General features: G+C 41.0%; 2 protein-coding genes across 5 annotated transcripts; both read left to right on the plus strand.

The window, feature by feature from the left end:
• Nucleotides 1-23,668: 23,668 nt before the first annotated feature.
• RHOD (ras homolog family member D) lies at nt 23,669-31,810 on the plus strand (the record flags this gene model as incomplete). The annotated part of the gene is made up of 5 exons (XM_083349711.1): nt 23,669-23,815; nt 27,087-27,174; nt 30,079-30,188; nt 30,806-30,940; nt 31,643-31,810. The coding sequence occupies 5 exons, from the start codon at nt 23,669-23,671 to the stop codon at nt 31,808-31,810; spliced, it is 648 nt and encodes a 215-aa protein (XP_083205837.1).
• A 12,841-nt stretch (nt 31,811-44,651) lies between these two features.
• On the plus strand, nt 44,652-121,270 carry KDM2A (lysine demethylase 2A). 4 transcript variants are annotated; one of them, XM_083356752.1, is made up of 22 exons: nt 44,652-44,715; nt 45,536-45,563; nt 47,869-47,973; nt 67,479-67,617; nt 78,292-78,370; nt 83,023-83,069; nt 83,401-83,579; nt 91,639-91,745; nt 92,238-92,331; nt 96,539-96,692; nt 97,824-97,939; nt 99,434-99,560; nt 99,803-100,200; nt 108,464-108,547; nt 109,030-109,296; nt 109,480-109,611; nt 109,718-109,807; nt 114,113-114,822; nt 116,477-116,640; nt 117,359-117,517; nt 117,677-117,892; nt 118,746-121,270. In XM_083356752.1, the coding sequence occupies exons 1-22, from the start codon at nt 44,693-44,695 to the stop codon at nt 118,925-118,927; spliced, it is 3,600 nt and encodes a 1,199-aa protein (XP_083212878.1). In that variant the 5' UTR covers nt 44,652-44,692; the 3' UTR covers nt 118,928-121,270. The 4 variants fall into 4 exon arrangements, with proteins under 4 accessions (XP_083212878.1, XP_083212879.1, XP_083212880.1 ...); XM_083356753.1 differs by lacking the exons at nt 44,652-44,715; nt 45,536-45,563 and adding an exon at nt 48,422-48,495 and having other exon boundaries at nt 47,893-47,973; XM_083356754.1 differs by lacking the exons at nt 44,652-44,715; nt 45,536-45,563; nt 47,869-47,973; ... (2 more) ...; nt 83,023-83,069; nt 83,401-83,579 and adding an exon at nt 88,450-88,733 and having other exon boundaries at nt 90,288-91,745.
• Nucleotides 121,271-129,508: the final 8,238 nt, after the last annotated feature.

Raw genomic sequence — 129,508 nt, forward strand, 5'->3', positions numbered from 1 at the left:
GACAATTTCTAAGAAGTGGAGAGAGCATAGTTACAGGGACATATATCCCACCCACCAACATTCAATTATAGTTGTATTCTTCATGTGCAAATTACCTGGTAATATTGGAACACAGGATTAAAACACCAGTTTAAGGAGCAAAAATACTGAGTATTAATTATGTAACTACAATGAACAGGAAGAGACCTAATACTGTTAGCTGATGAGGTTTACAGCAGCTGTAGTCATTTACCTTGTAATACATATTATACAGAAGTGAATATTACATATTTCTGGTGTATCGTGAATGAAGATGAAATTTCATTTTGGATGCAGAAAGGTCTCTTGGAGGCTCAACAATGGAAGGGCTCATTTGGAAAATCAAAGTAGGCATTCAGTAACCAAATTAGATACTATTCAGAAACAATTTCATTCAACAAAACTAAGGAAAAATACAGTTAGAAGTGTTAATGACTTCAGTAAGGGCAGAGAGGTGTCCTGTGATAATGCTGCTAAAATGGCAAGAAGATATAAAGGAATGCAACAAGAACTTCCAGGAAAAAATATCTATCCATACATGCATGCATACACATACAAATACACATACAATTACACATACACACATCATGTCCTGAATATTCATTAAATCATTTAGCCACATTGTAATAGATTGCTGCCTAGATACAGAAAATAGTATTTTGCTATTGTGCAATACACACACACACACACACACACACACACAAACAGAAAAATTCTTTTCTGCCTCTACAACAGGGGTGTCAAACTGCCAGCCCATGGGCCAGATGCATCATGCCGCACCCATCCCATTGCCGGCAATGGGGAAAAAGTCGCGATACGTCACGTCACTTTGGGACATTGCGAGTTTGACACCCCTGCTCTACAAGCTCAAGTATTTCTGGATCTAAATTCTACAGTATATACTAAAAAGGGAGTGCATGCAAAGTTAACTTCTATCACATCAGAACTATGATTTAAGTATTGATGTTCTTACACATATTAGTATTAGTACGTACAAAAAGATAATCTGGAATTTTTCAGGATAAAATCATGAAATTAGTGTTTATTTCTAGAACAGTTTCAGTTTGATCAAATCAATTAAACCAGCAAGACCCTGCACAATCTACAGCTAGGCCTTAGTATATGTAGTATATGCTTATATTTTTATATTTTATTCACTTCTTGGGGGGGAAAAATCCAAGAAAGCCTTGACATAATTGAACTGGTAGCACAACAAGACTTCCTAAATATAAATTACGACATGTGACTAAAAAAAGAATGATTTAAAAAAAACCTCATGCATTTAATGATGATGAAATGCTTTCATCAAGAGACAGCTTTCAAGTGAAATGCTTTATTTCTGCTAGGGATGCACTTGAAACCAACATTTAAAAAGATCAGTTATAAATGAACACCTTGTACAGTCCTTTTTAGTTGATTTAGATGCCACAGAAAACCAGTTTGCTTTTTGTTTGCAGCATTTATTTACCACCCAGTTCCTCAAAAGACTGTCAGTCATTTACAATATAACTGATAAAAATCATAAACACCACTATATATTGCAAAATCCATAAATTGTCTACTTGACGTGTCCTCTGATTAGCAGCAACTATAAAGCTATAAAGCTGTAGATTAATCGCTCTGTGAAACAGCTGTGCCTTTGAGATTTCTGGGAGGGAAATATTGTAGAAAAGCACCCTTGTTTTGAACTTCACAGAAAGAGGGGAACCTTCAACATCCGTATTTGAGGCAAATACACCAGATGGATCTTTTCTATTTGAAGAAGATGGAAACATACAAGCAACATGCCACAAAACATTTTACAGGTTACTTTGAATTGTACTCGAAAGCCTACTAATAGCCAGTATACTTACCTAGAGAATTAGTGTTATTTGCCTGCAAGGCTTCGAGTCATCAGCAAACACATTGCTTTTTTTTAACATCAGTTGTAATTTTCAGAGAGCCTTTAAAGAAAATACCAAGTGGGGTGCATTGCAATGGAATATCCTTTAAGTGAATAGGGTGTGAGATATTGTTATCAGAGCCTCCCATTCCGGGATGGGCCACAAATGGAATAGAAGCTGAAACCGGATAGGCTTATTTGTGAAATTATTCTGTTATGTCAGTAGCTTTGTTGCAAATATGTCAGTAGCTTGTTGCAAAGAAGGTTCCTTTGAAGCGGGAGATTCTGGTGCAATTATTGGTTAATGTTGTAAAGGCGGGAAAACCCGGGCTTGTGATTGGATACAGTTTAAACAGCTCGAGTATAAAAGCCAGAGTTATTTGACAGTTGTCAGTTGACATATGTGTATTGAATAAACCTTTTTGCTGTTAAACCTCACTGAGTCATTCGTCTGCCTGAACCAAACAACTGGCGACGAAGGTGGGATAGATGGCGGACTAGTGAAGGATCGGCGACAAGCAGCTGCGCGTAAAGCGGCAAATTTAAAAATTCACAGTCAACCGCAAGCGGCCGCGGTGGAATCCTCAAACCTCCGAATGGCGCAAATTGGTTCTTTAAAAGAATTCGATCCAAACTTCCCAGAGGACTGGGAAGAATATGTGGGACAGGTCGAAGGATTTTTGCTAGTGAACGGCATAACCGACGACCGGAAAAAGGCGGCTGCCTTACTGACTATCTGTGGCACACCTGTGTACCGGGTTGCCGTGGGACTTTGTCAACCATTGCCAGTATCAAGCGTTTCGTACGACGACTTACTGGCCAAATTAAAGGTACATTTTACACCAAGAAGATCAGAACTCTTTTGGCGGCGCATCTTTGAAAAACGAAATCAGAGACCGGGCGAGTCAATAATAAAATTCGTTGCGGCAGTCAGAGAAGCAGCAGTACATTGTAAATATGATAACTTAGAAATAAGAATCCGGGACAGAGTGGTGCTCGGGTTACGAGACGAGCAGTTACAAAATAGAATTATCGCTAAGCCCACCGGCAACTTGCAAGAAGTCCTTGATGAACTTTTGACTTATGAATCCACTGGGTATCGCGACCCCCCCGCGCAATAGCATGGCTGCTTCTGCCGAAATAAACCAAGAAAGCCCTGTGGACTGCGGGGAGGTGGACCCACAATGGGAAGCCGACATAGCCGAAGTCACCAGGCGGTTTGGAAAAATGGCGGCAAAACCATTCCGCAGTGATGGACCAGAACCGAGTCGCCGATTCCAAACAACAACACCACAACGACAACCAACAACACCGCAACGACAACCGAGAGAAGTTCCAGCTAGACAGCGCGACAGCGACAATCGATGTGGAAGCTGCGGGGAAAATCATGCCCGAGCAACATGCAGATTCCGTTCTGCCAGATGCAGATTGTGCGGAAAGACCGGCCACATTCAAGCCATTTGCAGGGGTCGTGCACGCGACAATCGTCTACACGAAATCGACGTTTGGCCCAAAGGTAAGGTAACCCCTCACTATAGTGGCAAGGAGACCCCTAGACCTTGGGCACAATACCCCAACCACGGGGAGGTGGCGCGAGTTAATCACATAGGGAAGAGAAAAATAAATCACATTTTGGGATCAAAATTAAAAATCGTAGTCCAGTTGCAAGGAATTCCTTGCAAAATGGAAATTGATTCTGGGGCCTCAGTGTCCATAATTTCAAGTGAGACCCTTAAAAAGATTGAACTTAAAAGTGGTCGCAAAATTCCACTTAGTTCAACCAAAATTCAATTGGCTGACTTCCAAAAAACCCCAATAAAAATTAAGGGAAAAGTTACCCTTAGAGTTAAATATAAGAGGTTTAATGGAATACTAGACTTAATAGTTACAGAAGGCCATAGAACTAGTTTAATAGGCCTTAACTGGTTCCCTGCCCTGGGAATTTGGGTCGGGGGAATAAACACCGTTATTAATAATAAGACCCTCAAATCTGTCTGCGATGAATTCGCAGACGTATTTGATGGGTCTTTGGGTAAATATAAAGGACCTCCAATTAATTTTAATTTAGACCCATCGGTTAAACCCATCAGGCTTAAGGCCCATTGGTTGCCTTTCGCCCTTATGCAAAAAATCGAGGCCGAGCTCGATAAGCTTGTAGGCCAAGGCGTTCTAGAACCTGTCGAGGGTGGTTTGTGGGAGACGCCGATCATCACACCCCTTAAACCTAATGGGGATGTGAGGATCTGCACTGATTACAAAGCCACCCTGAACCTAGGAATGAAAAAGCATGCTTACCCGGTCCCGACGGTGAAGCAGGTCCTCGCCACGATACAGGACGGCGCCATATTTGCCAAGTTAGACTTGGCGCAGGCGTATTTGCAACTTACTGTTTCCAGGGAGGCTGCTGAAGCTCAAACTATTGTTACCCACAAGGGGGCGTTCCGAGTCCACAGACTGCAATTTGGTATTGCAGCAGCTCCAGGCATCTTCCAGGAGGTGATGGAGAGGACCTTAAAGGGCATACCTGGTGTATGCCCTTATTTTGATGATGTTCTAATAGCTGGAAGAAATGAAGAAATATTAGCTGAGCGTCTGGAACAGGTACTGGGAAGATTTAGGGGGGCTGGTCTTAAATTAAAAAAGGAAAAGTGCTGTATTGGAGTTAAATCCACAGAATTTTTAGGATTTAGGATAGATAAAAATGGAATTCACCCTACACCTGATAAAATTAAGGCAATCAAATTGGCACCAGAACCAAAAAACAAGGCGGAATTACAAGCCTTTTTAGGATTAGTCAATTTTTATCATACATTCTTGCCACATAAAGCTGCCATCGCGGAACCACTACATAGACTATTAGATAGAAAAACCCCATGGCAGTGGCAAGAAAAACATAGAGTCAGTTTTCAAACATTAAAAGATATTCTTTCAAGCCAATCCACAGTTACTCATTTTATTGAGAATAAACCAATTTATTTAGCTTGTGATGCTTCACCTTATGGTGTGGGGGCTGTTATCAGTCACATGGATAGTCAGGGCATTCAAAAGCCAATTGCATACTATTCCAGGACGCTTACCAAAGCTGAACGGAATTATGCACAGATTGATAGAGAAGCATTAGCAATCGTGGCAGGAGTAAAAAAGTTCCATGATTACCTTTATGGTAGGAACTTTACCATATTCACTGATCACAAACCATTATTGGGACTGTTTACCACTGATAAACAGACACCCCAAATAATGTCTCCCAGAATGCTGAGGTGGTCAATTTTCCTCTCAGCATATTCATTCTCACTGCAACATAGACCTGGTAAGGAAATGGGCCATGCAGATGCCTTAGTAGACTGCCTTTAACCAACACAGAGGAGGACCCTGCCCCAGTAGGACAAATTATGTCATTACAGGAAATTCCTGAATGCCCCTTAACTGCTAAAGAAATAGCTGAGGCTACTAAAAAAGACCATATTCTCAAAAGGATTATGACCTGGGTTCTTGGTGGTTGGCCTAGTACTAACCCTGATGCCAAGTACATCCCATATTTTAGGAGGAAGAATGAACTATCATCCCATTTGGGATGTATATTGTGGGGCAACCGTGTTGTTATTCCTGAACTTCACAGAACTACAGTTTTAACGGAATTACATGAGGGTCACCCTGGAATTGTGCGAATGAAGGCATTAGCTAGAAGTCATTTGTGGTGGCCAGGGCTTGATAAAGAGATTGAAGAATGCGTTTCAGGATGTTATTTGTGTCAGCGATCTAGACCAGAGCTGCCACACACACACACACATAAGTGGGAATTGGCCAGGAATCCTTGGTCTAGGATTCACATTGATTTTGCAGGGCCATTTCAAGGCTTAACCTTCCTAGTTGTGGTGGACAGCTTCTCTCGGTGGCTGGAGGTAGTGCCTGTTAATTCAATGACATCTAGTAGAACAATACAGGTTCTAAGGGGCCTCTTTGCCACTCACGGGTTACCTGATGTGATTGTATCGGATAATGGGCCCCAATTCACCTCTGTTGAATTTCAGGATTTCCTCAGGGCCAACTCGATTAGACATGCAACATCAGCACCCTTCCACCCGTCCACCAATGGCTTGGCTGAACGCAATGTGAGAACCACCAAAGACGCCTTGAAGCGAATCATCCGCGGCGATTGGCACCAAAGACTGGCAGACTTTTTGCTGACTCAACATACAACCCCTTGCACGGCTACCGGGAAAAGCCCGGCTGAAATGAGGTGGGGCAAACGGCTAACCACCAAACTGGACAGGTTACATCCTGACAAACTACCCTCAAGTGCTGAACCGGACATTCCAAACAGATCATTCAAAATTGGAGACTTAGTCTGGGCCAGAAACTATGGACAGGGGGACAAATGGGTTCCTGGGGTAGTCACTGACATAATGGGGCCATTGTCTTACACCATTGAGGGGGAAGGGAATAGAATAAGTAAAAGACATATTGATCAATTAAGGAAGAGAGTTGCCGGAAGTATGCCAGTCGATGGGGGTCAAAACGTACACGGGGGTGATACTGCATCTTGGCTTAATCAAAACAACTTGCCAGTTAGCGGTGAAGAGGAAATTCAAACCAGTGTGACTACAGCTAACCCACAACATTGTCAAATTGACTGGGAGCTGTCCCCTATGAACAGGCCAGCAGTACCTGAGCAACAACAACAAACACAACTGCAATCACAATCTGTTAGTAGGGAATCTTCAGAGCCTGTAATTCAAAATTCCAGATCCATAAATATAAGCCAGCCAATCAGACAGTCAGTTAACAATGACTTAAGTAACCAAACCAATAGATACCCATCTAGGGTCCATAGGCCACCCAAATACTTGAGAGATTACGTCAACAAATAACATCAACTGGGGGGGAAGGGGTGTTATGTCAGTAGCTTTGTTGCAAATATGTCAGTAGCTTGTTGCAAAGAAGGTTCCTTTGAAGCGGGAGATTCTGGTGCAATTATTGGTTAATGTTGTAAAGGCGGGAAAACCCGGGCTTGTGATTGGATACAGTTTAAACAGCTCGAGTATAAAAGCCAGAGTTATTTGACAGTTGTCAGTTGACATATGTGTATTGAATAAACCTTTTTGCTGTTAAACCTCACTGAGTCATTCGTCTGTCTGAACCAAACATATTCCTTCTGGAGGACTGTCCCCACATTCAGAGTCATAAACAAAGCCCTACAGAGCAAGACAGTTTCTGGAGAAACGGCAACTGCACTTTGCAAAAATATAGCTTTTTGTACACAATTTGTTCTTTTTCATCAAGTTCTTTATAGCCTTCAGGGATCAAACAATACCTTACCTTGAATCAGAGGTGTCATGTGGGTGCTGAACAGCAGAAGAACAATGAAGCCTGACATCTTACTAATAAACAACCACTTCCAACCATTTCTGTTTCCAAGTGCTTCCACCCAATTGCTTCTAACTGTTCCAACTGCTTCCACCCAACTGCCAATCAACAGCTTTCTACCACCTGCTTCCAACCAATCTTTTTCCAAATTACTAACTGGAATTGCCTACTACTCGGAAAGGGATGGAGCCCTGAAATACAAAGTTCACAATTCCTAAAATCCTAAGGCTGGTACCTGGCTCGATAGCAGTAACTGCAAGAGGGATCTAGGAGTCCTTGTGGACAATCACTTAAATATCAGCCATTAGTGTGCTGCAGCCACCAAAAAAGCCAGCATAGTCCTAGGAATATGTGTAGGAATAGAATCAAGATCATACGAAGTGTTAGTACTGTTTTATAATGCCTGGGTAATACCACACTTGCAATACTGAATCCAGTTTTGGTTGCTACAATACAAAAAAGATGTTAAGACTCTAGAAAGAGTCCAGAGAAATGCAACAAAAGTGATTTGGGGACTGGAAAGTAAAATTTATAAAGAATGGTTGCAGGAACTGGGTAAGTTTACCCAGATAGGACAAGAAGCAATGGATGAAAACTTATCAAAGAGAGATTTAACCTAGAACTAAGGAGAAAGTCTCTGGCAGTTAGAACACTTAATCAGTGGAACAGCTTGCCTTGAGAAGTTGTGGGTGCTCCATCACTGGAGGCTTTTAAAGAAGAGATTTGACAGCCATTTATCTGAATAGTATAGGGCAGGGGTCTTCAAACTTGGCCCTTTTACGACTTGTGGACCTCAACTCCCAGAATTCCTCAGCCAGCATGCCGGGCTGAGGAATTCTGGGAGTTGAAGTCCACAAGTCGTAAAAGGGCCAAGTTTGAAGACCCCTGGTATAGGGTATCCTGCTTGAGCACGGGGTTGGACTAGACGACCTCCAAGATTCCTTCCAACTCTGTTATTCTATTCTGTTCTGTTCTGTTCTGTTCCATTCCGTTCCCTTCGGTTCCACCTCAACAGGTGGCAGCATGTGAGCTATGAATGTTAGTTTTTATTTGGCATGTTAGCAGCATAAAGTTGATTCGTTTGTGGGCTCAAAAGCTAAGCAAGGTAAAGTCTGATTAGTACTTGAATGGGATTCAGTTAAGTGATAGTAAAGCTGCAGCCTAGGCTGGGCGGTCAAGAAGACATCTCCCAAGAGGACAATGGCAACCAATGCCATTAAAAATAAAAGGAGTCAACTTTAGCTATTTTTTGCTAACAGACCATAAATCTTTGGTGGCTTAATGACCCTGAACCTTTTTCATGATCTCCCCCTACAGCCCAAATTTCAATCTCACCAATTCAGAAATGTGGTTGACCAGGAATTTGTTCCAGAAAAATTTCTTCTATAGTAAAGAGCAACCTTGAATACTTTGCAAAGTGCATAGGGAAAAAAATCCTTTGACTATATAAAGTTCCTTTAAGGCTACAATATTAAATCTGGATCACCAAAACCAAAATGATTACTACATGGCAGCAAAGTAACTCTATCCTGCCATTCATTGACAACCGTGCAGGTTTTTGCAACCCAGATAGCACTGGGTGAACGATGCAGTCACTTTGATCTATTATTATACTTTTCTAAAATCATTATACCTATTATAGAAATCCCCTGAGGTTTACATTGTAAGAATCTTAGCAGGATTTCTTTAAAGTAGCCAAGTTCAACTCTCTGCTTATTGGAAAGGCTGTCTGAGGACTTGCCTTTGGTTCCTCCACTTCTAGAAGACCAGTTAAGATGCATCTCTTTCTCCTAGCCTTTACACATTTGTATTTTGGGATTGCCAAATAGTTTTTCTACTTATATTTATGCAGACCCCTTCATGGATTACTGCCTTGTCATAGCGAAGGGGCTTGCGTAATTCAATGAAGCTATGAGCTATGCCGTGCAGGGCCACCCAAGATGGAAAGGTCATAGCAGAGAGTTCAGACAAAATGTGATCCACTGAAGAAGGAAATGGTAACCCACTCCAGTATCTTTGCCATGAAAAGCCCTGCGCAATACCAAAAGGCAAAAAGATATGACGCTGGAAGATGAGCCCCTCAGGTCGGAAGGTGTCCAATATGCTACTGGGGAAGATTTAATTTAATTTAATTTAATATTTGCATTTGTATACCGCCCTTTCCCTGAGGACTCAGGGCGGTTTACAGGGAATTAAAATCGAAACATACAAAAGTTAAAACCAATTAAAAAAGCATTAAATTCACCCTGTAGATTAAAACCCCAGTTAAAATTTTCTCCTCAGCCTGGGCCCGAGAGCTCAAAGAGCCAGGTCTTCAGGCCCCGGCGGAATGATCGGAGGTCAGGAGCAGTCCTCAGCTCTACCGGCAGCTGGTTCCAGAGGGCAGGCGCTCCCACCGAGAAGGCCCTATCCCTGGGTGTCACCCGCCGGCAATCTCTCACCGGCGGAACCCTGAGCAGACCCTCCCTGTGGGAGCGCACTGGGCGAAGGGCATTTGATGCCGGCAGCAGGTGTTCCCTCAAATAACCCGGACCCAGGCCATGTAGGGCTTTATAGGTGATAACCAGCACCTTGAATTTCACCCGGAGGGCAACCGGAAGCCAATGCAGCTCGCGGAGTAGAGGTGTTACATGGGAGTATCGGGAAACCCCCATTACAACTCGCGCGGCCGCATTCTGCACCAGTTGAAGCCTCCGAGTGGTCTTCAAGGGCAGCCCCATGTAGAGAGCGTTGCAGTAGTCCAGACGGGAGGTCACAAGCGCATGAGTGACTGTGCGTAGGGCGTCTCGGTCCAGATAGGGGCGCAACTGGCGCACCAGGCGAACCTGTGCAAAAGCCCCCCTGGTCACGGCTCCTATGTGATCTTCAAAATTGAGCCGTGAATCCAGGAGGACGCCCAAGTTGCGAGCCCTATCAACGGGGGGTAACACCTCACCCCCCATCGTTAGAGGTGGAATAACTTGGTTAACCCGAGACGCCGATATGCACAGCCACTCAGTCTTGGCGGGATTGAGACGAAGCCTGTTTCTCCCCATCCAGACCTGAACCGCCTCCAGGCACCGGGACATCACGGAGAGGGCATCACTGGGTTGGTTCGGGGTGGAAAGAAAAAGTTGGGTATCATCAGCGTACTGGTGATACCCCACCCCAAAACCACGAATGATCTCGCCCAGCGGCTTCATGTAGATGTTGAACAGGAGGGGCGAGAGAACCGACCCCTGAGGGACTCCACAAATGAGAGACCTCGGGGCGGATCTCTGCCCTCCTGTCAACACCGACTGCGAGCGGCCCCGGAGGTAGGAGGAGAACCACCGTAAAACGGTGCCTCCCACTCCCAGCCCCCTGAGACGCCGCAGCAGGATACCATGGTCGATGGTATCGAAAGCCGCTGAGAGGTCTAATAGGACCAGGACAGAGGAGCAACCCCTGTCCCTAGCCCTCCAGAGATCATTCACCAGCGCGACCAATGCCGTCTCCGTGCTGTGTCCAGGCCTGAAGCCCGATTGGTACGGGTCCAGATAATCAGTTTCCTCCAGGAACAGAGGGAGCTGATGCGCCACCACACTCTCAACAACCTTCGCCAGGAAGCGAAGGTTGGAGACTGGACGATAGTTGTTTAAAACAGCCGGGTCCAAAGCAGGCTTCTTGAGGAGGGGTCTCACCACCGCCTCCTTCAAGGCGGCAGGGAAGACACCCTCCTTCAAAGAAGCAGTTATTACTGCATGGAACCAGCCTCGTGTTCCCTCCCGAGCCGCATAAGCTAGCCAGGAGGGGCACGGATCCAACAAACAGGTGGTGGAGCTCAGTCTCCCCATGATCCTGTCCACATCATCAGGGGAAACAGGGTCGAACTCAGTCCAGATAACGTGCTCAAGACCGCCTGATTCCTCCACATCAGACTCTGCCCAGTCAGAGTCCAAGCCGGTCCGGATCCGAGCGATTTTGTCCGTCAGATGATGACTAAACTCCTCGGCTCGTCCCTGCAAGGGATCCTCCCTCACCTCCTGGTTAAGGAGGGAGCGAGTCACCCTAAACAGGGCGGCCGGGCGATTATCTGCGGACGCGATAAGGGCGGCAAAGTAGTTAGACTTCGCCGTCCTTATCGCCGCAAGATAAGACCTTATGAAGGTTCTTAACTGCAATCGGTCGGGTTCGGATCGGCTGGATCTCCAACCGCTCTCTAGACCTCGTCTCCGACGCTTCATCTCCCGGAGCTCCACAGAGAACCATGGAGCCCAACGGGATCTGCGCCGAGTCAGAGGTCGCATGGGTACAACACAGTCGAGTGCCCTGGTGGCAGCCGTTTCCCAGGCCTCCACCAGAGCATCGACTGGGCTGTGGGTAAGGGTGATAGGTATCGGCCCAAGCGCCCTCTGGAACCGGTCCGGGTCCATTAGGCGCCTGGGGCGGAACCACCTGGTCGGTTCCGCCGCCCAGCGGCGGGGGATGGCATGACGGAAAACCAGCCTCAGGAGGTAATGATCTGACCATGACAGAGGGGTGATGGACGGAGAACCCCCTCCCAGATCATCCAACCATTGTCCAGACAGGAACACCAGGTCGAGAGTATGATCCCCCTCGTGAGTAGGGCCCTCAATAACCTGGGTCAGGCCCATGGCTGTCATGGAAGCCATGAACTCCCGAGCTAACTCCGACGACCCCCCCAGTGATGGCAGGTTGAAGTCACCCAGGACTATAAGCCTGGGGAACTCCACCGCCAACCCTGAGAGGGTGTCGAGCAGCTCAGGCAGGGCTGTTGCCACACAGCTGGGCGCCAGGTATGTGAGCAACAAGCCCAGCTGAACCCGAGGACCACATCTCAAGAGGAGGGATTCACTCCCGGCCATCTGGACAATGGTGGCCTCCCGAGGACACAAAGTCTCCCGAATAACCACTGCCACCCCACCACCCCTGCCCTGAGCCCGTGGCTGGTGCAGCACCCGGAAACCTGGCGGGCATAACTCGGTGAGAGGCACCCCTCCCTCCGAACCCAACCAAGTTTCCGTGATGCACGCTAGATCCGCACATTCCTCCTCGATCAGGTCACGGATGAGGGGAGCTTTGTTAACTACGGATCTAGCGTTAAAATAGACCAACCTGAGCTCAGGGGCCTGATCACCCTCATCCCCGGGTAGGAGGGTGCTAACCGGAGGGTCGGAGCGCGCCACCGCTCGGAGATAGCGGGGGCGCGATCCCAGATGTTGATATGGCCCTCCGCGCAAACACCTGCTGCCATACCCTATCGCCGTGGGGATTCGATGCCCCACCCCCACATTCCCAGCGCCAGCAGCCACCTCCCCCGACCCCGTCCCGTCGGGACCTCTAACAGGTCCAGACTGAGTGCCGGTTATAGATTCCTTCCCCACCCTCCCCCTCCCTAACCTCTTAAAATAACCGGCTAAGAATCTTATCAGGGGCCTCTTAGCGCGTCTTAACTCGAGGCCCCTGTCCAAGCCCAACCACCTCTCGGAGTCCCAAAGCTTGGACCCGTCATTAAGGGGAGTATGGAAACAGGCGACAGGTCGCGCCCATGAGGCAGGAACCGCCCTAAGGGCATACAAGTCCGCTTCGGAATAACGATAAATCATATTGCGCTCGAATAGTCTCTCAGGGCCGATGTTGCAAATATATCAAGAGGATTGCTCGTTGATGGTACATAGATGGAAAAAGAAAAAGTCCAGTGGACGTATCTCTCAATCTGCAGAGCCATCTCAGCTCTCACCTGAGATGGAAATCCAGAAGACAACCTCAGCCGTCCTCTCACTCCGGCTGAGGCATCTGACTGGAGCAGAGAGAGAAAAAGGGGATCCTGAGCCAGGCCCACCCCAACTGGTCTCTCACACCAGTGAGGTGGACGCTGACAAGTCCAAAACCGTCCTCCCACCACGGTTCGGTCCCGTCCACATTAGACTATCAATAGGGAGATCTTAATTCCCATCAGGTACGGAGCCAGTCATAACACCTGCCTGGCAACAAAAAAGTAAAGGACAAGGAGGCCAAGCCTCTTATTGATCCTCACACCGCCAATCAGCGCCGTCAGTCAATGCCCGTCCGCCAGTCCAAACCATCTCCAACGGAGGAAAGAGGTAGTCCCAGCAGCTATATTGAATCAAAAAGTTCGCTAGCATGTCCGCCGAGGCCGATGACCAGGCCCACAGTCTGCAACCACCATCCGGGAGGAGAAGGAGGCTCCGCACCGCTGAAAACGGTGCCAGCCAGCCGATGGTAGTAGAAGAATCTCCGTCCGGTGGGATCATCGCCGCTGCCCCTCCCACAACAGAGGGTATCCACGGCGAGTAAGCAGAGAAAGGAAGACAGGCAAAGCGTCCCGGGCTTCCCGGCGCTGTAATAGTGCTCGGCGCCATAACGGAGCTCGGCAGGTTGGCAGGAAATTCTCAGCGCTGCTCGTTCGAATCAGCAGGCTGCTGGTTGGGGGGGGGCTCGGCGTCACGAAAAGCAGCGCCCAGCAGCTGTTCCAACAATCCCCAGTCCCCAAAGCTGCCTCAGCCCGCGAGCAGATGAAAACAAAGCAGACGTCCCGAGCTTCACGACGTGGCAGCGCTCAGCGCCATGATGAGGCTCAGCAAGTCGACAGACAGTTCTCGGCACCGCTCGCTAGAATCCACAAGCCGCTATTTCGGAGGGGGGGGGCTCAGCGCCACAGAGAGCAGCGCTTAGCAGCTGTTTTAAAAACCCCCGAGTCCCGGAGTAGCCACAGCCAACAGCAGCACGAAGTCGCCTCAGCCAGCAGCAGATGAAGAAGCAGGGCTGACATCTCGGGTTTCACAGCGTAGCAGCGTTCGGCGCCATCATGAGCCGGCAGGTTGACAGGCGGCCGATATCAAAAGCCGCTAACTCGAAGGGGGGGGGATCAGCGCCGCAGAAAAACAGCGCCCAGCAGCTGTTTTTAGACCCCCCCACCCCCAGAATTGCCTCGACATACCGTGGGCTTCCCCGAGCTAAATCCTTTGAAGCCCTCAAAGAGCGCCCGAAGCCTAAGTTGCGGCCGTCGCCATCTTGGGCAGAAAAAAAAAAAAAAAAAAGAGAGCAGAGGACTAGTACTAGTAGAGCCAGAAAAAATGAAGCAACCGGGCCAAAGCTGAAAGGACACTCAGCTGTGGATGTATCTGGTGGTGAAAGGAAAGTCCGATGCTGTAAAGATTTTTTCTCCATAGGAACCTGGAATGTAAGATCCATGAATCAAGGCAAGCTGGACGTGGTCAAACAAGAGATGACAAGACTGAACATCGACATCTTAGGAATCAGTGAACTAAAATGGATAGGAATGGGTGAATTTAATTCATATAACCATCAGGTATACTACTGCAGGCAAGAATCCCTCAGAAGAAATGGAGTAGCCTTCATAGTCAATAAACGAGTAGGAAAAGCAATACTGGGATACAATCCCCAAAATGACAAAATGATCTCTGTTCAAACCCAAGGCAAATCATTAAATATCACAGTAGTTCAAGTTTGTTTGTTTGTTTGTTTGTTTGTTTGTTTGTTTGTTTGTTTATTTATTATTTAAACTTATGTACCGCCCTTCTCCCGTAGGACCCAGGGCGGTTCACAAGGCAATTAAAACAATATAACAATACAAAAGTTAATAACAAATTAAAATAAATTAAATTATCCTTAATTAAAATCTAAAACCCTTAACTCTAATTAAAAACCCAATTGCAATAGGTTAAAAATTAAAAGTTCTCAGTCCTGGCCGGAAAGCTCAAAGAGCCAGGTCTTCAGGTCCCGGCGGAACGAACGAAAATCTGGGGCAGTCCTGAGCTCTATGGGTAGCTGGTTCCAAAGGGCAGGTGCGCCCACAGAGAAGGCCCTCCCCCTGGGTGTCGCCCTCCGGCAATCCTTTGCCGGCGGCACCCTGAGAAGGCCCTCCCTGTGGGAGCGCACAGGATGAAGGGAACTTGATGCCGGCAACAGGTGTTCCCTCAGATATCCCAGACCCAAGCCAAGTTTATGCCCCAACCACCAGTGCTGAAGAGAATGAAATTGACCGGTTCTATGAAGCCCTGGGGGATTGAAATGCTAAAGTAGGAAGCCAAAAGATAACTGGAATAACAGGCAAGTTTGGCCTTGGAGTACAAAATGAAGCAGGGCACAGACTGATAGAATTTTGTCAAGAGGAAACAATGGTCATAGCAAACACTTTTTTTCAACAACCCAAGAGAGGGCTCTACACATGGACATCACCAGACAATTAACACAAAAATCAGATTGACTATGTGCTCTGCAGCCAAAGATGGAGAAGCTCTATGCAATCAGTAAAAACAAGACCAGGAGCTGACTGTGGCTCAGACCATGAGCTTCTCATTACAAAATTTAGGCTTAAACTGAAGAAAGTAGGGAAAAGCACTAGGCCACTCAGGTATGAACTAAATCATATCCCTGACGAATATACAGTAGAGGTGACAAATAGATTTAAGGAAATAGATCTGGTAGACAGAATGCCTGAAGAATTATGGACAGAGGTAGTGACAGATTTTACTTTCCTGGGCTCCAAGAGCAGATGGGGACTGCAGCCATGAAATTAAAAGACGCTTGCTCCTGGGGAGGAAAGCCATGGCAAATCTAGACAGCATACTAAAAAGCAGAGACATCACCCTGCCAACAAAAGTGTGTATAGTCAAGGCCATGGTTTTCTCAGTTGCAATGTATGGCTGTGAAAGTTGGACCATAAGAAAGGCTGAGCACCAAAGAATTGAGGCCTTTGAAGTACGGTGCTGGAGAAGACTCCTGCGAGTCCCTTGGACTGCAAGGCGATCAAACCGGTCAGTCCTAGAGGAGATCAATCCTGACTGCTCTTTAGAAGGCCAGATCCTGAAGTTAAAACTCAAATACTTTGGCCATGTAATGAGAAGGAAGGACTCACTGGAGAAGAGCCTAATGCTGGGAAAGGTTGAGGGCAATAGAAGAAGGGGACGACAGAGAATGAGGTGGCTGGATGGAATCACTGAAGCAGTAGGCGTAAGCCTAAATGGACTCCAGATGATAGTAGAGGACAGGAAGGCCTGGAGGAACGCTGTCCATGGGGTCATGATGGGTCGGACACAACTTCACAACTAACAACAACATTTATGCAGATTTGTGTAGTTAGCCCTCTTCATTATTCAACTGCAGTAAAGACAGGAAACAAACTGAATTAAATAAATAAGAAACCAAACTGTAGCTGAAGACCTTTTCTCGTACAAAGAGAAAATCACAGAAAGTATTTCTGTACATACTCATATGCCAAAATTTAATGTTCCGATGTATTTGCTACTCATTTAAGCACCCTCCCCAATTTAATTCCCTCCAGATATATTGTAGTGAATGTCCCATGGTTCCCAAAATGCATACAGTAGTTGAAGTCAGTACTGTATGTAAATCAAGTGTATCTGTGGGTATGGGGAGAGAAGACATAAATAATATGACTAAATTTTCTACGATTTGAAGACCACTGTTAAATTTCTTACAAGATAAAGAGAGAAATCATCTTTTGACTTTGGGATTTGAGAATTACATCTGATCTGACTTGAGAAATATTGTGGTTAGGATTAGAAAAATATAATCTGAATATTGGGTTCTTGGAGTGTTGCTATTAGTATTTTAAGATAGATTAATTACTGAATATTCATTTAAACTAGAGAAAGGTTGTTATATTTTTATCTTTGTATTGAAAAAAGTTGGAAGTCACTTTTGTTTTACATTTCTTTGATTTCTGTTGTCACATTTTCATCTGTCCTGTTATTCCCTCCCCCTTTTCCCCTTTATGTTAATTTGTATTTTACTGATTGTTAATTAAATATAATAAAGATATCTGTAAAAACAAAAGATGGAAAGTGAAGATGGCAGCCACGATAAGCCCCAGCCCTTTTATGTGTAAGAAAGAAGGAAGAGTTCAATTACACAGCCACTCCATGATTCTTTTGCCCTCCCTTCTAAAGTCCTGAGTGTCAATATTTGAACATTTTTATTTGTGGAAACAAATTCTTTTTGAACAATATAATTGCTAACCATATTTTCTTGGGAAAAATAAATGACAAACCTGAAAAAGGGGCAAATCTGAAAGAGGTTCAAAGGGGTTATAAAAAAGTAATTGTTTATAACTTCTTTACAAAAGCAAAACCAGAAAAATGAATAATTACATGAAATAAATCTAAATGACAGCTTTCTGAAATAAAGGACTATCCTTTATATTAAAGTAAATATGGTCACTGTACTATTCAGTTGTGTACGTAGTGATATGAAAAGAAATGGAAACTATTTCAGCTTTTTAAATTTCTTCAGCTAGAAAGAGAATTCAGCTTTTTTGTGTGCAGATTTTGAAGTATGAGGACATAACATTCTTACTGCTACAGTAGAGTACATACATCATTTTGAAATATTGCATTTTCACTGCTGGAAAAATAGATTAATTCTCCTTCATGGAACTGCTACTCTCATGTATAAGATCCCATCAGCAAATATCTGAAACTGATGTATTTAACAGCAACATGTGGGAAGCTCTCTGCAGAAGAAAGAAAACTAACCCGTAAGTACCGGTAGGCTTTTCATAGGGATGCGATGAACCATATTCAAGGCTTTGCTGCCATCATGTGGACATCAGTTTAATTCCAAAGCAGAATTTTTCTTTTCAGAATTGCAGTAACAGTAGTTATACAGTGCCTTAAAAATAAATACATTTGAATTTTACAGTATATTTTTCTGTCCTTCATATGCATGAAAGACAGAAAACTGATTCATTCATTTTAAACTCAGAAAAAGAGTCATACAAAGAATTGATCTTTGACAGTTCTGCCTGCAAGACTATATTATCAATTCACAGATGTTAATGTATAAAAATATAACATTCAAGACATTAAGCATTGCTGATTAAGTATAGATAGAGATAACTAGGGTAGTATCTCATGCCCTTGTCACCTTCTAATTGGATTACTGTAAAACAGTCTACATGGGGTTGCCTATGAAGATCTACAATTGGCCCCCAATGCAGCAATCCATATGTTGGTATGTGAACACTACTCCAGTCGTACTACATTGGTGTTTCTGGCTCTACCCCACTAACCCAAAAAGTTTCCATGTACAATTCTAAGGGTTGATTTAACCTATAAGGCTCTGTATGCCTTGGGGCCTGGGCACCCACTAGTTTGGCTTCTCCCTATTGCAGGATTTCCAAACCTTGGCAACTTAAGGTGGTGGCTAGGAAATTCTGGGAATTGAACTCCCACACACTTTGAAGTTGCCAAGGTTAAGAAATACTACCCTACAGAATCAATCTCTAAAACCTAAGAGGTGTCCCTCATTACCAATTCCCAAAATTTATTGAAGTTATGCCTTCAAAGTTTCAAAACATTTTAGATCAAAGGCACGTTCAGACTTTTGAGAGTATATTGTGAGTTCTCTCATAAAACGGTGATCAAGTTAGCCATGCTCAATCACAAAATAGGCTTTTACTAGGAAACATGCTGTTGAACTTGCTGTTTGCCACTCCTTCTAGCCTCCAGGATGAATGTTCTTTTGTATCTTTGTTTATATTTCCCTTGTGGGATACAAGGGAAAGGAGGGTACACTTCCAAATAAATCACTGGGCATTATTTTTATTTTTTGAGAATACCAAAGAGCGTGTATGGGACCCAAGGTCATTCTTTAAGGAGAAAAGAGAGAGAGAGATGACTTAAATTCTGTGTAATTTTTTTAATGAAAATATTTTAAGATAAGGCCAGAGATCATACTGAGGAGCCATTTCCCAGTCAGGGCCTAATAAGCTTTTGGGGTCAGAAGTGAGAGGGAATGTCTTTTTTCTTTTTCTTAATTGATTATTTGATGTAGGTATTTTTTTAATCAAGTCACAGTATGAATATAAAAGATAGTTGTTGAAAGAAAAATCATCAGGTCCAGTCCAAGCCAGGAGTAAACAAAATGGAGGCTAAGATGCGAGAAATAAAAATGGTGGCTGCTTGGAAATAAGGTTTGTTTATTGAAGAGCAGAACAGCAACAGCACACAATTTGGGGATAGCTGACCAAAATGGAGTTGGGAGTGGGTGGATTTTTATACCTTCTTGACCTTTGTATTTGAGGTTCTTCCTATTCCTGTGCAATGTACTTTGACCTGAGCTTGAGTGTACCCTTTTGTTATTTTAATGATGGTGGGTTAACCCTATTGTGTCCTAAAAATCATGTTCCTGTCCTTGGAGTCTTTCTTTTTCTAATCCCCTTAGCTCCAGCCTTCCTGCCTTCAGTCTTTCTGAATGGATTATCAAATCTGCATTTCTAAAAGCTAGTTTCTGCTTGGGGCAGGGAAACTGGGGGCTGGTTTCTGCCTTTTTAATATTCCCCAAAATATTTCCTTCTCTAGGAGGGAGGGTGGGCGCTGACTTCCAACAATCTTCCCTTTGTGCCATATAAATGTGGGTGATACACTTTTACTGGCAAAAGATTAAGAATTAATCTGCTCAGGGAGACTTAATGGGTGCTTCTATGTACACAGTGAGCCCTAGGACTCCCACTATGAGTCCACCAATGCAACATAGTCAGGGCTTGGTTTTTGAGATCTCTTTCCTGATACCTCCGCAGTGAGGGCATATGAATTGAAAATCACCTGTAAATTGCATAACTTCCTCCCCCATGGAATTTGCAGGAAGGTATGCATGTAAAGGCTCTAGTGCCACAGACCAAGAACCAGCCTGGAGAGCTTTACATGGAGGTAGGTGAAGGGGATAGCCTCAGTGTGATTCTGAATGGTGTGTTTGTGTGTATGCAGCTACTTCTGCAAGACAGGCAATACAAACATCCTGGACAAATTTCCCTCCCACGAGAGTCGCATTAGAAAGTAGGTTTTTTTTTAACAACATAACATTGTAAAATTTAACAACATACAGCCATGTTGATCACTCTTTTGCTACATCTCTACAGGGTCAGTTCAAATGCTGATAATATATTTCTTTAATCCAAGATTTTCCTTTTCACCTGCACATTATTATCTTCTTTGATATATCCTAAAACTGATATACCCAAAGCTCCATCACAGATCAATTGGCTCCAAATTACTGATACATAATTTAACATTACCTTCACATCTTAAATTCACTTCTCAATATCTTATTAATAAAAATAGAAATATTAAACCAAAATGAAACAGTGAAAAGCTAATCCAAACCACACATCTTAGTTCCTTCAAATTTATTACAACTGCAACATAAAAACCAATTAACCTTGGAGCTTTGGAACATGACATAAGGTAGGAAAAAGGGAAGCAGGAAAAAATTGTAAATAATTTCATCTGGGATTGGCCATGCTGATGAATGATGAATCAGCACTGCAATTTATACACTGGGAGTGACCAAGGTATGATCCAGAATCTTCCATCTGATAAGCTATGTTGTGCTATGAGTCATAACACTGCAAGTTTCACCTCTGACTTTGATTCTACAGCTGGTTGTAACTCAGAAAATTTGTACTGCCTTTTATACATACTCCCTCCTGATGGAGAGTATGCATATATATTTTTCTTTCCCACCATCTTGACCTAATTTGCTGTATGCTCCAGTTCTGCTTTACAGTAAGATAAGTGACTACTTAATTGGAGTACCCAAGCAGCAAAAGCTATTCTAAGTCCTCATAATTTTCAAAGGGAAATTAAATGAAAAGCTGCAAACTGGCAATTCTAGTTCAGTCACCATTGCCTATCCCCAAAGGAACTGCATCTGCACAGTAAATTACTGTATGTCTAGATCATGACTATATATTAATAGTTTTCTTGAAAAATAATTGTTGATTGTAACCAGCCCTATGTTGATTTTGATTCTTGGAATTCAAGAAATCAAAATGCCTTGGGGTTTTTTTTGTTTTTTTATTTGACTATTCCCCTCCAATAGCCTTCACCATATCTTCTGGTGACAAGTTCCAGAGTCTTGCTGTGAGTTGAAAGAGAAAGAGAAAAGAAATACTTATCTTTTGCCTGTCTTCTACTATGTAGTTTCAGTTGGATGAAAGACTCAAGTTTAGGAGAATGAGAGATACATCTTCACTTCTATTTGGCCCACGCCATGTATTATTTTAATCATCACCATGCTATGAATATACCATGCAAGGGGGTTGTATACTCCATCTCTTTCTTTGATTATCACTTTTCTACAGACTTGATTGTAAAAAGTGCATATTACTGTAAATTCTACTAGCTGTATTATAAATAAAACTTTCTCTGACCTGCAAATAAGTCTAGTAGAATTTGGACTAGTGAGGTTCCTCTCTGCTATATTAAACATACAAGACAAAAGGCACTTTACAAAACAAATCAGTTCTATCCTGTGGAATACTTTAGAAATAATTGGCATTGATTAAATCACCATTAGTTAATTGTAAAAGGTAGTTTTACTTGGAATAGTTTACATCCTGAGATGTCTATACCACCAAACAACATCTGTTTATCCCAGTTCTTTGAGAAGGACTTCATAGGTGGATAAAAATGCCAAATCCAGTCTAAACCTCTGGCTGTCCAATTATAATCAAAGTATAGCATTTCTCTAGATACTGCTTTCTGAACAATATTATTTGCTACTTTATATACTGTACTTACTTAATCTTTGTTTTAGATGCATTTCAATTATTGAGTTTCTTATAACAGAAAAGGTGGCCTTATAGTTTTTAAAATGTGTAAATTACAAATAAAAACTTTAATTTTACATTTCCTTGTGCCTCTTCCATTCATTCAAGCCTTTTTTTAAAGACTGGTTTTGAGGATCAGAGAACCTTGTGGTGATAACAGCAAACTACTTGCCTTGGGGGCGAGATTAATGGCCCATTAAGATTAACAGAGCAGTGCATTTTTGCTGAACTTAAAAGAAGAATGCAAGAGAAAGAACAGAAATGGACTAAATTCTCCTGGATCAACCTCTTCTGGTCTACAGGTCCTCATCAAACAAAGCAGTGAGTTCAAGGAAGGCTAAGCCACCTTTGACCTGGTACCTCTTTGTATCTGGAATAACTGCCCAGAACACTGGTCTGCAAAGTCAACAAGCTTCTGTCCATCCTGTCAGGGAATCTTGAAGCAATCAGTTTTTCTCAAAAATAAATTTTGGATCAAAAGATTGAAGAACTATGCGCAAGCATAAATGTGGATATAGGATTAATATCATGTACACGCACAGATCTCTGAATACTGTATAATATTTTGCACATGCACTATTTCCCTTTGACACCTCTTTTCTTTTTTTTCTTTTTTATTAAAGAGTTTTACAAAAACAAAATTTTACAATATATCCCCAAATCCCTCCCACCCCAAACCCACCCGCTTCCCCCCCCACTTCCCAGAGCTAAATACAGGATTATAGTTGCAATAATCATATTCTAAATAAAAATTATGCATAATATACAATTAACCAAATTCATAATGTGCTTTAACTCCCCTTTAACATAACTACAAACAACGTACCAATAACAATATCCCACTAAAATCTACTCATAAGCTAAATGGAACTTTTTAGTCCCATATTTGTTCTGAATATAATCAATCCATCTCCTCCAAACTGAAATATATCTTTTCTGTGAATGATCTTTCAAATAAGCAGAAATCTTAGACATTTCTGCAAGATTCGAAACTTTAAACACCCATTCTTCTATAGTGGGCAAACTATCCTTCTTCCAATATTGTCCCACCAGTAACCGTGCTGCTGTCCTTTGACACCTCTTTTCAATGTACACTACTCCCGCTTAAATGAGGTCTTTGTACATACACTATTTCTTATTCATGCTTCATTTCTTATTCCACTGTGTATTGAAGTGGAGCTTATAAGTAATCACAAATATGTGACACATATATAAATCAGAAATGTTTCTTATTGTGTAAATAATTACAAATGACCAGATTGTGTAATTACAAATAATTACACATGTTCTCCCAAGACACAGTATAGCTGTTCACCTGTTATTTGCATTCACATGTTAGCATCTATTCACATGCTAAAAGATGAATGTTAGCATATCTTATTTGCATTTGAACTACCTATTTAACATTTTAAAATAACTTAAAAATAACTTAAAAGGTGGGGGCAAATTTAAGGCAGCATTATGAGTTCTTATTTTATAACATATTTTTATCCTCTATCTATCCTTTATCGTTATGTTTTCCATGCTTTGTCATACAAGGGGTGGTTGCTTCTGTAACAGCCTTCCTGTTTGCTTTTTCTTCCTTGTGCCAGCCACTCTATTCACATTCCAGCCACACCTAATCTTAGACTCTATGACCTATAGTTGCTATGCTGAAGACTTTGATTTTAAGCTACAGAAGGACAGGAAATAAGCAGCAATGTGAGAGTAGAAAACTACTCAGAAAGGAGAGGCATCTTCATGGCTCATTTTCTTAGATCATTCAAAAAGACCTTGTTGAAGTGTCCTGGGAATTGTTAGACATGCAAAGAAGTCAAGAGGCTCCGGGGCAGTCAGGGTCCAAACAAGAGACCAGAGGAATTACTGAGATCAAGCTGGTGGTAATAGGAGATGGAGGTTGTGGGAAAACGTCCATGCTCATGGTCTTTGTCAAAAGAGAATTCCCTAAGGTAAGTTTCTTTTATCCATAATATCAACCTCACATTTCCTACTGCCAGATCTTTCCTTTTGTCAAGATCTTTCTTATTCAAGATAATTTATTCAAATATAGTTTCTGTAGAATAGATCCTATCAAGCCTACTATTTTTCTTAAATTTGAAATGTTTTAAATTCTCATAGCAGTTATACCTGGAACTTTCTTCTTCCTTTCTCATGGAAAAATAGCTGAAGCATTGTGGTAGCAAATCTTTCTGGAGTTTTTCTGTGGATATAGACTCTAACCAAAGGTACTAATAATACTACTGAATTGCGGGCTTTTTTTGTCATAGAATGCACTGGAACAGAGTTTCGGCACCTTTTTTTGACAGATTTTCCAGAGTTGTGTTCTTTTCCTGTTCCCCTTCCTATCCTGGTTTGCTCTCCGGCACTGTCTGCCTCCTCTAGGAGGAGCCATGAGGTGCCAGACCAACACAGTCAGAGTGTGGCTTGGTTGGATGGGTTGGACCATGTGGTGTGGGTAGGCAAGGCGGGTTGTATGATGTGTGTGAGTTCCAGCACTTTTTTTTTAACAAAAAAAGCACTAACTAAATTCACTTTACTTAACTACAGCATTTTTCTAATTGCCACTGATATGCTAAGTACAGCAGAACAGGATTAATAATAATAGTAGTAGTTGGAAGAGACCTTAAAGGTCTTCTAGTCCAACCCCCCTGCTCAGGCAGGAAACCTTATGCCAAGGGTGTCAAAGATCCAGAAGCCGCACACCCACCCCATTGCTGGCAATGGCAAAACTGTCCCGATACGTTGTGCGTGACTTCGTGGGTTTGACATGTCTGCCCTATACCATTCAGAAAAATTTTTGTCCAGTCTTTTCTTTAAAACTTCCAGTGTTAGTGCATTCACAACTTCTGGAGACAGGTTGTTCCATGATTAATCTATTTCATTAGGCCCATTGAAGTATACGCTACATGTATATATGATAAGAAAACAGTAAGCACTTAGTCCATGTCTAACTACCCATACATCCATGTTCGTGGACGCATTCTGCCAGTCTTCTGCCTGTTTGTCCTACATAGTGGTTATTGTAGTCCTTACATTGTATGTTGTAGATGACTCCTGTTTTTCCTTCTGGGGTTGTTGGGTCTTTTGATTTGCTTAGGATGTTTTGAAGGGCTTAAGTTGGCTTGTGTGCTATGCTGATTCCATGTGATTGTCATACTCTGTTGGTGGTTTTTAAGATATTCTTGATGTATGGCAATGAAATTCTTTTTAGGGTTTGTATTGGCTGTGCTGTGTTGGGTTGAGTTGAGTGGTCAGGTACATTTTGATAAAGTTGTGTGGATATCCATTTTGTTGGTATATGTTGTATAGATGCTTTATTTCCTTTTTCTGCTGTTGCGGGTTGCTGCAGTGTGTTTGGGCTCTTCTAAATAAAGTCCTTATGCAGCTTCTCTTGTGGGAGGTTGGATTGTTGCTTTGATAGTGGAACACCTGGTTTGTATGAGTGGTTTTTCTGTAGACTTGCATTTCTAGTTTGCCATTGTGGTCCCTGCTGATCAAAATGTCCAGGATGGGTAGCAAGTTGTTGGTTTTTTTTCTTCTCTAATAAACTGGATTACTTTAAAAATGTTAATGATGGTTCAGTGGGTGTTCTCTAATTGGTCCTTTTTTATTATGGTGAAGGTGTCGTCAGGGGAAGTGATGCACTCATGGGGGAGGGGTTGCAGTGCCTTACTTCAGAACCTGCCAGGAAGATGGGATAACCTTGGAAATCAGATTTGACCACGGGACTGAATTCTATATCCTTGGCAATAACATATATTCATTGTTATTCAATTAGCTATTAGCAATACAATTTTTACATCCCACCCAATGTAATGTAATGTAAATAATACAATACAATACAATACAATACAATACAATACAATACAATACAATATTCCACTGATGCAGGCTATAGAATTTAATATCAGTTTATAATTTAACAGTTTCATATTAGAGTCTTCCTTGAAAATTATTTGTTTAAAAATAACCACAAAAAAAATTAGGTCTCCAATAGAAGAGAATGTATGTAGCTCAGGGCTGAATTGTGGAGTCCTTGGTGCCCCCTAGCTTGGTTGCTTGCTTGCAGACATCTCACCAGTGTACTGATGATGTTATCTAGTTGGGTAATGAAACATCTGCATGCAAACAATCAAGCTCAGAGAACACCAAGGACTCCACAAATCATTATCTGCATGTCTAAGCTGAAGTGATCTTATCTTGGTTACTTTTATCTATATGTTGCCTTGACAACTGAATCAGTTTTATTGCAAAAATAAGTCAGTGTGGATTGGTGACATGTGGCAGAGATAGAAAAGAAGGAAAAGCAAAGGAATTACTTTCCTATAGCTTTGTGAAATAAAAAAAAATGGAAATATCTGTCTATATAACTCTGAGGATTTTGCTTTACCAAATGTAATCTAGAGTCAGATGAAAATTGGCTCCAGATTTATACTATTAATTCAGCACAAGTGGGTAATATGCTTTCTCCCTCAAGGATTGTGGCAGGGAGGCCATGGGTGAAACAATAACTGGGATATGGATCACTTAGAAGTGCTCCTCAAGGCACCCTCTCAGAGTGAGATATTACTCAGGTTGGGCCAACTGAGAATGGGCTTTTTCACTGTTGCCAGAACTCAAATTTCCTTGCTATGTATTTATTACATTTTTTATTATAGGAAAACACGCTTTTATTTCTCCAGATTGTCTAATGCTAATTTTCTCATCTCACTCCAATGGAGCTTTTTAATTGATCTGTTTTTGTTGGCTACTGGCTGTTTTAATTATTCAACATATTGTTTCAGATGTGTTGTCCATTTGTTAGTTGTTGGCAGTGCTTTTTTTGTAAAAGAAAAAGGTGCCGGAACTCACACATGTCATACAACCCGCCTTGCCTACCCTACAAGGTTCCATCCAAAAAAGGTGCCGGAACTCCGTTCTGAGCGTTCTATGAGAAAAAAAGCCCTGGTTGTTGGGGGGATTTGTTTTCTGATGCTATTAATTAATGCTAGAATTTTTTTGAGAGAGACGTTAAATATCATTCTTCAAAATGTTTTGAAGAATTTGTAGGAAAAGATTTGTTTGGAAAAGCAGCCTACATATTCTTAAACAAATAATGTGAAAGGAAATAGATGCTATGGAAGAAAAATTTAGCCTTGCAAGGATAGTATCAGACCAACCAATCCTTCAAGAGATATTCAGTTAAGCAAAACTGTAACTTTCTTCATCTTCTTCTTCTAGGTTTGTATCCCAACAGTTTTTGAGAAATATTCTGCTCCCTTTCACGTTAATGACAAGCAAGTCCATATCAGTCTTTGGGACACAGCAGGTAAGGCTTATGTCAAAACGGCAGCATTGTTTTTTTAAACAGATACATTAGTTGAAGCATGTCAAACTCGCTGTTATGTACTCGGCTCATTAGTAATACCACATGGGTTACTGGAGCAGCTAACGGCTCTCCAGCAACCCAGACTACAAGTCTCCAGTGCTGCTATTGGCTACCCCTAGGCGGCAATGGTTGCTTCAAACCTATTGGCTGCCGCCTAGGGGCTAGACTATATATATATTGTGGCTAGTTGCAGCCATTTCCCAGTTCTGATTCTGCACGAAATAAACCATGAGTTTTCCTGTACTCATTTACCTTGTCTTCATTCCTGTGCCAAAGAACCCACTACAGAACACTCACGACATCACATGATGTCGCATGACGTATCGTGACTTTTTCCCCATTGCCGGCAATGGGATGGGTGCGGTTTCAGTATGATGCATCCAGCCCACAGGCCGGCTGTTTAACATGCCTGCATTAGTGAAATAAAAATCTTTCCAGTGAGATTGCATTAGTAGAGGAATGAGCAAGCTTTTGCCTGTATAGAGACATCATCTTCCAGAAGGAAGTTAAATGCAGCTGGGGTTTGCCAACAATTTTTGGCTACTGATTGAAAGCCAGCTAATCTGGCAGAATTATTTGCTTGGGAAAAAAAAGCAACCTAAAACATAGCAATGTGGGGGTGATGAGATGAATTTAATTTAAAGAATTATCTTTCACTACAGTATTAGCTTATTTTGACAAAGAACTATGTTCAAATATAGTTGCTCTCTTTAGGAAGTGTGTAAAACACATCACAATCATTTATCCACATATGGACAGAAATACGCAGCCCACAAGCAAAAAGCTTTCTGCTCTTTTGGGATGGTAGTATCACCTGATCTCTTTATGCATCACAATGTTTTACCAAGAAGGAAATCTTGTGGTGATCTACCATGCAATGAACATTTTGCCTTATCAGAGCTGGTGTCCCTCAAGTGTGCTGGGCTTCACAGCCTACATGCTGACTAGGGATGATAATGAGAGTGAGTCTAATCCATCTGTTGAGACAGATTCCCCTGAAGTTCCTCTGCATGGCTGAAAGAAACAATTTGCCTCTTACAAAGAAGGTAGATCACTCAGGATACCCTGTAACCTTCCCTTCACTGCATAATAAACAAGATACTTTTTATATATACATTTTCAACGTTGCCCCCACTTTTATACATTTTATAGCCTTGGTTGCTCCCACTTCCCCTGCTGCCCTATCTATTGACAGTACTGAGATCTTCCTGAAGAAACTGTATTTCAGAGGCAGATAAGTGTAACAAAAAGCCCCTTTCAATGCTTCCTTTCATTAAAATATATAAAAATAAGCCAAGGTGGAGAAGAAGCAAATGACAAAACCTCCCTTACAGAGAATCTCAGACAATCTCTCGGAGTTCAAAGTGGCCATTTCTAGAACCTTGAAATTTTCCTATAACATCAGTCCAAAGATACTGGATGTTATTTTCTGGAGATGAAAGAAATATTTTCAACAAAGCTGAAAGAACAGTGTTTCTTTCATCTCTAGAAAAAAGATCTACCACTTCCATACCTTGAATCCTGGGGATTATGTTGCAGAGAAAACAAAAGATTGCACAGTACATGTCAACAGTTGTAGTTGTGTTTCTCTAGATCAGACATGTCAAACACAAGGCCCGGGGGCCGGATCCGGCCCGCGAAGTGGTTTCATGTGGCCCGCGAAGCCATCCTGGAAACAGTGAGGGAACGGCTCCCACTGCATTGGTCCTGGCCCAGAGACCCTCCTTCTGCCAGAGACCCTCAGATCTGTCCCACTCCTGCCCAGGCCCCCATAGGCACCCTTGATGCGAACGATGTAGAGCTGGCCATGCCCAGCTCTAGCCACGCCCACCCAGCTCTAGCCACGCCCACCCAGTAGGCCATGCCCACCCAGGCCACACCCACCCGGCCCCTTGAGGGCAACCGCAATGCTGATGCGCCCTCAATGAAATTGAGTTTGACACCCCTGCTCTAGATTGTGGGAGAAGGAATAAGACAAAGAATGGCTTTCTGCCACTTCTGAATTTCTAAAAAAGAAATCTAAGTAGGGAAAGATCTGGTAAAGGTAGAATGTCACCATTTATCCTAGCCAGTCAACTCAAGCAAGTTGTTTATCTGGTTATAATGTTTTGAAGATAACTATTGTTTCTTTGTCTCTGAATGCTCCTATGCACAAAGGAAGCACATTAAGAATGTTAAGTGTGTGTGTGTGTGTGTGTGTGTGTGTGTGTGTGTGTGTGTTCTTTAAGGTCCCTGAAAATTACACAGTGATCAACAAATACATAAAATCACAATCTTTTACACATTTAATTAGAAGCAAACTCCACTGAATGGATTGAGAAAACAATGTTTATTAGTATACTATTCATTTTATTTATTAGATTTTTACCATGCCTTTATTATTTTTAAAAATAATTCAAGGTGGCAAAGATACCTAGTACTCCTTCCTCCTCATGCTTTCCCCACAATGATAACCTTGTGAGGTGGGTTAGGCTGAGAGAGAGTGACTGGACCAAAGTAATCCAGCTTGGCTTTCATGTACTTTAAATTACTTAGGGATTATATAGGATGGACATATACTACCTTATATATTAATATGGCTACTTGTGGCTATTATGGGAAGCAAAATGTGCTAAGGGACATATAATGTGCATACAGTATATTGTAAATCAGGGGTGTCAAACTGCCAGCCCGCAGGTCAGACGTGTCACGAAACCGCGCCCACCCCATTGCCAGCAATGGGGAAAAAGCTCCGATACATCACGTAACATCACGTGATGTTGCGAGTTTGACATGTCTGTTGTAAATGATACTTATATATAAAATATTAATCAATGCACATATATGTTACATTATTCCGTGCAGGACAGGAAGATTATGACAGACTCCGTCCTCTGTCTTATAATGGGACCCATGCAGTGATCATATGTTATGATGTCACCAATCCCATCAGCTTCAACAACATCCTCACAAAGGTAACAAGACCAACATAATGTGTGAGCTCAATGAAAATCGCTCGCTCCAGTATCTATTGAAAAGGTGTGTGTCTTACGGTAAATAAAATAGTTAAATTGTTATACCAGAAAAACTTGCCGCTCTCCCAAGGACACCCATGCAGCTTTTGGGTTTGCTTCCTTTTCTTCTATTTCACTCCATTTTGTCCTGCATAATCATTTTATTCTAGTCCATCATCTGGTTTTATCACATGCCCTAAATGTGCCTGTCGTTGTTAAATGGTAGAACAGATCGGCTTTATTTGGTCCAGAATTCAGACTGATTAGTTATAACTGATTAGTTATTCTTGCAGTCCATGGTACTCTTGGCAACCATCTCCAAATCCAGAATCTGAAAGTGTCTATTTTCTTTCTCTTCTTCTTTCTCTGAGTCCATCTTTCACAGCTGTACATTCCCACTGAAAGACCATTGATGAAAACAAATTCCTTGAGTAAAAACTCATTCATTCTAGATTTACATCCTTTATAGAAGGCTCTTTGCTAGTTTTCAGACATGTAGTAAAAAATAAACCAGATTCTATATACCTGAAATCTGTCTACTTTTGATGTTTTTTAATCCCATCTGTCTCTCATTTTAGTGGTACCCTGAAGCAAACCATTTCTGCAAAGGGATTCCAATTTTGCTAGTTGGTTGCAAAACTGACCTAAGGAACGACAAAGTTCTACTAAGGAAGTTACATCAAAACCAACTAGAACCCATCACATACCAGAAGGTAGTACAATCAGACACTCACTGTTCTGTATAATCATGTTGCACTATACAGCCATGATCTTTACCTCCAAAAAACATAATACATTAGGTGATGTTCTGCCTACATTCTGTCTCATCAAAGCTAACAAAATGTGCTAATAATAGCAGGGCTGAACGATACTTCAGAAATAATACAGAAAGTATGCTTTGAAATGTATGAAAGTACAAAAGAACATGTCTGCAGCTCCTTAGAGCTGCTTCTTCTTTTCCCTTGACTGCATGCATATGGTCTCAGGAAATGTTGCAGCTATTTCAAAGAATTGTAGGCATATGCTACATTTATGCCCTTCCATGTTCTGAAATGCATTTTTGGAATCAAATCCAATGCACTTCCCTACCCTAATATTCAGCCAGATCCCATCAAGTTGGGCTTGATAGCTGGAAATTACACAGACAAATGGTTACCATTGCATCCTCATCTTGAAATACCATCTGTGCTTTGTTGTAGCTCAGTATTGTAAGTAAGTTGCCCTTTACCCATTCTACCCATTCCTTAAATCAGGAACCAGCAGCAGTTGTTGGAATTCCAACTCTCATCACCTGTGAGAGGAATGACCCATGGTACAAAATGATGGGAGTTGCAGTTCAAGGCCTAGAAAGCCACACATCGCCTACCCTGCCCTAATTTTAAGAAGATATGTCAATGTTGTTCTTTTTATTGTAGGGAGAGGCCTTGGCTCGGAATCTCCACGCAGTTGCATATTTTGAGTGTTCAGCCCTCTACCATGAAAATATCACTGACATATTCACAGAGGCTTCAAGAGCAGCTTTGAGTAGGATGAAGAAAGAACAGCAAAGGCAAAGGCTCAAAAAGACTTGTCTCCTTACCTGACCATCATTTGAGTGACTCCAGAAAATTTGCAAATGTTCATATCCACTCAGTGAGATGAAATCTTTTAGAATAACATCTCCTCATAAAGATGTTGGGAGACTTTCCCGAGATGGACCAATATGCAAATAGATAGAATAAGATTACATAGAATATCAAGCTTCCTGAATCTAATGGTTCAATATTCCATTTACTGCACAGCAGTTCACCTTCAATAGTAAAGAAGATCAGAAGATGGCTCCAATATTTAAATCAAAATGGAATACTGTCAATGATCATGTAAAGTCATCAGATATTCAAACACTGATTACACTACATCATGTAAAATTCACAATGCTTAATGCTACATACCAGAGCGCAATACCACTCTATTATTTTGCTGACTAAAACTGGAAAAATAATATTTATTAAGTACCTGGCAATTCACTGTAGTAGTCAGGAAACAAACATTGTTTTAGTGTTAGTCATGTTCAAGTTGCGCACAATGTCCTACTTGTCCTCATTACTGGTCATCTACACTATGTAGACTCAACAAATGTTTCTTAAGAAGCTACAATAATAGATATGAATTGCTCAAAGTAGTTCTAATGTATTTCTGAATTATTATTTTGTTCCAATATTTAGGGTGTCTCCTAAAAACATTATTACAGTTACTCCAGTGTTTTCTTCAATAACACACAAAAGAAAAATTCCGAAACCATGTATTTTGGATCAGATGAATAGAAAAATTAGAAGAAACCCTCAAAGGAGTATATCAAAGAGAAGAATAATAATGGTATTATCCTACAACTAGAAATTATGCAGGAGACATTCATATTGCATCTTTATTTCTATGTATTGAATGTATATAGTTAACATGTTCTAATGGGATTTACAGAAGTGGTATATTGATCATACTGTGCAATATACATAATTGTTATTTCAAATTCACAACAGTTGCAACATAGACTGGCTTATTAATCTTATTTGGCCATTAGGTGTTGTATATATGATGGTTTAGTCTTTTATGGATAGAGCAATTTGCAAGAAATAGGTAATTTTACCCACATTTGTAAATTGGATGGCTGCCCAAAATGCTGTTTTGTATGTGTTGTTGTTGTCAGAGTGGCATTGTAGTCTAGTGGTGAAGACGCTCACCTCTCAGAAAGTTAAGAGTTAAATCCTAGGTGGTGGCAGATGTTTCTCTCCTAGGGTGCAAAGAAAAAACATCTGCTGTGAACTCCATGTGGTGTCAGGAAGGGCATCTGGCCAGTAAATGCTCAGCTCCATCCAGTTACCCCGACTCTACCCCGAATTAAGGGATTACAGGGTCATAAAAAGGAAGTTGTTATTGTTTAGTTAAATTTACCTATCACTAAAGAAGATATGATGGCAACCAGAGTTACTTTTTCTAAGGAAAAGAACAGCAAATGCATTCACAAGACTACATCTGATAATCTAGGAACAAAGCCAGAAGGAGGGACCCACCCACCCTGCAAACGTGGTTCTTCAAGTTGAGTGCTTTTCCATCCCAGCTGCACACCTAATCCTTAGAAAACTGGGTACACAGTATATCATGTTAGAAGCCTGCCTTAATCCAGTGACTTTTAGATATGCTGCTTATTTTTTAAAAAGACTCTGAAAAATAGCCTTGAAACCCATATTTAAAATTATCGAACTGCACCTTTGTCCAACATTTTCAGATTAATTAGTCTTAAATAAGTCTTTAAGATATAACAAACTCGCAGAAAAAATCAGTTTTGGATGTGCCTGAATATGTTATTTATTCACAGATTGTATTAAGAGAGAGAAAGGAAGTATTGTGTTGCATATATCATTAATAATCTACAGGCTATTAGATTAGGGAAGAGTGCCATAGGACAATGTCACCCCTCATCACCACATATCAAGATTTATTTTCTATGCAGAACTAGAAATAACATAAATTGTATTTTTCAGCGCCATGACCACTACTATCACCTAGTGCAAAAAATGCCAAAATATGGAATTTTTATCTATTTAGTTACTGAAGAGGAAAATTGAAGTGTTGTGGGGAAAGAGAAAAAATTCACAAAGAAAGAAGGAATCCCACCATCAGAACTTTCTTTAACAAATAATTTCACTGCTGGAAGAAAAACTGTGATACAGCGGAGGGCTCATTTTGAGCTTTGACTGAATCGTAAAGTTTTCTTTTTTCAATATGGTGTATCGTAAAACATGTAAACAATAACAACAATTGGATATGAGGTGTTAAGGAGTCCAGCTAAAAGACCCTATTTCCAGAATAGCCTGTTCCAGTGCTTTTTTTGTTAGAAAAAAAAGGTGCTGGAACTCACACACGTCATACAATCCACCTAGCCTACTCTACAAGGTTTACCATTGTAGTTGGGGAAAAAAACCCTTCAATTTTTAGAGTATCTAAAAGAGTAGGATTTTGTTCAACGCAACTCTGGAAAATCCGTTGAAAAAAGGCGCCGGAACTCTGTTCCGGTGCGTTCTACGACAAAAAAAGCCCTGGCCTGTTTCCTATCTTCTCCTTAACCTTTCTCAGGACTTACACAAGCTTTTCTTCCAACAAACTCTGCAAATCTTAAAAAGTCCCAGAGAAATGTTAGCTTTTTTCATTTTCTATCACTTTGTTTATTTTATGGTCCCAACACTTTTTGCTTGCAGGCAAACACTATTTCTTGCAGGTATTCCAATACATTGTTGTTACTACAGTAATTATTTACATTTATGATGACAGTTCAACAAATTATGGGTAGCTTACAACATCCAGATATATAATTAAAACAATTAAAAATATAAACAATGTAGTAGTCCAGACTAAAAACAACCATGACAATAAAACATGACTGGGGCATAAACACCTTAATCCCAGACCTGGGATCACAAGTAGATCTCCAGAGCCTTCTGGAACCGCAGGAGAGTAGACAGTGTGTGCATCTCTGGGAGACTACTGTTCCAGAGGTCAGGAGCAGCAGTAAAAAAGGCATGCTTCCTCAAACCCACACAATGACATTGTTTCATTGAGAGAGAACATAGAGCATACCCCTCAGACCAAATGTTCCAGATAGACAGAAATTATTTGAAAAAGGAGTGGTTTACCATTACATTTTCCCATGCAATATGAAATGATGCCTTTGACATTGCCATTAAAGCTATCATCCACTTTCAGCAACTTCAGTCTAGTTGCTTTAGCTGGGCAGATGGACTAACTTTTACATCTTGAATGACCCTGTTGGGATTATGTACTCATGGCATATACTCCTGGCATTCTTCACTCATCCCTCCTGGAAACATCCCTATCCTCCACCGTAATGTGGCACCATAGCAGGACTTGGAGGGGGGGAGAGGATAGCTGTTTAGTGTATCTGAGTAAGGGTACTGTTGTGTATTAGGTTTTGGGAAAACAACTATTCACATATTTGAACTCTAACAGTTCTGGCGGGAGTCTTAGTGGCGGGATTGTTAGGTTCAATCTGATTGGATGTATGAAAGTATATAAGCTTGCATGTACGCCCTAACTCCCCAGTACAGACATGATTGCCAATAAAGCAATAGTTCACTTGTACTCATCTGCCTGGCGTCTTCTGTATACTTCAGAAGGCGATACACAATAGTGGTGACAAAGGTGGGATCCTGCTTCACCATAGAGCTGAAGTCACGAGGGGACAGCTGCACCTGCTGGAGGAAAGAGGCATCTTTCCCCCCCCCCCCCTCTATCAGCCGGCTAGATCAGCACGCTAGCAGCCTTGTGCTCAGAAGCACCCATCTGAGTTTGCAGAGTAGGATCCAAGACCAGAAGAAAGAAGATGCCAAAAGTCGGCCAGCCTCATGAATTTGACATCCGCCACCCCGAACAGTGGCCATCACACCTCGGACAAATAGAAAATTACTTACGGGCAAACCAGATCGCGGAGGACGGCCTGAAAGTGGCGACACTACTCTGCATAAGCGGGCCTGCAACATTCGACCTGGCCGAAAGCCTATTCGCCCCAACGCCAATTGAGACCATCTCGTTCACCGACCTCAAACAAAAGCTGAACACACACTTCAAGCCCAGGATGTCGGAGATGGCCTGGCGGTTCAGATTTGATCAACAAGTGCAATGCCCTGGGGAAGCTGCATCAGAATTCATCGCGGCCTTACACTAGGCCGCTCGCCTATATAGGTTTTCCAACCTAGATGAGCGTCTTCGAGACCGGCTCGTTTGTGGCCTTAGAGACAAGGCATTGCAACAAACACTATTCGCCAGGCCCAATCTAACCCTTCAGGACGCACAAGATGAAATTATGGCTGACGAAGCAGCCGGAGGCATGGTCCAGGTGGTCCAGACATCTAAAACCAGTAAGCCGGAAGAAACGATACACCACAAGGCTGTTTCTTACAACAAGAATGCAGTCAAAGAGGAAACAGAAGTGGACAAGATTCAGAAGAGAACAGAGCCACGAGAACGAGGACTCGAGCACAGAGAAGGCAACCAGAAGACCGTTTTCTTCTCTAGATGCGGGGGTTGCGGCGGCAACCATGCAAGAATGAACTGCAAGTTCTGGTCCGCCACGTGTCAGGCCTGCGGTCGAACGGGGCACATCGCGACAGTATGCCAAAGCCATTTCAGAGACAGCCAACACAAACAACAACCGGGAAATTTGCCAAGGAGAGGTACCAGGGCTCAGAGCCCGAACAATGTGGGGTTTTGTGAAAGCCGAAGGGCTATTTGCCAAACCAGGGCCCGCCGCCCTTTAAAACCTAAGTTAAAACTTGAAATTCATCTTCAAGGTATTCCTTGTAAGATGGAGTTAGATTCTGATTCTGCGGTTTCAATTATATCATACAAGACTTTTAAATTTGTTTGCGGCCGCAGTAAGCAGTGGGCTAAACTGAGACCCTCTAGCATTTTGCTGACTGATTTTCAGAATGCCCAGGTTAAAACCAAGTGGGAGGCCACCCTATCTGTTAAATTCAAAAAGTTTCATGGGCACCTGGATGTTGTTGTGGTCGAAGGCCAAAGAACTAGCTTAATAGGATTGGACTGGTTTGAAGTGTTAGGAATTGCAATTACTGGCATAAACCAAACTCAGGGGATTAACATCGAATCTGTCTGTGAAGAATTCACAGACGTATTCGATTCCAAGCTTGGAATGTACACTGGGCCCCCCATCTCATTTAAGTTGGACCCGAACGTCTTGCCAATTAGAGTCAAACCCAGAAGAGTCCCATTCGTGCTAAAACATAAGATTGAGGCCAAGTTGGACAAATTAGTAGAACGGGGGTGCGGCAGCCCATCGAAGGGGGAGAATGGGAAACCCCTATAGTCACCCCACTCAAATCAAACGGGGAAATCCACATCTGTGCAGATTATAAGTGTACCCTGAATAAAGCCCTTAATCAGCATGCTTACCTGGTCCCCATGGTCAGCCATATGCTTGCTTCCCTGCAAGGCGGCACCATTTTCGTGAAACTCGATCTAGCGCAGGCGTACCAGCAGCTGCCTGTTAGCAAGGCTACAGCAGCATCCCAGACCATAGTAACACACAAGGGAGCATTCAGAGTCAACCGTCTACAATTCAACGTAAGTGTGGCACCGGGGATTTTTCAAGAGGTAATGGAACGTACTTTAAAGGGCATTCCGGGCATCTGCCCATATTTTGATGATGTTTTAATCGCGGGGGAAACTGAGGAAGTCTTAGAAAATAGAGCTGTGTTAAATAGGTTTCACTCTGCAGGTCTCAAGCTGAAAAGAGACAAATGTAACATTGGGGTCACTTCTACAAAGTTTCTAGGATTCTGAATTGATGCCAGTGGAATCCACCCTGCAGAGTCCAAGGTCAAGGCAATTAAAATGGCCCCCAGCCCTAAAAATAAGGCAGAGCTTCAGGCATTTTTAGGGTTATTAAATTTCTACCACTCATTTTTGCCTAACAAGGCTGCCATAGCTGAGCCACTTCACAGGCTGCTAGATAAAAAAGTTGTATGGAAGTGGACTAGTTTGCATGAGGAAAGTTTCAAAAAACGTAAGAGCCTATTATCTGACAAATCCACTGTCACCCACTATATCGAATCCAAGCCTGTCTGCATCGCTTGTGATGCTTCCCCCTATGGAGTGGGAGCTGTTTTAAGCCATTTGGGAAGGAATGGGGAGCAAGTCCCCATCTCTTATTACTCAAGAACTCTATCGAAGGCTGAGAGGAATTATGCACAGATAGACAAGGAAGCTTTGGCTATTGTTGCTGGGGTTAAAAAATTCCACGATTATCTTTATGGTAGGAATTTCACTGTGTTTACTGACCATAAGCCTCTCTTAGGCTTATTCACAACTGACAAGCAAACCCCTCATATACTTTCACCAAGGATGCTTAGGTGGTCCATGTTCTTATCTGCCTATAGTTTCAAAATGATTCACAAACCTGGAAAAGAAATGGGCCATGCTGATGGCTTAAGTAGGCTTCCCTTACCATCTATCGATCCAGATCCAGCCCCTGCTACACAAATACTGTCCATTCAAGAGTTACCTGAATTCCCCCTCCATGCAGGGACACTGCTTCAGATAAGATTCTGAGCAGAGTACTATCTTGGGTATTCACAGGATGGCAAGACAAAAGTCCAAGTCCTGAGCTTATTTTTTAAGAAGGCATGAGTTATCAGCTAACAAAGGGTGTTTATTATGGTGTAATAGGGTGATCATACCCTTCATCTTGAGAGATAGGGTACTACAGTCTCTACATGAGGGACACCCTGGCATAGTGCGCATGAAAGCGCTAGCCAGAAGCTACCAGTGGTGGCCTGGGTTAGACAAGGCTGTGGAAGAGCAGGTATATGGTTGTTATATTTGTCAAAGGTCTTAGACCCAAAATGCCTCAGGTACCTGTTCACAGATGGGAGCCAACTGAAACGCCCTGGTCCAGGGTCCATGTCGATCATGCTGGTCCATTCCAAAGACAGCTCTTTCTAATTATAGTAGATAGTAATTCAAAATGGCTGGAAGTTGTTCCAGTCTCTAATATGACTTCAGCCAAGACAATCCAGGTGCTGAGGAAACTTTTTGCCAATCATGGGCTTCCTGATGTCAGTTTCTGATAATGGGGCTCAATTTACCGCTGCTGAGTTTCAGGCCTTCCTGAGAGCAAACATGATCAGACACGCCACATCTGCGCCCTTCCACCCATCGTCGAATGGACAAGCAGAACGGATGGTAAGAACAATCAAAGACGCACTCAAGCGCATCACAGGTGACTGGCATCACAGACTTGCAGACTTCTTACTTTGTCAGCACTCCACACCTTGTACTTCCACAGGGAAAAGCCCTGCGGAGCTGCGCTGGGGCAAATGCCTCATCACCAAACTGGACAGACTTCACCCTGACAGAGTGGCATCTGATGCTGCTCAACCCAACCCCCCTAGGGGGCTACAACCTGGTGACATGGTCTGGGCCAGGAACTATGGACCAGGACACTTGTGGGTGCCTGGGAAGGTGGTTGACAAATCAGGGCCCCTATCTTACACAGTAGGGGTGGAGGGAGGGCGTCTAGTGAGACGGCACATAGATCAATTAAGGAAAAGGTTTCCAGAATGGTCACTAAGTGCAAGTGAGGGTGATAATTCCTCCCATAGCTCTCAAGCTGACACACAGGTTAGCTCTTATTCACCCTACCAGCATTTTCAGCATTCAGTTGAGTTCCAGTCTGAGGAGGATCCAGAGGGCACAGAGTTGCAACAGGAAACCCTTGAACATTTGAATCTGGCAATCATCAGTGACCACAGTGCGAATCCTGTTTCAAGATCTGACTCTGGGATGGGCCTACCGGACAGGGCCAGCCAGAGCAATTCTTCAGAGTCTCCAACTGAGATGGACACAGGTTCACAGGGCATGCCTAATAAGTTGGTAGGCTACAAAGTGAGGGAACCGCAGAGACGTTCCTCATGGCCTCATAGGCCACCTGCACATCTCGCTGATTATGTGGTAAATTAAGAGAAAGAAGTATGTAGTGAATCACAAAGTGGGGAGACATGCCTCTTGTTTTTTGGATTTTGTTAATTTATCTGCGTATATCATTTCTGTAAGGGAACTTACAGGAGAAGTCTATTCATAGACTCATACTGGGTCATTGTGTACTACTTGTTAGTACAGGGATACTGGCAGAACAGCAGAAGGGTCTGTCTGTGATCTTAATGGCAGCAACCCATAAGTGCACGTCCGAGAAGGTCGCGTTGGACAACTACTACCTTGAGTTAGGTCAATCACTTAACTAAATATTGGAGGAAGCACATAATCCCTGAAAATGGGTCATAAAGATATTACCTTGAGTGGGGTCAATCACTCAGAATTAATGTTGGTGGTTGGGAGTGAGTTTATAGTCCTTGAATAAGGATTATAAGAATATATATAGCCTTGAATGGGGTCAATCATTCAATTATTGTATTAGACGTTGAAGTGGAAGATGTAAAGCTGGAATGTTATAAAGGTACACTGTGTGTTCCTTGAAAGGGGGAAGGGGTGTTGTGTATTAGGTTTTGGGAAAGCAACTATTCACATGTTTGAACTGTAACAGTTCTGACGGGAGTCTTAGTGGCGGGATTGTTAGGTTCAATCTGATTGGATATATGAAAGTATATAAGCTTGCATGTACGCCCTAACTCCCCAGTACAGACATGATTGCCAATAAAGCAATAGTTCACTTGTACTCATCTGCCTGGCGTCTTCTCTACACTTCAGAACCCGATACACAATAGGTAGAATGCCCAATTTTTCATAGGCAGTCCCAATTCATAGAATAAAAAGGGAAATCTTCAGCCAGAAAGTGCTAATAGTGACCTTTAAGTTCTATTATGTTTTTTTTTCCTTTCTATCCTTTAAAAACTTAAAACACAATGTACATGATGTCAATATTTTTCTTCAGGCACTAGTTATTACAATTTGTGGTCAGAGAAAAAAGAACCATAAAAATGAATATGATTCTTCTGTTCTTCTAACCCAGGGGTGTCAAACTGCCGGCCTGTAGGCCGGATCTGTCATGCTGAAACTGCGCCCATCCCACTGCCGGCAATGGAAAAAAAGTTGCGATACATCACAACACGTCATGTGACCTTGTGAGTTTGACACCTGTCCACCTACTTGTGTGTGCTCTAAGTTGAAACTGAAAACATCTAGAAGGCCCCAGGTTGAAGAAACTGAACTGACCCAGTTGTTGAATATACCATAGGAAAAAAAATAGCTCTATCATATCACGTATCGTGGATTTGGCTGTCTACACCAATGGCTTGGGATTTCAAATACAACAAAGAAAAGCAAAATCTGAAAACAAAAATAAATGAAGCAAAAACTGTTAATAGAGCACTTTGAAATCCTAGTTATTGTGGTATGTGATCAGGTTCAAATTATCTGACTTTGGACACATTATGCATTCTCTGGCAGCAAGCTGGTACTTACTGTAACAAGTGCACCTTTGGGATTGCTGAAAGACTAGGTTAGGGACAGATCATCTTGAAAATTGATTTACACTATGTAGTCACAGAGTCAGCAACCGCTTGAGGACACATAACTTTAGTTGGGGTTCTTTACATTTAAGGAAATAAATACTAAAGTACAGACCATATTTCCTGCAGACATTTTGCTTTGCAGTTCAGCAACCCTTCATGCAACAGTTCAAGAAGTGGGGATCACCTTGCAGTATTATATCCTGTGTCAAATTTGAATTCTCTGGAGTTCATTGGTGATTGTAGGCTTCTTGGTGGTTGGAATGGTGCCAGCTCTGTTTTCACTGGCCCATCCTGTTAGTCAGTTGTGCATAATTTGAATCAAGTGTTTTACTGAGTGAAAAATAATATCTTTCTTTCAAATTAACAAACTCTAGTTCTGACTCTTGTTAGTTTGGGGCAAGTTCACTGAGTAGAAAACTCAAAAGAAATAAGGCAAATGTAAAATAGTCCTCAATTAATATTGTTATTTTGCAAATCAAGCAATTAAGCAGGAAGCACCCTAATGCTGAGAAATTTCAGCATGCTGCTAAGCCCCAACAGACTTGTAAATAAGAAACTATGATTTTATTTTATTATTTTAAAAATGATTTAAAGAATCATTAGTTGATAACGATAAGAATTATATTAATTCAATATGAGATAGTAGATATTAAGGGGTAAAGATAGGAAATATCTGATGTTGTAACTTGAGATTTGTGTTAAAATTTAAATAATAATAATAATAATAATAACAATAATAATAATAATAATAAAAGAAGAAGAAGAAGAAGAAGAAGAAGAAGAAGAAGAAGAAGAAGAAGAAGAAGAAGAAGAAGAAGAAGAAGAAGAAGAAGAAGAAGAAGAAGAAGAAGTAGTAGTTGGAATATGTTATGGAATCATTGACTACCCAGTCACCACGTTGCTTTTTAAGTGTTTAATTGTAAAATTAGAAAATCAATAATTATAAAAAAGAAATACAAATGATTGTTCTTTTAAAGATGAGTATAAATTTCTGGTTAAAGTTAGTCACTACAATACTATTCTACGATGAACGCGGATCCTGATTTTCTAGGCACCAATGATGTTGTTATTTAAATCCTGATCCTACATTCTTATCACTTTCTTTCAACATAACTGCTCATTGGGATTGATTTTTTTCTTCCTATTATTTTCCCACAAGAGCAAGGTCTTTTTTTTTAGTTTAACTGATGTTGATCCGTTTGATTGAGGCAGGAATTGACAAACTTGTCACCAAAACCTGATGCCTTGGGCTGAGAGTGACTGGTTCAGTCACCCACTTGGCTTTCAATGCCTAGAACCAGAATTCACTCTCCTGGTTTCTAACCTGATCTAACCACTAGAGTAGACTAAACTAGTTCTCCTAACTGGAATTGAAAATGGAAGTAATAATTTTGTATGACTCCATGTTGCATGAATCATTTCAACCTCAGTAGAAATATACCTCCTACAATGATTAAGTTTCATTCATTACAGTGGAATTGTTCATGATAAGCATATTGCATTTCAAACCCATGCACCTTACTCAGATTTTTAAAATAAATAATACACTGACAACCCAATTTCATGCATGTTTATCTGCACCTAGGTCCTAGGCCTATTGAAAAATATTTCTGAATGGAGAAACAATTAGACTACTCATAACAAATTAGTTAAGTGACCTTTGCTTTTACTACAAATCTCTATTAATGCACAATTCATTTCAAATTTATAAAGTATTAAAAAATACTTTCTGAAACAAACTTTGCCATCTTCCAAAAGCCTGATTTCTACACAAGTAGTCCTCAACTTACAAACATTTGTTTAGTGTCCGTTCACAATTACAACAGCCCTGAAAAAGTGACTTACGATTGTTTTTCACACTTATGACTGTTGCAGCATCCTCCGGTCACATGAACAAAATTCAAATACTTGGCAACTAGAATTTATTTGACAGTTGCAGCGCCCGGGGTCACATGATCACCTTTGGTGATCTTCTGACAAGTAGTCAATAGGGAAGTCAGATTCACTTAACAACTGTGTTACTAATTTAATAACTGTAGTGATTCACTGTGGAAAGAAAGGTATAAAATGGGCCAAAACTCACAACTGTCTTGCTTAGCAGCAGAAATTTTGGGCTCAGTTGTGTCCTAAGTAGTGGACTATCTATAACTGAAATATTCCTCAGGAAGATTTTTTCAACTCTGCCTCAAAAATATTATTTTTTTTGTGAAACTTAAAACATTGATTGACTCTAAAGCATTTATGCAATGACAACAGCTATCAGCAAAATCTAATTAGCTTTGTTAAATAGGTGTCAGTCTATACCAGCGTTTCCCAACCTTAGGAACTCGAAGATGCGTGGACTTCAACTCCCAGAATTCCCCAGCCAGCTATGCTGGCTGGGGAATTCTGGGAGTTGAAGTCCACGCATCTTCAAGTTCCTAAGGTTGGGAAACACTGGTCTATACATCCCCCCCTTAAAATTCTTTATGTGCAGATTTTGAAACATGAGGCATTTTTTGTATCACACTTTGTGAAAGCAGACTCCAAACCAAAAGGTCCTCTCGTTACGCTCTCATTGCGATCCAGAATTGTGACAGAAAACCGATCAGGATTGTTGGGAAAGAGAACGGGTAGCGAATGCACACCAGCCAGAATGGGTTTTTTTTCCCTTTATTTAGTAGCAAATTTCTAATTGATTTTTAGAACTTAAAACGATGCGGTTAGAATCAGTTATTTTTCAGTTCCTGAAAGAAAAGGTTGCAAAGAGGTTGGAGAGAAACACGCAGCGCTGTACTTAATAGGATACGACCCTAAGCACACTTTTTGCTAAATAGGTCTAGTAATGCGTTTAATGCCCTCCCCCCCTCATCCTACTTCACTTGGTAACTCCATCAGATAAAGCTTCTCTGCGATAGAATTAGCCTGCGGGCGTAACATGTAAAACAGAATCCTTAATTTCCCTATTCCGGATCAGTTCCATGGAGATCAATAACTCTTATCCGGAATAAACAGCAGATCGAACGTTCCCTCGCAGCCCTTCTTCCCTCCGTGAAGCGGAGACAATCGACGTGCCTGCCTCGGAAATTGTAATATTCCACTAGGTGGCGCAACAGAAAGCCACACTTTTACGTAAAGCTCAGGCCAAATCAGCGGACGAGAGAAGAGAGCGAGGAAGGGAGATGGATAAAGTAGAGATAGATAGATAGATGAATAAATAAATAAATAAATACTACGCATGCGTATCCGCTGGTCAAGTCTAGGCCAAAAGTAGAGTCCGCTTGTACGCATGCGCAGTGATACAGGGTTCAACTCCAGGTGGAGAAAAGCGCGCGTGCGCGTGGGGAGGCCTCGCTTGTTGGGAGGGGTCAGAGAGGGAAGGGTACGCCGCGCAGGCGCAGTATGGCGGCCGAATATGTGTGTATGTGAGAGCCTGACGGGTTCAAAATGGCGGCGGCTGCTGCTTCTATGTGAGGGGAAAGAATCTGGGGGCGGCGGGAAGGGAAGGAGGGCGAATGATGGTGGGGTTGAGTGATTGAGCTACGCGCTACTAGGAGGCCCGAGAACCGACGCGAGGGTGCTTAGTGTCCCTCTGCAGCGGGAGGCTGTAACTCTGCCCCCGGAGGGGGGGTGGGTGATAGAAGTGGAAGCGACAAGGTTGTGAGGTTTGGGTGCGAGTTCGGGGCCACCCTAAAAAGCCCAGGATGGGGTCGGTAGTCTCGTGGGAAGGGGGCTGGGCTAATCTCCCGGGAGGCATTTGAGATGAGCCAAGGCTACTGAGGTGAGAATCGGAGGGATGGGCAGAGAGGCTCGAGAGGCAAGTTGAGAGACTGGGTAGGCTGAAGGTGTGTGTGTGGGCGAAACTGGTCTTGAATGGGGGATTTCCAGGGATTGTGGGGCCAAATCGATAGGGGAAAGCTCAGTTATCTTCTTATCAGTCGGACCTGGGAGAGAGTTTATGTCGCGGCAGGGACTTTGTGGGAGTTTTTCTTTTTCTTTTTTCCCCCTGTGTCGAATTACTGCTTCCGAGAGTTGATCGTCTGGGAGGGAAGCTAAGGTGAAGAGAGGTTATAGTTCTCAGGACACCCTCCCCCTCCAAGTCCGGCCTTGTGGAGAGGAGCCGGGGTATATAGTACCGGTATTCCCCTGGCAACCCCCGCTCCTCAGAAGGAAATTGGTTACTCTTTGTATTTGAAGGCTTCCTGCTCCTTTCTGGATGCGAAAGTTGTCCAGCGTTTGAAGACGATTGGGAATTTATCGATTTTTTTTTCCTTTTTTTTCTTGCCCTAGAAAGGGGCAAAGGAAAATCAGAGCCCTGGTAAGAGCTAACTTTCTTTATATTCTGGAGTTTTTCCAAACAATGCTATATGTAATACTTCCTCTTCTCCGTGGTGAAAACTAAGGTCTCTCACTGCATTTGGGTCAGTGCAAATTATGTAATATGCTAGTGCTCAAAATCCAGATGATTATTCTCCCCGATTTCTGACTCCTTTTAACAGTATTGTTCTGAAGTATTTTATTGGCTCTGGGACCTTAGGACAACAAGTGAGATTAGTGTTGGGGGCAAGTAGATTTCTCTGAATTTCCCTTACTCCACCCAATTCCTTCTTGCTATTTATATTTCAAAACACCAAGGCAAGAACTTAACTCTCTTAGTTTTCAAACTGAGACTAAAACGAGTTAGGCAGTTTGTCTTAACATGTATTTTTATTTAAGAAATTTTTATAAAAGTTGATATAGAGTTCCAAAGATGGATTGCTGTGTTACTTATACAATAATGAATCCTCTCTTCATTCATCAGTTTTGTGGTTTGTACATTATCTTAAATAGGCTTTTAGTGTCAGGTAGTTGTAATATCAGATTTATCTTTCTGTATAAACTTTTAATTACAGGAATCCTGTAATTAAAATTATGACTACAGTACATTCACTTCACTATAGTTGCTGTAAAGAAACATCAAATTGGCAACACACATAATGGTTAGAATCATAAATTGTGACCAGTATAATATCTTAAAATACTAAAAAGAATGTTGCTGCTCCTGTTGTTTTGGCTGTAATTGTCTTCTAAATATATTACATCAATATGGATTTAAATCATGGTTAGATAACAAGTGGCTCTCCGAAATATAACTCCTAAGATTTCTCACCTTAGCTATGCTCTAAAGGGTAGAAGGGCAACAGAGGACTCACTTTCAGTTTATAGTACAATATAAGTTAATGGATCGCAAGCTTTGCATGATAGCAACCCCTATCAGAATATTGGTAGGTGAATTTGTACAACTTTGTCGTCATAGGTAAAAATAATTACAGTGATGTTAGGATTGGGCATGAAATAAATGTATCTCTTTTACTCATTACTTTAATCTGTTATTGTAGGGGTTCTCATACTTTGCAGTTACTGCAGCTTTCCACTATGAACTTGTATATACAGAATTAGGAGCAAAGCCCAGAACAAGTTTTTACAGTGTCCTCCTTTGCCTGAGCAAGCCTGATGAAGTCTTTTAAAGACCAAGACACCCCTCTAAGTTGCTTGGGATTGTCTCGATGATCCTGACTTCAGTTTGAGGATACTTGATATAATATTAGAAACTGCTTCATTAAATATTCCTCAAGCTGAAAAGGGTTACTCTTCTATGTATTAAATCATTATAATACATAATAAGTCAAATTGGAATTGTTTTACAGGTAGCATGATAATTATGAATACTATCTTTATAACCTTAGTATTACTATTTTGAAATGTTTTCTATAAATGAAAACTTTTTTGAATTGGGCATATTTTTTAAAATTGATTTTTCAACCCATTTAAAAAACAGAACATATTGTGTGCCATAGATCAATATACACCTGTGCATTAGGACTGGACAAATTTTGGAAGACCCCCCCACACACACACACACAGAAGCAACTGGTTTAGAATGCAGTAGGACAGGCAGAATGTAACATGTCTGATTCATAAGTTGCACTGGTTTTCGGTAAGCTTCTGGATGCAACTCAAAGTGTTGATGACACTTATAAAGTCTTCATGGTATAGGACTTGGTAATCTGAGAACCATCTGTCTTCTGTCATTTCTCCCCTTCCTGTACAATTGGACATAGTTGACATGCTCTGAGTTCCCATTGATCAGTGTCACCTGATGAAAAGGAGGCCTTCTCTATCACAGCACTTGCTATATGAATTCATATGACCCTTAGCCTACCTTTTTTCAAATGATTGTTATTTATTAAATTTATATGCCACCAGTCCCTCCCCTAGACCTCTGGTGGTTTAAACATGACTATTCTCTCAAGCCTTAGACCGTGGTTGGTGGTAGATCTGTATGGTAGATTGTTATGTTGTTATGTTTATATCATTTTAGTGTCTTATGCTATCCAGAGTTATGATGGAGTTGCATAGCCTTATAAATTTAATAAATACATTGGTATACTTCTCTTATGCGACTGCCAGATTATATTTAGATTGCAAACACTCTAGTTACCTGAGTGATAACTATTTTCTGATCAGTATGGGTGGCAGAAACTGAAATTCAAAACATCTGAAGGTGTGACATGTTTTGGAAGGCCTAAAGAAAGTATTAAAGGAGAATTTCTTATATAGTGTTTCCTTTCTCTGATGTCAAGGAGGAACAGGAAGAAGATAGTAGTTCTGATATATCCTTCTCACTCTCATCAGAAGAGTCTGAGATGGAACCTGAAGAAGAACGGATCCGTTACAGCAAACGACTGGTTAGTGTGTGCTCTTTTTATGTTTCACTTCAACCATGTATACTTTACACATGTATACTCTAATGTTCAATACGTTCACTTTCAAATGTGGCTTTATAGTTGTTAGAGATTGGTCAGATCACTTTAACATAACTTGCACTCTACTACCAAAATAAATGGTTTAGATATACCTTTTGAAGAAATACTAGGAAAGTTGATGTCATTGTGTTTGGTAGAGTATGAGGAAAAAATAAAAATATAGATACAATGCTTTTCTCAATTTTAAAATATTCTCTTACTTTTTTCAGAACTCTGAAAAAGTTGTAATAAAAGGAATGTTTAGCTAATACTGAAAAAAAGCATGATTGTGTTGGTTCATATTTCAAAGAGAAACTACCAGGAAAGCTCAAGTTTTTAAACTGGGAAGTCAAAAAAGCCTTCCTGAGAAGTTGATTGTATTTGTGTTCAGAATGATTTGACTTCATCTGATGAGTCCTGATGCTATCTTTGAGTGTGCAGTGATCTGGAATCAAAGGAGAAAAGGTGATTGAAATCATGCATTGTATTCACATAACACTTGTTTGTAACTTCTTTAAGAAATTGTGTCTTTCCTTTACAGTCCCAAAGAAAGACACAGTTGATTTAAGGACCTGTCAAAAGGTGCTATATCTCTGTCCCTACTCTTCGCTTTTGAATTTGACCACTGTCCAGCTATGCTAGACTACTTTCCAACTGATTTGATATGCAGCATTTTATTGAGTGGAATGTGTTGCAAAAAGCATGCTATGCTTAAATCTGTTGGCTCCATTATCTTCTAGGAATAATGTAATGTGATGCTTTAAATTCTAAAATCTGAAAAACATGCATTTTTCCTCTCATTCTATTTTTATAGTAATTCAAAAGACTTCTTTGGATTATACTTTTATAGACCTCAGGCATGCTTGGTGGATACTCCAGTATCAGTGAAATGTCTTTTCATTGAAGATTAATCAAAGATCATGTCCAGCTTACATTCTTTAAAAACAGACTGTGAGTGCTAGAGTTAAAAAGGATAGAATAACCCACATTCCAATAAAGCATTTCCAATATATAATTAACTAAGGATAATTAGATGTTAATTCATCTGAATTTTTGGGATAAGGGTGCTAGTGTAACACCTTAATAAGAGAACTTATGTATTGAACTATCAAAAGAGCATGAGTTCAGGAAATGAAATACCATATGGAATTGTGATTATTGCTTGTCATATTAAGATTGTGATATGTTAGGAGCAAAGTGAAGGTATGCACTTGTGTACTCAAAACTGAATATGACTGTATTTTCAGATACTTTAATGGATAAAATGGTCGTAATAGCAATTATTTATCAAGCATAATTACAATGGAGTGCATACTATTTCTTATCTGTGAGGCAATCTTTATATGCCTTGAACCTTTGTGTTGATTCCAGAAGAGTGGAAATTCAGATCTAAAAGTTTAGTCATAAATAATTTATTTTAGAATGGTCATGTATAGAACCGTAGGCTGTAAGGTTCCATGCAGATTATCTAGACCAGGCATGTCAAAATGATGGCCCATGGGCCGGATGCGTCATACTGAAACTGCGTGCACCCCATTGCCGGCAATAGGGGAAAAGTCGCAATACATCATGCAACATCACATGACGTCGCAAGTTTGACATGTCAGGTCTAGACCAATCCTCTCCCTGGAAATGTTACAACAGCATTGTAAGGCAAAGTTGGAGTGCATATTTTAAGATATGGTATGTTCAACTTGAGGTTTCAACAAAGTAGATATATGTACTTAAAATTAAGCTGAGGGCTGCCAAACTTCAGAAAAGTGTAGTTTTGTTACATGCTAGTAATTTTGAATAACTTACATACTGAACAATAAATATTTGCCATTCTCTTCCTTAAGAAATGTGAATCAGTTAGTGTTAAGTATGCTGACCCTGCTTAGCTGCTATTAGTTGTCACCATCATCACATTCTAAAATTGGTAGGAACCTTTTCTTCTAGCTACTAAAGATAGAAGTTTAATATTTAAAACAGCACTGTTGTGACTGTATTTTCAAGTAACCTTTTACTATGAGTGTCCTCACTAATTTTAATATATGCGCATTCATTGCATGTATACAGATACAAGTTAAGATTTTTAGAATTGTTTTTAAACTAATAACATTGGACTGGTTCACACATATATTATTATAATGAGTAGGCTGAGCCCAAAACAAATATATCTTTAAAGAGAGCCTTTGGACTTTGTGTGCTGGGAGCTATCTAACAGTAATTAGTTTGAATTGAAAACTTGATTTAAACATAATTAGAATTCACATCTGCATATTACACATCTTTAATAAGTTCCTTGTCATTTTTAAAAACACGGTTTGATGACAACTTTTGGACTGGCATTTAAAGGATCTACTCAAGACTTTGAAATATCACCACCTGTGTATCACGACCTGGTTCTATGTTATGTCATTTATACATAGTGGAATATTAAATATATCTGGAATATTAAATAATAATGTATAATTGAACACATCTGGATTATTGAAGTGCCAAGATCATAACAGTTTAGGAAATCAGCCCGCCAGTTCTGTGTGAATTTTTTAATACTGAAGAACTAATTCTATTCCCACAGAAAAAGAATTGTTTATATTTTAATTATTTTATCAAGCTTCACGCATTCTATTATATGCTATCAAAATTCATCCTCAAGCTTTGTAGAATGAATATAAAAAAATATAAAGGGGAAGGAAGAATATTTGCTACTAAAAATAATTTGTAGAGGAAGCAATATCAGTTACTACTGAAGTATAAAGAACTAGAATTCCAAGAAAAAAGTTGAAAAGCACTCCTTGGCTGCAGTTCCCTGAGACCATATCTCAGAAATGTCCTGTTTTAGATCCCCCCATGTGAGGGCAGCAAGAGAGTGATGTCTGTTCTTGGAGATTATCCAACTTAGTTTCCCTTTCCAATTCCCATGCATGCCCATAGCCCTGTAGCTAGTATAAAAAAGGTAAAGTTTCCCCTGCACATGCGTGCTAGTCGTTTCCGACTCTAGGGGCCGGTGCTCATCTCCGTTTCAAAGCCGAAGAGCCAGCGCTTGTCCGAGGACGTCTCCGTGGTCATGTGGCCGGCATGACTAGACGCCAAAGGCGCACGGAACGCTGTTACCTTCCCACCGTCGTCCCTATTTTTCTACTTGCATTTTTACGTGCTTTCGAACTGCTAGGTTGGCAGAAGCTGGGACGAGTAACAGGCGCTCTGCTACGCGGCACTCGGGATTCGACCCGCCAAACTGCCGACCTTCTGATCGACAAGCTCAGCGTCCTAACCCACTGAGCCACCGCGTCCCTTGTAGCTAGTATACCTACCGGTAATTGTCTTCTCACTGATTACAGTTGGAGAAGAATATTGGAGAAGGAATCCTAAAATCTCAGTTCTGCCTTTCTCTGTCATATATAAGGGTTGTTTGAGCAGGGTTCACAGGATTGTCTGGGACACTTCATATCCTCTTCACAACCTGTTTTCCTTGCTACCTTCTGGGTGGAGGCTCCGTGATATCCGAAGCAGAACAACCAGATTCAGTGACAGTTTTGTTCCATACAGTATTAACCTTGTGAACTCTCAAGCTTCCTCTTTCCGCTATGTATTCAAGATGGTCAGTGATTTATACATAAGGGTGTAGGTCTATGCATATGTTGTATATAGCATGTTTGTATGTGTGTGATGTATGTGTACACTTTTGAGAGTAGGCAACAGAACTTCATTTTTAATGTGCGCCAGTCTGCCCACAGTAAAAAATGACAATAAAGGTTATCTTAGAAGTTTGCCAAAGCTTAGGATAAAGTACCAATTTCATCTTTGGCAGTTTTTCCTCCTGTTGATAAACTTGTTCTACCCTAAGGCCTTATGACATACTTTTTGTTTTAGATTTTTTTTATCCTGCTTGTATTATTTTTTTTTTCATAGATAACTTAAAGCGGTAAACATACCATGCTGTCAGAAGTAATGGGTGCTCCATCGATGGAGGTTTTTAAGAAGAGATTGGGCAGCCACTTGTTTGAAATGGTATTGAGCAGGGTTTTGGATTAGAAGACCTGTAAGGTCTTCCAACTTATTGTATTAAGTCGCCTATATCTAATGGGAACAACAATAGTGCTCAGCCTTAATTTAATATTCACTAGGTTTCAGAAGGTTGGAGTAAGTTAGTTTAAGATAGGAGGCGTATATTGTATGGAGTGAGTTTGGGGAGCAGATTTTATTTTATTGTGGAAGGAGAGTTGAGAACAATAAATGTCTGCAGATAGAGCTCTTTGTTGAAAAGGGTAAATGTGGACCATTGGTACTGAAACTAATTACAGAAAACCCTTTCTTCATAATGATTTGTTTGCTGTACAGTTTGCTGTAGTTTTTCTGTTTGGTGTGTTTAAAAATGAATTTCATTGCATCATTAGTGTTAACTCTAAAACAAAATATTACTACAGATGTAATATCTAATATGGCAGTGGACTGGGATGGGGAGAATCTTATAGAAAATACATAATCACAAGACAAGCAACTCAACAAATAAAATGTATATATTTATGTATATATCTAATATAGAGCCCATTCAAACAGGATTAGAGAATGCAGTAAAATTTCTATTTAATGTTAGATCTGAGTGTACTTAAAATGAATTAAATCACATATAAATTTATGTAAATTACTTAGCCAAATAATGGAATTCTCCCTGGGGAGAAAGCTGAAGTGAAATTTTGTCTGTTGCATCTGATTTCTACTGAATGAAATTCTGTAAAATTATGGTTTTATTATGCATATACATTTTTACTACTGCAAATGAGCAGACTCATTTTTCAATATAATAATTTCATTACCTGCACACTTACACTCAAAACACATAATTGTGAATGGGTACAAACTCTGCTCTAAGCCATAAAGTAGTTTTTCTGTTTCTGGCTTATTGCTTATTCAGCAAACGTATGAACAAATCATAGGTTAGTTCCTTATATGAACACAACCATTATTTAAGTGGTAAGTATGAAGAACATGGAGAGGAAGAGATCACATATATATATATATATATTTTTAAAGGGGCTCCAATGTTTGAAATACTTGTATAATTCACATGGCATGGTTTCATCAGCTGTAGCCACTCACAGAAACTGTACACTATTATGAATTTGACATCACTTTTTTGGCTTACAGTATAGTTTATGCCATGAAACATAATGTTTGCAAGTAGTGAGAGTTGTATCCCAAAGATCTGCATTTATTGACAACTATAGACAGAAGATTGGAAGCATGCAAACCTTTTTATGGGCAGGGAAAGCTTGCTTTTAGTAATTTTATTGAATAATCCTTTACAACAATATTTTGGGAAAATATTTTGTACTAAAAGACTGCATTATATCTCTTTGGGAGGAATAAATTGATAATTATGTCATAGACAGTGGAACTGTAAATCTGAGATCTGTTTTCCAGGGGGCAGGGGCGGATTTGAGTGCTACATTCATTTGTTAAGACTTTTCTTAATTTGCATGTTTTAATAGAAAACAAAAATGAAAAAGCACATTGTTGAACATTGATGGTACAATTGGGGATTAAAGAATGGTTACCAAGATGTTATGAAGCCTGCAGGCCTCACAATACCCACTCGTTGGAATCACTATAAAATTTTAGAGAATGCTGTCTGAAAGACAGCCTATTTGGCTGATTCAACAGAAATACACAAGTTTACAAAAACAGTGGTGGCATAAAACTTCTTTTAAGGCAAAAAGTTTGAGTAGCTAGATTATAAGAAGTATTCAATAGAAAATACTTATCTCTTGTCTCTTATTCAGTTACAATTAAAGTATTGATTTAGTATATGGGCGCCTGTGTGTAAAAATATGTTTTCATATGCTTCACCTGGAAAAAGGAAAAAGAAGTAGTTAACTTTAAACCTGCCTAGTTTAACTGGGATTTTTTCATTAACTGTTTTGCTAAATCTTTGCTAAACTTGTCATGCTAAGCTATTAATCAGTGTATATGACTAGAGCAGATTGGTGCCCTAGAGCTGCAGATGCTCACCTCCTACTTGAAGGTTGAGAGTTCAATCCTAGGCAGCCCAACAGAGAAAATATCTGCTGTGAACTCCACTTAAGTGTAAGGAAGAGCATCTGGCCAGTAAAGGTTCAGCTCCATTCAGTCGCTCTGACTCTACCCTCATAAAAAAGGATTACAGGGTTGTAAAATAAAAAAAATCAGTGTATATTGCTGTCCATCTCCCAACAGCAATTCTGAGGGGGTAACAGTAAATAACAATAATGCTTAAACTATGAATTGAAAAACACATACATTGAGTTTGATTGAGTTTGTACAAGTCATAGTTTAAGGACCATAACATATCTAAGCCATAACAAATATATCATTTTGTGTTAGCAAGTTTTTGAACCCAGTCTATGAAACAGGACATTGTCTTTTGTGCAAATCTTGTTACTCAGTGTCACAGATAGGGGGATGATTACATGCATGCATTGGATGGATGGATGGATGCCGCCTTTCAATTATTTGGGCTCATTAAGATGGAGATTAAGGGTCAACTATTAAGTATCAGAATCCACATATTTGGAAACTAGTATCCCCAGCTAATGTGTCTCAAGCTTCAGTTTTATGCAAATATGGATTTGAGACTCAATTTTCAATAAGGCAGTATCATGGTAAAAGAGCCTTGGTGGAGCAGTGGGCTAATGCCTCCTTAAGTAACACCAGCTGCCTGCAATTAGTGCAGGTTCGAGTGCCACCAGGCTCAAGGTTGACTCAGCCTTCCATCCTTCCGAGGTAGGTAAAATGAGGACCCAGATTGTTGGGGGCAATAAGCTGACTTTGTAATAATGCCGCTTGGGAGGGGCTAATAAGCAGGCATATACATAGAATGAAGGCTATTGCTAAGCACATTGATTTGTGCTTTAGATTGTAAACCACCCTGACTCTTCGGAGAAGGGCAGGATATAAATGGGATTTTTTTAAAAAAAGGCGTAAAATAGGCTTTTGTGCAGAATAGAGGAAACAGATGGAATATATTCCTTTGTAAATTTCCTTGACAGCTACATTGAAAATTGTTTATACATCTAATACACTTACTTACCATACATCTAATTCACAAAAAATTTTTTGTTATGATTATCAGTTCAGCATGCTTTTAACGTAGGTCATAGGTAATTGCTTAGGGGGGAAAATGCATACCTCTTTCATAACTGCTTTTGTTGGCATAAATACAGCTAATTTAGTTTTTTATTCACTTATTGGTGTCCTTGATTTTTTTCAGGCATTTTAAGTGTTATTACTGACTGACCTGCATTGTTCTATTTTGAAAATATCAATGTAAGCTACTATGGTCTGTTAGTTTGGTTGTTTCATAATAGCTTGATAGTGTCGTCTCTCAAGATGCAGTATGAGGAAAACAGTATTCTTGTAGCTCTGAAGAATTTATTCACAGAAACATATTATATATGTTATTATTTTAATTTCACATTTTTGCTGCTGTTTTGAAGGTTAACCTCTTCAATATTAAAAAATAACCATGTATTTATCTTGCAGAAAGCCAAAAATCAGACACTATACTTCATTTTGGTGCATGTTAAAGGGCTTGGTGGAAAAGTCAGGGAGATATAGAGTGAGGGGGGAAATTATTTGATCCCCTGCTGATTTTGCACGTTTGCCTACTGACAAAGAAATGATCAGTCTATAATTTTAATGGTACGTTTATTTTAACAGTGAGAGACAGAATAACAACAAAAAAAATCCAGAAAAACACATTTCAAAAAGTTATGAATTGATTTGCATTTTAATGAGTGAAGTAAATATTTGACTCCTTCGCAAAACATGACTACTGCCAAGCACCTTGGTGAGAAAGTGACAAAAGTTGGTGTGATTATTCGCAAATGGAAGAAACACAAAATAACTGTCAACCTCCCTCGGTCTGGGGCTCCATGATAGATCTCACCTTGTGGAGTTTCAGTGATCATGAGAATGGTGAGGAATCAGCTCAGAACTACACAGGAGGATCTTGTCAAATGATCTCAAGGCAGCTGGGACCATACTCACCAAGAAAACAATTGGTAACACACTACGCCGTGAAGGATGGAAATCCTGCAACTCCCGCAATTGTGGTCAGATGAGACCAAAATTGAGTTCATTGGCATCAACTCAGTCGCCATATTAGGAGGAGGAGGCGGCTGCTTGTGATCCTTACCATCAAACATGGAGGTAGAAACATTATGCTTGGGGGGGGGGGGGTTTCTGCTAAGGGGACAGGACAACTTCAACACATCAAAGGGACAATGGACGGGGCCATGTATCATCAAATCTTGGGTGAGAACCTTCTTCCCTCAGCCAGGGCACTGAAAATGGGTTGTGGATGGCTATTCCAGCCTTAAAATGACCCAAAACACATGGTCAAGGAAACAAAGGAGTGGCTCAAGAAGAAGCACATTAAGGTCCTGGAGTGGCCTAGCTAGTCTCCAGACCTTAATCCCACAGAAAATCTGTGGAGGGTGCTGAAGGTTCGAGCTGACAAACAGCCTCGAAACTGCAATGACTTGGAGAGGATCTGCAAAGAGGAGTGGGACAAAATCCCTCCTGAGATGTGTGCAAACCTGGTGGCCAACTACAAGAAACGTCTGACCTCTGTGATTGCCAACAAGGGTTTTGCCATCAAGTACTAGGTCATGTCTTGGGAAAGGGTCTAATACTTATTTCACTGATTAAAATCCAAATCTATAACTTTTGAAATGCATTTTTGTATTATTGTTATTCTGTCTCTCACTGTTAAAATCTACTATTAAAATTATAGACTGATCATTTCTTTGTCACTGGGCAAACGTACAAAATCAGCAGGGGAACAAATACTTTTTTCTCTCACTGTATATATTATACCATGCAACAGAAATACTTCTATATTATTATCTATTATCCTAAATTTTTAACACCAAGCTACAGTCCAGGAGACTTGAATTCTAATCCCACCTTAGGCATGAAAGCTGACTGGGTGACTGGGCCAGTCACTCTCTCAGACCAACTCACTTCATAGGGTTATTATGGTGGGAAAAATAGGAGGATGGATCAATATGTTTGCTGCCTTAAGTTATTTATAAAATAATAAAGGTGGGATATAAAATAAATAATACCTTTTGCCTAGGAAATAATGACAAATAATATTAATGGTGCTGCTAAGTAAGAGATCTGTAACAAAACAATCAAAATGATAGTCCCAAAGGTGCTTTTTCAGGAGACAACTGGACTTTTTTGTTTTTGTTTTTCTTTGAAGACATTTCGCTTCTCATCCAAGAAGCTTCTTCAGTTCTGACTGGATGGTGGAGAATGGAAGGATTTATATTCCTTTCAGACAGCTGGTCGTTTGCATTCTTATCTAGCCTATACAAGTTGATCCTTGTGATATATAAGCTTGCTTATTCATTGTAAGCAATCTTATATTTTGTATAAAGAAGTACTTCATCTACTGATGTGAAATTTTTGATTTCTCATAAGAGCACCAAATTCCTTAAAGTTTTTTTAAAAAATCCCATTTATATCCCACCGTTCTCTGAAGACTCAGGGCGGCTTACAATTTAAAGCACAAATCAATGTGCTTAGCAATAGCCTTCATTCTATGTATATGCCTGCTTATTAGGGCTTTCGCCCCCCACCCCCAAGCAACATTATTACAAAGTCAGCTTATTGCCCCCAACAATCTGGGTCCTCATTTTACCTACCTCAGAAGGAAGGAAGGCTGAGTCAACCTTGAGCCTGGTGGGACTCGAACCTGCACTAATTGCAGGCAGCTGGTGTTACTTAAGGAGGCAGATAGGGCTCGCAACTTGGGAGTCCTCCTAGATTCACGGCTCACCCTGGAAGACCACATAGGAGCTGTGACTAGGGGGGCTTTCGCCCAGGTTCGCCTGGTGCGCCAGGTGCGGCCCTATCTAAGCCGGGATGATCTATGCACGGTCACTCACACGCTCGTGACCTCTCGACTAGACTACTGCAACGCTCTCTACATGGGGCTGCCCTTGAGGACCACCCGGAAGCTCCAACTGGCACAGAATGCAGCCGCGAGAGTTGTGTTGGGAGTTTCCCGATACTCCCATGTCACACCTCTGCTCCGTGAGCTGCATTGGTTGCCAGTTGTCTTCCGGGTGAGATTCAAGGTACTAGTAATGGTGTTTAAAGCCCTACATGGCAGGGTCCGGAGTACCTTAGGGAACACCTGCTGCTGGCGTCAACTTCCCTCCGCCCTGTGTGTTCCCACAGAGAGGGACTCCTCAGGGTGCCACCGGTCAGAGAATGTAGATTGGTGGCCCCCAGGGGGAGATCTTTCTCTGTGGGCGCCCCGGAGCTATGGAATCAGTTACCGGTTGAGCTCCGGACAGCGCCCGATCTTCGCTCCTTTCGCCGCGATCTGAAAACATACCTGTTCGAACAAGCCGGCCTGGCCTGAGGGGGGATTGGTGGGGTTTTTATTATCATTTTATTGGGGTTTTTATTAATGTATCAACTGTTTTTATGGGCATGTATTTAATTACCTTTTAATTTTTGTAACTCTGTGTTTTATTCTTGCCCTGTACACCGCCCTGAGTCCTTCGGGAGAAGGGCGGTATAGAAATATTAATAAATTAAATTAAATTAAATTAGCCCACTGCTCCATTGAAGCAAGTTTCTCTTGCTTCAAGGGAGAAAAAAAAATGACTTCAGACTTCCTACACTATGTGATCCTTTGGTAGATTGGCTGACAGTGGATCAAGTTGCTATTATTCTGCTCAAGTATCAGAATCAAGTAGTATAGCTATCAGAAATACGTACTAAGCCATGGTGGCGCAGTGATTAGAATGCAATACTAATTCTGCTGACTGCTGGCTGCCAGCAATTCAGCAGTTTGATTCTCACCAGCTCAAGGTTGATTCAGCCTTCCATCCTTCCGAGGTCGGTAAAATGAGGATCCGGATTGTTGGGGGCAATATGCTGACTCTGTAAACCGCTTAGAGAGGGCTGTAAAGCACTGTTAGGCGGTATATAAGTCTAAGTTGAGGTGGACCACTAGGTACTTAATTTATTAATCAGAGCAGATGGGTCAGAACATGTCCCAGCTAGCCAATCCTGCACCTCCCCCAGCTTAGGATCAGTGGCCAAAGAAACTGCAGCAGCAACAGTTCTTAAGCACCAGAATCCTATTTCTTTTCCTGACAAATATGAGAGTGATAACAAATTTATGGTCCTTCTCACTCTATGTATCTGATCCAACTGTCCGAAGCCTGGAGAAATTAGCAAAGACTAATCCCCTATGAGATTTATAATTGGTCTTTTGACTGAGGAGGGAACAAAATTAACTCTCCCCTCCCTTCTGCTACAGAACAGCCTGTAAGGTCATGACACTGGGAAAGCTACTTTTCAACTCTACCTTCAGCGTGATTGTGAGGACTAATGGAGTGCTGTCTTCATTCTTACTTCAACTGCTTTTAAGACTTAGCCTAACCTCTCTTTCAAAATGAAATTCAGTGGTGAAAAAAGTAAGGTTCTACATTTAGGCAAGAAAAACCAAATGTACAGGTATAGTATAGGTGGTACCTTGCTCAATAGTAGTAACTGTGAGAGGGATCTCAGAGTCCTAGTGGACAATCACTTCAATATGAGCCATCAGTGTGCTGCAGCTGCCAAAAAAGCCAACACAGTGCTAGGCTGCATTAACAGAGGAACAGAATCAAGATCACGTGAAGTACTAATACCACTTTACAAGGCCTTGGTAAGGCCACACTTGGAATACTGCATCCAGTTTTGGTCACCATAATGTAAAAAACATGTTGAGACTCTAGAAAGAGTACAGAGAAGGGCAACAAAGATGATCAGGGGACTGGAGGCTAAAACATATAAGGAACTGTTGCTGGAATTGGGTATGTCTAGTTTAATGAAGAGAAGGACAAGGGGGGACATGATAGCAGTGTTCCAATATCTCAGGGGCTGCCACAAAGAAGAGGGAGTCAAGCTGTTCTCCAAAGTGTCTGAAGGCAGGACAAGAAGCAACGGATGGAAACTAATCAAGGAAAGAAGCAAGCTAGAACTGAGGAGAAACTTCCTGACAGCTAGAATAATTAACCAGTGGAACAACCTGCCTCCAGAAGCGGTGAATGCTCCAACATTGGAGCTTTTTAAGAAGAGACTGGACAGCCATTTGTCTGAAATGATATAGGGTTTCCTGCCTGAGCAGGGGGTTGGACTAGATGACCTCCAAGGTCCCTCCCAGCATTGTTGTTGTTATTCCCCTCTTTTGTGTAATAACTGATAGTTGCCAAAATATTTAAAGTAACAGAACAGCTATTGTTTCCAAATGCAAGCTTGGTACTATTGATCAAAAATGCTACTATTGCTAGACTCGTTTCATCTTTTTTCCCCTGACATCTATACTGCCTGTATGAGCAAGAGAAAAGGGTTTTTTTAGAATTCCCAGTCCCAGCTCTTTTGCTATTTATTCCCCTTAATCAGTCGGCAAAACTTTAATCTGAAATTAAATATTGGCTGAATAGATGCATTTATTTTACAAAGCTTGTTAGCAGTAGAAAAAATAAAACATGCTATTGCTATCAAAATATTTAAGATCAAAAATATTTGTTGATTTCCTCAACATAAAACCATAAAACAGACTCAAACATAGGCTAAACTATATATTAGGACCATCTTGGACTATGTATGGAGTCCAGGAGATGTTTGATATAGGGAACTATCTAAGCATAAGCTGAACAAATCCAAATAGTCTTCTGTCTTTTGAGCTGGATGCTGAGGCTTTTTCAGATGTGATTTTGAAAGTAGAGCTTAAGATAAGAGATAATGTACCTTGTTTACAACCAGTTATGTTTCTACAGCAACATAATGCAAATAAAACAGTCTGTCTAGGGATGCTCTAAATCTCTAAGGAATCTGGAAGATCCCAACAAACAAGGCTACCTCAATATTATGTATTAAATGACTTAGGGTCCTATTTATGTAGGCTATTTAATAATGTGTTCTTTGCATTAAAGGATACATGAGCCATAATTGCATGGCTCAGTGTAGCTCTCTGCAGACATTCAGACTGTGCATTCTAAAGTTGGAAGTGATGGACAAGAGGACACCAGTTCTGCCTATTGCATCCTTGAGTCTGTTGGTTTCAATAAAACCTTGGGTGCATTAAGCGCTGAGATTTGGAAAGAGGGCTATAACATGTTCTTTTACACTTTAATAATGCATAAAATGTACATTATCAGGTGTATACAATATATATTTTATTGCTGCACTAGTTTTGCTGTTTATTTTTATAAACTGCTTAGTGTATACATTTTGCAGAAGAACTGGGCATTAGTGGGTAGAATGAATCTTGTCATATAGGCAAAGCTGCCTATAGGAAATGAATCATCATCTTATGCAATTAACCCATGTTAGTTTTTATAAATAAAATTATTAAAATTTTATTATATTTACTAAAAATATTAAGCAGATAAGGAAAAATAGAAAATGCTGTGGAAATAGGAAAATATTCACTGCAAAATTGGCAATCTCTTGAGCTGTGTTCTGAACTGTTCTGTGTTATTTGCTTTATTCATATGTAAAAGCAGAATTAGAATGTATGGAATAACTGTTGATTAGTCTTTGGGTATGTACTGTACTGCTTCTCTTACTGCTTAAACTAAGCCATAGTAACATGATCAGAGGTTCAGGGATGTTAGCCGCAGTCCCGTGCCATAGACAGGTTATGACTTTTTGATCCTGGAGTTCTAGGACACCTAAAGGTCTTCATTGGCCTATCCCAGGTTACTGATGAACCTAGTAGGGGTTCAGAGAAAATCTGGAGTTATTCCTGAAGCTCTGCTTCATGGTTCAGCTGAGGCCTTAATCATGACTTGAAATGAGCATATTCCAGTAATTCTGCCTCTGTGGACTTAGCAGTTGTGTGTTCTGCACAGTATCCTGGTCTACACAGGAGTTCTGGGAGATGAACAGACCTAAGAGAGACTTGTAGCCCACTAGAGAAAGATGAACGGTGATGCCAACCAGATATAAGTAAGAGCCTTCATTAGGACTTAACATGTGATAATAAAAGCAGCAAAGTGAGTTAATAACAGAGTAACAAAATTGGAAGGGACCTTGGAGGTCTTCTAGTGTAACACCCTGCTCAGGCAGGAAACCCTACCATTTCAGAGAAATGGTTGTTCAATCTCTTGTTAAAAACCTCCAGTGACGGAGCACCCACAACTTCCGTAAGCAAGCCTTTCCACTGGCTCATTGTTCTCACTGTTAGGAAATTTCTCCTTAGTTCTAGTTTCTCTCCTAGGTTGTTTCTCTCCTTGATTAGTTTCTATCCATTTTTTCTTGTCTTGCTTTCTGGTGCTTTGGAAAGTAGGTTAACCCCCTCTTCTTTGTGGTAGCCCCTCAAATATTGGGACACTGCTATTATGTCACCCCTAGTCTTTTTTTTCACTAGACTAAACTAGTTCACTAGGCTGCTCTTATTGTATCTGCAGACAGCTACCCAATGGACCCTGTTTTGGGTTACCAGGGCACTCTTGGATAAGAAGGGGCAAAGAGAGCCCTTGCAGAGTTGCTGTGAAGCCTATTCAAGCGGAGTTGAACTCCACCTGGGCAGGTCTTATGAAACTAACCAAGGCACATCCTAGTTTGGTTATCTGGGAAGAGTTTAAGCAATGTTATCTCATTGCTCTGGACTTAAGAAAATATTTCAACCCCTTTTGCCTAAGTCATTGTTTCTTAACGTGTGGTCTGAGTAACTTTAGGTATCTGCAGAATCAAAATTATTAGCCAGATATTGAAGACACTTGTTGTTAGTTGCGAAGTTGTGTCCGACCCATCACAACCCCATGGACAACATTCCTCCAGGCCTTCCTGACCTCTACCATCTTCTGGAATCCATTTAAGCTCACGCCTAGTGCTTCAGTGACTTCATCCAGCCACCTCATTCTCTGTCGTCCCATTCTTCTATTGACCTCAATCTTTCCCAGCATTAGGCTCTCCTCCAGTGAGTCCTTCCTTCTCATTAGGTGGCCAAAGTATTTGAGTTTTAGCTTCAGGATCTGGCCTTCTAAAGAGCAGTCAGGGTTGATCTCCTCTAGGACTGACCAGTTTAAATGCCTTGCAGTCCAAGGGACTCGCAGGGGTCTTCTCCAGCACCATAGTTCAAAGGCCTCAGTTCTTTGGTGCTCAGCCTTCCTTATGGTCCAACTTTCAAAGCCATACAATGCAACTGGGAAAACCATGGCCTTGACTATACACACTTTTGTTGGCAGGGTGATGTCTCTGCTTTTTAGTCTGCTGTCTAGATTTGCCATAGCTTTCCTCCCCAGGAGCAAGCTCCTTTTAATTTCTTGGCTGTAGTTCCCATCTGCAGTGATCTTGGAGCCCAGGAAAGTAAAATCTGTCACTAACTCCATTTCTTCCCCATCTATTTGCCAGGAAGTGAGAGGGCCAGATGCCATGATTTTGGTTTTCTTAATGTTAAGTTTCAGCCCCACTTTGCACTCTCTTTCTTTACCTGCATCAAGAGGCTCTTTAGTTCCTCTTCACTTTCTGCCATTAGAGTGGTATCTGTATATTTTAGGTTGTTGATATTTCTCCCGGCAATCTTAATTCCAACTTTTGATTCATCTAGCCCTGCCTTTCTCATGATGTGCTCTGCATATAAGTTAAATAGGCAGGGCGACAGTATACAGTCTTGCCGGACTCCTTTCCCAATTTTGAACCAATCAGTGGTTCTGTGTCCAGTTCTCACTGTTGCTTCTTGAATCCCGTATAGGTTTCTCAAGAGACAAATAAGATGGTCTGGTACACCCATCTCTTTAAGAACTTGGCACAGTTTGTTGTCATCCACATAATCAAAGGCTTTAGCATAGTCAATGAAGCAGAAGTAGATGTTTTTCTGGAACTCCCTAGCTTTCTCCATGATCCAGCATATGTTGGCAATTTGCTCTTTCATTCCTCTGCCTCTTCGAAATCCTGCCTGTACTTCTGGTAGTTCTCAATACACATACTGCTGGAGTCTAGCTTGTAGGACTTTAAGCATAACTTTACTAGCATATGAAATGAGTGCAATGGTGCGATAGTTTGAACATTCTTTGGCACTACCTTTCTTTGGAATTGGAATCTAAACTGATCTTTTCCAATCCTGTGGCCACTGTTGAGTTTTCCAAATTTGCTGGCAAATTTAGTGTAGCACTTTTACTGCATCGACTTTTAAGATTTTGAATAGCTCAGCTGGAATACTGTCATCTCCGCTAGCTTTGTTGTTGCTCAGATTTCCTAAGGTCCATTTCACTTCACATTCTAGGATGTCTGGCTCGAGGTCAGTGACCACCTCATTGTGATTATCAGGGACGTTAAGCTCATTCTTGTATAGTTCTTCTGTGTAATTTTGCCACCTCTTTTTAATCTCTTCTGCTTCTGTTAGGTCCCTGCCATTTTGGTCCTTTATCATGCCCATTTTTGCATTAAACGTTCCCTTCATTTCTCCAATTTTCTTGAAAAGATCTCTGGTCCTCCATATTCTATTGTTTTCTTCTATTTCTTTGCACTGTTCATTTAAGAAGGCATTCTTATCTCTTCTAGCTATTCTCTGGAATTCTGCATTCAATTGGGCATATCTTTCTTTTTCTCCCTTGCCTTTCGCTTCCCTCCTTTCCTCAGCTATTTGCAAAGATTCCTCAGACAGCCATTTTGCTTTCTTGCATTTCTTTTTCTTTGGGATGGTTTTGGTTGCTACCTGTTCTACAATGTTGCGAACCTCGGTCCATAGTTCTTCAGGCACTCTGTCAATCAGATCTAATTCCTTAAATCTATTTGTCACCTCTACTGTATATTCAACAGGGATATGATTTAATTCATACCTGAGTGGCCTAGTGCTTTCCCCTACTTTCTTCAGTTTAAGCCTAAACTTTGCAATGAGAAGCTCATGGTCTGAGCCACAGTCAGCTCCTGGTCTTGTTTTTACTGACTGTATAGAGCTTCTCCATCTTTGGCTGCAAAGCATATAGTCAATCTGATTTCTGTGTTGACCGTCTGGTGATGTCCATGTGTAGAGCCATCTCTTGGGTTGTTGGAAAAGAGTGTTTGCTATGACCATCGTATTCTCTTGACAAAATTCTGTCAGCCTGTGCCCTGCTTCATTTTGTACTCCAAGGCCAAACTTGCCTGTTATTCTGGTTATCTTTTGCCTTCCTACTTTAGCATTCCAATCCCCCATGATGATAAGGACATCATTTTTTGGGTGTTAATTCTATAAGGTGCTGTAGGACTTCATAGAACTGGTCAGTTTCATTCTCTTCAGCACCAGTGGTTGGGGCATAGACTTGGACTAATGTGATATTGAATGGTTTGCCTTGGATTCACACTGAGATCATTCTGTCATTTTTGCGATTGTATCCCAGTATTGCTTTTCCTACCCTTTTATTGACTATGAAGGCTACTCCATTTCTTCTGAAGGATTCTTGCCTGCAGTAGTATACCTGATGGTCATCTGAATTAAATTCACCCATCCCTGTCCATTTTAGTTCGCTGATTCTTAAGATGTTGATGTTCGGTCTTGTCATCTCGTTTGACCATGTCCAGCTTGCCTTGATTCATGGATCTTACATTCCAGGTTCCTATGCAGAAAAATCTTTACAGCATTGGACTTTCCTTTCACCACCAGACATATCCACAGCTGAGCGTCCTTTCGGCTTTGGCCCAGTCGCTTCATTCTTTCTTGTGCTACTAGTACTAGCCCTCTGCTCTTCCCCAGTAGCATATTGGATGCCTTCTAACCTGAGGGGCTCATCTTCCAGCATCATATCTTTTTGCCTTTTGTACTGTCCATGGGTTTTCATGGCAAAGATACTGGAGTGGGTTACCATTTCCTTCTCCAGTGGATCACATTGTGTTAGATCTCTCTGCTATGACCTGTCTTGGGTGGCCCTGCATGGCATAGCTCATAGCTTCATTGAGTTACGCAAGCCCCTTCCCCACGACAAGGCAGTAATCCATAGAGGGGTGAAGACACTTGCAAAAATTTAAAACAGTGTAGCTCTTCTCATTATTTTTTTATTCACTAAAATATCATTTTTTCATAAATACTTTATGTTAATATCCAATGGGTTTAATTTTATTATTTTTACAATAAAATATTCCTTGAATAGATTAATTTTAATTTTTAATGCAGTAAATATCAGTAAATATAATCCATACAAACAAAAGCTGCTTCTTCATAATTTACAAAACTTGGAAGAGATCCTGAGAGCAAAAGTTTTAAGAAACTTTGGCCTAAAAGTAATGAATCCTACATACAGGTACTCTTCAGGGTATGACCCCCTAATGGACCTTGCCCATTAGGGTCATAAGTCAAAGCTGTCATAAAATAAATTGGATTCATTTGTGACACTTTTTACCATGCTTGTTAAGTGAAACAACCAGGTCATTAAGTGAAAGAAGGTGTTCAGTTAGGATATGAATGGAGTCCAAAGAATATATGGTGCAAGTGTGTGGTGGAAGTGCTGCTTAATGAGGCACCATGAAGTCTATAGTAATGTTGTTTTATTTTCTATGTCAAATTTGCTGTGAGCTAAACAAGGTTATTGTATATGTGGACATCCATCTTATGTAGTGTATATCGCAGGTGGTGCTAAGCAGTGCAGTTGTTAAGAGAGCTTTGCCTCATTTTACTTCCTTTTTGCCACAGGTATTAAGAGAATAATTGCAGTTGTTAAGTGAATCATGCTCTTATTAAGCGAATCAGGCTACCCTCATTGGCTTTGCTTCTCAGAAGCTGGCTGGGAAGGTTACACATGACCCTGGGACAGTGTAACTGTCATAAATTCATGCAGGTTGCCAAGTACCTGAATGTTTACATTCAGCATTGGACTTTCCTTTCACCACCAGACACATCCACAGCTGAGCGTCCTTTCGGCCATGTAATCGGCCATGGTCATGTAATCAACAGTTTTAAGTATGAAAAACAGTCATAAGTCACTTTTTTCAGTGTCATTGTAAAAGTTTAAATAGTCACTAAACAAATGGTTATATGTCAAGGACTTACCTGCACTGTAAGATTGGAAAAGTATTGTCCTAAATATTAAGGACTGGAATAAAAAATTATGTGATATTTTTATATCATTGGGAGGGGGTTATTAATCAAGAACAGATACAATATGTTTGAACTATTTTTCATATTATTTTACAAGAAAATACTATTTTAATGTTTAATTGATAAATTATAGCTAAATGAACATATACTATAGTTGTTTATTTAAATTTAGTTTATTAATTGTATTTTATGTTTGTATTTTGATATTGCAATTGCATAAATAATTTGTTCAACATTAGTTTTTTCCCCCCTTTGTTTTCTATATTGTTTTATCTTTGTCTCTTTTAAAACTAATAATTAAAATGTGTATAGCTTATCCTGGGAACTCTTTGGCTACTAGATTCTTCACTATGGTTCATCCTATTCTTATAGTTTCTAATTGCTTCTACAGCGTGGTGCTATGAGGCGACGCTATGAAGATGATGGCATCTCAGATGATGAAATTGAAGGCAAGCGAACATTTGACCTTGAAGAAAAACTTACTACCAACAAATTTAATGCTAACTTTGTAGTGTTCATGGAAGGAAAAGGTGAGTATCCTTTCTACCATACTGTCTTTCCAAGGTGAGGTTACATATGAGTATTTCACCTAACTGCTGTGACAAAGCAATTTTTTTTGTTTATTGCGCCCAATAGCATTGATAGTTGATGCTATTGGGCATAATAAATATTGAGATTCTTAAAAAATTCAGCCCTTTTGTTAGAAGCTTGGTTGGTGTTTTTTTATAATAATAGAGCATTTGAAAATACAAATGAAAATTATGGCAAAAATGATTTATCACAAATGAAAGACAAACAGATTTTCATCTATAAGAGTGTATATAATTTTGGTAGTTTAGAATTTAATAAAGATAAAATACTGACATAACATGATGGGATAAGCAATTTTTGCCCAGTCTCTTCTTAAAAACTTCCAGTGTTGGACCATTCACAACTTCTGGAGGCAGGTTGTTCCACTTTGGTTCTAGTTTGCTTCTCTCCTTGATTAGTTTCCATCCGTTGCTTCTTGTCCTGCCTTCAGGTGCTTTGGAAAATAGCTTGCCTCCCTCTTCTTTGTGGCAGCCCTGAGATATAGGAATACTGCTATCATGTCACCTCTAGTTCTTCTCATCATTAAACTACACATACCCAATTCCAGCAGCCGTTCCTTATATGTTTTAGCCTCCAATCCCCTAATCGTCTTTGTTGCTCTTCTCTGCACTCTTTCTATAGTCTCAACATCTTTTTATCCCTCTGTTAATGCTGCCTAGCATGGTGTTGGCTTTTTTGGCAGCTGCAGCACACTGCTGGCTCATATTTAAGTGATAGTCCACTATGACTGTGAGATCCCTCTCACAGTTACTACTATTGAGCAAGGTACCACCTGTACCTGCACATTTGGCTTTTCTTGCCTAAGTGTACAACCTTACTTTTTTCATTATTGAATTTCATTTTGTTAGATAGTGCCCAATGTTCAAGTCTGTCAAAACCCTTCTGTATCTTAAGCCTATCTTCTGGAGTGTTGGCTATTCCTACCAGCTTGGTGTCATCTGCATACTTGATGAGTTCTCCATCTATCCCCTCATCCAAATCATTGATGAAGATGTTGAAGACCACTGGGCCCAGAACAGAGCCCTGGGGCACCCGACTACACACTTCCCTCCATGCAGATGCAATTCCATTGAGAATCACACGCCGAGTACAGTCAGTCAGCCAGCTACGAATCCATATGGTGTGATGCTGTCTAACCCACATTTTTATATCTTTTTCAAGTAGTAGGTTGTGGTCTACTTTATCAGATGCCTTACTGAAATCCAAGTAAATTATATCCACAGCATTCCTCTGGCCCACTAATTTTGTCACCTGATCAAAGAATGCAATAAGATTTGTCTGGCATTATCTATTTATGACAAACGCATGTTGGCTTTTGGTAATGGCTTTGTTTGCCTCTAGGTGTTCTCTGATTTGTTATTTAATTTAATTTAATTTAATTTATTAATATTTCTATACCGCCCTTCTCCCGAAGGACTCAGGGCGGTGAACAGGGCAAGAATAAAAAACACAGAAATTACAAAAGTTAAAAAATGATTAAATACATGCCCACTAAAAACAATTAATACATAGTAAACCCCAGTAAAATACAGTAAAAACCCCACCAATCCCCCATCAGGCCAGGCCGGCTTGTTCGAACAAGTATGTTTTTAGATCGCGGCAATTATATTTTCCAGAATCTTCCCAGGTATTGAGGTCAGGCTGATAGGTCTGTAGTTTCCTGGATCTATTTTTTTTCCTTTTTTTGAAGATGGGAACTACATCAGCTCTTTTCCAGTCTTCTGGTAATTCCCCAGTGTTCTAGGATCTTTGAAAGATATAATTCAGTGGTTCTGAGATCACATCTGCCAGTTCCTTCAGAATAAAACACTATCTCCCCCCGCCCATAGTGGTTTACGTTTCTGCGATGTCAGCCATATTCCAAATATTATACACGAACCTTTAGCATGAAATCTGAAAAGCAATAATAATTTAGCATAAAGGAGTACTATTCCTGCGATCCTTACAACTTAGCATGTAGTTCCTCCTTTCCTCATCACAGCATTGGGATGGAAGATAAAACTCTACAGTTTGCTTTTCTTAGTCCGTTTGAGGGACCAGTTTTCTTGTGTGCTCTTACTTCCAGTCCCATTGATTAAACAAACCATGTAGGAGGAACCCCAAGGCAAGCCTTCTCTGTTACTACATTTTCTCATTGGAATATTATCTTCCAGGGATTTATAGGACCACCATCCTACCCACCTTCAACCATTCTTTAAAAATTTGGCTTTTTCTCCAGGCCTTGAGTTACAATAGGGATCACTTTAAGCTGGATGGTATATGGAAGGATGGCTCTATTCTTTCAAACAGTTGTTTTATATATAATTGTAGTTGTATGTAATGTTGTTCTTCTAACTTGGTAGAGTCTCCCAGGATAATTTTGGAGTTGGATGATGTGAAAATGTAACATCGTTGGGTTTCCATATTCACCATACATTCTGTTTTTGCTGTGGCAATGATGACATTTATCATATTAAAATTCTGGCTGCCACTCGCAGGATTCATCCTGAGTGATGGTGAGGCACATGCATCTTCAATACATAGTAAATAGGTTGGCTTGTGATCTTCGTTTTATATGTGTCTGTGTTAGATACTCTTAACCTGACCTTAGGTGTATGTGTAAGTGTTTAAGCATGTGTAGAAAATATGTAGGGCTGTATGATGCAGAGGACAGATTTTCACAGAATTTCAGAATTTTTGCAGGAAATGTTGATATATAACCCCTGCAAATACAGAGATCAAACTATTAATGAATAAATTTTGACTTCAATATATTCTAAAAAAGTAAGTTCCTTTCAGCGTATGTGTGCATCATTTCCATATAGATTGCAAGTACTTTTGAAATCTCCTTTAATAAATCTATGAAATTAGGATGTAATAAGGGGAAAGTAGTACTTTCTTGGTATATATTGTATACATCTTTGCAATTAGGAAGTTTATACTGACAAACATATATCAGGTTGTACTACCATGTTTTCCCCAAAATAAGATCTATCCCAAAAATAAGACCTAGCTTTATTTTTACATGTACACCTAATATAAGCTCTACCCCAAAATAAGCCCTAGTTAAGACTCCGCCCATTCCATCCCACCGTCTAGTTCAGGGGTGTCAAACTCAATTTCATTAAGGGCCACATCAGCATTACGGTTGCCCTCGGGGGGCCGGGTGGGCGTGGCCAGGTGGGCATGGCCGGGTGGGCGTGGCCAGCTCAATGCTGCTCACTCAGCGCAGCTTACTCAAAATGAAAGAAAGTTGGCAGCAGTGCCCCTGAGGGGCAGGCAGGGTGGCAAAAACAGTTTTTAGCGCTCAGCTCTACTATACCAGCAAATCAAGCAATCACACCAGGGTTACCCTTGTAGGTAGGTGCACTTGAAGCAGGCAGAGTGCCACTCAACCTGGTTCCCAGAGGGCCAACTTCCCCCTTCGGCCTCGAGGCCCCTGAAAAAGCCTAGTGGGGTGGGGCCAGATATTGGCTCATTGCAGGCACCCCGATGAGCATTGCATAGCCGTAAGATAGGTAGTCCTCGTTTAGCAACAGTACAGTTACAACAGTGGTGACAGAGTAACTTTGCAGCCAATCCTTGCATTTAGAACTTTTTCAGGTTTGTGTGGCAAATGGCAGCTGAAGTAAGATCCTAAGTCAGTTGCAGTTTCACTGAGTGACTGCATTGCTTAACAACCGAGTGGCTGGTCCCAATTGTGGTCGGTAAATGAGAACTACCTGTATTTCTATGTCCTTTTTAGTGGGGTAGAGGGCTTCAAATTCAGGAAACCTTCCTAAAAAAGGACCAGAGACTTACTTTCCCCAGGCTAGGAGTGCCCCTGAAGTACACACACTTGAACAGCAATTCAACACATAATCTCACTTCTATACCCATGCCAGCTTTTCAAAACCACACCGGCAGCAGGGGATCCCACTTCAGTTTCCATTTTACAGCTTTACCCTGTGCAGCAGAAACCCAGCAGCTGCAAAATTACCCATAACACAGCCTGGAATTAAAGGATTCTGCCCTCGGTAGTGATAGGTAGGCAGTTGAAGCAATCAGTGAAGGTCTTCCATAATTTTATGTTATACCGCTGTTTACCACAAAACTCGAGTGGGGCTTCTAGTTCCAACAAAATGGGCTGGCTCAGGAAGATCTCTCGTGACTTCAGGCATATGCCCAGAATCTCATTTTCTGTGAGCTGAACATTCTTGCCTGGATGTGATCCTTGCACTTCAAGCACCCGGCACAGGAGCCCATGCGTGAAAGAAGCCCGGCAGAGGAGCTGGAGCAGCTCCAAAGCTGGGGGCGCGTCTTGGCCGGGCCTTGCAGGATCCGGGCCGGGCGCCTCTGCTCACCCTCAGCAGCGCCCAGCAAAGTAGCTCACACGCGAAACAAGCCCGGCAGAGGAGCCAGAGCAGCTCCCCTGCTGGGGGCACGTCTCGAATGGGCCTTGCAGGATCCGGGCTGGGCGCCTCTGCTCGCCCTCAGCAGCGCCCGGCAAAGTAGTTCGCACGTGAAACAAGCCCAGCAGAGGAGCCCGTGTGTGAAAGAAGCCCGGCAGAGGAGCTGGAGGGGCTCCGCTGCTGGGGGCGTGTCTCGGCCGGGGCCTTCCAGGATCCAGGCCGGGCGCCTCTGCTCACTGCTCTGGCTCCTCTGCCGGGCTTGTTTCGCGTGCGAGCTACTTTGCCGGGAGCTGCTGAGGGCGAGCAGAGGCGCCTGGCCTGGATCCTGCAAGGCCCAGCCAAGACGTGCCCCCAGCAGTGGAGCCGCTCCGGCTCCTCTGCCGGGCTTCTTTCACACACGGGCTCCTCTGCTGGGCTTGTTTCTCGTGCGAGCTACTTTGCTTGGTGCTGCTGGGGGGCGTGTTTCGGCCGGGCCTTGCAGGATCTGGGCCGGGCGCCTCTGCTCGCCCTCAGCAACGCCCGGCAAAGTAGCTCGCACGCGAAAGAAGCCCAGCAGAGGAGCCCGTGTGTGAAAGAAGCCCGGCAGAGAAACCGGAGAGGCTCCGCTGCTGGGGGCGCATCTCAGCCGGGCCTTGCAGGATCTGGGTCGGGCGCCTCTGCTCACTCTCAGCAGCGCCCGCAAAGGAGCCCGTGTGCGAAAGAAGCCCGGCAGAGGAGCCATCTGTGGCTCTTTCTCTGGCTACCTCAAGTCTGCCTTCCTGCCTGGACATCTCCCCCTCACCGGCTGGGTGTTGCTCGTCCTCCCTCCCCCCCCCCCCCGGCGTCACACCTCACTCCCTCCTCCACTTTTTTTTTTGGAGCCGCAGGAGACTAATGAGATGCAAATGGTGCTGGGTTCCACCAGCCCACGTGCACTTGCCTCCTACTGAGCAAGTGCTCAGCCAGGCCGGCACCAAGGTGGTGAGGGCCGGACCTTTGTAATTTCTGGGAGAGTTGTGCGGGCCAGATTCAATCATGTGGCGGGCCGTTTGTGGCCCGCGGGCCTTGTGTTTGACATGTCTGGTCTAGTTGTACGAGGTGGGGCAAGGCACACATGTAAAAATCAAGCTAGGGTGGGGGCTAGAGCTGCCCCATGTGCCCTGCACCCGTTTGCCTCAGGGCCTCCACAGCCAGGCCTCCCAGGCCCCAATACCTGCTTTGCCTTGCAGCAGCAGCCCCATCCAGTAGAGCCTATGTGGCCGCTGGCCCACTTCTGGTTGCTGGTAGCAGCTCATGGAAGGTGGCCACATGGCACGTCGTGCCGGTGCTGTCACTCGTGCCAGGAGGTCATGTGGCATGTTGCACTGGTGGTGCCGCTTGTGGCAGGACATCACATGGCACGTGCCAGTGCAGCAACAGCACCGGTGCAGCGTGCCATGCGAACAGCGGTACCAGCACAGCATGCCATGAGGAAGAAGGCAGGTGATGGTGCAACAAGTGTCAAGCTGTGGCACGCCTGGCTATGGCGGTCCTGGGCTAAGACATCCCCCGAAAATATGACCTAGTACCTTTTTTGGAGGCAAAAAAATTATAAGACCCAGTCTTTCTTATTTTCAGGGAAACACGGTAGTTCCTTCAAGCAACATCAATCTATGATGGATCAAATCAGTGCTTTTTTTCTTAAAAAAAAAAGTCCCAGAATTCACACACCTCATACAACCCGCCTTGCCTACCCTACAAGGTTCCATCCAAAAAAGGTGCCGGAACTCCGTTCTGAGCGTTCTGTGACAAAAAAAGGCCCTGGATCTAATAATGTCACTCTTTCAGAGGCTAAAACTGGATGGTAATCTCATGCTTATAAACCATCCAGTAAATGCTGACCTTCGGAAAGGCTATTAAGAGATGGTCCTTTCCTTTGCTTTTGGTATGCTGGACTCTGCTGTTTTATTGTTTAGCGCAGTGGTTAGAATGCAGTATTGCAGGCTAACTGCCCATAACCAGGAGTTTGATGCTCACCAGCTTAAGGTTGACTTCGGCAGGCTTCTGAGGTCAGTAAAATGAGGACCCAAATTCTTGGGTGCAATTTGCTGACTCTAAACCACTATGAGTGCACAGTGGGGCAGTGTATAAGTCTTAAGTACTACTGCTATTTTGGATTCCTTTTGTTAGGTTTTGTTGAATTTTTTGTGCACTGCCCAGAGTAACTTGGGCAGCCATATAAATGGTTTAAATAAGTAAATAATGTGTCACTTACTGACAAATGAGGCAGTTGTATTAGTGCTCCAGACAGCTGATTAAAAGTTAAGTGATAGTGAAACTCTTTGCAAAGTCCGGATTTTGACAGCCATATACTATTTAGTCATCGTTAAACTCCCTGACTGATTCTTCCCTAGCTCCCTACTTGTGCCTTATTTAACAATTTTAGTATTTTTGTTGTTGTTCTGTTTATTTTGTAAGGCTTTGCATGCCTTGAAAATTATTCAGAGGCACAGGAAACTGAAAAAGAACTGCTTTAATGGATAGCCAAGAGGTATTATGCATGCATGAATTCCAAAGCGGTAGTTTTGAATAATTCTTGAAGTATGCACAGTCCTGCTATTTTTAGCTTAAGTGTAACAATTTATTTTTTAAAACAATTGTGGTATAGAAAGCAGAAGAATATATGCTTCCTAACCAGGCAGTGGTGGTGTTCCCCTCCCCCTATTATGGTGATGCTTTTTATTATCAGTATTCAAACATTCCCGTTCTCCTTATTAGCTTCATTTGTGCAAGCATGGCATAAGTAACTACAGCAGCCTTTCCAACAGAATAAATAGTTTTAGCATTCCTGGGGCAAAAAATATTAGGACATAATTAATTAAGTAGTGGAGAATGGAATACTAATGGTATTCCATGTGTTAGCTTGACATTAGTAATGCTAATATGTGATCTGTGGAATGCTATTATTTGGGCTAGTAGAAGATGATAAGTTGTTAAACTAAATATCCAAAAGTGGAAATGATACTTTAAAATTACAAAAATTTCGGACCAATTGCAGACCTAATTTATGATAATCTAAAATAAACTAGTAATAAAATATCGTACCTCTCTTCTTAATCTTGCTTGAATTAAGATTTCCAGATTATTTTTATTGATTTTACTCAATTTACATGGCCATCCATCTGCTTTTCTCTGTATATGAAGTTTTAAGTATATCTTTTCACTACTTCCAGCAAGTATGTGCAATTGCTGGGGGAACAAGGAAAGAGGCATTTTAAAAGAAACAGTTTTCGTTTGGATTGTTTTTGTTTTGTTCTTGTTTAACCATTGAAAAGAATCCTTATTCAGTTTATGTTGAAGAAATGGGAGGTAAGAAGTTAAACATGGGAGTTTTGTTTTACTCTTTGAAAATCCTATTTATTTTTTTATTTATTCATCCATTCAATTTCTATAGCCACCCATCTAAGTCAATGATTCTGGGTAGCTTACAATTCAAAAAAATGTATTCCAGTTTAAAATACTAAAAAACATTTTGAAACAATAAAAATGCTAAAAACATCCAGATTAAGTATACAGTGAGAAGGGAAATTATTTGATCCCCTGCTGATTTTTTATGTTTGCCCACTAACAAAGAAATGATCAGTCTATAATTTTAATGGTAGGTTTATTTTAACAGCGAGAGACAGAATAACAACAAAAAAATCCAGAAAAACACATTTCAAAAAAGTTATAAATTGATTTGCATTTTATGAGTAAAATAAGTATTTGATCTATCAATCAGCAAGATTTCTGGCTCCCAGGTGTCTTTTGTACAGGTAAGGAGCTGAGATTAGGAGCACTCTCTTAAACTAATCTCAGCTTGTTAACTGTGTAAGATACCTGTCCACAGAAGCAATCAATTAGATTCCAAACTCTCCACCATGGCCAAGACCAAAGAGCTGTCCAAGGATGTCAGGGACAAGATTGTAGACCTACACAAGGCTGGAATGGGCTTTAAGACTGTCAGCAAGCAGCTCGGTGAGAAGGTGACAAAGGTTGGTGTGATTATTCGTAAATGGAAGAAACACAAAATAACTGTCAATCTCCCTCAGTCTGAAGCTCCATGCAAGATCTCACTTTGTGAACTTTTAATGATCATGAGAACGGTGAGGAATCAGCCCAGAACTACACAGGAGGATCTTGTCAATGATCTCAAGGCAGCTGGGACCATAATCACCAAGAAAACAAAACAATTGGTAACACACTATGCTGTGAAGGACTGAAATTCTGCAGCACCTGCAAGGTCCCCCTGCTCAAGAAAGCACATGTACAGGCCCGTCTGAAGTTTGCCAGTGAACATCTGAATGATTCAGAGGAGAATTGGGTGAAAGTGTTGTGGTCAGATGAGACCAAAATCAAGCTCTTTGGCATCAACTCAACTTGCCGTGTTTGGAGGAGGAGGAATGCTGCCTGTGACCCCACGAACACCATCCCCATCATCAAACATGGAGGTGGAAACATTATGCTTTGGGGGTGTTATGCTAAGGGGATAGGACAACTTCACCACATCAAAGGAACAATGGCCAGGGCCATGTACCGTCAAATCTTGGGTGAGAAACTCCTTCCCTCAGCCAGGACATTGAAAATGGGTCATGGGTATTCCAGCATGGCAATGACCCAAAACACATGGTAAGGCAATAAAGGAGTGGCTTAAGAAGAAGCACATTAAGGTCCTGGAGTGACCTAGCCAGTCTCCAGACTTTAATGCCATAGAAAATCTGTGGAGGGTGCTGAAGGTTCGAGCTGCCAAACAGCCTCGAAACTGCAATGACTTGGAGAGGATCTGCAAAGAGGAGTGGGACAAAATCCCTCCTGAGATGTGTGCAAACTTGGTTGCCAACTACAAGAAATGTCTGACCTCTGTGATTGCCACCAATTACTAAGTCATGTTTTGTGAAGGGGTCAAATATTTATTTCACTCATTAAAACGCAAATCAATTTATAACTTTTTTTGAAATGTGTTTTTCTGGATTTTTTTTTGTTATTTGTCTCTCGCTGTTAAAATAAACCTACCATTAAAATTATAGACTGATCCATTTCTTTGCCAGTGGGCAAACATACAAAATCAGCAGGAGATTGAATAATTTTTTCCTTCACTGTACATAGGAGCAAGATACTTGGCCAGTTAGCAATACAGTCAGAAAACAGGACCCATAACACATTCAGCACCCCAAGCATGGTAACATAGGTTTTTAGGGGCTTAGGAAAGCCTAGTAAAGTTGGAGTCATTCAAATCTCCAAAATGAGGCTGTTCCATAGAGCAGGGGCCACTGTGGAAAAAGCTCATCTTCTGATCTCTGCTACTTGACACGCTATGACTAATGGGATCTGCAGCATGCCCATTCTGTTAATTCTAATTGGACAAGTAGAGACTCTTGGAAAAGAGTTTTTTCTGGTACACCAATCTCAAGCCATCTAGATCTTTAAAGGTAACCACCAGCACCTTGAATTGCATCCGGAAGCACACTGGCAACCAATGCACAGAAGTGGTGTTACATGTGCCTTGTATCTGGCACATTTACCACACACATAGGCGTATTCTGCACTAGTTGAAGTTTTCATGGTCTTCAGGGCAGTCCCATGTAGAGCATGTGACAGTTGTCTAACCTAGAGGTTACAAGGGGGTGAGTTGCTGTGCGCAGGACCTCCTAGCACACCAAAGATATGCAAAGGTCCTCCTAGCCATATCTGCCAACTGCTCTTTGAGCAGGAGCCATGAGTCCAGGCCATATTGTAATTAAAAGCCCTATTTGAAACTGTAATGAATAGTTCATTTGTATTATGTTTGGATATTTTTTCCTTCTGTTGTAATAAAAAATTATAATTTTGACAGAATTTTAGGTCACACAAGTCTTTGGGACCTTTATGTAGCCCTGGTGCCCCAGGTTATATATATCTGTTATAGTGGATAATGTGGCTAAGAATTTTCATATGTCTCTTTGTCCAGCTCAATTATACACTTAAAATATTTATATCTTACCTATTTTCCCCACAACAGTTCTGGATAGTACATAGCAGATATGTTTAATGAATAAGCCAGCTCTTCATTAGTATATCTGTAAAGTTATATTTCATTATCTGTGCCAATAGAATCCTAAGTTTGCTAATAACAATTTTTTTTCCAAAAATAGGGAAGTAATTAAGTAGGCAAAATCATTTTATTTTTCCCTCTTATCTTTTCATTCCAGCTCTCTTTTGAGGTTTCTCTAACCAGCCATTTTTTATTTATTTATTTATTTTGAACAGACTTCACTGTGGAGTACATTCAACGTGGTGGCTTAAGAGATCCTTTGATCTTCAAGAATTGCGATGGTCTCGGAATAAAGTGAGTGGAGGAACAATAACAGTTTGATATTAAACAAAGTCGCTATTTTCCCTGATGAGATAATGTGTTACTGGGCCAGAATGCTTTGTTTGTGCTTTCCCAAGCTTCTGAGAATGGCAGATGGGACTAGCATAGGAAAAGACTCAACAGACTATTCTAAAGCTTATTTTAATGCACATAATATTGAAGTTAAAGATAATTACATGTATTCAAATTAGATGCCATATTTAGTGTAAGATCTATTGAGATTTTAAGGTTACTGATCATAATTTGTGAGTCCACTTTTAGTTACTGTTGAAATAAAATGTTTTGGAGGATCAGGCCAGATTTTTGCTGCCTGCTTCATTATGACTGGCCAGTTCTATCAGAAATAGTAAATCTACATAGAAACTATTGCCTCATTTCAGTGAGGAATAATATATACCAGTTTGAAAGGGTACAATCCTGTCCTTAAAATGCCTCCCCTGGATCTGTAGAGGTTGGACAAATGTCCAGTCATGAATTTTGGAACAAAGTGATAGATAACACAAATAATGCAACTATATTTGTTAACTTGGAGGAAGCCAATTATCTCTAGACTAGTGTTATGCAAACTGGGATCTGGACTTAGCACTGGATCCCAGCATTCTTAAGTTGATAGTCTTAAAGCCTCATTGTTTTCTTGACTGTATTTGCCATTCAGCCAGCTAATGAGAAACAAATTGTTATATATATATATATATATATATATATATATATATATATATATATATATATATATATAAATCCCGCCCTTCTCCGAAGACTCAGGGCGGCTTACCATCTAAAGCACAAATCAATGTGCTTAGCAATAGCCTTCATTCTATGTATATGCCTGCTTATTAGGGCTTTCGCCCCCCCCCCCCCCCAAGCGGCATTATTACAAAGTCAGCTTAATTGCACCCAACAATCTGGGTCCTCATTTTACCTACCTCAGAAGGATGGAAGGCTGAGTCAACCTTGAGCCTGGTGGGACACGAACCTGCAGTAATTGCAGGCAGCTGGTGTTACTTAAGGAGGCATTAGCCCACTGCTCCACCAAGCCTAAAGAAATTTCAGAAGTTTGGCATTTCTATAAGAGATTTGCAGGAAAAAACTTTACCAGGAACGATGAGAACTTTGTGTATTTAGCAAAAAGAAGAGAAGGCTGTAAGAGGACACAATTGCTGTCTTTAAGTGTCTAAAGAGTTGTCAGGACAGGATTGGTCCAGAGGATAGGATATCCTAATGATAAGAATTGTTCAACAGCGAAGAAGATTGCCAGTGAAAAAGTTGATTCCAGTAAAGGGTTTGAACTAGATTGACAAGGACCCTTCTAGGTCTTACATCCTGTGATTTCATTTTTTAAATAAAAGACTATCTTTCTTGCTAAAATAAACAATCCTCCCATAAAAGCATGTACTTTCAATAATAATTCAATTTTTTGACCCCATCAAAGCCCATTTTATTAATCACTGAGGCAGTTATTTTTTTTCCTTTCTTAATTGGGCAGGCATATTTGAGAATCCATGCTGTTGATCCAGTTGCATTGGTTCAAGTAGAACCCTCTACTTCAGGGGTGTCAAACTGCCAGCCTGTGGGCCGGACACGTCATCCAGAAGCCGCACCCACCCCATTGCCGCCAATGGCAAAACTGTCCCAATATGTCTAGCGACATCATGTGACGTAACGAGTTTGACATGTCTGCTCTACTTGGTATTAGTTAATTTAGTGCTATATTGTGTATCTGTTGCTTTTTCTACACATTTTTCAAGGATAATTTCCCCATTGAGTTCATTGCAGTAGTTAAGAGAGAATGTAAGCAATGGTACTGCCATATGTGATTCTGGCTAAGGAAGAGTTGTTGCTAATGCATTAACTGTACTTGTCAAATGGCTCTTAGCTGTAGTTCACATCTGTTATTATTGAGGATCAAACAGCAGACTATGGATCTGTTTTTAAAGGGAGTGCAGCTTCTTCCAAACCAAAACGGAACTTCAGTTCCTCAAATGCAGTTTTGTATCCGTCAACAGGACTCCCATTTTGCCTGGATTGAATATCTCCTTTATTCAGCCCATTCAGCTTAGATAACGTTTGAGGAAACATATTGCTTTCTTGAAATTGAACTATTAGAAGCAATTGTTCTGAGCATCTTCACATAAATAATAAAGGCAGGATAGAAATAAAGTAAATTACAGTAGACATTAACTTGATCTTGCTAGAAGAAACTATTAGAAACCAGCAGATGGCAGAGTTGGACCATTTCATCCAGTTGTTCGCTCTGCTAAGGTTTTATTCAGGGCACTGATGTAAAACTGACTAGAGAGTGATGTCCCTGGCAACCAAGATAAATTGACTTTGCTCACTTTCAGATCATTAGCTCCACCCAAGCAGAATACGAAATCCAGCATATATCATTCAACATGGTGGGGCCAGATATCTGTTTGAAAAGGACAAGAATTTTAAGAAATGAAACGAAAGCTCATTCATCTTGACTACCTTAATAGGAGGTTTTTAAGATAGTGGGGTGTAAAGTATACTGATAGCATCCCTATATTATCCTGGCCACCCATATGTACTCAAAATTGGCTGTCAAAGGGAATATCTAGATAATTATCAAGAGTTCCTACAGGTGAAACTCGAAAAATTAGAATATCGTGCAAAAGTTCATTTATTTCAGTAATGCAACTTAAAAGGGGAAACTAATATATGAGATAGACTCAATACATACAAAGCAAGATAGTTCAAGCCGTGATTTGTCATAATTGTGATGATTATGGCGTACAGCTCATGAAAACCCCAAATCCACAATCTCAGAAAATTAGAATATTGTGAAAAGGTGCAATATTCTAGGCTCAAAGTGTCCCACTCTAATCAGCTAATTAAGCCATAACACCTGCAAAGGGTTCCTGAGCCTTTAAATGGTCTGTCAGTCTGGTTCAGTAGGAATCACAATCATGGGGAAGACTGCTGACCTGACAGTTGTGCAGAAAACCATCATTGACACCCTCCATAAGGAGGGAAAGCCTCAAAAGGTAATTGCAAAAGAAGTTGGATGTTCCCAAAGTGCTGTATTAAAGCACATTAATAGAAAGTTATGTGGAAGGGAAAAGTGTGGAAGAAAAAGGTGCACAAGCAGCAGGGATGACCGTAGCCTGGAGAGGATTGTCAGGAAAAGGCCATTCAAAAGTGTTGGGGACTTTTACAAGGAGTGGACCAAAACCTGGTTCAATGACCGTGGGATTACTGTGCTTGATTGGCCAGCAAACTCGCCTGACCTGAACTCCATAGAGAATCTATAGGCCATTGCCAAGAGAAAGATGAGAGACATGAGACCGAACAATGCAGAAGAACTGAAGGCCGCTAGTCTTCCATAACACCTCAGCAGTGCCACAGGCTGATAGCTTCCATGCCACGCCACATTGAGGCAGTAATTGCTGCAAAAGGGGACCAAACCAAGTACTGAGTACATATGCATGCTTATACTTTTCAGAGGTCTGATATTGTTCTATGGACGCTCCTTGTTTTATTGATTGCATGTTATATTCTAATTTTCTGAGATTGTGGATTTGGGGTTTTCATGAGCTGTACACCATAATCATCACAATTATGACAAGTCACGGCTTGAACTATCTTGCTTTGTATGTAATGAGTCTATCTCATATATTAGTTTCCCCTTTTAAGTTGCATTACTGAAATAAATGAACTTTTGCACAATATTCTAATTTTTCGAGTTTCACCTGTATAAATTGCAACCATCCCACATCTAATCCTAGCCTAGTATATTATTGAACAGCCTAGAACAGAGGTCCCCCAACCTTTTAGGCACCAGGGACCGGGTTCCATGGAGAGAGGTTTTTCAAATGCTCTCTCAATCCTTTTTTTTTTCTCTTTCAGTTACTCGGTTACATAATCAATTTACAATTTTTTTCCACATTCATGCACTTGGCTTACAATGAGATTTTCTTCCCTAGTAGATAAGGAAGAAAAGTCTTCACTTTCTTATAATTCTATTAGGAAAGCAAAGCTAAGTAGTAGAGGTAAAATTCAGTGTCAACAGGTAGATTAGATACGTGCTGAATCTTATCTGTGACGTGTATATTGGGTAAAGACTGCATATGCATTTTAACAGGATGTGTGTCAGGTCCCGAATAGTTGAATTCCACTTCCTGACCAAAAAAAAAGCCAAATATGAATCTTGTCTGAATGTTAAAGAATTTTCAGTACTTCACTTGATAGGAAGAGCATCTCATTTCACATTCCTACGTGTCATAAAGCAGAAGTTTCATGTTGTCAGTGCTCAATCAATAAATAAGACAATGTGCAATTTTACAAGGCTTGATACTATAAATATTACAGAATTGTTCAAAATTCATCCACTACCTCTTTGCAGCAAGAGCTGCTTCAGCCAAGAATGGAACCGCTTATCCACAGTTCAAGTACTTCTTTACTGAAAAAGTTTATTCAGAGAAATAAAATGGTAAATTGTGTTGGAGGCTTCAAAGAAAAGTAAGAAATTGAGCTTGGTTATATCTCTGGTTTTTCATGATGGATAGTTTTGAAGCAGACTTGTAAGAGAGAGAGAGATAAAAGACTCACAGCATTAAACTGTGAATACTGACAGTGTGACTGCTACACATTTTTTTCTGTTTCAGGATGCCCGATCCAGACTTTAGTGTGGGTGATGTACGACTCTATGTAGGTAATTATGCATTTTTCTTCTAAATTAAACTGGCAGGTCAGGATAAAAGCTGGTATGTAATTTATGTGTAGAATTTAATTTTGGCAGAACTTTTAAATTGTGAAGTAATCCCTGGTCTTGAAAGAAAAAAAAATTGAAAAATGCTTGTTTTAAATTAAGCACCTCTCAATCAGGAGGCCTTGGATAATTATTCTGTATCTTGTCCTTTATACGCCCTTTATCTCCTCCCACCCTTTTTAAAAACCATGTTTTAGGTGTCTTCCTGCCTCTCTTGGGCTAGACAGTATTACTGGAAATTAATTAATTATCTATGTATCTTATCAACCGGTAGGGAGTCGTAGGATGGTGGATGTCATGGACGTAAACACACAAAGGGATATTGAGATGACCATGGCTCAGTGGGCACGCTACTATGAAACACCAGAGGAAGAACGAGAGAAGCTATACAATGTTATCAGCTTAGAATTCAGCCATACCCGGCTTGAGAACCTGGTGCAAAGGCCAACTACGGTTAGTTTGGTGTTTTTCTTTCATTGACAGTACTTTTTTTTTATTTTGAAGGTCATTTAAACAAATGAGGGAGTCCACAGTATTAATTTGGGTCATGGTTTAAGCCATATTGGTTCAGGTAATATTTGAGTAACTTATTGAGCTGCTAAATGCATTTTTAATTGTGTACTTAAAATGTAAGGGGGGGGGTCTTCTACAGCAATAGAAAGAGGGAAATGCTGATGGGAATAATGAGGGGATAATGGGCTTTTCTCTCTCTGTGATCATAATGTCCCACCCTTGATCCTGAATATCAGATTGCTGGAAATCTTGGACTCAAGAATGGAGGGTTACCCTTAGGTGAGGGATCTTTATTTTCTAAGGACTGGACACACCACAGCATAGCAGATCTGTACACAGTGCTTTATTGCAGCACACACCTTTCCCAACAATAGGCAATTGCTCCCCACCCTTAAAGATTTGGTATGGTTATATTTCCATCTAGCATATTTCCATGTAAGTATGTATTTAATACAATGCTTAATAAAAATTCCAAAGTCTTTTAAAGTGCCATACAACCTTTGCCTTCTTCCAAAAGTTCTTACGTTAATTGGGATGAAGTGCTGCCTCAATATGGTTGCTGTCAAGCTCCCAGGAAAGCTCCAGGATCCAGGCAGGAATCCTACCACGATAGGCGGCTCACCTTAGCTTGTGGTCCTGGCAATTGACTGATAATCCTCTTGTCTGCCTGGAATAGCTGCCAATCTCCAGGTGCCCTGTCTGCTTCCGCTTCCCTATCAGTTTGCCGTTATCCCAGTTTCCTTTTTTTTTTTTTTGGCCATTTCCATTTTTTATTAGTTTATAATATAAAATACAAACATACAAAAGCAAATGGTATGGGGAAAGGAAGAGTGTAGAAAAGGAGGGGGGAAGTCATTGACTTTTGACTCCTTTTGGTGCAGTAGAATGAGATAACAACATCAAACCTCAACTTTTTACATTTATTTATTTATTTATTTATTTATTTATTTATTTATTTATTTATTTATTTATTTAAATCCCATTTATATCCCGCCCTTCTCCGAAGACTCAGGGCGGCTTACAATTCTAAAGCACAAATCAATGTGCTTAGCAATAGCCTTCATTCTATGAATACATAATACTGTAAACTAGAAGGTCATGAATTAAGATTTGGATGACACGGTTATTTATGGTATGACAAGGTTAAAGTAAATGTTGATTTCAACAGCCATTTTCTTAGAAGCGCCATTCTAAGAGTTTGGAATAAATATAACATAGGTTTTTTTTGGGCGTCCGTCCCCAGGAAGACTTTTTTAGAAAAGAAATGGTGATGAAGCCAGATTAGTGGACTTATGGTAAAATAATATCTTTTAATTTTGATGATCCTACCCTCAAGTCTAAGGAAGAGCTAGAATCAGAAAGACATGTCTGTCATTAGTTTACATATTTACAACTGAAAGAAAGATTTAAATTAGACAAAAAGAGTTATGGGTTTGACTTTGTTAAAAATGAATTGGGAATTTTACAGTGTGGTAGTGATGAACATATTATTACTAAGGTCTATAAAACATTGAATTTGAATTTGGAAAGTGAATATGTAAAGCATTAAGATTGAGTGGGCAAGGAACTTTGGATATAATGTAATGCTTAAACAATGGGAGAATAAGATGATGTACCATTGGTATTTAATACCAGAGAAGTTATCAAGAATGTATAAAGGTATTTCAAATGAATGTTGGAAATGTAAATGTAAAGAAGGGACTTTTTATCATTTGTGGTGGACATGTGTATAGGAAAGAAATATTGGAGTAAGATTCATATTCTAATACAGAAAATTCTTAAAGTGGATATTAAGATAAAACCAGAAACTTTTAATGGAAAAAGACTTGGAAAAAAATTTGGAACTTTGATGTTAGATATGTTGACGGCAGCAAGTCTACTTTATGCACAAAAATGGAAGGACACTTCGATCCCCACAATGGACGAATGGCTGCAAAAGTTGATGGAGTTAGCAGAGATGGCTAAATTGACTGCTTTGATAAAAGAAAAAAAAACATAAGTACTTTTGTTTTTACTTGAAAACCGCTTCTGGAGTTGAGATGGGGGGGGGAGATGAAACTTTAATTTTGGGTTTTACCAATTAGATAGATTTGTTCTTATCCCTTATTTTCCTGCAGCCTTTTCTTTTGTAAGCCAAGAGCCTGGGTGGGGTACGGATGCCGCTGGATGTTAAGACATCCTTGAAAACAACAGGGTGGGGCTCAGTTATTACAGGCAGTTGGAATACTGCTGGCATCGATGTTTGGGAGTAAAGCTGTGAGTGGATAAGTGCAAGATGGAAGTGGAATGGGAAACATTTCTGCCTGGCTGCATTTGCTTTGGGTACAGTCTCAATTTAAGCTTGAGTTTGGGGAACAAGAGTGAGAAGATGAGCCTTTCACATGGTTGCACAATCCTATTGGCTTCTCTTTTTCCCTGAGGTTAGCATGACCTTCTCCTTTCTGTCATTTAAGAAATTAGTTAAGCCCTTCTGTTCCATTTGGCTTTTGACAAATACAGTGGTAAAAATGGTGGTTCCTTTGTATCATCTCTTACCAATTCATATTGGTATGTTTTATTTTGATTGTATTTTGTCAGGATTTTGAATGTGCTTTATGTCTTAATATTTGTTAATTTTATAGGGTAGATGATAGTATGATATATGGAATCTTTGATGCTCGCTGAGCTTGGTTGTTTGCCTGCCGATGTTTTATTATCTGACTAGGTAACACCATCAGTGCTAGCGAATGTTGCATTTGCTCCCTGTTTATACATAGTAGATTTTATTTATTTAAAAGATTTATATGGCCATTCATCTTAAGCAACTTACAACGACCATAAAACTAGTAAATAACCATAAACAGAAAGCAACAAAATAATACCCCATGCCATAGTCATGCCCACTGGGATGCCTCACAGCAAGTTCAACTACCATCCTTCCATGCCTACTACCAATGCAATCCCAGCACTTCAGTCAAAAGCCAAGTCTTAACAGCCTTTCAAATGGCTTGAAGGGTGGAGACCTGGCAAATTGCCAGCAGGACAATGTTCCACAAAGTAGGGCAGCTGATATTTGGTCCCTGGGGATGCCCCGGAGACAGCAAGGGACTGGCCCCTGCCACCCTAGCTCCAGCCCCAGCCAGCCCGGCGGACCCCAAGTCACACGCACAGGAGCGAGTGAGCGCATGGGGGGCCGACGGCATCTGGCAGCAGGGGCTGCGTAGCCCGCTGTGAATACTGGGCTGGCCCTCCAGCGGCAGCGCTGTGGCGGCACTGGCAGCACACAGAGTCAGGGGCATGTGATGCAAGCTGCCAGACATGCCTACTCTCTCCCATCTCTTTTTGGTTGGAGAGCAGGTCGCCACTGGTCATCTCCTCAGCCCCCTCAAGGGTCTTGCCCTTGGCCTGCGGGTGGAGCGCATTCCCCTCGCGCACTTTGGTACCTGCTGCGGCCGCCAGCCACTCACGCCAGTCCCTTAGGCCGTTGCCCAGAGCTGCAGGCCAGGCCAGCACAAAGGAGGCAAAGCGGTCGGCTAGGAAGCCCCAAGTAGAGGTAGTAGAGTACGCCCAGGGCCAGCAGGCAAAAGGCCAAGCGGGGAAAGCCAGATCACCATCAGAGTCATGGCGGACCAGGCCCAGCAGATATGGAGAGGCACACAATCCTAGCTGGGACTAGGGGGCCATGGCGCCAATGGGGATCCGGTTTTCTCCACTCGGGGTGCCCTTTTGCTTGCTGGGCGTGGGCATACTCTACCACCTCTACTTGAGCTTGCTAGCTGGGTGGGCCAGATGCTCTGGGCGGTGGCAGTGGCCTAATGGACCTGCGCAAGCTACTGGCAGTGCCAGCCTGAGGTGAGGCCAAGTGCGTCAGGTGTGCAAAGGGAACAGGCTCCACACGCGGGCCAAGGGCAAAATCTGCAAGGGGGCTGAGGAGATGACCAGGAGCGACCTGCTCTCCCAAGTGCAAGCAAAAACAGATGGGACGGAGTAGGCGCGTCCGGCGGTCTGCATCACGCGCCTCCCCTTCTCCACCTGCTGCTGGAGGGCTGGCCCAGTACTCGCAGCGGGCTGCGGAGCCCCAGAGGGCACCGGTCAAGGGACCAGCAGGCTGTGGCTGCTGACGGACACTGTTAGCCCCCATGCACTCGCTGGCCTCTGTGTGCGTGGGCTGATGGTGTCAGGTAGCAGCCGGCCCAGCCCCTGCCTTGCCTTGCCCCACAGCAATGGCATCCCCACCCTGTCCTGCCTCACCTCGCCCTGCAGGACGAGCCTCCTGCCCACCGCCCCACCCACCAGAGGCCCCCTGGATCTACCCCAACCCTGCCCGGCCCCCAGAGTCATCCCCCTGAGCAACATCGAGGTGGCCACTTCCACCCCGGCCATGCCCACCCAGTCTGCCCTGACCACCGCAGCCACGCCCACCCAATGGGCCATGCCGCCCGCCCGCGCCCCCCCCCCCGAGGGCATCACAATGCTGGTGCGGCCCTCAATGAAATTGAGTTTGACACCCTGATTTAGGGCGTTAAAGGTGATAACCAGCACCATGAATTGCATCCATAAGAAAACTGGGAGCTAACTAAAAATGTACTTCTAGGCATTATTGTAAATAAAAATCTTAACAAAAAACCCTCACTATATAAACAACTAAATATATTGTCCCTGGAGGAAATTTTTCATGTTAAAATAAAAATAAGTTGTGACTGATAGCTTGCAGTATGTGTGGCATTAATTACATTATTAGAAATTAATTACAGTATGAGAAATCAGCCTGTATTTAAATATAAGCATTAACTCTCATTCTTTTAGCAAGCCACTTTGATCTAATTGTTAAGGTTCCAGGTTAGAAACCAGGAGTCCTGCCTTAGGCATCCAAATCTACCTGGATGACCAGTGATTCCCTCTCAGCCCACAACATCAGGCAACAAGCCAATCAGTCAATTACTGTTGCAGCCGATGGGTCAACATTTGGTTAGTCCGAAAAAGTAGACCCCGTACCTGCAGGAAAAATGCTCGGAAGAATAAAAAACTTGATTCTTTCACTAGCAGTACTAAAGTATATTTAAGTCCATTTGACTTCCAGTGAGATGGTGATATAAGAGACTGCACATACAGGGAGTGCAGAATTATTAGGCAAATGAGTATTTTGACCACATCATCCTCTTTATGCATGTTGTCTTACTCCAAGCTGTATAGGCTCGAAAGCCTACTACCAATTAAGCATATTAGGTGATGTGCATCTCTGTAATGAGAAGGGGTGTGGTCTAATGACATCAACACCCTGTATCAGGTGTGCATAATTATTAGGCAACTTCCTTTCCTTTGGCAAAATGGGTCAAAAGAAGGACTTGACAGGCTCAGGAAAGTCAAAAATAGTGAGATATCTTGCAGAGGGATGCAGCACTCTTAAAATTGCAAAGCTTCTGAAGCGTGATCATCGAACAATCAAGCGTTTCATTCAAAATAGTCAACAGGGTCGCAAGAAGCGTGTGGAGAAACCAAGGCGCAAAATAACTGCCCATGAACTGAGAAAAGTCAAGTGTGCAGCTGCCAAGATGCCACTTGCCACCAGTTTGGCCATATTTCAGAGCTGCAACATCACTGGAGTGCCCAAAAGCACAAGGTGTGCAATACTCAGAGACATGGCCAAGGTAAGAAAGGCTGAAAGACGACCACCACTGAACAAGACACACAAGCTGAAACGTCAAGACTGGGCCAAGAAATATCTCAAGACTGATTTTTCTAAGGTTTTATGGACTGATGAAATGAGAGTGAGTCTTGATGGGCCAGATGGATGGGCCCGTGGCTGGATTGGTAAAGGGCAGAGAGCTCCAGTCCGACTCAGACGCCAGCAAGGTGGAGGTGGAGTACTGGTTTGGGCTGGTATCATCAAAGATGAGCTTGTGGGGCCTTTTCGGGTTGAGGATGGAGTCAAGCTCAACTCCCAGTCCTACTGCCAGTTTCTGGAAGACACCTTCTTCAAGCAGTGGTACAGGAAGAAGTCTGCATCCTTCAAGAAAAACATGATTTTCATGCAGGACAATGCTCCATCACACGCGTCCAAGTACTCCACAGCGTGGCTGGCAAGAAAGGGTATAAAAGAAGGAAATCTAATGACATGGCCTCCTTGTTCACCTGATCTGAACCCCATTGAGAACCTGTGGTCCATCATCAAATGTGAGATTTACAAGGAGGGAAAACAGTACACCTCTCTGAACAGTGTCTGGGAGGCTGTGGTTGCTGCTGCACGCAATGTTGATGGTGAACAGATCAAAACACTGACAGAATCCATGGATGGCAGGCTTTTGAGTGTCCTTGCAAAGAAAGGTGGCTATATTGGTCACTGATTTGTTTTTGTTATGTTTTTGAATGTCAGAAATGTATATTTGTGAATGTTGAGATGTTATATTGGTTTCACTGGTAAAAATAAATAATTGAAATGGGTATATATTTGTTTTTTGTTAAGTTGCCTAATAATTATGCACAGTAATAGTCACCTGCACACACAGATATCCCCCTAAAATAGCTATAACTAAAAACTACTTCCAAAAATATTCAGCTTTGATATTAATGAGTTTTTTGGGTTCATTGAGAACATGGTTGTTGTTCAATAATAAAATTAATCCTCAAAAATACAACTTGCCTAATAATTCTGCACTCCCTGTATGTGAGCTCCAACTGATAATTTTAAATTTTATTCCATAAGTATTGGGTAGGAGGTTTGTTTTAATTGAAGCACACCACATTATTATCAGCTGTGGTTTGACCATGACAAGCTAAGTTTACTGCAGCATGCCAGTAACAAAAGATTGTAAACTAATGATGGAACTCCAAGTATCTGATCTCACAAAATTCATTTCACTTCTCCCAACTGCAATACAGGCAGCCAGTTAGTAAAGTACTTATTGCAGGAGGATGGAAGGGATGATTATGAAGATGAGTAGAAGGGCTGTTATTGTTATTTAAATACTTAAAATGGCCCTCACAAAAGGTGGTGGTTGTTGACGAAGAGACTGGAGTAATAGAAGATTATAAAGAAGGAAACAGTCAAGCTAAGATTACAATTTTTCCCCCTCCAATAAGACTCTCACCTGACTCTTCTTTAGACAATGAAGGCCCTATAGTGAAGTCATCTCATGACTGGTCGTTAGGGCCTTACTATCTGTTTACCACAGAGCCATTTGAAACTCGAGTAAATCCAGGCAAAGAATTCGCCTCATGAATCAACAGTCTTTTATATTGACTCCCATAAAGAGGAACTGGACTATGCTGGGAGGTGAAGAGACTGCACGCTGCCATCACACACACACACACACACACACACACACACACCCTATGCTTCATCCTGCATCCCTGCCGCCCCAAGCTGACTTTTGCAAGTGGAGTGGCAGGGACAGGGAAGTGCAAGGCAGCAGGGGTTGCAGAGTGCAGGGTGGGTAAAAGGGCAAAAATGGGGGTGGGTGGGATAGGTAGGTGGAGGGAGTTAAGCAGAGCCGACTGCCACAGTGAAGGAAAAGCGCAAGATCCTCTTCCAATGACAGTGCAGTTCTGGACCACAATGGGACTGCCGAAACTACCAACACTAAGCAGGGCAGTCATGTGATGTTTCATGTAATGACTGCATCACTTAGCAACAGAAATTCCAATTCCAGTTAGGGTCTTTATGAGAGGATCTATCTTTTTTTTTTTTTTTTTTTTTTGTAATATTTCATCAGCGTAGGTGAGAGATATTTACTCCTGACTAACCTGTTCTGTTTTGTGAGGGGTGTGATTGTTACATGCATTTAAATTTCTAAGATATTATTGTATATCTTATTTCATAGCTAATTCTTCATGAATACAGAATATATCAGTGTAATAATAAAGGGTGAATGAGTAGAGCCTCACTAATTGATACTTAGTGAAATATCCTATATCTTGAACCTTGAGGCATAATCTTTGATACCTGTTTAATATTTTGGCAGAAGGATATCGAACATTTGTTTGTGACAAACATAAATCTTGATTTAATACATATTTCCAGGTGGATTTAATTGATTGGGTTGACAATATGTGGCCAAGGCATCTGAAGGAAAGCCAGACAGAATCAACAAATGCTATTTTGGATATGCAGTATCCAAAAGTGCAAAAGTAAGTAAAATTTTATATATAGATCTTTCTTTTCGTTGATGTTTCTATATTGCTACCTATCCTTCTATATTTTATTGATTGTCACAAGGTCAGCAGTCTGTGCCAGACGTGCTAACATCTTTCCTAAGTCCTCCAACAATGCTAACTGGATGGGTAACATCTATGAACATTGTATTGTTGAATGGCAAAATAGATTTGTTTGAAACAGCAGGAATTATAGCAGGAAGAACTTCCTGCTTAGGGATATAGATTCCTATTACTGGCTTTCTGATACAATAAAAACTACACATCAAGTACTAATCTTATTGTCCATTTTTGTTTCAACAGTACAGAGTATTCTTAACACTATAGATTCTGGTAATTAATACTGTCATTCAACATATCAGTGGCATACTAAATACTAACAATAAGCATTTATTCCATCTACACAGTATTGCAACTTAATTCAATAAAGTTTATGTTTTCATAATTTCTGGTTTTACTGTATTTCAGATATTGCCTGATGAGCGTTAAAGGATGCTACACAGATTTCCATGTAGATTTTGGTGGCACATCAGTATGGTATCACATACTCAGAGGGGGGAAGGTACTGTGGCATTTCAGCAATGTACTTTTTTGTGAGAAGGTTTGAGTAAAAAGGCTGTAACCTGCAAATGGTCACAGTACACGGCAGTTGCTAAATATACTTCATTTCACTTGAGGAGCCACTTGCATCTCATTTAGACACTCTAGAATCAGACTTATTGGACTGTTTTAACAGGACTCCTTAGTGCAGGGCTTTTCAACTAGCGGTACGGGTACCACCTGTGGTACATTGGCACCTGGCAGGTGATACGTGACCATCCAAGAAAAGTGGTAGCGGGGAAGGGGAATGAGCTGAACCGGTGGCAGCTCCGCACAAGCCTGAGCAAGAGATGGCTGAAGCTGCAGGGCTATCAGGGCTCTGCGGAAGCGCCAGGATCAGCACTTCTTTGGGGCTGTCAGGGCTCAGTGGAAGCGCCAGGATCAGCGCCAGGCTCCAGCTGGAGCTCGACACTGATCCTGGCACTTCTGAGCCCAGAAGAAGCGCCGATCAGCTGGAATGTTGCAGCATCTCCAGGGTCTTGTGATTTACATTCAGATGCTTGGCAACTGATTCATATTTTATTTATTTATTTATTGATGGGATTTATATCCCGCCCTATCTCCCGAAGGACTCAGGGCGGCTAACAACAAAACATAATAAGTACAGAAATTAAGATAAAAATAAAATTAAAATCATCTGTGCAATAAATTAAAATTAAAAACTATAAATAAATTAAAAATTCTAAATATAATTAATTAAAATGCCTGTCAGTCCAGGTCATTTATGATGATCACAGTGTCCCAGGGTCATGTAAAGTGACCAAAACCTGGTGCAACCATGCAGCAGACGGGAGAAATAAAAACCAAACACCCCCACCCCACCCCTGCTGCCAATCCTCAACAGAAATGCTCACAATGAAAACCTTGGACAGGAGGAAGAGCGCCGCCGGGCGGGCAGGCAGGTGTCTTGCTTGGCTGTGGCTTGGAGGACACCTTTTCAGTGCCATTGTAACTTCAAACAGTCACTAAGCGAACTGTTGTAAGTCGAGGACTACCTGTACTTCATCACTTTTTTCCTTCCCCCCCCCCCCCCCCCCCGGTCATCCAAGTTTTTGACACCTTGCTAGGCGACTGGTGGTACTCGGATGTTGCCATATCCTAAAAGTGGTACAGTGGGTGAAAAAGTTGAAAAGCCCTGCCTTAGTGTAACTAGTTACACTGTGTAACTATTATTATATATTACACGGTATGTAATTAATAGAACATGAGAGCAAATTTTAAAAATGAGGAATAGTTAATGAAACAACTGTGTGTTTTATTAATTACATGCCTAATAGTTTATATTGGAAAATAGAATACATGCAGAAAATAGTTTTTTAAGTAGATTGAAAAGATCAATCTATGAGATCAGTGTAACTACTTAATTCTTTTTAAATAGGTACCATTTTTGCAAAGAATTTGCTTTTAGGTATAAATCTTCAAGATCAGAAAAATAATACTTTACATATCTGCTCATGCTATTCAACTGCAGCATTCTTTTGTTACCCATTTGGCACAGAGGACATTACTAGATATTTTTACTTGGTCTTATTAAAACATGGAAATTTCCAGAGATTTTTAGGCTTATTTGAAGACTTTTATATCCCTAGTTCTTCAATCATTTAATATTCTATTTTTAAGAAAGTTTAAAAATTGAGATATCTCTGTTTTGTCCTACTGCAAAACTTTTGTTTTCATTGTTTCAAATCATTTGTTTTGCTAATTGTACAGCCATTACTCATTTAGTGACTACCTCAGTTAGTGATCATTCACAACTACAACAATAATAAATGGCGATTAAAAATTCATTTTCCAACCAATCCATGCATTTGGGCCTGACAATAGAAGCCTTCAGAGTGAAACTGATTAAAGTCATGTTAGTTTCAGGCAGTTAGTTCTAATTAACTAATTAAGGTCACAGAACTGAGCTTGTTACCTTGTTTGCAGTTTTTAGGGAATCACTGCTATGTGAAGAAAAGCAGCCCAGAAAGAGAGCTTAAGCAATCTCTCCAACCTGTAAGGGGGGCAAAATGGGAGAACTGGATCAGACACAGGACACTGTAGGAAAGAAGGAACCAATGACCTTCATAATTCTCTCTCTCTCTCTCTCTCTCTCTCTCTCTCTCTCTCTCTCTCTCTGTTTCAGTCATGTATTCATTTAGCAATTATTTTACTTAACAACCAAGTCATTAGAATGGGACACAGTTGCTAAATGAGGAGAAAATTTACTAAATGATCTCTCCCATTTAAATTGGTTGCATTAACTGTAGAAATTAAGGAACGCATAAGGATTCTTCAACACTTCACTGAACTCCTACAGTATATATAAACGAGTAAAATCCAAGTGGCTAGTTTTCTATGCCAATCTGAAACTGAAGTAAATAGTACAATACAGACAGCACTGTTAAAAATGGAGGACACAAAGATTAATCTACTTTAGTATCTTTAATTTTTCCCCAAACAGCAGTTAGTTTGGAAATATCTTTAGAATATCTTTTTGCCACATTGAATCTTTGAGGGCTACTGGCTCTGCATTGCATATGCAATGTAATGTGATGTTTTGTTTTAGTTATTATATATAATATACAAATAGTCCTCGACTATGACTCATTTAATGACCATTTGAAGTTGCAACGGCGTTGAAAAAAGTGACTTACAAGTGGTCCTCACACTTGTGACTGTTGCAGAATTCCCACAATCACATGATCAGAATTCAGGCACTTGCCAACTGGCATGTATTTACGATGGTTGCAGCATCCCAGGGTCATTTGATCACCACTTACGACCTTTATTTCTGACAAAGAAAGTCAGTGGAGGAAGCCTGCATGAGTGATTTAACAACTGCAATGATTCTATTAACAACCGTAATAAAGCAGATTGTAAAAGCAGACACACACAAACACACACACACAAAACATTTTGGGCACCAGGGACCATTCTGTAGAGAGAGTTTTTTCTGCAGACTGGAGGGGGTGTGGTTTTGTGTGTTGCGTGCATCCTGTGGATGGTTCGTTTGCAGGGCCCGGTTGCTGGCATGCTGCAGCCCGGTTGCCAGTACATGGAATTGGGGACCCCGACATTGGGGACCCCTGCTAAATAAGTGCCTTACTTAGCAATGAAAGTTGTAGTGCCAATTGTGGTCGTAAGTTGAGGACTCTTTGTAATATAATAACAATCATACAAATTGCAATCTCCATATAATTCAAACTGCTGGCAGTGATTATTGGCATCTAGTAACATATTATAAAAGGGAAGGTTGTAAACTGAAAGATTTGTGTGCCACCCTGGGGTAGCTAGGACAGGACCAGGCTGCAGATGAAATGCTGATAAAATACTTCAGAACAATCCTCTGGGAAGAAAAGCTCTACCCTGAGGATCCAGTATGCAGAGAGAGAGGAGTACTTGAAGAACAGAGACAGATTGGTTGAATGTGATAAGCAACATGTAAGAAAGATCAGACATTGGAACATTGCTAAATGGTTTCAGTTACCTTTTTTTAACTGTATTTATTCCTAATGCTTGAGCATTATTTCAGTTTAAATGGGTGATCTGCCCTTCTAAAAGTTGACTATCCACTAAACATCCACAATTAGCACAAATTAGCAAAGTCTCAAACATGCAGTAGAGCCATGGTGGCGAACCTACGGCACACGTACCACAGGTGGCACGCAGAGTCCTCTCTGAGGGCACGCGCGTCCTCACCAAAGTCCTAGGCCTTCAGCTGGGTTTTATAAAACCTTTTCGCTTTAGGCCTCCGCTGCCATGTGCAAAAAAAAAAGTTCAATCAATCAATCAATTCCAACTTCTTGCGGGAAGAAAAAAGATCTTGCAAAGTTGGAATTGATTAAACTTTTTAGTCCCACCCAATGGGCCACGCCCACCTGGCACCCGACAATACATAAGTGGGTTTTGGGTTGCAGTTTGAGCACTTGGTCTCTAAAAGGTTCACCATCACTGCAGTAGAGTCTTAGGTTTCTTCTTCTCCGCACTTGGTCCATTTACTTTTGCCTGTATGAAAATTATCAGAAGCAATACAGACAATGTGAAATAATTTTTAGCTAGGAAGCTTATTGATGGAATATGTAGGTCACCAATTTTCAGCAAAATATTGCATAATTTAGAATACTAATCTGGATTTAATAGCTGATTTTTCTGAAGGACACCTTTAACTTTCCTTTTTCTATTTGCAGATCTTCTGGCTAATCCCACCCACTCCGCAGAACTTAGAATTATATGAAAACTGGCTACTATCAGGGAAGCAAGGTGACATCTTCCTTGGTGACAGGGTATCAGATTGTCAGCGTATTGAACTAAAGCAAGGCTATACCTTTGTCATTCCCTCAGGTATATATAAACAATGTTGCATAGGTAAAAACACAGTTACTAAAAACAGTTCTAAACAGCAGATTCTTAGTATCTTTTTTATTGCTAAAAGACTATATGACTGTTGAATTAGAATAATACAGTACTTCTTATGGTTTGATTAAGCCTGGGATATGCTTAAACTTGAATGGACAATTCTTGGATTAACTACAGCCTATCTATCTAAATTTTTAGCAGCATAACCTTTGACTTTTATCTGTTCTGATTTTCTGAAAGGTTGGAAGTTTAAAATAAAATTAAGTTTAAAATAGCCATGTAAGTCTCTATGGAGATTCTCAAGTCATCCAGGTCACGGTTGTCCCAAAGGTGCTTTTTCAGAAGGCAACTGGGCTTTCTTGTTTTTCGTTGAAGACATTTTTCAGCTCTGAATGGATGGTGGGGAATGGAAGGATTTATATTCCTTGCAGACGGCTGATCATTTGTGTTCTCTCAGAGAGTTGTTGAAGCCATTTGGAGGTTTATCTTGTGTCCTCAGGGTCACCTGAGTAGTGCAAATGTCTGTGGAGCCTTCTTGGCTGCAGGATGTTTTCTGCCCTGTGTTCTTTCACTGTTGAAGACAGGCACAGGCTGTTGGGGATGAGTCTGTGTTGTCTGCATCTCAGGCTAAAGCACAAATGGTTCCTGTAGTCTGTAGTGTTTTCTGGAAATCCGCTCACACTCCTGCACCATTCAAAGAGTGTTCATCCCAAAGTACATAGCTAAGTCTCTGGTGATATCTCTCTAGTAATGTAAGCACTTTATCCCCTTTGCTTCAGAGGCCTAAAAATGCTTCTGACTTAAACAGTATTTATCCATTTAGGTCAACCGGGCAATCTGCAGTGTTGGCAAATTTCGTAGAAAATATTGAGGGAAGGGCGATAGGCAGTTATTCTAAGAAACTAGAAAACATCAAACCTCCCCTTCCTCCATTTTCAGGTGAAAAAATGTCATTGCATCTTTGTAATGGAATTAAGAGTACTTTTTTTCTGAGAAGATTTTGTTCAATAAATACAACTCTTGGAAGTGTAAACTTATGTAAATTACAACTTTAGAAATACAAGATTTTCAGCTATGGAACCTCGGATTATCTGAATGATGGGCTTTGATCCTTAGGTTGGATCCATGCTGTGTATACTCCTACGGATACCCTAGTTTTTGGAGGAAATTTTCTACACAGCTTCAACATCCCTATGCAGCTACGAATCTATAGCATTGAAGACCGTACACGGGTAAGAGATTTTCAGAAATGTTTTTCAAATTTGTATAACTTACACATTATGGAATATCACTATCCCTATTAAAGTTCAGTTTTACAATCACAAAAGCACTAGGTAAACTAATAAACCCTAAGATTTCAAGGGATATGACTTAATAAGAGAAACAGTGTATAGATGTCTACATTAGGTAGCCACATTCTTTTCTAATATTCAAAAGTATATTTTTGAATTGTAATTGTTATTTACGATGCCCATAATGACTGGGCACAGATGATCCACTTAACTGGATTAAATCAAAAGGTCATGTAATCCCAGAGTCAGTTTCTATCATATCAGCTACTCCTGAAAGGCCAGAAATGAAGCATTATAATAATAGGCTTGTTGATTATTATCCAGTGTCTAGTACTGATCTGAAATACAGAGCAGAAATTACTTTCAGTCTATGTTTAACTGAATTCTGATACTCTCCATATGATTTTTTTAATCTTATTTTTCACTGCTGAATTATGCCACCAGTTGATGTTTCTGCTAAGGCTTTATTGTGCTAAGTAATCTTGGCTCACTTCAAGTTAGTTATTTCAGTGATTACCTTTGATTCCAAATGTTTTATAATAATCACTGACATCAAGACAAATCCTCTGAGATAAATTACTTTGTATTGTGTAGTATAGTTGATTCTGCTATCCATTCAATAAGTTACCAGTCTATAAGCTGGCAGCATATCATTTCCGAAGTCTGGAAAAGTTTTATGTCTAAACACGACCATATTAACAAGCTTAGATAAAAATTTTAACTGGTAAGAGCAATTTTATCTATAAGATCATCTTTCACACAGAAAAGGAGACAGGTTTTACAATCTCTTTCCATCTCATTGGTTCATGAAGTTTGAGAAGCCTTTCAGAAGAGTGTGAAATTATAACATGAGCAAAATATAGCTCATCTTCTATCAACACTGTTGGATCGAAGGGCTTCTGTGAACATGAAAGAGCGATGTTATTTGTAAAAAGGGTGTCTCCATGTAGAAAGACTCAGCAATTGCTGAAATTCTAAAAAGCTAATGAAGCAAGGCCTTTCCTTTATAAAAGCCATGCTGATTTTTTTTCCTTTAGTTGCTCTTCAGATCAAAAATCTTCATCACTCTTTAATGTTTAACTTTTATGCACATTGAGCTATCCTTAATAATGTTCTCTAGTTTATATGGGACAGAAGTTAAGATGACCTAGATCTTTTTTAAAGATTATATAGGCTCCTTTGAAGTCCTCAATAGGAAAGCTAATTTTAATAAGTTTATATTTTAATTAAGAGTCTGGAAAAAATGCCACTGGCCCCACACTGAATTGTAAAGTATGAATTAATTTTCGTTGAGAGAATGATAAGACAGTAATTTTCTACATACTGGGGCATTTCTGTATAAGACTAAGTGAGAAAAATGGGGGGGGTATTAGGAAAATTGCATAACTAATAGTCTAAGAAATGCTGGTTTTTTTGTATCCTTCCCCTTTACAGGTCCCAATTAAATTTCGTTATCCCTTTTATTATGAAATGTGCTGGTATGTACTAGAACGCTATGTCTACTGTATCACTAACCGTTCCCACTTGACCAAGGACTTTCAGAAGGAATCACTTAATATGGGTAAGAGCTGCTATTTTCTTTCATTTTTCTGATTTTTACATTATACACACACATATACACTTTTTGATTGTAACAGATAACCTTTGAAGGTACTGCCACACCAAGAAAAGGGTCTCACACAAAGAGATCTAAGAGATTATACTATGACTTAAACCTAGCTATACATTCACCTTTACTTAATGCTGCCCCCCCCCAAAAATCAAACATATTTAGTCTGATATTACTCCTTCCTCTGTATACAGATATGGAACTGTGTAACTCAGAGTCAGGAAATGTGGATGAAGACGATGCTGTGGGTGGAAAGGAATCACGTCGCCCAGTCACCAGACGGTCAATCCTTACCAGCCCGGTAGCCAATGGTGCTAATCTAGACTATGATGAACTAAGTAGAGGGTGTCGAAGTTTGCCAAGTCTTAAGAGAACACTCTCCATGGAATCTGAATCCAGTCGAGGTTCCCAGAATGGCCAAACATGGGATTCTCACAGCAATTGTTCACATAAAGACAAGAAGGTGCACCTAACACAGTTTGAGCTTGAAGGTCTACGTTGTCTTGTAGACAAGCTGGAATCTTTGCCTCTACACAAGAAGTGTGTACCCACAGGCATAGAAGATGAGGATGCTCTTATTGCAGATGTTAAGGTAAGATGGAAATACTGTCTTTTTCTACAGCACCTTCAAGTTAAGGATCAAACAAAACAGTAATAAATTGAAAGATTTAATCAGGACTGACTTCTGGACGACAACAGCTAAGTGTGCTGCACTACTGCAAGCTGGTTTAACCCTGGAATCAAAATAGTTATTTTATTTTGTACTTATCAAAATTCCTGACACTATTCAATTTATCTTTGAAAATGTTTCTGCCTTCTCTGTAGTACTAACTAGAAATATGCAGATTTGTCAGTCTGAGAATAATATATCCCATACTATTTCATTTGCATCCCAAGAGGAGGTTCAAAAATTTTTCCACATCCCTAATATTGGCACAGTTGTTATCAACTTAAATTTTGGTAATATTTTATAACATGAATTGATACTGTTTTATATATGATACTTACTGTTACAAAGTTGTTTCGTGGAAATGAAACAAGGAAATTCCTGAATTTTATCATATGAAAGGCAACTATATATCTTCCATGTATTTGTCAGAGTTCCTTAATAATTTGAGACTCCTTTATGGAAATCCTCTGGAAGGATTTGTTGGAACAGAATCCTTGGTAAATTACTTTTAATTATGCTTTAAGTTGCCATTGTTAGGTTCAAAAATACTAAATATATTCTCACAGCCAGCCAGCACATAAGCACAAATGTACAGGTGAAACTCGAAAAATTAGAATATCGTGCAAAAGTTCATTTATTTCAGTAATGCAACTTAAAAGGGGAAACTAATATATGAGATAGACTCATTACATGCAAAACAAGAAAGTTCAAGCCGTGATTTGTCATAATTGTGATGATGATGGCGTACAGCTCATGAAAACCCCAAATCCACAATCTCATAAAATTAGAATATTGTGAAAAGGTGCAATATATTCTAGGCTCAAAGTGTCCCACTCTAATCAGCTAATTAAGCCATAACACCTGCAAAGGGTTCCTGAGCCTTTAAATGGTCTGTCAGTCTGGTTCAGTAGGAATCACAATCATGGGGAAGACTGCTGACCTGACAGTTGTGCAGAAAACCATCATTGACACCCTCCATAAGGAGGGAAAGCCTCAAAAGGTAATTGCAAAAGAAGTTGGATGTTCCCAAAGTGCTGTTTCAAAGCACATTAATAGAAAGTTAAGTAGAAGGGAAAAGTGTGGAAGAAAAAGGTGCACAAGCAGCCGGGATGACCGCAGCCTGGAGAGGATTGTCAGGAAAAGGCCATTCAAAAGTGTTGGGGACTTTCACAAGAAGTGGACTGAGGCTGGAGTCAGTGCATCAAGAGCCACCACACACAGACGGATCCTGGATATGGGCTTCAAATGTCGTATTCCTCTTGTCGAGCCACTCCTGAACAACAAACGACGTCAGAAGGTATCTTACCTGGGCTAAAGAAAAACAGACCTGGTCTGTTGCTCAGTGGTCCAAAGTCCTCTTTTCTGATGAGAGCAACGTTTGCATCTCATTTGGAAACCGAGGACCCAGAGTCTGAAGGAAGAATGGAGAGGCACACACTGCAAGATGCTTGAAGTCCAGTGTGAAGTTTCCACAGTCTGTGTTGATTTGGGGAGCCATGTCATCTGCTGGTGTTGGTCCACTGTGCTTCATTAAGTCCAGGGTCAACGCAGCCGTCTACCAGGAGATTTTGGAGCACTTCATGCTTCCTTCCACAGACGAGCTTTATGGGGATGCTGACTTCATTTTCCAGCAGGACTTGGCACCTGCCCACACTGCCAAAAGCACCAAAACCTGGTTCAATGACCGTGGGATTACTGTGCTTGATTGGCCAGCAAAACCGCCTGACCTGAACCCCATAGAGAATCTATGGGGCATTGCCAAGAGAAATATGAGAGGCATGAGACTGAACAATGCAGAAGAGCTGAAGGCCGCTATTGAAGCATCCTGGTCTTCCATAACACCTCAGCAGTGCCACAGGCTGATAGCTTCCATGCCACGCCGCATTGAGGCAGTAATTGCTGCAAAAGGGGCCCAAACCAAGTACTGAGTACATATGCATGCTTATACTTTTCAGAGATCCGATATTGTTCTATGTACACTCCTTGTTTTATTGATTGCATGTAATATTCTAATTTTCTGAGATTGTGGATTTGGGGTTTTCATGAGCTGTAAGCTATAATCATCACAATTATGACAAATCACGGCTTGAACTATTTTTCTTTGCATGTAATGAGTCTATCTCATATATTAGTTTCCCCTTTTAAGTTGCATTACTGAAATAAATGAACTTTTGCATGATATTCTAATTTTTCGAGTTTCACCTGTAATATGAACATAAAACTGTGTGAAGTATTACTACAAATTAATAATTTGTCATTTGCCTGGAAGCCAATTAAGTTTTCAAGAAAGCAGAACATAGTAGAATATCTATTGCTTCATTAACTTCCGATAACCTCTTAAGACTGGATTCACCATCTGTTAGAATGTAGCTTTCTTATGAAAAGTTTCCTGAATTGTCTGGATTTGCCTCATATAAGGTAAAGGTAAAGGTTCCCCCGCACATGCGTGCTAGTCGTTTCCAACTCTAGGGGCCGGTGCTCATCTCCGTTTCAAAGCCGTAGAGCCAGCGCTTGTCTGAGGACGTCTCTGTGGTCATGTGGCTGGCATGACTAGACGCCAAAGGCGCACGGAACGCTGTTACCTTCCCACCGTAGTGGTCCCTATTTTTCTACTTGCATTTTTACGTGCTTTCGAACTGCAAGGTTGGCAGAAGCTGGGACAAGTAACAGGCGCTCACTCTGTTACGCGGCACTCGGGATTCGACCCGCCACACTGCCGATCTTCTGATCGACAAGCTCAGCATCCTAACCCACCATAAATCATAATACATAAACCAGTATTTGGATTCAGATAATACAAGTCAAACCCAGTCAAATCGTATTATGGTATAGTGCAGTATAAGAATCAAAGCACAATAACTATATTTGTGTATTTTTGCTCCTTATCTCTCTGGATATATTTTTTTCTCTTGTGGTTAATTGAAGGAGGAAAAAGGTTTGTTTAATCCAAATGATCAGCACAGCCACATCATCTAGCTTGAAAGGCAAGACTGAAAAAAGTTATTGGAGGGTTATTGGAGGTGTGCATGTGTATGTGTGTTTAGAACCACAAGCCATTATGTCTCCTAAAGATAACAGCTGCCATTTGTTCAGTTGGTGTTTTATGGGTACTGCATGTCATTTGATTTGTCTACTAAAAAATAGTGACAAATTCAGAAATTTCCATAGAAATTTACACAGTTACATTGTGTAGTCTGATAAAAATAGTGTGAGCGCTCAGTTAGAAATACTGCTTCGTTTTATAATTCCAGGTAATGTTATTGGTGAAACCCAGAAACAATTCATAGTAAAAAATAAAACCATGAAAATGTTAAAACATTATTCCGCTAATGTTAATTAGAAAGCTGTGGCATGTTCCAATATACCTGTAAACAATTGTGTAAATTTGAAAAGGGATCTTTTACAGTACAGTCTGCAGGCATTTTCTTTTTTCATAGCATCTGTAGGTTGCTCTCTTGTATTCAGCAAGTGGGTAATATATCCACAATTCTGCTTAAGGCTGTTTAAAAATTTAGTAAGTTTGAATGCATTGTCATCTGTTAATAGTTCATATACATGCAAAGTAAAACATTTAACTGTACGTAAAATATACCAACTATCTGTTGTACAACAATAGCCAGTTGCATATTTTGAGCATTAGACCCTGTAACATAGGCATTTAAGATCTATTGTTGCATTGCTTGGGATAGAAGCATTATATGTCCATATCTTTTTGTTGTTGTTAACTGCGAAGTCGTGTCCGACCCATCGCAACTCCATGGACAACGTTCCTCCAGGCCTTCCTGTCCTCTACCATCTTCTGGAGTCCATTTAAGCTCACGCCTACTGCTTCAGTGACTCCATCCAGCCACCTCATTCTCTGTCGTCCCTTTCTTCTATTGCCCTCAATCTTTCCCAGCATTAGGCTCTTCTCCAGTGAGTCCTTCCTTCTCATTAGGTGGCCAAAGTATTTGAGTTTTAGCTTCAGGATCTGGCCTTCTAAAGAGCAGTCAGGGTTGATCTCTAGGACTGACCGGTTTGATCGCCTTGCAGTCCAAAGGACTCGCAGGAGTCTTCTCCAGCACCAGAGTTCAAAAGCCTCCATTCTTTGGCACTCAGCCTTTTTTATGGTCCAGCTTTCACTGGCATACATTGCAACTGGGAAGACCATAGCCTTGACTATACGCACTTTTGTTGACAGGGTGATGTCTCTGCTTTTTAGTCTGCTGTCTAGAGATGTTTGTTAAATCACGTTTATCCATTTCAGCCTTTCAAAGATACCAGCAAACATTTTAAACACCCAGTTCAGGGAACCAGTAACACAAGGTACCATCCAGCAGTACCTGTTTGGCTAGTATACAACACCAACTTGTCTTTTTAATAGCCTGTATCGCAAGTTTGCGCTGAATTCTGAAAACGTCGATTGACGAGCAAGATTACACAACCCTGAAAAATTGTCAGGCGCCGGTTTCACTTTTCTGACGAGCTTTCTGTGCGGTCTTTAAGCTCACATTTTAAATAGAAAGCAGCTGAACGGCTCCGGTGTAAGAATAGTCGTTTCCTCTCTGCCGTTTCACGGATCGAGACTTTTTTTTCACGTTCTAATCTAGGCGGTTAAAAACCAAAAAAACAGCCATTGTTACTGTTGAAAGGCAGCCTTATTGAGAGGAATTTGCTTGTGACCAAAATAGCGATGCAAGGGCGGGCGGGCAAGGGGAAGAGAGAGAGAGAGAAAAAAAGAGAGAGAGAGAAAGAGAGAGAGAGAGAGAGAGAGAGAGAGAGCTGCAGCAATCCAGAGAACGGGTTAAAAAAAAGCTTCTCTGTTCTTTTTTCTCTCAAGTCTGCCTCAGTCAGCCCTTCGGGCGGCTGGCCCCGGATTCTCCAATTGCAGCCATGGGGGAGGGGAAAGGGAGTCGGCTTCGACCAATTAGCAAGCAGCCAGCCGCTTAGTCCAGCCCCCCCCTCCCCTCCCCCCCGCCCTCCCGACTCTGCAGCAGAACGGCTTTCCGTTCTGTTCTTCGGCTGGCTCGCTCGGCCTCCCTTTTTTTTTTTTTTTTTCTCCTCTCCTGCCATCTTCCGTTGCAAAGCATTGCTGGGAACTGCATGCGGGTGACGCAGCAGCATTGTTTGCAAAGGCAAAGAGGAAGCTTCCGCCGAAAGGCTTCTTCTGGAAGGAGCATGCTCCGGCGAGGCAGCTGGCTCGGGCTGACAAAAGAGTTGTAAAAGCGGCCGGTTTTGTCCGAAATCCTCTCGCCGGGAAGAAACTCGAGGATTGTATGGGAACCCATTGTACCTCGGGGGCGGGCGGGCGTGGGGGGAGGGGGGCAGGGGGAAAAAAGATCGAAAGCGAAGCGGTAACCGGGCGGACTAGAAAACAAAGGGACTAAAGGAAAAACTTCCTGCGAGACTCCGGGCAGCTTCAGCGGAACGGAGCGCGCAAAAAGGTCAGGCAGATCCCGGAACTGCGGGGGTGGGGGGGGCGGGCTGGGTTCAGGGATCCGGGAGTGGGCTTCTGCCGAACGAGCCGGGTTTCTTTGCGTTCTCGCGGAGAGCGTTTGATCGAGGTTTTTTTTTTGTTTTGTTTTTTACCTGCGGGGTTTTTTTCTTTTTCTTTCAGGGTACTCGTCTGCGTTTTTTTTGGGGGGGGGAGGGAGGGGGTGTTGTTCTTTGATTAGAACGGGAAACACGAGGCCTTTTGAGCTTGGCTTTGGAGGGCAGCGAGACCCCCGTACTTTTTACTTCTCTTAAGTTGGCCTGCGATGCGTTGGATATTTGACATTTATTGATTGATTGATTGATTGATTAGATTTGTATGCCGCCCTTCTCCCGAAGGACTCAGGGCGGCGAAATGTTCTTAACCGTAGTTCCACCGCAGTTTCTCTCTCTCTCTCTCTCTCTCTCTCTCTCTCTCTCTCTCTCTCTCTAACCCTTTTCTCTCTTCACCCTTTTGCCTTCGACTGGGGCAGGGGTCGGCAACCTCGGCTCTTTTATGACTCGTGGACTTCAACTCCCAGAATTCCTGAGCCAGCTATGCTGGCTCAGGAATTCTGGGAGTTGAAGTCCACGAGTCATAAAAGAGCCGAGGTTGCCGACCCCTGGACTGGGGTCTTTCTAAAGGCCCGTGGGAATTGGCGGAACCGGGTGTTTTTCGTCTTGCAGAGCTTACACGCCTCTGACTGAAGGAGTTTTGCGTTTCTGTCGCCGCCGCCGCCGCCGCCTTTTGCCCTGAGCAGCATGCGCGTTCGTGCCCTCGAATGCCGACCTTTCCTCTTAAATATGTGCCGTAAGGGAGAGGGCGGGGCTTGGAGACTGCACGTTCTGCTGGACTAGCCGCGACAGTCACTTCCTGCCACCCACGGGTTTTTTTTTTTTTTCTTGAAGGGTGGGGAAACAGCTGCAAAGCAGGGCGGATAAAAAAAATCCGTTAAAAAATTAAACCCAATTAAGTTTTTGTTAAAACACGCAGATGTTTTTTTTCGAACATAGACGTTTGCTCTTAGGTTGGAAGCTTACGTCGGCTTTTAAAATTGAGTTCTACGGGATCATCAGCTGCTTTGTAACTTCCTAAAAATAAAGCAAAAAGTAAAATGTAGGTCTCGTAAAAAAAAAATTCATGAAAGGCTTCGGTTCCGTTCTTTAAATTATAAATGTTTCGGTGGAGAATGGTCCTTGACCTTTAATTTCTGTCCACGATGTGCACTAGGGAAAATTGTGTCATCGGTATAGCAATCCAAAGGACACAACTTTATTGTGACATGCACATATGATTTTAATCCGTGCCAGTTGCGAGTATGCTTTTATTATATCTTTGAACCAGATAACCACCATCGCTGCATTATCTGATTGGCAGATTTTGTTACCGATTGTGTATTATTGCTAAATGCCATTTTATTTTAATTTTGAAGCTCTTCACATATGTCTGTTCAATTTTATACGTGAGGTGGTTCCAAAATTTTAAACAGGGGTTTCTTCCCCTTGACTTAGTCAGCCAAAGGTGAAAGGGAACATTTCTTTTTCCTGCCTTCTATTTTATTAGGGGAAAAGTATGATCTGCTTAAGGATTACTGGTTTGGGCTAAACAGTATATATAGTTTCTGTGTCATAAGGAAATAGCCCTGCCTAATTAGTTTCTAGTTTTTATTTTGCAAGTTTCATGTTCGCATTTAAACATCACTTAAATTGTTGCTTATTTCTATATCTGTAAATAAAATGTGTTATCAAAATCCTTTCTTTGAATAGATTCATATTTGTCATTGTATAAAGGTGATAGTCTGCATGATTACAGATTCAGGAGTAGGAGAATTCCGTTTCTTCTTTTGTTGCATACATGTTCATTACTTAGAGCAATCTATTAATCAGATGGATTAGAAGGTGTGTTTATATTTGGTTTAAATCCTCAGTGTTGGTTTCCCCTAAATCTTGGGGCAATTTTAAAGTCTGTCATACTAATAGATGTTTCACAGCAGAGGCTTCGTATGGGAATATGAATTCCTTGCATTGGTAAGTGCCAGCAAGAGCAAGCCCAGCCCATGCAGTGTTCTTTCCCTCTTGGCTGCAAGAAACACTGCACTCCCTGCACAAGGCAATGCCAATAATGTAACCATAGTAACCCCAAGTAAATAAAGCACATCTGAAACGGCAATCAAGTGTGGGTGGATGTGGGGTGGACAACAGAAGCATCGGAAACGAGGAAAAGCCATTTAGGAAGAGATGCAAAGTCACCTATGATTTTAGCCACGTGCTGCTAACACTGAGCAACAGACTGGTGACTCAGGTTATTTAGTGCTATATGAGAAAGACAGATGAACATTAGAGCAACATTATTAGAAAAATTAGCCTTAATTGCTGTTGAATTTTAGGATCAAATTGTCTGTTTTAGGGTTAAAAGTAAGTCTAATCACAATAGTTCAGCATTGGTGCATTAGACATTCCTTTCTGTAACAGTATGGAAACAATAAAAATGGGATTGTAAAGAAAGTCCATATATCTGCACAAGTTTTTGGTTTTTTTTTAACTGAAGATGGTATATGCTTTCAATAGTTGATGTAGATTAGGAGTAGCATTATGCAAAATCTTCATTAATATATGGGACGATTTATCTTTACAATAAGTTACTGTAAGGATGACTATTAAAAGTGTATTGAATAATTTTAAAATTCTATATAAAGTTTAAATGTATATTTTTATTTTCTATGTTCTGCTATAGCTATTGCTTGAAGAGTATTCAAACAGTGATCCCAAACTGGCACTTACTGGAATCCCTATTGTCCAGTGGCCGAAGAGGGATAAGGTAAAAATAATGGTTCACTATACTTGTTCTAATAACTAGAAAATTTGTGTTGAAAATATAAATCCTTCCACTGTGTTGTTTTGTTAAATCCAGCCTCTTATTTCAATTTAAAAACCAAGAAACAGACTCTTGCTGCTCCCTTTATTCCTACAAATGCCCATGACTGTAGGAATGCATTGCAGAAAATAAAATGAAGGATAATGTACCTAGCAGTATTTTTAAAGTGTTGATTTCTAGGAGTTATCATTGCTAAAAGTTAGAATTAGTTAATGATAAAATAATCCTGTTATTTAGACATCTTATCTTTGGGAGAAAACTCCTAACCCCTTTCCCTTTCCATGCATTGTTTTTTTTTTCTGTTCCCATGTTTGGAGCTATTCTGCAACTGAATGCCTCTGCATATTGCATTGTGGTCTTCTCAGAAAATGGATCTTTGGTATTCTGTGAACCTCTAGATTTAATACTGTTTTTCCCACTGACAGCTCAAGCTTCAGACTCGGCCAAAGTTAAGATTACCTGCCATCCCTATCACCAAGCCCCATACCATGAAACCAGCTCCACGACCTGCGACTGTGAGACCCACAGTCTCTCCTATAGTATCTGGTGCACGAAGAAGGCGGGTGCGATGTCGTAAATGCAAGGCCTGCCTGCAGGGTGAATGTGGCATGTGTCATTACTGCAGAGATATGAAGAAATTTGGAGGGCCTGGTCGCATGAAACAGTCTTGTATCTTAAGGCAATGTTTGGCGGTAAGTAATGCTACAGGAGGAGAAAAACTGGTTGCCTTGGTGAAAGAAGTAAACTTTGATTTGTGCAAATGAAGGGGATGAAGCCTGGGATTCTTTTTGAAAATATCCCAGAATCCAAATCCAAAGCTATTCCTTGAAGTCCAGATAGAACGTTCTGGTATGATTTTTTGTTTTATTTTGTAGCCCAGACTGCCTCATTCTGTCACATGCGCACTTTGTGGAGAGGTAGATAAGAATGAAGATTCCCAGGAGTTTCACAAGAAACTAATGGAGTGCTGCATCTGCAATGAAATTGTTCATCCTGGCTGTTTACAGGTGAGGAGCTCTAAATTCCATACAGGCAACTTGATTTACTTTGCCATAAGAATGACACCAACATGAGTCATGTTGCAAATTATTGCCAAGTTTCTTTCCTCTTTAGATGGATGGGGAAGGGCTACTGAACGAGGAATTGCCAAATTGCTGGGAATGCCCAAAGTGTTATAAGGGAGATGAGGCAGAGAAAGGCCAGGTAAGTGGTATTTTTTAATTGGTTGTGCATTGTATGCTGCTCTTGAGTAACAAGACAAATGTGGAGGGGCTCAGTACAGGTAGCCCTTGACTTACCACCAAAATTGAGCCCAGAATTTACGTTGCTAAGTGACAAGTTTGTTAAGTGAGTTTTGTCCCATTTTACAACCTTTGTTGCTACATTTCTTAAATTAGTAACACGGTTGTTAAGTGAATTTTGATTCCCCATTGAGTTTGCTTGTCAGAAGGTAGCAAAAGATGATCCCATGACCCCTGCAACTGTCATAAATATGAACTACTTGTTGAGTATCCAAATGTAAATCACGTGATGATGGGGATGCTACAATGATGATAAGTGTGGTAAACCGTCATGTCACTTTTTTCAGTGCCTTGTAATCTCGAATAGTCACTAAATGAACTGTTGTAAGTTGAGGACTACATGTATTTCATGTAGCTTTTATGACTGGGGAGGTGAGATTTGTGCAGCATCTTGATTTATGTGCATTGAGAACAGTTTCCAGGAAGTGCATAGTACTCACAAGTGAGCTTTTGGTTGCTATTGCGGAAAATATCAGCATCTAGTAATGAGCACGAGATACTGTGCATTGTTCATAATAAGCAGATTGCTTCACAGCTTAGTCATAAGACCTTCCTGGCATCTACAGAGAGTTGGGTATATAGTAAATTATGACATTTTGCCCAGGGGAGATCAGCATCCAGCTATTAAATAGTGAATACATGACAGTGCAGAAGCTGCAAAGTTGGGCTGTTGCGCCTGCTACCCCTAACAAAGATCCCTCTAGTGAAAACTATCCAAGGTGGTGATCCTTTTTTGAGCATTACAAGAGCTATTTCCAAATAGGAGAATATTTGCCCTCTGGGTGGTCCTCCAATACTTCATTCCAGTCCTAAGTAACTCAGATTATAGTAGTAAGGAGTCCTTGTAGGAGCCATTGATTATGACATACTGTATGTGAAGTATTGTTCAGCAAGGGAAGAACTTGGCTCATACCCTGAATATTTGCTGGAGAATTAAATGTTGACAAAAAAAAGTACCGGTAGCATCTTCCTAATCTGTATGTTAAACTAGCGACTCAAAGAAGCTGTGTTTTATATCAGTCTGGAAGAATAATTGGCTTGCTTTTCACATATGCTATACACTATTGAAACTTCCTAGTTATATTTTGTACCTCGGCATAGATAGTCTTGAGCATATATCGCTTTAAATTTTGGTTAAATATGGTAAAATACACATTTGTATGATCAGTACAGATAATTTGAGGCCAATTGGAAGAAGAAAAAATATTGTATTCAAGTGAATTAAAGGGTTTTTGGAAGAAAGGTGGTTCTAGTCACCGTCAGTTAAATTTATAGGACACTCAACTCCCAGAAACTTTGGATGGTTAACAAATTGTTAAAAACATTTCAAATGTAACAAAACAAGAAATGCAAAAGAAAAAAAGAAAGATGGCAGAGAAAAATTTGGATGGCAACAAGGAAGAGGAAGCAATGGAGCGTCAATCGTCTCACCAAAGATCTGGGCAAAGGGCCGTATGTTGAGGGCCCTTTGAAATATCAATAAAGTGGGGGTTGTTTGAATCTTGGAGGTGGAATCGTATCCCAGCAAACAGGTACCACTACAGAAAAGGTACACTTCTGGGGTCTACCAGTCCTGCCAGATTGAATCAGGCCAAGCAGATAGTATGGAAGATAGGTAGTTTTTCAAGTAAATTCTTCAAAAATTAGTTAGGGGGAAGTTAGGACTTCATGTAGCGGGGGTCCCCCAACCTTGGCCGCTTTATGACTTGTGGATCTCAGCTCCCAGAATTCCTCAGCCAGCAGTCCACAAGTCATAAAGTGGACAAGGTTGGGGACCTCTGCCATATAGAACAGGTAGTGGAATGTGCTTTCCTTAAAAACCTGAAGAATTTATCATGAACAAATGAGTTGCATCCTTTCCTGAACCAGGAGGCTTTGCTCACATCATTCATGCCTTAATCACTTCCCATCTAGATTACCACAATGCTTCAACTGGTCCAGAATACGGCATTGCGGATAGTAATGGGTATTCATAGGTGTGCCCACATAGCACTTCTGTTGTGCAAGCTGCACTAGCTTCCAGTTCATTTCCAGGTGGAAATAAATGTACCAGTCATCATCTTTAAAGCACCATACATATGGCATGAAGCCAAGTTATCTGCAGGAACCGCCTTTCCCTAAGGGTATCTACTGTGTTTCCCCCAAAGTAAGCCTTAGCTTGATTTTGGGGCGTGGGCCTGATGTAAGCCCTACTCACAAAATAAGTTTGGGGGCAAGGTGCACGCCTAAAAATCAAGCTGGGGTGGAGCCGCACCCGCTTACCGTTGCAGCCAGGCCTCCCATGAATCGACATCTGCCTCACCTCGCCGGTCCTTTCCAGAAGGCTCTGATGGTGAAATGCAGGCCCGGGAGCGCCGCATGCATCAATCCAGAGCTCCGTTCTCAGCTGCAGAAGCATTTCCTGAAGGCCTCTTGACAGCGAATGGAGGCTGGGGGGGCGACGCATGCGGGCAGCCGCAGAAGAAGTGGGCCGGCTGAGCGGGGCTGTCAGTGCCGCTGCTGTGAGGTAAAACCATGGAAAAGACACACACACACACACACACACACACGAAAATAAGGCCTGGGGCCTCTTTTGAAGGCCAAATCAAAATAAGACCAGGTCATATTTTTGGAGAAACACGGTGCTAGTCCAACTAAGTCAGATAGGTCAGGACGCTCCTGGTCCCTTCCCACAAATTTAATGGGAGCTAGAAAGCATGTCTTTTCCATGGCAGCCCTTACCCTGTGGAACATCTTGTCCCCTGAATTTTGACAGGCTTCCACCCTTTTAGCTTTCTGTAAGGCTCTAAAGACCTGGCTTTCCCCCCCGAAGTGTAGGGAGAGAATTCGATAATGGCACATTAACAGGGATTGGCACCAGATTTTTATTGTCGTAATATTTTATGTATTGACAGGTTGTTTTTTATTATTTTTAAAATGATTTTATATGACTTAATTTTTGATCAAGAGCCACCCAGAGTTGGCTGAAAGATGGGCAGATATAGAAGTGTTCTAAATAAATGATGACTGCAATAATATAGGTCTCAATGTATTTCTCTGAGTTTCTCCCTAAATAAGGTGTAATTCTACCGTAGAACTAAATGTTAAGAAATTAATATGAAACAGAAATAACATAATTTGCATTACATCTATAGATCCTTACGCTTAATCAATGGTCAAGGATGGAAGTCCAAGTTGTTTCCCTTTTATTTCACAAAGGGAAAAATATATAAGCTAGAAAGGCAATCTTTGTGAAGAAGAGCAATTTTAATAGTGCATTAAACACATATGTCAAAGGGTTAAAGCGGTAAAGGAACAACTTGAATCACTTTCGTGAATATTACCAGTTACAAAAGGAGAAGGAAGGAAGGAATTTTGTGCTTTGCACTCTCTAATTTCTTGTCTGGGAATAGCAGGAAGGGGAAGGGAAACAACAGAAAGGCAGGGGAGGGGGAGGGATGAGGGAGGGAAATAAAAATGTACCGCAGTAGAAACCTGTGGAGGTAAGGAGAAACAATGGAAAAAGGCAAGGAAACAAAATGAAAGAAAAGGCAAACTCTGCTAAGGGAAAAACGGGATAAAAATAATGCTCTCAACAAATAATACAGAGCCTTTCTTCTGTACTTATAATCAAGCATTCTCAAAACTCTGAAAATTCTATAGCAGCTGTGTTTGCAGAGCTGGTAATTTAGCAGGTTATTCCTGCTAAGGAATTGGCAGGTCTTTTCACTGAGGCAGCACAAGCCTCTTAAGTGCAGTAGTGTGCCCTCTTTGTGCTTCCTTTTCTTCATGTTCCAGCCACATAACTTGTATCTCTGCTTCCTTTCTGTGCACACAGGAAGTGAAGAGTGATGATGCAGCCTGTCTTTTCTCCTTTTGCTCTCAATATCACACATTATACTGCTATCCTTGCACTTTCCCTAAGGGAAAAGACACATTTAGTATTTTTTTAATTGAAAGCATCACGGTGCAAAGAGGGAGTTCTCAATCTCTGCTGATGCTTTAGTATACTTAGCGTTGCACTAGGAACCCCAACCATCAACCTTTTAATGTAGTCCATATTTCCCATTCTAATTTATTTTTCTAGTTTTAAAAATGTAGGCTTCTGGTTGGCAACCATGGAAAAAGATTTGATTATCATACTTATCCCTACTGATCTGTAGCATTAATTGCAAGGCCCAGACTCCTGCTATTTGCTATTTAAATGATAATATCATTCACTTTTTAGAAACGGAAAATGGATGATGGTGATGATGACACAGTTCAAGCCAAAGTCTTGCGTCCCTTGCGTAGCTGTGAGGAACCTCTGACTCCACCACCCCACTCTCCTACCCCAATGCTGCAGCTGATCCATGATCCTGTGTCACCTCGAAGCATAGTGACGCGGTCCTCTCCAGGGGCGGGTCCTAGTGATCATCATGGTGCCAGTCGGGATGAACGCTTTAAGAGACGTCAGCTGCTTCGACTACAGGGCACAGAACGTACAGTTGTGCGGGAAAAGGAAAACAACCCTAGTGGCAAGAAAGAGCTTTCAGAGGTTGAAAAAGCCAAGCTTCATGGTTCATATCTCACGGTCACATTGCAAAGACCTACCAAAGACGTGCATGGCACTTCAATTGTACCCAAGTTGCAGGCTATCACTGCCTCCACTAATCTGAGACACTCCCCCCGTGTGGTCATGCGCCAAAGTTCAGCCAGGACACCCCAGCGGGGTGGAGATGAAGAAGCAGCAGAGGAGGAAGAGGAAGATGAAAGTGCAGATGAAGAAGAAGAGAATGCTGAGGAAAATGGGGCAGCCAGGCTAAATGGACAGGGGGGCAGGGCATCAGATGTTGAGGAAATCTGGATGCAAAAGGAAGTATGGATGTCTGTCTTCCGATACCTTACTCGCAAGGAGCTTTGTGAATGTATGCGTGTATGCAAAACCTGGTACAAATGGTAAGTGTACAGAAATTACCGCCAGAGCAGCTTTTACCGCTCATTTCTGTAATGCCTTTATTTTTCATAGTGTCTTACGCAATCCTTGCATACCCCCCCCCCCCAAAAAAAAACTTAGATCAGGTTGTATTTGCTGGGCCTCAACTGACAGATTTATGTATAAACAGAAATGGGGATACAAAAAAGGAACAAAGATATTAATGCAACAGTGTTTGCCTATACACAATGAGTGATGTGTACATATTGCCTCCATGCTCAGGTGACAATTTGGAAAAAATGTACAGGTAATAAGCAACTGCTTTTGCTAGTAATAGCTAAATATGGAATCATGTTCATTGGAAGCATATATTCTGGGCTGATCTCGTGTATTATTTTACATGTCACAGTCTAGGCATGACTTAAATATCTTATAATATTCTAAGGAGGACTGCCATCTGGTGCATTTTAAACTCCCTGAATTCTGAGTTTTGTGTTCAGGTGTTTATAAATCAAAGTAAAGATGTTTCTGTTCTATCAGCAAATTATATTTAAAGAACTTTGCTTTGATTCTTTGTTCATAGTCTTCTTTCAGTGAAAAAAGCTAGCTATGAGCTTTTAAGTACAGTACTTAATACTGGAATATGTAGCTATACACTGAGAATTTGTATGAGCTCACATTACAAATCTCTTCAACTGAAATATTCGATCTGGGTGTATTGCTACACAATTCTTTGGTCTCTGCATAAGTTCCAGACCTGCTTCTTCAGTCTCTTTGTTGGGGGAAAAACATCCTATCTCAACCTGCCACAGGAACTGGTTTATATTTCCCCTTGAGGATTCTCATCCATTGAATCCTTCCCAAACTCTCTCTAAGTTTGTTGAAATTAGCTCTCTTAAAGTCCAAGCCTCTAGTTTGACTGTGTTCTATCACTTGTGCTTGCATAATGTTGAATTCCAATATTGCACGGTCACTCCCCCCCCCAAGGTTTCTGTGGTTTCAATACCTTTTATCATTTCATCTCTTGTTAGTGAGAATTAAGTTCAATATGGCTGATCCTCTAGTTCCCTTCTTTACTTTTTAGGAGAGAAAGTTGTCTGCTAGGTTTATATTTCACTTCAAACAGCAAGCATGAGCCATCATTTTGACTTTCTCCAGTTCTCTGTCTTCGTGCTTTGAATAAGATATTTTTATATGTAGTGAACATCCATCTATCTATCATCTATAGGGATTGGGAGGGAGTAAATGTGTCAACGATTATCCAGACAAAATTGTTCTAATCACTACAAAGCTTCATAGATGCAAATGCACTGTTTGAAGGATTATTGTACAGCAGTGATCTAACTACTGTAAAAGACCATGTCCAAACTTATCTTAGTAAATAGAAAAACCTAACTTTCACATATCAAAAATAAAAGCATAAATAAATATATATGGCGAAGAAATGGAAGGTAACTAGGGCCAAGACAGAAAAAAATAAGCTACATATCCATATCATAGTTCAAGCTATCCCTTTCCTATCTAGACTTTGTTTCAAAGAAAATATTGATCCACTACGCTGTGATAACCTTAGTCTTGCCCCAAAAGATAGCTGTTGCAGATTTGTCAGGAACTGTTTAAGTATATATAAGCGATGTAGGGAAGTACGTTCTATATCTAAGTCAATATACTTGATAGGTGCGGTGATAGGAGATTATGGACGAAGATTGACTTAAGCAGATACAAATCCATCACACCCATGGCTCTTGGTGGTATAATCAGGAGGCAACCAGTCAGCCTTGACCTCAGCTGGACCAATATTTCTAGAAAACAGCTTACCTGGCTCATCAACAGATTACCAGGTAAGTGCCTTTATTAGGTTGGATGCATCTTTCTGTCATAGCCTCACGTTAAAGGTTCCCCATTGAACAGATTGCTCTCATGTGATAGTCGATGACTAAGATTGGTTGCGAATACATTTTAGGATTCTGAATATAGCGTTCCTTTGCTTTCCCAAAGAGATTTGTTACGTGGCCTAACTCTTAATTTTTATTTATTTTTTATTTTAATTCCATTTATATCCCACCCTTCTCTGAAGACTCAGGGCGGCTTACAAGCTTAGCAGTAGCCTTCATTCTATGTATATGCCTGCTTATTAGGGCTTTCACACACACCCCAAGCGGCATTATTACAAAGTCAGCTTAATTGCCCCCAACAATCTGGGTCCTCATTTTACCTACCTCGGAAGGATGGAAGGCTGAGTCAACCTTGAGCCTGGTGGGATGCGAACCTGCACTAATTGCAGGCAGCTGGTGTTACTTAAGGAGATGTGAGGCAAATGTTAATGGATTATCAAAGAAGCATTGTTCTTATAATACAGATATCATTCTTATTCTGTGGACCCCAGCAATGGTCAACTATTGCCTCAGACTATTTATAACCTGGAATGAAGGTTCAAAGTAGAAGCCTAGTAATTAGAGTCCTGGAAATAAATATGGAAAATGATTTCCAAACAGCTACGGAAAGTTATACAAAATATTTTCACATGCATCTGTCTGTCTGTCTGTCATTTTTCAACAGGCCTCAAAGACCTCATCTTGGCAGGCTGCTCCTGGTCAGCAGTATCTGCTCTCAGTACCTCTACCTGCCCCCTTCTCAGGACCCTCGATCTTCGGTGGGCAGTAGGAATCAAGGATCCTCAGATTCGGGACTTGCTGACACCTCCATCAGATAAACCCAGTATGTTTGTTTGCCATTTTCATACAGCAGGAATTTCTGTATAGTTTATGGGTGGCAGACAGATTGCTAATGAGTAAGAGAATTAAAAGGGGAAGTTTGGGGCTGAAATATATGTTTGTTTTTTGTGCCCTTTCAATGTTGTTATGTATTATATCATAGGTCAAGACAATCGCAGCAAACTTCGTAACATGATAGACTTCCGATTGGCCGGGCTGGATATTACTGATGCCACACTCCGGCTCATCATTCGCCACATGCCTGCGCTCTCACGACTTGATCTTAGTCACTGCAATCACCTTACAGACCAGTCAGCCAACCTGTTAACAGCTGTTGGATCTTCCACACGAAACTCACTCACTGAAATTAATATGGCAGGTATGTGCACTTGCACTTTTTCAAAATACATCTCTGCCCTGGCAAGAACCACTACCCTGAATGGCCTCTAGGTTTTTTTCCCCCTATGGTTGCAGAAGAGGGCAATTTCAAGCAGATGGTGACCTTCCATATTTCACGGGCTTTTCCTCCAGTCTTTATTAAATGTGGATGTAGCAAAACAGTCACCAGAGATAAAACTTAATCTGCATGTATTTGAACTTGGATAGTAGTATTCAATTATAAATATTTTTAAGAAATTCATTTGAAGTAACAGGTTAAAATTAAATTCCATATATAGTACAAGCATTTTACTGATTGTTGCACATCCACATTCAATCAAAAGTTGACATATACCCCAGAAGGAAAATAATCCCTAACAAAATGGTCATTCCATAACAGCTTGTCTAATTGCTAATTATTATGTCAGCTTGAAGAACTGTTCTGTTAGACGCTTAACTGATCTGGAGATCAGACTGTGTGAAAGATTAGGAACAGCTAGTGGAGAATCACCCTTTAAATGTGTGCTTCAGTACTGTTTGTGCATTTATATCTCTCCTGCTCTGTAATATTTAACACATTGAAGAAGTGAGCATGGGAGCCAGTTTGGTGTGGTGGTGAGGGTGCTGGCCTAAAAATTAGGAAATGATTTCTAGTCCCAAAATAGGCATGAAAGCCAGCTGGGTGACTGGGCCAGTCACTCTTTAACTCACGTCACAGGGTTGTGGGGAAAATAGGTGGTATAAAAGGAGTATTATGTTTGTTTGCCACCTTAAGTTACAAAGTAATAAAGGCAGGATAAAAATTGGATAAAGAAATGAATATTATATGTGTCATACTGCCTTACTTTCCATAGGTTGCAATAAGCTCACAGACCAGTCCCTGCTGTACCTGCGACGCATCTCTAATGTCACTCTGATAGATCTGCGTGGCTGCAAACAGATCACCCGTAAGGCCTGCGAGCACTTCATTTCAGACCTGTCAATCAACAGCCTCTATTGCCTGTCAGATGAAAAGCTGATCCAAAAAATCAGCTAGAAATTTGCCACAGAAAGACTGAAGAGAAGGAAAAATCCCAGACAGACCCCTCTTGGAGAGCAGATCCTCCCTCAGTTTACCCCATCTCTACAGTCAGGAGAGATGCCAGCCTGATTGTGATTGCAATGACACTCCTCTACTTGGGACTTCTGTAAACCAGAAAATCCCACCAGGCAGTTGAGTAAGTGGCAGCAAGAAGAGATGGACAATCGCTCTTGTTGGGGTACTTGCTCGTCAGCTACATGCTCTAATTTTTGTAGCCACTTTTTCAGGGGGAACATGACCTTTTCTCTCCACCTTTTTCCCTTCTCATAAATCCTGTGAAAACAGATTATACTTCCTCATCAGATTATGGGAAACTTGACCTGGGTAGTGTAAAACAGGTGCATTTCTGTTCCCTGTTTCTGTACTGTCTTGGTATACAATTTGTTACTAAGTCTTCAGAGTTACTAAGACTTGAGAGTAACTGCTCTTGCCCACCACATTCTGCTAAGCTTCCTTTTTTTCACTCACCAGCAGCTGAACGGGCAGCTACTGCTTTGTGCTGATTACTCAGAGCTGCAGTGTCAGCAGTAGGGATGCCTGTTTTGCGGTGAGGGTCTCTCCGTGTGCCCTCAGTTTAGCTTGCAGGCGTCTCCCAGCTTAAAGCTAGTGAGGGGATGGCGGAACTTTCAGAATAAGGGAGCCGTGTTCTTATCCTAGATTATCCCAGAAAAGGGAGAAGGTGTCAAGACAAGCATGTTCTACCTTTCCTGCTATGAAAAGACGGCAGCATTTGTGTAGAGAAAAAGCTGCAGTATAGCTTGAAGGCTTCAGGGGCATCCATTGGGATTTCTAACACCAGCAGAAATGGTCTCTATTGTTCCGTATGTCTGCTGAAATTAGCATTCTTAGAGATGCTGGCTAGAACAAATGCCTACATCCTGGGGGGGTGCATAACTGTTGGCTCTTGAGCTGGAAGACGGGTTAATGCTCCATTAGCTGCCTCTCTTCCTTTGCAATGAATGGCCGGTCCAAAGAACTTCTCTCTTGGGCAGCAGAGAGCTTTTTGCACTTTAGAAAGAAAGGTAATATTTTGGATCCCTATTTTATTTTCCCCTGCTTGAGTGACTGGACACTCCTTCCAGCTGTCTGAGTTTGTCAGGGTTTGAATGCACACTTTGCACTCTGCTCTCTTCCCCGTAGTGATAGCACAAATTGGACTGCCCTCCCCCTTGCCTCCCCCTCTGATCTTCAAATGGCAAAAAAGCAGCTCTCCAGTGTCTGCGCAGCAAGGGAAAAGGAGGAGAGTGGTTCCAGAATTGGAGGAAGACCCAGTGCACCCTTGCTGCTGCTTCTGAAGCAATAAGGGAGGGGGAGGAATCCACCCATAACTCTCCAAATCGCCCAGCCTAATTTGCATTGAATGCTGTGGCAACTGAGCCTCGGGGAAGACTGATTTCCCCTGCACTATTGGGGATGGGGTGAGGGAGATACATTTAGATCTACTGAAATCCAATGGTTCCCCCCTCACTTCCATATGAGGAGCAGGCTTCTTTGCCAAGAGGACAATGCTAGTGTGATGAGTTCCAGAGTGCCTCAATATACAGGAGCTTTGCTGCAAATTGAATTTTTTTTTCTGCAAAAATGCCCACTGATCTCCTAGAAGTGGAAACTTTCTGCCTTGTTGTGTTGGCTCCTGTGGGAAAAAAAAATTGTAGAACCAATCTTTTTGTGCTTTTTTTTTGTTTGTTTGTTTCCAAGAGAAAGGTGAGAATAGCCATAAATAGGAGATTCAAGTGCATCTGCCCAGATAACTCCCACATTGAGTTTTCTACACTCTGGGTATTTTGTGTTTTTGTTTTCTCAAAAGTGGGAGCACCTTCATAACTCCATGTGCATTGATCAGCCTGAGAAGTGCTGAACTGCAGCAAGTTGGCATGACAGGAGCATTAGTCTGGGAGGAATCTCGTCCTGCGGCAAGAGGGATGAAAAAGCATCAGCAGACTGATCGGGGAGGGTATTGTTGTGAGTTTAGGCTTTATTATCCTACAGCCTTCTCAGAAATGGCCCTCAAATGACTGTGGCTTAAGAGACTTAAAAGTAATTGTGAAACTTCATTGCCTAAACTGATCACCACTTCAGAGGGCAAGCGGTGACACAAAGGAAAGAAAAAAATTATATATAAAATCACTTGGTGATTTAAAAAAAGAAACAAAAGAAGACAAACATGCTCCCTAAATAAAACTCCCTAAGAAAGTCACTATTGTCTAAAAGGGTTTGGTTGTTATTTTGTGTTTTTCTTTTCTTTGGTTTTGTTGGTTTGTTTGAAGAAATTGTAAATATATATTTTTTTGTTGCTAACTTAGAGTCAATCTCCAATGTTGTGCTTCAAAATTAAATGTAAGCATTAAGGGTAAAAGAAACCAAGTCTTGCGCTCTCGCGGTTGACATGTTTAGGGTTGGGGAATATTTGGGGCTAAAGGGGAGGGAAGCTAGTTGGGATTTTTCATTTTCTAATCATTTGCCAATAATGATTTTAGAGAATCTTTCCTCAAACATATTACCACAGATCTGAGACACAAGTGAAAGGGGGAAGAAAAGATACCAGCCTCTGAAGGGAGACTTTGTTTCAATGGGGTGGATTTTGGAATAAACATTTCAAGAAAAAAATATGTGGGGTCTGCATATTGATTACCCTTGATTTGAGCTGCATTGTAAGAGAATGAATGAGAAAACTCAAGTTGTCTAATCCACTATCCATTTTTCCTTCCCACATTTGCTATCTTATGAACTCTGCACTATTAAAATGATATATGCTAGCAATACTTTAGCCAGGAAAATTTTAATATGTATCAGTAGTAGACATTTGCTCTATCTACATAACTTTGCAAATCTTAGTAATCTTATAGTGCAGACATGTCAAACACAAGGCCCGGGGGCCGGATCCGGCCCGCGAAGTGGTTTCATGCGGCCCACGAAGCCATCCTGGAAACAGTGAGGGAACGGCCCCCACTGCCTTGGCCCTGGCCCAGAGACCCTCCTTCTGCCAGAGACCCTCAGATCTGTCCCACTCCTGCCCAGGCCCCCATAGGCACCCTTGATGCGAACGATGTAGAGCTGGCCACGCCCACCCAGTAAGCCATACGCACTCTAGCCACGCCCACCCAGTAGGCCACGCCCACTTGGCCCCCTGAGGGCAACCGCAATGCTGATGCGGCCCTCAATGAAATTGAGTTTGACACCCCTGTTATAGTGCATTCAAAATTAGCAGTTCTAGCAAAGGGCAGTAAGCTGCATACATAAAGCACTGAAACCATCTTTCCAACCATTTATTCTGTCTGGCGAATTATAGCTTCCAAAATTGAAGCAAATGCTATCTTCATACTTTAAAGTACATTCGAGGTTATCAAAATTAGGAACTCTAGGCTCAATATGCTGCGATTTTGTTTACAGTACATTGATGGCAGTCGAACATATATGGAGCACATTTCTTGGAATAAATATGCTGCACGAGCTAGAGAAGTTTATTCTGAAATGTTATAAAAACAGTGGAATATGGCCATATTCTAAACATTTCTATCCATATTTCGTACCTGATGACATTTAAGATTATAAATAATATTTAGAGCCTTTATTTCCTTCTTGGTTTTTAATCTTTGAATTCTTGAGATTCTATATGAACTACAGTCTGTTTATTTTATACAAAAGAGTAAACATAATATATTGTACAAGTAATACTGAGATCTTGATGTCTTCTGGATACAAGGTGCTAATTAATAGGAATTGAAATTATAAATATTTAACATGTATTCTGGTGGGATGTAACGCCTGCATGTAGTCATTACGTATAGATTATTCATGCTGATTTGTTTTAATTCATGGTGCTTGTTCCTACCAATTTATATCTACCTAATCTTTTGTGCATCAAAAGCTACAACCCGCCAGTACAAAAATAGTATGTTCTCTTAAAACCTACTACAAAACCAGGATTAATTCAAGCAAACAGCTATGATTTGGTATTTAAATTTATTTTAAAGCTATCCTTGGGAATACAATCATTGCAGTAAGCAAAAGTAAGGGGAAATAATACAGCAAAGGTGTCAATCAAATCTGCCAGCAAATACAAACCTTAACAGATTAATGGAATGAAACCTCATGGTTAAAAACGGCATCCTTATTGAGCATTAAATATAAATGGATTTGTGTGGCACTAAAATGACAGAAAAGAGGTGCAAAGAAAACTCTTGGAATGTTTATAGATGTTCTGATTTGGCACAAAACTTGGGAATAGTTTCAGGAAATACCACATAAGCCACCGTGCAAGAGCAATGAGGACCAGTTTGGTGCAGTGGTTAAGGCACCAGGCTAGAAATTAGGAGACTGAATTATAATCCAATGTTAGACACAAAGCCAGCTGGGTGACCTTGAGCCAGTCATTTTCAGCCTTAGCAAGAAGGCAATGGCAAAATCATTTTTGAAAAACCTTGCCAAGAAAACTGCGCAGACAAACTGCGCAGTTGCCAGGAGTCAACAATGACTCACAAGGCATCAAATAAATAAAAATAAGAACAATAGGATATGGTCTTAAGATCCATAAAAGCATTTTATTTAGTAAGTAATTTGCAAAACCAACGAGTTTTTTTAGAACAATACAAAGGGCAAAGTAAATGTCTTCCACAAATATGTAACGTTATTTCGAAATAAAGGGAGGCCTGGGTATAAAATCAAAACTTGAAGGTTTCTTCAGCTGAGAAATCATGGACTAACTAGTAACCTTAGTCCATCGAAGGCTATGTGTACACGCTGCATTTTTTGCAGCTCTAAAAGCACTATTATCAATTCCTGCCATTTTCTCCTGTATGTAATCTTTTCTAGGTGGCTGGCTAATTGAGTTCTGCATTTCTGTTCTTTAAAAAGCTTTTGGTATATTTTCTGTATATATGAAAGCACTGAGTGTCTTCCCGTTAAGCCACTGCCATCTTTTTACCCTAATATTTCTGTTGCTCTGCTCCCTCCATTCTTTCCTCTTTACCCTCCAAAAACGTATCCATGTCTAAATTCAGAACTTCATCCTTATTCAGGGATGAGTTATTTGAAGCCAGTGCCATTGTTATATATTAATATCAAGCATGAATGACTGGCCTAGGTTGTACAATGTACTAGGACCTAGGCCATATTATGCTTTGTTTGGTTTGGTCTATGCATGTTACATGATTTGCAAGCCATGGTTTATGGGTTAGTACATTCCAGCCATCAACTAGCATACTGCTAATCTCACCAGGCTTTATAACCAATTCTCTTTGGTGGGGAGGGTTTGGTTCTTCAGTAAAGACAGCAATGCTAAAAATGGCTGGGGACAAGTAGTTAAGTGTAAAATCTATTGTCTACATATCTGCAAGTAAGCTCCACTGAATTAAAAGAATCTGAAAGGATGCACACCAAATTGCAAGGGAGGTCAGAAGAACTTGCTGAACAACATGAGAAACTGCAGTTTATGACATCCAACAAGAAGCCTGGAAAAACTAACAATTGGATTTTAATGCTCGCGTGTGCTTTTTGGTGTGCTCTACACTCCTAATTTTAGGAAATTATCAGTGTCTGTGAAAAAGTTATTCTCCGGGACGAATACTTTAAAAGCATGCTATTTGTAGTTTACAAGAGTTCTCAAGTCAGTCGTATGCAAACATCAGATGTGACAGATAAGGAATTAGTCGTTTAAATTTGACGGACTTTGCACTTTTACCTCAGATGATAGTAAAATGGAATCCCTGTGTGTGTGTTTTTTATATATATCTATATAGAGAAATAGATACAGATATCTAGAGTTTCATTCATTCCTCTATCCTTGGGAAAAATGCCTGTTTATTTATAGTGGGACCCAAGTAATTTGATAGAATGAATGATGGGAAGATAGGAAAGGTTGAGAACTACTGCTTTAGGAGATTATAGGCCTAACTTATTTCTCAAGCTCACAGGCTGAAGATTCTATTTTTATCATACTCTTTCTAGCGAGGGTGGATTTTTCCAGTATCTGATTTTGCTGTATGGAAATCCAATCTGGTTCATTGGTTATGCATGCTTAACCATGTTAAATAAATGTGTACTTCTATCCATTTTTTTTAAAAAATAGCCATGTTGTTGATAAAAACCTAATGCCTTAAAATTCTAAACTTTTGTAAATGAACATTTTTTTTCAAGTTCAAATTTACCATACTAAAGGTTTAATCTGTATAGCATTGCTCTTTTAAAAAGTCCACATCCTTTTAACATTCAAAGGAGAAGCAATTTTTAAAAAAAATTATTGTGGGGGGGTGTATTTGACGTTTATTACTTTTTTTATAAATTACTGAAGAAAAACAAGCAGAAGCATCCTCTGCCAACATTTGTTCTTCGCCAAATTAAAGCAAGAAGAGATGTATGGGGAGTCAATTTCCACATTAGCGGTTGATATTGAAAGCACAAGTCTTTGAACTAAACCTATGGTTCCTTATATAAAACAGAATTTCTAGACTTTCCTGCATTATGAGAATCTCTCTCAGGTTGGAGCCTCTCAGAAATTATGTAAGATAAATGGTGGATAGCCAAGGATAGCAGATCAAGAAAATGGCAATAAATCACCCTTCCCATGTAACTGGGAAATTATTTAGCACTTGAACCACTAGGCATACATACGTACACAAACATTTAATCTTAAGGATATGCATTTGAGAACAGGTTTTCTAGTAGGTTTAAATAACCAAATGGATTAAAAATGTTTAGGTAACCAGGTCCTAAGTGTTTTAAGGGTTGTGGACCTGAACATTAGGCTTGGCAATGGATTGGTAGCCAGGACACTGATATGACTGAGTACATCATCTTACTACTCCTTCAAGTCAACTTCATAATAGTAAAGTTGGAAGGGACCTTGGAGGTCATCTAGTCCAACCCCCTGATCAGGCAGGAAACCCTATACCATTTCAGACAAATGGCTGCTCAGTCTTCTTAAAAACTTCCAGTGTTGGAGCATTCACAGCTTCTGGAAGCAGGTTGTTCCACTGGTTAATTATTCTGTCAGGAAGTTTCTCCTTAGTTCTAGGTTGCTTCTCTCCTTGACTAGTTTCCATCCGTTGCTTCTTGTCCTGCTTTCAGGTGCTCTGGAGAATAGTTTGACTCCCTCTACTTTGTGGCAGCCCTGAGATATAGGAATACTGCTATCATGTCACCCCTTACCCTTCTCTTCATTAAACTAGACATACCCAATTCCAGCAACCGTTCCTTATATGTTTTAGCCTCCAGACCTCTAATCATCTTTGTTGCTCTTCTCTGTACTCTTTCCAGAGTCTCAACATCTTTTTTATATCGTGGTGACCAAAACTGGATGCAGTATTCCAAGTCTGGCTTTACCAAGGCATTGTAAAGTGGTATTAATACTTCACGTGATCTTGATTCTTTCCCTCTGTTAATGCAGCCTAGCACTGCGTTGGCTTTTTTGGCAGCTGCAGCACCCTGCTGGCTCGTATTTAAGTGATTGTCAACTAGAACTCGAGATCCCTCTCACAGTTACTACTATCGAGCAAGGTACCACCTATACTATACCTGTGCATTTGGTTTTTCTTGCCTAAATGTAGAACCTTACTTTTTTCACCATTGAATTTAATTTTGTTAGATAGCGCCCAGTATTTAAATCAGTCCAAGTCCTCCTGTATCTTAAGCCTATCTTCTGGAGTGTTGGCTATTCCTGCCAGCTTGGTGTCTGCAAATTTGATGAGTTCCTCATCTATCCCCTCGTCCAAATCGTTGATGAAGATGTTTAAGAGCACTGGGCCCAGAATAGAGCCCTGGGGCACACCACTACACTACACCCCACTACACTCTCCATGTAGATGCGGTTCCATTGAGGACCACACGCTGAGTACGGCCGGTCAGTCAGCTATGAATCCATCTGGTGGTGTTGCTGTCTAACCCACATTTTTCTATCTTATCAAGTAGTTTGTGATCTACTTTATCCTCTGATCCACTAATTTTGTTACTTCATCAAAGAATGCAATAAGATTTGTCTGGCATGATCTGCTTTTGACAAACCCATGTTGGCTTTTAGTAATGACTTTGTTTGCCTCTGGAAGGGATCTTGGAGGTCTTCTAGTCCAGCCCCCTGCTCAAGCAGAAGAACCTATACCATTTCAGACAAGTGACTGTCTAGTCCAGGGGTCTGCAATTGGCTTAGGAATTCTGGGAGCTGAAGTCAACAAGTCTTAAAGTTGTCAAGATTGCAGACTGGTCTAGTGTCTTCTTAAAAACCTCCAGTGATGGAGTGCCGACGATTTCTGGAGGCAAGCTGTTCCACTGGTTAATTGTCTTCACTGTTAGGAAGTTTCTCCTTAATTCCAGGTTGCTTCTCTCTTTGGTCAGTTTCCAACCATTGTTTCTTAAGGCAATCTCATGTGTTCAGCATTGAGTATTTGCATTTCAGAGGCATTTTACAGTAGGACTAGCTTGGAGGTATCTGGAGCATGGATAATTGTTACCACATCCAAGTACTCTAAATAACCATCACTGTCATTATTATGAGTGGTGGGGTTTTTTCCCCCTTTTACTTTTTAATTGTGTGTGATTGCTCTGCCATGCCATTTTGTGACCCTTGGTTGATTTTTCAAGTCATACTGATGCCTTGTTTAAAACTAAAATGGTTATTAAAATGCTACAAAATGATAATTACAAGCCAGAGCTTGCAAATATTGCTTACAGCTCCTGCTGCTACCTGATCAGGATGTGGACACAAACTCTGCTGATCCTTCGAGAGGAATGCAATTCATCTAGAACTAACTGCATATTATTGTCCAAAGGGGCTAGTTTTGCAGAATCTCCATTTTTCCAGACTTAAGTATATGTTCTTGTCAATAAAAAAAGCCACTGACTAAGTGCTTATTTAGTTAATGATTCTGTTCTCAAAGCTGTTAGTACCTTGGGAATCCACAAGCAAGTCTTGAAGGCAATGAGCTTTCTCTCTTAGCAACCAATACTGAGTGACATTCCACCTCCAATACTGACGGTTATAGATAATTACTGCTATTAGTCATTGATAGTTATATCTTCCATCAATGTGTCTGCTCTACTCTTTAAGCCTATGCTGATAACATAGCATACTGTGAAAGCAAATTTTACTGCACAGTGAAGTGTAAAGCTATTCTTCGTGGTCTTGAATCATTCCGATACATTAAGTGGCCCATACTTCTAATGATTATTATGGTTGGTCACACAGTCATCAAGATGTTTACAGTCATGGCCAAAATTGTTGGAACCCCAGAAATTTTTCCAGAAAATCAAGTATTTCTCACAGAAAAGTATTGCAGGAACACATGTTTTGCTATACACAGGTTTATCCCCTTTGTGTGTATTGGAACACAACAAAAAAAGGGAGGAAAAAAGCAAATTGGACATAATGTCAAACAAAACTCCAAAAATGGGCCGGACAAAATTATTGGCACCCTTAACTTAATATTTGGTTGCACACCCTTTGGAAAAAATAACTGAAATCAGTCGCTTCCTATAACCATCAATAAGCTTCTTACACCTCTCACCCGGAATTTTGGACCACTTCCTTTGCAAACTGCTCCAGGTCTCTCTTATTGGAAGGGCGCCTTTTCCCAACAGCAATTTTAAGATCTCTCCACAGGTGTTCAATGGGATTCAGATCTGGACTCATTGCTGGCCACTTCAGAACTCTTCAGCGCTTTCTTGCCATCCATTTCTGGGTGCTTTTTGATGTATGTTTGGGGTCATTGTCCTGCTGGAAGACCCAAGATCTCGGACGCAAACCCAGCTTTCTGACACTGGGCTCTACAGTGTGACCCAAAATCCTTTGGTAATCCTCAGATTTCATGATGCCTTGCACACATTCAAGGCACCCAGTGCCAGAGGCAGCAAAACAACCCCAAAACATCATTGAACCTCCACCATATTTCACTGTAGGTACTGTGTTCTTTTCTTTGTAGGCCTCATTTCGTTTTTGGTAAACAGTAGAATGATGTGCTTTACCAAAAAGCTCTATCTTGGTCTCATCTGTCCACAAGACGTTTTCCCAGAAGGATTTTGGCTTACTCAAGTAATTTTGGCAAACTGTAATCTTGCTTTTTTATGTCTCTGTGTCAGCAGTGGGGTCCTCCTGGGTCTCCTGCCATAGCGTTTCATTTCATTTAAATGTTGACGGATAGTTTGCACTGACACTGATGCTCCCTGAGCCTGCAGGACAGCTTGCATTCCTTTGGAACTTGTTTGGGGCCGCTTATCCACCATCCGGACTATCCTGTGTTGCAACCTTTCATCAATTTTTCTCTTCTGTCCACAACCAGGGAGATTCACTACAGTGCCATGGGTTGCAAACTTCTTGATAATGTTGCGCACTGTGGACAAAAGCAAATCTAGATCTCTGGAGATGGACTTGTAACCTTGAGATTGTTGATATTTGTCCACAATTTTGATTCTCAAGTCCTCAGACAGTTCTCTTCTCTTTCTGTTGTCCATGCTTAGTGTGGCACACGCAGACACACAATGCAAAGACTAAGTGAACTTCTCTCCTTTTTATCTGCTTTCAGGTGTGATTTTTATATTGCCCACACCTGT

Source organism: Vipera ursinii, assembly GCF_947247035.1.
Source record: "Vipera ursinii genome assembly, chromosome: 1".
Classification (NCBI taxonomy): Eukaryota; Metazoa; Chordata; class Lepidosauria; order Squamata; family Viperidae; genus Vipera; species Vipera ursinii.

Coding starts and splice junctions, on each gene's coding strand:
- KDM2A (XM_083356752.1), top strand. CDS start 44,693: ATGGCGGCGGCTGCTGCTTCTAT. Junction 92,332..96,538: donor ACATACTCAGAGGGGGGAAG/GTACTGTGGCAT, acceptor TTCTATTTGCAG/ATCTTCTGGCTAATCCCACC. Junction 108,548..109,029: donor AGTGGCCGAAGAGGGATAAG/GTAAAAATAATG, acceptor TCCCACTGACAG/CTCAAGCTTCAGACTCGGCC.